The sequence below is a fragment of the Malaclemys terrapin genome, chromosome 10, assembly GCF_027887155.1.
Source record: "Malaclemys terrapin pileata isolate rMalTer1 chromosome 10, rMalTer1.hap1, whole genome shotgun sequence".
Lineage (NCBI taxonomy): Eukaryota > Metazoa > Chordata > Testudines > Emydidae > Malaclemys > Malaclemys terrapin.
The window spans coordinates 27,930,467-28,074,645 of NC_071514.1; the positions used below are offsets into that span (position 1 = coordinate 27,930,467).

The 144,179-nt window shown below is 42.8% G+C and overlaps 1 protein-coding gene across 1 annotated transcript; it reads left to right on the forward strand.

Annotated features, from left to right (window-relative positions):
• The first annotated feature begins 12,761 nt into the window (after positions 1-12,761).
• Positions 12,762-111,082, forward strand: LOC128844983 (neuronal acetylcholine receptor subunit alpha-7). Its single transcript, XM_054043182.1, has 10 exons — positions 12,762-13,224; positions 14,792-14,931; positions 66,693-66,737; positions 81,257-81,366; positions 99,409-99,488; positions 100,522-100,689; positions 101,320-101,514; positions 103,230-103,316; positions 104,389-104,498; positions 106,915-111,082. The coding sequence occupies exons 1-10, from the start codon at positions 13,170-13,172 to the stop codon at positions 107,431-107,433; spliced, it is 1,509 nt and encodes a 502-aa protein (XP_053899157.1). The 5' UTR covers positions 12,762-13,169; the 3' UTR covers positions 107,434-111,082.
• The last annotated feature ends 33,097 nt before the right edge of the window (positions 111,083-144,179 follow it).

Genomic DNA, 144,179 nt, shown 5'->3' on the forward strand with positions numbered 1-144,179 from the left:
CTTTTGCAAAGATAATTTGACTCGGACAGGTTCGGTAGTAACTACTGTTAATCCCCAGAACCCTCCCCCGGTTGTGATGGCAGAGTCGGTGACCCCTTCGGCTCCAACACCCCACCATATAAAGACAGGGTGCCTCAGGTCCCAGAAATTGCCCCCTCGGTGCAATTTACACCCAGGTGTCTTTTAACCCAGTCGACCTAGCAGCCTTTAAGGCACAGGCAGGGGAATTCTCTACGAATCCAAGCAAGTTTATCTCGGTCTTTGAGGGGTGTCTGGCTAGTCATAAGCCTGACTGGGATGACTGTAATGGCCTTATGCAGACCCTGCTGTCTGAGGTGGAGCGTAATCAGGTTGTATCTAAGGCACGGGAGGAGGCACAGCGTAGACATGAGGCAAATGCAGTAAACGTCCCTGCTGCTGCAGTCCAGGTCCCTACAGCAGACCCCCAGTGGAATCCCAATGTGCCGGCGGATCTCACCCATCTCACTGTATACAAGGAGCTCCTATTACACGGTCTCTGACACTCAGCTGTCCAACATAACAATTGGGCTAAGCCGTATGAGCTAGTACAGGAGCCAAAAGAGAGTCCGGTTGCTTTTCTGCAGTGTTTCGGGATACCATCAGGCAAACCACTAATGCCAATCCCGATGATCAGGCAACTGAGGCAATTATAAAGGGTATCTTTACCAGCCGTGCCGCCCCTGATATTAAAAGGAAACTGCAGAAAAAGGATTTGATGGGCATGACAATGGCACAGATTCTGGAAACTGCAAACAGGGCTTACAGCCTTAGGGAGGGAGAAAAGGAAAAGAGGCAAGAGAAAATGATGGTTGCAGCAGTACAGGCTGGTGGCAGGGGAAGATTTCAGGAAGGTGGAAGGGGCCGGGGAATGAGAGGACGTGGACGTGGGCGCCCTGGCTTACAGGAAAGGCATCTGGGTCGCAATCAGTGTGCCATATGCCGAAAGGAGGGACATTGGAAAAATGAGTGCCCCGAAAGGGAAGGTACCCCTATGATGGCAGCGGAGGATCAAGAATAGGGGTGTCAGGAGAGACGGACTATCCTGCCCCCGGAACCCTGAGTAAAAATGCGGGTGGGAGATTCGGACATAGACTTTTTAATAGACTCTGGAGCTGCACAAGCCGCTGTAAACCAACCCCTTCAGCTGCCCGTGGCAGATTCCCTCACTGTGGTGGGAGCCACAAGGAAAGGAACTAAGTGCCCAGTATATACCCCAGCGGAATGTGCTTTGGGAAACAGAACTCTATCTCTATTTACCTCCCCGATTGTCCAACGCCACTATTAGGACGGGACCTGCTTTGTCGCTTAGGTGCCACCCTGCATTTCACTCAAGATGAAATAAGCCTCACCTTACCTCCAGAGAATGCCTGGATAATGACCCTTGCAATTGAGCCCTCAGCCATGCAAGCCCCAGAGTGGAGCCAGTGGGAGGAGCAGGTTTTTCCTCTGGTATGGGCATCAGGGATCCCAGGAAAGGCAGCCCATCAAACCCCTGTTACTGTTCAGCTCTTGCCAGGAAAAGGTCCAGTGCGAATCAAGCAGTATCCGATCAAAAGGGAAGCCAGAGAGGGACTGCAGGAAACTATAGACCAGTTCTTAAAGTGCGGGGTACTTCGAGAATGCCAGTCAGCTTGGAACACTCCTATCTTGCCTGTACGAAAGCCCAGTGGCACATACTGGCTTGTCCAGGATCTGAGAGCGGTTAATGAGCGGGTTAAGACTCTGCACCCTCTCGTTCCAAACCCGTATACACTGTTGGCCTCTATAGGGGGGCAGTACACCCATTTTTCGGTCCTGGATTTAAAGGATGCTTTCTTCACGATTCCGGTCGACACCAATCTCAGGAGATTTTCTCCTTCGAGTGAGAGGACAAAAGGAGGGTGAAAAAGCAGCTTTGCTGGACAATGCTGGCCCAGGGATTTAAAAATTCCCCCCACCCTTTTCAGCCAGACCCTGGCCAGAGACTTGGAGGAGTGGGACAACAAGGACAAAGTCCTCCTCCTGCAATATGTGGATGACTTGTTAATTGCTGCTATGGGTCTAACCTCTTGCCTTAAAGCCACTGTGAGCCTCCTGAACTTTGTTGGACTCCGAGGATATCGAGTGGCACACAGTAAGGCTCAGATTGCTCTCCCAGAAGTACAATACTTAGGGTTTTACATAAGGCAGGGGGAACGTCAGCTGTCAAACGAAAGGAAGGAAGCTATCTGCCAAATTCCTATCCCAAGCAATCGTAAACGGCTAAGGGCATTTCTGGGTATGGCAGGCTTCTGCAGGATATGGATCCCAGAGTTTGGACTGTGGGCTAACCCCTTGTACGAATGTGATAAGGGAGCGGATCATGACCCCTTTCACTGGTCCCCAGAAGCCGACAAGGCATTTAAGGTTTTAAAAAGGAAACTGATGGAAGCCCCAGCCCTGGGTCTGCCAGACCTCTCTAAGCCATTCCAACTGTATGTGCATGAAAGGAAAGGGGTGGCCCTGGGAGTGCTTACTCAGTTATTAGGCACCTGGAAACGTCCCATGGCATATTTCTCTAAACAACTGGATCAAGTTGCCCAGGGATGGCCGGCATGTTTGCGGGCGGTCGCAGCAACTGCCCTAGTGCTTGGGGAAGCTGAGAAACTGACACTGGAGGGAATTGTGCAAGTGTATACCCCTCACATGGTTCAAGCCCTGCTGGATACTAAGGGTGGTCTCTGGCTTACACAGGCTCGGGTTGCTCGGTATCAGGCAAAGCTTGTAGAAAATCCTGAAGTTACCCTACAGACCTGTCCCTTCCTTAACCCAGCTACCCTGTTACCGGAGACAGAGGAGCAGGAACACGACTGTTTGGAGACCATAGATGCCCAATACTCCAGCCGCCCAGACTTAAAAGATCAACCCCTCCCAAATGCTGATTATGAGTGGTATGCCGATGGCAGTAGTACAGTTGTAAATGGGCAAAGGAGGGCTGGCTATGCTGTTGTAAATCTCCACGAAACCGTGGAAGCAGAGGGTTTACCTGCTGGGACATCAGCCCAGCTGGCTGAATTGATAGCCTTAACCCATGCACTTGAACTGTCAAAAGGGAAAAGAGTTAACATTTTTACTGATTCCAGATATGCCTTTGGAGTACTACACGCCCATGCTGGTCTATGGAAACAAAGAGGAATGTTGACAGCTCAAAGCTCTCCAGTTAAGCACGGACTTCAAATTCTCCGGCTTTTAGAAGCGGTACAGCTCCACTCAGCGGTAGCAGTGGTACGCTGCAAGGCTCATCAAAAGGAAGATCAAGATGTGGCTAGAGGTAATGCTAGGGCGGATAGGGAGGCCAAGCGAGCTGCTACCCTGGAACCACTGGAAGCTGAAAATGCCCATATGCATGCTCTCATCCCATCAGTGGGGGAGCTCCCGACCCCTCAGTACTCTGGCGAAGAAAGGAACCAGGCCAACAGGCTCGGTCTCCAGGAAAAAGAGGGGTGGTTCCACTCCCTGGAAGGAAAGATCCTACTACCAAAGGGCCTAATTCGGCCAGTGCTACAGAAGCTACATCAGTCCACTCACGCAGGGAGGGAGGCTCTCTCTCAGCTAATGGCTAAATATTTTCTAACCTTTGGACTTAGGCCTCTGGCCTCCCAGGTGCAGGCTGAATGTCTAGTCTGCCAAAAGAACAACCCTTGACCAGGAGTGTCAGTGCTGCCAGCCACTCTGGAGCCTACCCCAGGCCCAGGACTGGTTTAGCAAATAGATTTTACTGAGTTTCCCCGAACCCAAGCATTCAGATACCTCCTCGTCTTGGTGGATCGATTCAGCGGATGGCCTGAGGCCTTCCCATGCCGTAACAACACTGCCAAAACAGTGGCTCTTAAATTTGTCAGGAGATCATTCCTTGCTTCGGACTCCCCCAGTGGATGGAATCTGACACGGAACACACTTCACATCCCAAGTCGTTCAGAAGATATCGGATGCCCTACAGATCTCCTGGAAACTCCACACGCCATGGTGACCACAGGCCAGTGGGGTAGTGGAGCGTACAAATCAGACACTTAAGCGGCACCTCTCAAAAGTTTGCCAAGAGGCTTCCCTTAAGTGGCCTGATGCTTTGCCCCTTGTTTTGCTCCGCATTCGCGCTCTCCCAAAGGGTAGATTAGGGTTCAGTCCCTTCGAGATTATGTTTGGAAGGGCATGGCCTATGAATGGTACACTGGTTCTGGCAGGGGACTGGGAAATGGGGTGTGGCTTCTTATCTCAGTATATGTGCTCTCTGTCTGCTGTTCTCTCCACAGGTATACCAAAGATTTGCAACCTCTCCCGCTGGATGCCCCGATCCACTCCTTGCAGCCAGGCGATTCCGTACTCGTCCGGACCTGGAAGGACGATCCTCTCCAAGAGAAGTGGAAGGGACCCCACACCATCCTGCTGGTCTCCCATACAGCAGCAAAGGTTGAGGGACACAAAAACTGGATTCATCACTCTTGTCTGAAAGCGGTGCCCGCTCCTGAACGGTGGACCGTTCAGCCTGCAGAGAAGACTGCCAGTGACGATCTGGGACTTAAGCTGTTATTCAGGCGACAATAGTGTCTGCTGGGAATGCCCTGTGATTTCTTTGGACAGTTGCAGCGCACTCCTCATGAGAACTTTGAGTATTTGCTGTGTTTATTTTTACAGGACCGGCCTAACCTGGTGGCCTGGTCCCTTTTGTTTTTAATCTGCTTGCTATTGGTAATTGTTATTTTGTGGGAATTTGTAGGGTCACCTGCCCAGTATGAGTTCAGGTCCAGGGTCTGTCACAGTGGTGCTCTTTGCCATAGGGACACTCCTTTTGTTAACTCCCGTTTCCCCCCAGGCACATGCGGGATGGAAAGGAATCCCTGCTGACTTAGAGACAAACACATATGAGTCCCTGAAGGTTTGCTTTGCCCAAGAGTTTAACCTCTCTAACTGCTGGGTGTGCTCCCAAATCCCACACCACGCAGCAGAGTTACCCTGGAGGATAGTTCCCCAAAATTGGTCAGATATCTGTTGGGGATGGTTCAGTAGGGGGAAAAATGCCTCGGGGACCCCCTTGTCGCAAAAATGTACCATTGAATCCCAGTATGCGTTAAGGGATGACCCCTGGAAGCCGCAGGCCAACTCAACGTATATCCCTTCCCCTATTAGGCTGCGGTCAGTGGCCCTTGGGTTGGTGTGCTATCGACAGTTCAAGTTCAGCAATCACACCTGGTTTGTTGGGAATAGCACCTGTCAGTATTATTTATCCCCTGACAGTGACGCTTGCATCCCTGTCTATGTTAACGGCAAATCCGACTCTACCACTCGGTTCGGATCGTTTAGTGTCACCCAAACAAATAGGTAGAGTAGCGGTTATAATGGCGTGGTAGGGAATGGCCACTCCTTTTACATTTGCGGTACCTCTGCCTATAAGTGGCTACCGCATCGGTGGTATGGAAGCTGCTATCTAGGATATCTTGCCCCTCCCCTTCGTGTCCTCCCTAAACTGCCCCCTGGCTGCCCCAGGCAGCGTAGATCTTTGTATGCCACCCCAGAGCCAATTACAGAAGGAGACAGGTTGGGTATGATCTTTCTCCCATCCAATGGGGTGGGACGACTGGCTCAATTTTATCGTAGGCTCTCTGTGTTTCTCACCAAGTATGCCAATGAGACCTTGGCCGTAGAGAAAAGCCTTAACTCAGAGCTTTACCAGCTCCAGTTGCTGTCCCTGCAAAACAGACAGGCCTTAGATTATGTTTTAGCCTCCCAGGGCGGGGTGTGTGTCCTTATTGGGAGTGAATGTTGTACTTATGTCCCAGAAAACTCACAGGATATTAACAAGCACGTCCTGTCAGCCAAACAGGCTTTTGAGCAGTGGAAGGCTCAGGAAAGGGAACCCACAGTTTTTGATTCCCTTTGGAGTTGGTTGCCCAACCTGGGAGGACTGGGAAATGGTCTTGTGCGTTTCCTCCTCACAGGTGTGGTACTGTGCCTGGTCACCCTCCTCCTGATTGCTTGTTTTAAATTGCTCCTCCGTAAGCTTTGTGCCTCCCGTTCCCCAGAAGTCCCGGCATACCCTCTCATTGAGAACCCCAGCTCCATGGCACTCAATCGTATCTTGTCCACAGAATATGAGAAAACTCAGCCAAAAGCTTGTTGAGTATTCTCAAAGGAGGGAACTGTTGATGTCATTAGGCCTATGTGAACCAAAGTTCTTCAATGTTTAACTCTAATCGACCTCGAAAGCTAGATGCATGGAATGTGTAAACAGCCAATTATCAGTTACAACTCCCCACCCCCATACCAGGTACCAAGCAATAATGATGAGGCTTGCATGTTTTTAGCTGGAGAAGAGGTAATAAATCAAGAGGAACAGGACCAGATAACTGTTTAGAGAGAAGTTACTAACAAACTAGACTTATAGCCCCAGAATGATTTAACGTCTTAAATGTATAAACATGCCTTCGGTAGAGAACGGAGGGGGAGGAAAGGGAGGGGTAGAGAAGGGGGGAAGTGGGGGGGTTTAGTTGTAAAATGTATAAAGAGAGGAAAACTGTTTTTGCTGGTGTGCTTGATCTGAGACTTGCCTGTCTCCTTGCACCACTTTGAGATCTCAAATAAACTTTGTTTGCTTCTCCACCCTGGTGTGTTCATTGGCGTGAAGCACACTGGGTAACGAACGCCGCTGTTGCTGTCCTCGGGCCTCTGTGCTGGCAACACTCTTATACTACTGGAGGTTGGGCTTCCATATTATCCATGAAGAACAGACATTTCTTTTTAACCTTTCCTAATAAACAATTAAGTTGCTGATTTACCCTGAGTTTCTATAGGTAAGTGTTAGTTAGTTTATTCTTTATTAATGTTAATGAGCTCATTGTTGGAAACAGAGCAGAATTTTTATAACTGAGTTTGCTTTTAATTACTAAGAAGGAAAGATGTTGAGGACCCCAAATGGTTCTAAATAACGTGGTTGTGTTTGTCTTTAACTGGCATGTGTTGGTGATTTGAGCATTGCTCTAGCATGGAAGCTCAGTCTAGACTGCATAGGGCAAGATTCGCAAAGGGTTCTTGGGTGTTGCAACACCTAACGGTTCCCTGTCACCTAGTGGAATTCATAGCTCCGAGTTAGGTGCCCAGGCACCCCATGCACTGTAGGGATTCACAGAAGCCAGCAAGCTGAGCAGGGAACTGCCTAAGCTAGTCAGGAGTGAAGGGAGCACTTAGGGCCTGTATCTACTAGGGTGACCAGACAGCAAATGTGAAAAATCGGGACAGGGTGGGGGGGTAATAGGAGCCTATGTAAGAAAAAGACCCAAAAATCAGGAGTGTTCCTGTAAAATCGGGACATCTGGTCACCCTAGATCTACAAAGGGACTTAGGTGCCTCTTCGTTAAGCATTCATGGCTCTGAACCCTCTTCTGGAGTTAAGTGGTGTGAGCCCTTATAGCCAATAGTCCTGTGGGTAGGGCACTCAGCTGGGATGTAAGAGATCTACTTTTAAATTTCTTCTTTCTAATTTGCAATAGAGACTTGACGGTAAGTCGCCCAGATCCGAGGAGATCACCCAAACTGCTGGGCTGTAATCCTGCACCTTAGACTAGGTGACCAGTGGGTCCCTCTAAGTCAGGGGTTCTCAAACTGGGGTCAGGACCCCTCAGGGGGTCACGAGGTAATTACATGGGGGGTTGTAAACTGCCAGTCTCCACCCCAAACCCCGCTTTGCTGCCAGCATTTATAATGATGTTAAATATATTAAAAAGTGTTTATTGATTCATAGGGGGGTCTCACTCAGATAGGGTGACCACATGTCCCGATTTTATAGGGACAGTCCCGATTTTTGGGACTTTTTCTTATATAGGCTCCTATTACCCCCCACCCCCTGTCCTGATTTTTCACACTTGCTGTCTGGTCACCCTACACTCAGAGGCTTGCTATGTGAAAGGGGTCACCAGTACAAACGCTTGAGAACCACTGCTCTAAGTGGTTCTGTGAGTCTATAAAGGGCACAGCATGAGACGCTTGATTGCGCTGTGACAAAGCTGCTCTTAGCTCCTTCCTGTGAGTGCTGACAGTCCGGGGGCGAAGGGACCTTTGGGTGCACCCAGGCCTGAGTGTAACTGTCCTGCCCCCATTTCAGACTGCGGGGAACAGCATGGGCATCCCGCGTCCCGCCCCCACTTGCAGGGGCAGCCTGAGGCTACTGCCCCGAGTCACGCAGCGCAGGGGGCCCAGGACCTGCTCTGCACGGCCCGCTGCGCAGGCACGTGAAAAACTGCAGCGCAGCCTCTGCCCCGGGGCTGCCGAGCCCCTCCCAGCGCGGGCCGGCTCCGCGCCCTCAAGTTGCCGAGGCGCGGGAAGGGTCGGAGCGGCGGGAGCGCAGCCGGCCAGCAGAGGGCAGCGCTGAGCTGCGGACGCGGTCGCCGGACAGGTGCGCAGGCGGCTCCCGCAGGCGGCCTGTGGCAGAACCCGAGCGGGCGCGGGCAGCCTCTGGAGCCGGGCACTGCGAGGGCGGGTTGCAAAGGGGTGATGGGGGCGGAGAAATGCTACCGAGCTCTGGCTGCAGTGAAGCCGCGGTCAGCCGCGGGTTTGTCCCTGATTCCCAGCTCCTCAGTGCGGCCGAGATCTGATTCCAGTCACAGCCTCAGTATTTAAAAGGAAGCCGCTGAGGCGTTACCCTGTCAGAAAAGTATATCCCCGGGGCGGGGAATTGGTCTTGATGACCGGACACGCCTTGGGTACTGTGTGATTTCAAACGAGCCTGGCTTTTCTATTGCCTCGGCTTGCATCTCATTGGCCAGTGTCCCGAAGAGGCTGCAGGAAATACACCACCTTGTATGTGAAAAAGGAGAAATGTTCTGCCCTGCTCAGGCTGTGCACACTTAGCTGTTTGCTTTTAGTTCCTGGTCCTGAATGCAGGCACCTAGGTACCAAGTGACAGGCCCTTTAGAGATAGGGTGACCAGATGTCCCGATTTTATAGGGACAGTCCCGATTTTGGGGTCTTTTTCTTATATAGGATCCTATTACGCCCCACCCCCTGTCCTGATTTTTCACACTTGCTATCTGGTCACCCTACTTTAGAGATAACTAAACAGATGATATGCTAGGTAACTTAGGTGAGTATCTTAGCTAATTAGGGTTTGGGGTAAGTGGCCCTTCAGAGTTCTAAACTAACAGTGACTGATAAACTGCTGTTTTCTATATTATTTGATGAACACTCCCTGTGGTCTATCACAGATAAGCAAAACAATAGCAAATATCTGCTCCGATGCAGTTACCCAGGACATTAAACTATTGTAGCAAAAGCACAGAATCTGAGGTCAGGGATTTGAACCGAAAGTAACAACCCACTTATTGACTTAAAATGCTTTTAAAATTGTAAATGGGAAACACAGTCAAATCATTTAAAATACATAATAAATGTTGCATGTGTCATGATGATTTTCCAAATTTTGTATATTAGAATTGCATCAGATCTTTTCTATTCAGTCATGTGTTTGTCATGAAATAAACTTTGATGTTTCTCAGAAATACAGTGTGACAGCTATTTATGGGGTGGTTAAACTTACCTAAAGCCATTTTAACAACTAAAACTAATCAGAAATGGATCCTACACTCCAAGCAGTCACCAGCTCAGTCGCTGACACCTCCCCCTCCAGCTCTGCTGTTAATTTTCCATTTGACATTGCACAGTATAACCCATGTCATAGAGCTCCTGACCACAGAAAGTCTGCATGGAGAGGGTTGATTTACACCATTAAATCTTGCATTGTGGTGTTGGAGAGGGGAGTACGCAGTAAGCCAGCACAACCTAAAATGTGGCCAGGGATAGCCAGTGGGAGTGTGATTCACATGCAATGCCTGCTGGTGGAGATCCAGTGGAGTCTCAACTACAAGATAGCACACTTCATGAGCAAGGGTAGTGCAAACATTGCCATCCTCCCTGAGACTGAATCCTTGGTTTGAAATGCACTGGCATCTGCTAGTGCAAGGAGTTGCAGTTTGTACTTTACTGCCCTAGCAGGATTTAGTCAATCCCTAGGAGTGAAATTCACTGGCTCCCTTAATATGGCTGCAGAAAGGCCCAAGTGCAACTGAAACACCCTGGCTGTGCTGCGTGCAAGGGGACCCGGAAGAGAAGAGGCTATGCATGAGAGACTCTGCATCTTTCTACATACTGTGGGACTGAGGACCTGTCTACGCAAATATTGCACCACATATAGTTAGTGATACAGCCCCTCTACTGCACACACAGTTAAATTAGTATAGTTTCTTCTTATAAGGTAAGGGGAATAAAGTTTAACAGTATAGCTACAGCCACAGGAGGGATTGTACAGAGTTAATTATTTCAATAGGAAAACAAGTCCCTAACTGAAATAATTGAATTGGTACAAAACAGTATGTAGACCAGACCTAAACTTCATGGTGGCACTCCTCCACATCAGTATCTGTGTTTGTGTAGGGACCAGGGATGTGTGCTTAAGCTGAGGGAGAGTGAGAGCTTGAGGAGGTAGAGGCAGAGTCAGTATATCTGTGAACTTCAGGGATCCACTGTGTGTTCTGCTGCTAGGAGAAAAAATTCATCTACATATGCCCAAGCTCCCCCCAGCCTCACCCATTTACTCAGGTTCTGCACTTGGGCTATGGATTTCAGGCTAAGTGAAAGTTTCTGGCAAAATAGGTACATTAAAAAGCCCTATTAATAAATTTGTATTTTGACTATTTCTAGCCAGTTCCAATCAAAAGTACAGAGTTGTGGCAAATGCACATTTTTTTTCTCCTAAGCACTGATTACTTAGGATTTATGGTTTTAAGGCAGTAGCCTAAATGTTTGTTTCCCTGGAAATGTGCTTTTACTATAAGTTACGGTTTAGTGAACTGTAAAATGCCCCACAGATGCTGAGCTACGAATTAGCAATTCGTAAAGCTCTCCAACAAAATGAAGATGTCTCTTTGCAAATCTGAGCTTCACAGAAGGTTTAAGCAAGGGTGTGTATGGCGGGGGGATGGGGGCGGGGGAGAAGGGTGGCTGTTGACCACTGGCTTGTCAGAGTTATGATTACATTTCACTGGTTGATTAAGTGATCCCTGTATGGGGTTTGTGTGTAAATTTAGGTTTGTTAAAGTGCTTCAGTATCCTTTGGTTGAAAAACAAGCAAATATAGAAACACTATTGGGTATAAAGTAATCCACTATTTTAATATGCTCCTGAACAGCTTTAGAAGCCTGATCCTGCTGAGTGGCTTCAATGCCTGTTGAAGTCCATTGATGTGAAGGATGCTGAACATCCAGCGTTTGGCACCCAGGAGGACTGAAACTCTTAAGGAAGAGCATAAAAATATTAATTGCATGTAAAGACCATTTTTTTTTGAAGGAAAGGAAACCAGACCTCAGAAGACTAATATTTTTGTTGCTTCAGTGTAAGAGCAAACAGACCCGAATCTCACTGGGTGCGTAGCATGGCGAGGGTTTAAGGCTGTGGGCTGTGTCCCAGATCATTGGATATGGCTGACTTTCTGGTGTCCTTTAAAAAATGTGTTTAGCATAATCAATAAATCAGGGGCCATGGATTTCTCCTGCAACTCTTTTTGTGGTATTCTAGACACTGGAAAAATAACCATCTCACACCTGAGCTCCCAGCTCTGTGCATCAGCTGGGATCTAAAGATCACAAAGTGGTTCATGCATATACAACGTTATCTGAGTCCACCTGCCCCCCCAAAACAAATGTGACTGGGGTCAGATCCTTGGCTATGGCTGCAGTGCACACAGTGCAAGTCGGGGTTGGGGAGGGGGGCAAAGGTGACTTATAGTTCTCTTCTGCGGTCCTCTATCCTGCTGCAGCTATGGATAGACCAGTGCCCTTCTTTGTCACGTTAGAGCAGCAAGTTCATGCCATGGCCAGTCTGCAATGGCCCCTGGAGCCGAAGGCACCGGTGAGGAGCAGTATAGCATGGGGGTCCCAGCCACACTCTCTTTTTCCTTGCTACCCCAGCAGCCTGGAGTGAGAGAGGCATAAAGCCACCTCTGCACCAGCAGAGTATCTTATATGGGGTTATCCTTCCTGGGGCCAGTTAAGTTGGGTTTAGGTCTAATTCATGCTGGCTGCTGCACCACACCAGAGAATCAGGTGCTATGTTGCTGAAGACCAGCGCGCAGGGGGTTGAGTGAGGTAGGAATGGGGGCTCTTATTCTCAGTTTTCCAGTGATTGGACCTTTAATTGCACTTAAAGCTAATCAGGTTCCAATAAGGTGCTCTCACTTGAGGGACCACCAGAATGTATATTCCTGCCTTATAAATAAATGCAAGTTTGGCACAAGTTTTGCTTTGCCCTTATTTGTCCCAGGAGAGGAGCCCCCATACTGCGGAGTCAGCTCCATTTACTAGGAATTGCTGGATTTGTGGCTGCCCCAGGGCCTGGCTGCTGTGCAGAGAGGAGGGTCTCTGCAGGCAGGGATGAGCCAGAGCTCCTGCCTCCTCGGTGCTTCGCACCCCAAAGGAGAAGTCTCCAGCTCAGCTTGGTTGTTAAAACGTGAGCAAGAGTAGCTGGATCCTGCGGTAGTGAAGTGTCCCTCTTGGAGTGAACTGCAGAGACGGGCAGTGGGATGGGGCCCGAGGGGAGTTGTGCCTGAGTGACTGTCACAGGGCTGAGTAGGGAGGGAAGGGGTGGAGAGTGAAATCCGCTCTTAGCTCACACGCACAGCCCTATAAAGCTAGGGCTGCTCTGTTGAACGGGCTGCATTTCTCCTGCTGCTGCAGCAGCGAAAACGTCTCTGCCTCCCCTCTGCCCTGCCTGAGGGTCTCGAGGGATTAAGGAAAGTAGGGAAATCCATCACGTGGAGGAGGAGGTGGAGGGAGAGGGGCGGTCATTAGCATTCCTGTGCTGTGCCTGAGCCGGCAGCATCTCAAGGAGAGATCCGGGGCCAGCCCAGGAAGGGAGCTGGGACCAGGAAGAGGAGCTGGAGCCCGGTTCCTGACACCCAGAACCCCTCAGCCCTGTGTGCCACCAAGCACTCGCCTTTCAGTCTCTGCTCTGCGTCTCTTTCCCGTTCTTTACCCCGCTCCAAGTGCCTGTTCTCGGCAGCTGCCTGGCTGATTTGGGGCTCGAGCTTAACTTTGCTTCTGGGTTTGGGGCTCTGCAGCCGCTGCACTTCCCCAGCGAGGCTGGCTCTTGGGATGGGACTCCGGGAGCTGACTGTCTGGCTGATCGTGGCTGTGGCGCTCGTACATGGTGAGTGGACTTTTGTGCTCCTCTTTCCCTTTCTGCCCTTGTGGCTGTGTATCGGAGGGCTCTGCTTGCCCACGCATCCTTTGCTAAGCCCCTTCTCTCCACAGGGCTCAGGCTGGAGTTTACTCTCCTGGTTCTTAGTCATCAGGTGTAGCCTTGGTGATGAGGCCACTGTGCAGATGCTCTGCAAACTGCCCCTAGCCCAACAGGTAGCTGTGGGCAATGTTTGGCAAGCTGAGAAGAGGGGATGTGACCCCTAATGTGCTGGCATGTAAGGGGGATACCCATGTGGGTTAGGAAGAAAGGCAATTGCCTTTAAATCCTTTTGGAGAGTCTTCTGCAGGACTCTTCTGCAGTGGTGGGTGGACTGACGCCCACCCCCATATTGTCCTCTCTGTTGCATTGGTGCTCAGATCAGTGGAGTGAAAACTGTTCCCTAGCCCAGATCACTGTCTGGGATCAGCCTCAATAGTTTTTACCCCCTTGGCAGGGGTAGGGGCTAAAAGATGAGGGGGGGAACATACCCCTGGCTTTTAGACAGTAAGCTCCTCAGGGTAAGGACCCTGGCTTCCTTTGTGTGGGGAAGACAGCGCTGGTGATCAGGAAATAAGCTGGGGTGAAGGTGTGGGGCGGGAAACAGATGACATTGCTTTGGGATGGAGACAGACACACAGGTCAGACACAAAAAGGGCTGATTCCTACAGTGATGTGGATTTCCACCTGTACACAGTCCTCTAATTCTCTCCTGTATTTGCTGTTCCATCCCTCCACCCCAGGGGTATGATTTCTCTCTCACCAAAAGTAAATGACAGAATGATATGGAGCTTTGAGGTGCACAAAGATGATAAAATTTCCCCAGTGGTGTGATTTAGTATTTGTATTACTGTAATGCCTCGGAATCCTAGTCATGGACCAGGACCCCATTGTGCTAGGTGCTGTTCAAGCACAGGGCAAGAAGACTATCCCTGCCCCAGAGAGTTTACAATCCAAGATATGGGTACTTTGGTTGTCCTTGTAACCTCCAGTTATTCTGTCTTTGTCTTGTCCTTTTCAGGTATATCACACTCTTCTGTTTTTCTAGTTATAGCTATGCTACAGCAACTATCAAATTATGAGCAGTGTATTTCATCCATTAAAAACTGCTACATCTCACTAGTTCTCCTCCCTGATACAAAGGATGCAAATGTTGACACATTGATCTTAACATTTGGAAATTGCTCTCCCTGGCTAAAGAGGGGAACTCGCCAGAGTGGCAGATTCTGAAAGGTGAGACACATCAACCAGAAGTTCTACATACTAAGTCAGGGAAGAGAAGAGGTGAGTGGTAGCAGTTTTGGGATAAGAGTTTGCTATGGTAATTAATGGAATAGATGTAATACATGAATTATGGTAGCATTTCTTGGAAGGAGGAAGTAGAAAATAAAGCTAACATAATAGCTGATTTGGCTAATAGGAGCAGATTCTGAGTGGAAAGCATTTCTGAGCGCTGCATTCTTTTACATCATGATGCTGGCAGTAGATTCCTAAGTATTTATCAATTTACTTATTCAAACAATTTACTTGTTTAAAGTGTCCCTGCAAGGAGAGTTCCAGAGGAAGCTCTACAAGGAGTTGCTGAAGAATTACAATCCTCTGGAGAGGCCTGTGGCCAATGATTCCCAGCCGCTCACTGTCTACTTCACTCTTAGCCTCATGCAGATTATGGATGTGGTAAGTCTTTAATATTACAGGATGCTATTTCTTTAAAAGGCTAAGTATTACTGCACCCAATTGACTTAGCCATGGAAATATGACGGTGATGGGTGGATGGTAGAGCTTCTTTGGGAAAGCGCGGGTAACTCGGACAGTCCAAAGCCAAGTTTTGACTGATTCATTTTAAAAAATAAAGCAAGATTTTAGCTATGTCAAATGTAAGTCTCTTTCTGAGATCTATTCAACCTCCTAGATATTCACAAACCTACCAATTCTCAGAACAGATCGCTTTCAAAGAAAGAGTCAAGGTTTCTTCTTTGCTTTATTCTATTCCTTAATTATACTTTGATCCAATGTGAAAATGCTGTCTTTTGAAAGAGATGTAAAACAAAGATCCTGATTACAGTGGCTGTTAAAGAACTCGTGGCACTTTTTGGTGGTGGGGTATCCGGCCAAATCTCACCGTGGATCATTGCATTTTACATTGCTCCTGTATCTTAATTTAGATAAGCTGTTCTTCATGTCCTATCCTAAACTTTTATGTAACTGTGTGCTGTTAATTAGTTGCTATGTTCCACGCCACAACTGGCTGCATATCCATGGTGAATGAAATGATTCCTGTGCAGAGTTTGTTATATTTGCATTTGTGAAATGACAAAACTGCTGGGAAAAATCCCATGAATAGCTAGAATGTACCACATGAGGTCATTGATATGTGATATTGGGGTGGTTATACTTTACTGTTCACCACATCATTTATTTTTATTAGATTTAAAGTCATTTAGTAAAGAGGTTAGTTATTTAAAAACTAATAGTTAACCTCCAAATGCCATAATGTCTCCAGCCGATGTTCAAAGTAAAAAACATTAGGAGCAGCAGAATAAATAAACTGATGGGATTATACATGACAGATAGCTTGTTATTTTTTTATTTCCTTACAAGATGCCGATTGGCAAAAGCTGGTCATTGTTGATTTACTATCAAAAGGTCAGTACATTGAGAGCTGTGCAGGCTTAAATGTTCATAGTCTCTAGTAAACATCACTTTTAGGGTGCAAGTTTTAGATTTCCAAGATCTAAATGGGAATCATGATAGGTATTTCCAGTGTGAGATTTATTATTCACTGACATGAGTGTAGCTAGTAGTAGGCAAATTTTTGTGTCTGTGCAATTAAAGCCAACAAGTAAACCTATCACTTATATTCTAGTTGTGGCTATTGTCATAATAGTTTTAATACATGATACATCAGAACATAACACTGGCCATACTGGGTCAGAGCAATGGTCCTTCTAGCCCAGTATCCGGTCTTCCAACGGTGGCTGGTGCCAGGTGCTTCAGAAGGAATTAACGGAATAGGGCAATTTATCTAGTGATGCATCCCCCTCCAGTCCCAGCTTCTAGTAGTCAAGTTAGGGACAGACAGAATGTAAGGTTGCATCCCTGACCATCTTGGCTAATAGCCATTGATGGACTGATCCTCCATGAACTTATCTAATTCTTTTTTTAATCCATTTATACTTTTGGCCTTCACCACATCCCCTGGCAATGAGTTCCATGGGTTGATGGTGCATCAACCTGTGGAACTGGTGGGACACTGGATAGGAGGACAGAAATTACAGGCAGCGTGTCTCTAGGCGCATTAGGGAGGGAAGGATGGGTGTTTTATGTAGGCTGGAATAGGCAATTTGAAGAGGCACTGGCAGGTTAAATTTGCTGCATAATTTAATCACAGACTGTGGCTGCACCTGCATGGGCACATAGTATCGGGAGAGGTCAACTATGATGTGGGTCAGAAGCACAGGCACAGCAGTAGACTAGTGCTGTAGATGGTACTACCTTCCCTGTTGGACGGTATACAGGGCGATGGTATTAGTAGTAACTGTTTGTCATGGTAGTGCCCAAGAACTGACCAAGAATGGGGGCCCATTGTGCTAGGTGCTGTACAAATCCAGAGTTACAGACTGTCCCTGCCCCAAAGAGCTTACAGTCTAAATGGACAAGACAAGCACTGGATGGGGGAAGGGGTTAAACAAAAGCATAATGAACAATGTGATGGCAGCAAACGTGTTAGTTCCACATTTTTTTGGGGAGTGGGGTGGGCTTAATTAGGAGGGGATCAGCTAAATGGAAAGGAAAATGAAGGAAGAGAGCTCCCTGAGGAAAGGGGGACGGGGCAGGGGACAAGAGGGTAATAGGGGCTGATGTAGATGGAAGCTGAGTTGAACGGAGTGGGAAGGAGAGAGTTGGAGCAAACAGCCAGTCAGTGCAGGCAGAGGAAGTCCACTCAACTGTAGAACATTCCCTGAATGTCCGAAGGCCCCTGCATTAGCTGCTTCTGCAGCTGTTCCTACCAGCTGGAGACTCTGGCTGGTTCCTCTCAGCAGTTGTTCCCTAAGGACACATGTGGGGAGGGAGAAGAGGGGAGAAGAGGAGAGGCACCACTTGGGTCCTAGTGCCCCCAGAGTAGAGGAGGCATCTCAGCTCAGTTCTGGGTCCAGAGAGATGCTGGGGAGGAAGGGTGGTCCCGACTGGATTCTCTGGCTCCCCGTGTGTGCTTTCTGCACCTACTTACTTATTTAGATTTCATCTCTTTGTGCCTTCCTGCCTTGATAGTTCCAGAATTATCAGAAGAGCTCAGCACTCCTTATTGGGGCCAGACTTGCAAAAGAGTTCAGCACTCTGGACGATGAGCACTTGAAAATCTGGCTGCCACCTCTTCTGGTCTAATATGTAATTAAGTACAGTTACAAATGCAAACTTCAACGTGGTGCGAAGTACCTTAGCTGAACTCCAAACAGACTTCAAAAAAGCCTTCCACACCATTGATCTAATTTCCAGCATGGCCTCCAGCTGTAGAGTTCCTGCTTGAGTATGTGCCTTCCCTTGCAGGAATTCGGACAGTGCAGCACGGTCCCCTCCATACACTGTGCCTCTTGTACAAATACGTTTGTATAAAACCTAAGACCAATCAGAGTGTTTCCATATGTTTTTAATTCCAAAAGTAAGTTTTGTTAAAAAAAGCAAAAGCAAATCAGTGCTCCCTTTGCAGTGCATTTAACCCATTTCAGCATTATGCTGATGCCTGAGAACCTGAAAGTGAAATTGACAGGGAACTAGTCAGCTAGACAATAAGAAAACTGATTAGTCTATATTTGTTTGAGCTGAAATACAGAAAGCAAACAAATAGCATGAAAAGATGAAAGAAGTTTAAAAATGATTTATTTTAATAATTAAAGGTGCTGTTTATAACAAAATTAATTATATTTAAGGGCTTTAAAAATATAGACATATGTGATGTAGCCTTACTGAAGTCAATGCAATTACACCTGGAATTAATTTGGACCATATATGTTAATCTGTGTCTACACTAGAAAGGGTTTGCCAGTAGAGCTGTACTGGCAAATCCTCCTAGTGAGGATGTAATTTATATCAACAAAATTGTTCCTTTACTGCTATACTTATACCAGTTCTCTGGATGAAATAAGCTATGCTGTGAGGCTTTGTCACTGATATAACTGCACAAAGGCTGGAGTTTTTGCTGGCATAGCTATGATGTTGAGGGGCAAGATTTTCCCCCACACACTTATAACCGACATAGCAATGCAGGCAACACTGTTAAGTGTAGACCGAGCCCCAATGAACTCTAACCAGAGTGCAAATAGTTGGATACTCAAATGGCTAAAGGCCAACAGCTAGTGAACTTTACAGAGTTGTCATTTCTTCTGGAGTTGTCGAGTATAATAAAAAATAATAGAAGGAAAAGGCAAATATCCATTTATCAATAGATTGAAAACTCCTTTCTGTACATTGTTTTTTTTTTAATTCAAACCACAACAAGCCAGTGATACTGTAGTTACTCACTGTAAAATCGATTGCCTCTCTCCCTCCAAGTGTTGGGATTGACAGGCATGGGGAGAAACCAACCAGGCTTCACAATATAAAATAAATGACTATTCTGCATTTTCAACAAGAATCAAATACTGAAGGGAATGATGAGTACTCGTCACAACAAATTACTTAATGAGCTAGTAACAAAATGTGCCACCAACATATTTCCTGGTGACTGATGCATTCACTTTACTTGATTCACTTAGTGGTGGATTAAGGGTGCATCTCTAGTGCACCAGTCTGGACACCACCTCTACAGGAGGCCCTTTAATTTCCCCTGGTGAATAGAATGTGCAAGCCCACTGCCCAGCTTATTCATCTCAATTCTGTTTTCTCCTACACAGGGGAAAGGGGCAGAAAGTACTGCCACAGTGGGGGTTACTTCCTCACAGTTTTTAATGGTCCCTGAAAGACCCAATGAATGCTTCCCCCTGCCCCCCGAGGGTACTGAGCCTACTGAGTCCTCTTTACTGCTGTGCTTATTACTATAGAGGCTGACATCAGCATTACGTAGAGAGGGAGCTACTCAGATCTTGTGGTGGTGGTGGATTGAGAGATGGAGTTAGCACCAGGCTTTATGGGAACAGTGGTCACTGAGGGATTGCAAGAAGTGGGAGGGGAAACAAGGGGACCATGCCAAGAGAGAAGCCGGGGAACAGTAGAAAGGACAGATGCTGGGAAACTGGGAGGTCTGTTAAGAAGAGGAGAAATGGGGAAGGCCTGGAGGAGATCAAGGGGAGAGATTGGGGAGGATTCTTCAGAGGAAAGATGGGATTTGGGATGGGAAGATGAGTGGGAGATGGGATGGGAAGAGTCAGTCCCGTGGTTGAGTAGAGGTGGGCGTGGAAGGAGATTTGTGACAATTTATTTCTAACAGTGCGGGTGGGTTCTGTGTACCATTTGGTCTTCATTTCTCTGCTCACCAGTAGAAAATCACTGCATGCACCTCTATGCACTGAAATCTTTATCTTGTGTTGTCCAACTCGTCTTTTTTTCCATATTGTATCCATCCTCAAGTTTTAAGGGGAGGAGGTGACAGTCAACCGGAACTGGTTTTTAAGGGCAGATACAGATTAATATTTTCCCATAGACTTTATTTTTGTTTCACCTTTTTTGAAATGGGAATTGCCAATCACTTTGATAAAGGGAGTGAAAAATAACCTGCTTTCTCTGTGACTTGTCATTTGCTGAAATCTTATTTTGAAACTTCTTGTGGCACAGCAATTTAGGATGGGCAAATGGGCTGATATTCAAATTCAGAGGGCCTGTTGCATTTGGTGATTTTGGGATCAAGACAAACAAACTGGAAATAAAAGGAGTAAGAAATGAACTATGACTAACAGGAAAATGGGAGCAATGGGAACATTTCAAGAGCAGAGAGAGAGGAGAATTAACTCCCCCCTTTTGTATTCTGGTATCTGTACCTGTTAGTGGCAGTAGTAGAGGAGGGATTCCTGGGTGGGTAGAATATAGTAGCATCAGCAATGAGCATGTTTAAAAGATGTGGAGCATGCCTTTTAAAAACACAGTCCTTTATGTAGACTGTTCTTATTCTCCCTATCCCCAAAGATGGAAACATACTACTTCCATAAACGGCTATGCTTCTAGTCCCATCCTGCCCTCCACACTCTCTAGTATACGCATTGGATGTGAATCAAAATAATTCTGTATAACATGAAAAGCTGCCAGTATATAAAATCTCACACAATATATTTTATGAAATCTATTGAAAATATATATTTGCCCCCTGGGATAAATGAGGGTGTTTTTTAAACATGACTTGGTTATCTTATTTTTTCCTACCTTCTCTTACTTTTCACACTATTGTAAGTCTGAGCCTGGAGCTACATAGGGATGTGATATGAAATCGCTGCCTAAGACTTTAGGGGCAAATTTTGCCCTTCCCCTGTAGTGTTCAATTGACGTAGGTAGCAAAACTAGTGCAGTTCCAAGTCTATAAAAGACACTCAGAAAGGGAAGATGGTAGCTGAATAACATACAGTGATGATGGCAGGAGTTTTTTGTTCCTCTTATGAAATTTCACAATGAATATATTTAGGTTTACTGTGAGATAACATGATCTAGAGAAGCTTTTCCAAAAGACCTCAGGGACACCACAGAATGTCATGAGACATAATGTGAAAACTCTAATCAATGAATGTCAAATCAGCATTAGTCCCCACTGTAGACGTCTCAAGAGAGTCAGGGAGAAAGAGTTGGAACATCTGAGATGCTATACTGTTCAAGTACTGTCTTTTATGTTTTTTTTTTTTTTTTTTTGAATCTGTAGAGGTTGCAGAAACAGCATTTAAAAACCCTTGTCCCATTAAACCCATTCAGGTCCCTTTGCCCTCTCCAACAGGACTGTCTGATACAAGAAAAAATACTTTAGATGAAGTTTAACAGAATTATTGGCTATTTGCTTCAAAGCATTTCCTCTTCCATGCTGTACTTGTCTCCTTTTTTCCAGCTCAAACAGAATGAAGAGTTGAACTCATTTAATTGAATGTTTTTGCTTGTGCTGTTTTCTTTCAAAACTAACATTTTGTGTCTGGGAGCTTGTTGCTTCAAGGCATTAGCAGTCTCCTTCCTTGTTGGTGTAAATATATCCTAATGGCACCCATTGATGTACTTTTAGGTCCCAGATCAGCAAAGTGTTTGTTGTCATTGAGTCTTAATCTGGTGCTTAAGTGCTTTTCTGAATTGGAGGTATAATAAGGTTTTGTCAATGTTTTCATTTTAAACCATGAAGTGGGAGCATTTGGAGTCTGTGTAAGGGGGCGAGATATCGTGTCTCTGTCCCTTTACATTGGATTGGAATTTTGTATGCAAGTTATCCCTGTCCTTGCAGACTTTTGTTAACCAGGTGCGACATTTGAAAGTTAGGAATACAAGAATTGCTATACTGGACCAGACCCTGGCTTATAAAGCTAGGTATATGCTTTCTGGTAGGGTCCAGTAATAAGAGCTTCAGTAGAAACTGGGATGTTTTAGTTTGCAGATGTTTGTGTGTATACTTCATTCTCTTTTGAGATGCATGGGTTTAAACCCCTTATGTTTTACTTTAAATCTAGAGTTTGTACACAGTATCTCAATGTAAAACTCAAGAGTTTCTCCTGATTTCACACAAAATTCATGTACCTCTTATAATTTCCAAGCAAAACCAAATCAATTTAGGTGCTCTTAAAACTGAGCCAGATTCATAACCTTGGAGAGTCTCTAGCTAGACAAAAATGGTCTCTGTTTTCGATTCTATAGCAAAATCCTCAACCAAGTGAGCTGTGTCGTTTGTGGTTTTAATTGCAACCATTTCACACAAACATAGTATTGCTGTTCGGCACAAACATCAATATTTTGAAAATTTGTTTGATTTTTTCCTTTTTTGATGGATAAATTTATTTTCAAAGTCTCGTTTCTTTTGATATGAAAGCAACCATCTTGTGTGGAGTATTTTCATGATTTTTTTCTCACAACTATTAAATAGCCTGTTAACTAGGTACTGTTGAACTGTTCTAATTAACCTGAGAGATGACTCAAACTTTTGGCAATGTTTGCACTGAACTGAAATAAACCGCCTCATCTGCCAAATATTTCAGATAAATGTTTCACCCCATTATTTTTCATTTTCTCCTGCTTCTGGTCTGTTTCATTTCTACTCCGGACTGAAAGAAAAATGCTGAAATATTGTTTGTGAATAGTATCTCGTGCAAATGTGTTCTTGTTGGCTTTTCAGTTCAGTTTTGCAGACAAAATATATAAAAGGATCCAGACTTCTGGCAGCTTATCTCAGCTGAACTGAGGATTGCTCATCATACTCTCACTTCTGGAAACATGGCTATACCAAGCAAAGGCTCTGGTCACGCAAAGGCTTGCACATGCTAAGTTTTACACACTGTGAGTAACACCATTCATTTCAATAGGGACACACACCATGCTTAGTTAAGCCTGCATATATGTCTCTGCAAGATCAGGGCCTAAGTTAGATCACAAATCACTTGGATCCAATAAACAAATATCAGTGTGAAATATTATGAAATGTTAAAAGAAAATCACACTCTTATTCAGAGAGAACAATGAGTTCTATAAAACCAATCACCCATCAAAGAAAAGAGGAAAGAAAAATAAATCTGGAAGAAATTAATAAAATGCATCTGAATCAACAGGAACATTGAAAATGAGTGCTAAGGACATGCATAAGCTGCTTATCAAGTCTCAACAGCTTCTTTCGCAAACAATAGCTCTGGGAGAAGCTCATCAAATCTGCATTGTTCTTTGTAATTGTTAGCATTCATTTGTGGACTTTAGAAAAAGTCTCTCTGAGTCTGTCTCTGCTCTCTTTTCCCTGCTCTGTCTTCCTCTCTCCATGCTGCAGAGAAAATGTGCAACCCTTTCATCTCCTTGATGACATTTCTAAATGACTATAAGTTTTCCTTGGATTGTAGTAAATTGGAACAGTGCTGGAATATATTTTCCAATAGTTTTAAATGAATTTGGTGCGCTTGAAAGTTACTGGATTGACAGAGGAAATGTCTACACTGCAATTAAAAATCTGCAGCTGGCCAATGTCAGCTGTCTCGGGCTTGTGGGGCTCAGGCTAAGAGCCAAGGAGCTGTTGAATTACTGTGTACACATGCAGGCTCAGGCTGGAGCCTGGGCTCTAGGACCCTGCGAGATGGAAGGGCCTATATATGCTTCTTAATTATTTTACTTTCTAATTTACGGCTTGGCTAATAATTTTGCCTCTGTTGGTTTCCTGTTCCCAACCACTCTTCTCAAGCTACGCTGTCTCTTGAAAGAGGCCTTAAATAAATTCAGTATGCTATAGGATGCACAATGGTGAAGAACAAAGGACTAGTTTAAACTACTTGCATAAAGAAAAATAAAGGTCACAATGTTTCTTCTTTTGTAAAACTGTTTCTGTATTCATTGGACTTTGGATCAGGCCCTTGTCTATGAACATCAGGACTTGTGAACTCTCCTCTCAATGTCCAGGAGAGTGGCTATTTTGCAATGGGTAATGTGTGTAGAAAATTGCCTCAGAGTAACTGTACCAAGAAGAAAAATATTTTCATTAGTTATCAGCAAAGCAATTCATATATCTAACATTTTTCTCATATCCTTTGTAAGGCCGTGCTGTTATTACAAATAGAGGGGTCACACAACTTCCTGTGTCATAAAAAGATTTATTGAATACTTATTATTACGATAGGGCAAAAGGTCTGCTCTGTTCAGTCACTTTAGATCATCTGCAGAACTTCTTGTTAACAGGACAATAGGTTCATGATTGGCATGAATGTTCAGTTCTTAAAGAAACACTACTAATGTATATATTAACTGTTTTACCTAGAGCAATAAATCCTCACAAGATACAGCATCCAGATTTCGAGGGGCCTACGGAACATTATGCGCCTATTCAACCACTGTAATAAACCATAGCCATATCACAATAACACATCAGCTCTTTGAAGCAAGGGCCATCTCTTTATGTATTTGTAAGTACAATGGGGCCCTGCCCTCTAGCTGCTACCACAACAGAAATAATAAATAATAATGAACACAATAAACAAGAAAATAAGAAGCATTCCTAAGATTTTGTGCAGGACTTTAGTCATGTAATTAATAATAATGAGAGCTACCCAATTAAATTACTTCATACTACTTTGAAAATGTGGAGCTAATGCATTATGGGCCAGACTCTGCAACCCCCTTGCATTGAGCAGCACTTACCCACACCACCCAGTCCCATTGCCTTTATTGGGACTATTGGTGTCCATTCAGCATGAGTAAGGGTTGTAAAATCTGGCCCTAAAAAGTTGGTAGTACCACGATGTTACCTTGATGCAAGTCCACTGATGAGCTCCTTTTTCAAGATAAGTGCCTGCTTTTTAAAATTCTTCAATGTTAATTATTTTGTTTTAATTTATTTTTTGGTGTCCAGTAAACAAAGGCAAGTATTAAAGACACTTCCTAGCTTCCTTCTAAAACAACAAAGTGAAAACTCACTTCCTGTATTCTCTAACCTAGGATCTCAGTATTTAAGGTTCCAAGGAAATCAGGCTACGATTAGGATTGGTAAATGAGACTTTAAATGCTCTGAGGGCATTATATTCTTTTGTATATTAAAAAATGAAAGAGTGGTTTGTAACCTATCATCTTTACATACTATAGCTCAAAATACATTATCAGTAAATGTAAGTCAAATAATTATATATATGACTATATAAATTACAGAAAAGTGAATCAAATTTCTCCACTCATCTTAAAGCCATACAAACATTTTGTGATTAATAATGGGGGTGGTGGACTCTGTATTATTTTACAGTAGTATAATTAAAATACTTAGTCTTATCTAATACTTATAGTCTCTGTTCAACTCTGGTTGTTATATGTAGACAATATTCAGAGACATCATTAGGAAAAAAACTAGAAAAGTGGTCTCAAGGCCTTTTGATTTTAATGACTTAATTCACCTGGTTGCTGATTTCTGGACAAATCATTCTGTCCAATTTTTCTAAATAATAGTTAACAATTTACCAGGAAAGCTTTGTTCTTGCTAGAAAGGTTATTCCAGGCCTCTGGTCGATTGCATTCTCTTGCATTAATGTGGCAGTGCTGAAAGAAATTTCACTCAAGTCAGATTGTACAGATATTCAGTGTATGAAAATTCAAAAGTTCAGAAATATGAAAGTGCAGAAAGTTTCCTAGCATATATTTAAGAATGAAAGTGAGTTGGTCCATATTTGAAACATAAAAATCCTGGTCAGTCCCATATACACCAGTTAGTGTGAAAATCTGTAAAGCCAACAGTATTCCATCATCTATATTTAATTGTGGCTTATTCCTGCATCTCAGAATTGACACCTAGGTCAGCTAAATAAAATGTAAGCTCATTTGTGAAACATATTTTCTTAGAGAATCAAACTCTTTAAGCATTGAGAGAGCATTTTCTTGAACCATTAGAAGATCAATCATCCTCTGATTTTTAGTTTGGAGTTGGCCATGGGACAGTTGCTGTAGTATCATTTCCTAGCAAATTTTCTGGGAACAACTTCAAGAACATTAAATTAAAATCAACACAATGGTATCTTTTCCCTCAGTGATGCACTAGGAACCCTGCCGCTGTCAGCAATGGTGTCGGTCCCAAGCCTGTATAAAACAGGAAGGTGCTGCAGTTGGGTTTGTGACTCACTCATGTAAAACCTTATTGTGAGGAAACAGTTCAGTTAAATCCAAATTTGAGGATGGTAGGTGCAGTTGGAGCCAAAACCCAACCATGACAGATCTCAGTGAAAGCCGAATGAAAGCTGAGATCTTGACTCATCGAATCCTGATGACAAAATCTGTAACAAGAGTAGACATATGGAATGGGCCTACTTTGTATAGTATTGGAAAACTGGCACAAGTTACATGAGAAATTAAAAAATACCCTTTGAATGTGCTTGACATCAGTGAGACAAGATGGACAGGGAGTGGCAAGATGGTGTCTGATGGTGCTATTGTCTTATACTGAGAAAGAGGAACACACACAAGAGGTGTAGGAGCTATGCTGGATAACATCACAGCGAAGATTGCTGGCTTAGGAGCCAGTGAATGACAGATTAATAACAGCCAGGCTACAAACAAGACATGTCAAGTGTACAATAATCCAAGTATATGCACTGACAGATGCAGCAGGCAATGGTGAAAAGGATACATTCCATGAACAAGTGCCGCAAGTATTGCCTAACTATGATATCATGTTGATTATAGGCCACTGCTATACACAAATTGGCAACAACTTTATTGGCTGGGAAGAAGTCATGAGTGGGGCAATGGAAGGCATCCAAAGTGATAATGGCAAACAGCTCTGTGGCACAAATATAGGAGACAATCTCTTCCAGCACAAGAGGCTTCACTAGCTGACACGGAGATCACCAGACAATGTGTGGTGTCGGGTTCCCCGCCGCTCCCCAGGTGCCACCTGGAACTGGGGTACCCCCGAGCCCTAACTGAGTCATAGCAGCCATTACTTACCGGCCGGCTAAAATGTTTACAGGAAGGCTGAGCTTTTCCACGGATCATTGTCTTTGTTGATGAGCCATTAGCACTATCTAGCTTCATCATTGTTGTACCTGAAAGGCGGGCTGTGGATGTTTTTTGCAGAGTAAATGCATTTAAATATTCATAACTTCAGATACAAAAATGATACATGCATACAAATAGGATAATCATATTCAGCAAATCATAACTTTTCCAATGACACCTTACATGACCCATCTTGTACAAAATGCATCATAATTATGCCATAATCATATAATAATCATACCCCCATAATGAATGTGGGGTGTAGTGTCACAATGAGCATCTTCTTTGGGGGATATCAGAGTCAGCACAGGAGCTGATGTTGGCTCAGATAATTATCTTCTAGCAGCCACATTAGAACTTAAACTCCAAAAAATCACAAAGGTGTACAAAAAGTGTTATAGCAATAGAGAAGTTCAGGGATAAAGAAATGCAGATCAGACTTCAGATTTCATTTAGGAACCATTCCAATGTTTTACAGGACCAGGCTGATGAAAGTCTGGAAGAAGGTGGTAGTCAAGACAGCAGAGGGAAGTAATGGGCTTCCAAAGAGGGTGGAAGAAAGATGCATGGATTATATCTGGAACATGGGCAGTGATTGACAATTGGAAAGCTCTGAAGGCAAAAAAGAAACAGCGCGAGGCACAGGTAGAAGTCTTAGAGGCATATGAAAGATACAAAGGAAAAGATAAAGAAGAGATGCAGGAAAGATAGAAACAACAAGGAGTCCGGTGGCACCTTAAAGACTAACAGATTTATTTGGGCATAAGCTTTCGTGGGTAAAAAACCTCACTTCTTCAGATGCATGGAATGAAAGTTACAGATGCAGGCATTATATAATGACACATGAAGAGAAGGGAGAACCTCACAAGTGGAGAACCGGTGTTGACAGGGCCAATTCGATCAGGGTGGATATAGTCCACTCCCAATAATAGATGAGGAGGTGTCAATTCCAGGAGAGGCAAAGCTGCTTTTGTAATGAGCCAGCCGCTCCCAGTCCCTATTTAAGCCAAAATTAATGGTGTTAAATTTGGAAATGAATTTTAGTTTTGCTGTTTCTCTTTGAAGTCTGTTTCTGAAGTTTTTTTTGTTTAAGAATAGTTACGTTTAAATCTGTTATAGAATGTCCGGGAGATTGAAGTGTTCACCTACTGGCTTTTGTATGTTACCATTTCTGATGTCCGATTTGTGTCCATTTATTCTTTTAGGTAGGGACTGTCCGGTTTGGCCAATGTACATGGCAGAGGGGCATTGCTGGCACATGATGACATATATAACATTAGTAGACGTGCAGGTGAATGAGCCCTTGATGGTGTGGCTGATGTGGTTGGGTCCTCCGATGGTGTCACTAGAGTAGATATGGGGACAGAGTAGGCAACGAGGTTTGCTACAGGGATTGGTTCCTGCGTTGGTGTTTCTTGGTGTGGTGTGTAGTACTCAAATGGGAAATCTCCTGGAGTTGACAGAATTTAAGCAGAGGCACTAAAGGTGGGAAGTGAACATCTGATGGACTACCTAACAAAACTCTAACAAAATACAGGTGAAAGAACAAGTGCCACAAGATTGGAAAGATGATATCATTGTGGCGTTGTCAAAAAAGGAGTGATCTTATTCGGTGCATGAACTGGAGATGTATTATACTGCTATCATCCTGCGTAAAGTATTGTCTACCATTATGCTGAATAGAATGAAGAAGGCAGTGGATGAAATGTTGAGAGGAACAGGTGCACCATGTGGTGAACTGATATTCACCCTTTGACAGATCATCGAAAAAGCTACTCTTTGGCAAAGACTTATCTTAATCAATTTTATTGACTTTAAGAAAGCATTCAGTAGTGTCCACAGAGAGCCGCTCTGGGATACCAAACAAGCTGATCAATGTAAGCAATAGACTTGGTGATAAAACAGACAACACAAGACATTGTGGATGGTTTAAAATAGATTAGTGGAAATGAGTTACAGGAGGTTGACTTTGCTGACAACATTCCTTTTCTAAGTATGATGAAGAATGGAATGACTGCCCTTACATCAGAGGTTGAACAGGAAGCAGCAAAAATTAGATTGAAAGTAAATGCAGAGAAAACTCAGATTATAATAGTAGGAAACTGGAAAACTGTTGCAAAGGTGTACATGGATGGAAAAGAAATCGAACAGGTAGAAGAATTCTCTTTCCTGGGGAGTGTCGTGACATTTGAAGGTGGCTGCAATAAAGATATTCATATGAGATAAGGAAAAGCAAACACAGATTTTGGAAAAATAAACAACATCTGGTCAGAGATCTCCATTCCCAATTAAAGGTTACATTATACCATGTGATTGTACTGAGCATGCTACTGTGTGTAGCATAGATTTGGCTGATAAGGACTAACAAAAAAGGAGGCTGCCCATCACAGATGGCTGAGGAAGATATTCCACATTTCATGGAAAGGCAAAATAACACATGTGAGAGTAAGAGAGCTGACAGAACAGGACATGTTAGAAAATATCCCAGAAAGAAGGCTTGTGGTTGGGACGTGTACACCATATGGTAGATAGGAGACATGTTAAGTAAACACTGAATTGGGTACATGAGGGAGGAAAGAGAAAGTGAGGAAGGCCAAGGAAGAATTGGCTGGGAATAGTGACAGAGAGATTGAATGAACCGGCATCAGCTGGAAAGAAGTACCACAACTAGCGAGTGACCGTAATCAGTGGAGGAACTGGACTGCCCATTGTGTCAATGGCTCAGGAGGAACTAAGGTCTAAGGATGCATTGGGGATTTTTCAGGTGTACTTTAGGTAGTTTTTATTTTATTTTTTTCCTGGGAATTTATCAGTGTTTATTACCACAACAACAAAAACAGGTGAAAATCAGTGCAAAAACCTATTAATAATTTTTCTAGGTAAATATTGGGGTTTATTTGAAAAGTTTTCAGTAGATTAATGCTTTGAATTCTGTTCATCCATATGGTTAGCTGCAGAACTCAAAACACAATACCACCTCTGAGCTTAAGAAAACAATATATCTCTAATCCCCAAATACAACTTTTCATTTCAATAAACAGTTTACTGTTGTACACTTAGAACTATTAGCCTATAAATATTTACATTTAATAACTGGGCCACACCATTTGCAGAGCATCCACTCAACTTCATCCTTTTCTCCTGTTTTTGTTTTCTTAAAACTTTCGAATACCTGTACTTCCTTGTGTTCTGAAACGTATTCTGATACAGATTTTCATTTTCTTCCCATTTTAGTGTATCATATTTAAACTGTTATCTGCTAACAGCTTGAAATATGTATGTGGTGGGCGTGAGAGTCAGCAGTACGTTCAGATGCGCACGCACTTCAGAGCTTGCGTGCATGCTTGTTTGTTTATGTATTAGTCTAGAAGATGCACAAAACAGCCTTACTTCAACAGGCAGCTTTGCATATACACACAGACTAATGTATGATTGTAATACATGTATCTCATGCAATGTATTGTATTTTCATAATAAAACAAGTTATTTTTTATATATTTGAATGATACAAAAGTAGGGTGAAAATCTGAAAAAAACTGAATAATACTTTTTGTAAAGCCGAGGAATTTTTCAGTAAAAATCAGTTTAAACTGAAAACAAAGGGGTTTAATGATAGGACTCCATGAACCATGAATGCAGAGCGAGCCCCCATTCTCTGTCAGGAGATGAGGCACAAAGGGTGGATAGTGACTCTTGATAGTACTAGGGCATTAGGGCTTGTCTGGGGTTCAAGCCCAATAAGTGTAAAGAAAGAATGTATACAGTGACTTGGATATTACCCTAGTGTGGTGGAAATGATGCATTTTCAGAATTCTAGTTGAAATGTGCATGCTCAGAAGGAAAGCACATAGATGATTCTAATATGTACTATAAATAGCATAATTTGAATTGCTCATATAAATAGAGTCTAATTCCTCATTAAACCCATCAATCTCATAAATAAGGTTTCCTATACCATAATAAATGCATGCAAAACATATTTGTAAATAAGATTAAGGGGGACACATCTGCAAAATCAAAGACCTTTGCATTGGACATTGTTGGCTTTTGTTAGTTCTTTCATTTTGGGTCTGTGTGTACCCCAAGGAATACTCGAGACCATAGTAAAGGTGGGTGAAAAGGAAAAACAGTGAAAATATATCCTGTGTGTGACAGCAAATCAACAGACTGAATGATTGTGTTAAATAAAAGTAAATAAACAAAATTCTATCGTCAAATACTTTTCCTAATTTATTTCTTTGGTCTTCAGAATTCCAGCACCGTGGTTGGGGACGTGAGGCTAAGATCAATAATTAAGCTAGGTTTTAGCTGTGCTTTGGCAGCAATTAAAGTAGGATGGAGTGAGCCAAGCACAGCTGTCTACCAAAAGGTTCTAGGTGGAGTGCAAAGCTTCCATTGAGAAGTCATAATTTTCAAAAGTGACAAGTGACTTTTTGTGTGCCTCATTTTTCAGTGTCCAACTTGAGGCACTTAAAGGGGCCTCATTTTTCAGAGTTATGTGCTCACCACTTGCTAAAAATCAGACTGCTTAAGGTGCCTCTAGTTGGGTAAACAAAATGGAGCCACCCCAAATTACTAGTTAGCCTCTGAAAATTTAGACCATGGTGACTGGATAATGCAACATCAACTGTAGGGTGTAAATTAGGGTAGAATTTGCCTAATATGGATAAATCTTGCCTAACCAGAGAAATTAAAATATCATAGACATGTAGGGCTGGAAGGGACTTTGAGAAATCATCAAGTCCAGCCCCCTGTGCTTAGGCAGGACCAAGTAAACTTAGACCAGCCCTGAGGTCACCAGGGGCTTTTCTTGCGGCCATAGCCTCTTGAGTGGTGATTGAGGGAGGAGGGGCAAAACAGCGGCCCCTCCTTTGGGGCTGTCAAGAGGGGTTGGGCCCTGTCCTCCTCTGGAGCCACAAATACCGGAGGAACAGACAGCTGGTGTGTGTTCCCCACCTTCCCAGGGGCAGTGGGGCTCAGGCTTCTGGCCTCAGTCCTGGGGTAGTGGGCGACAGGCTCCGGCTGCATGGCAGCGGGCTCCGGCCACGGGCTCTGACCATGGGACTTCGGGCTCTGGGCTTGGGCTGCGGCAGCAACGGGTTCCATCTCCCGGCTGCAGGACTCCATCCCCAGGCTCACCATCCCCCTCATGGTCCCTGCTGCCTCCCTACCTACCTCCCCATTCAAGGCTTAACTTGTCCCCCAGCTTGCCAGGGCTGAGTAAGTCTGCTGTGAAAAGTGATATTTGCAAGTTTGTTAATATCACTTTTCACTGCCTCCGGGCTAGCTAAGGGATCTGCTGCTGCGAAACGTGATATTAACAAACTTGCAAATGTCACTTTTCACAGCAGCAAACTTACTAGCTAGCAAGTCTAAAAAATTCAAACAAAAAGCAGAAGAAACAATAAAAAAGGACAAGTATATGCAGAGCACCTTATTTGTGTTTCTATTCTGTTTAGGTCCAGTAAAGAATGGAGACAACTGTACGTTATTTTTAATATTGAGTCTTCAAAAAACCCCTAATTAATAAATTACTATGATTTGGACATGTATATATGCATATTTATTTGTTTTTTCTAAAGTTAGTTAAATACTTCAAGAAAAATTGTCTGAGCGGCCACCAGTAAGAGGTGATGTCTGCATTCTGAGCCCACCAAAAAAATTATTGTGAGAACCCGGCCCTAGCCTCTGTTTGCCAGAAGCTGGGAATGGGTGACAGGGGATGGATCACTTGATGATTGCCTGTTCTGTTCATTCCCTCTGGGGCACCTGGCATTGGCCACTGTTGGAAGACAGGATACTGGGCTACATGGACTTTTGGTCTGACCAGCATGGCTGTTCTTGTGTGTTTGTCCAACCTGTTCTTAAAAAAGCCTCTAATGATGAGGATTCCACAACATCCCTTGCAAGCATATTCCAGTGCTGAACAACCCTTATATTTAGAATATTTTCCCTAAAATCTAACCTAAATCTCCCTTGTTGAAGATTAAGCCCCCATTACTTCTTGTCCTACCTTCGGTGGACATGGAGAATAATTGATTGCTGTCTTCTTTATAAAAGCCCTCACTATACTTGAAGATTGTGACAAGGTTCCACCTCAGTCGTCTTTTCTCAAGACTACGTTTGTGCAGTTTTGTTCACCTTTCCTCATGTCAGGTTTTCTAAACCTGTTATAATTTTTGTTACTCTCCTCAGGATTTTCTCCAGCTTGTTCACATCTTTCCTAAATTGTGGCACCAAGAATTGGACACAGTTCTCCAACTGAAGCCTCACAATGCCACTTAGAATGGGACAATTACCTGCCGTGTTCTGCATATTACAACTCTTGTTAATACAATAATCATGTTAATACATGTCCCAGAAATCTCTCTGGTTAGGTAAGATTTATCCATATTAGGCAAATTCCACCCTAATTTATACCTGTGTAATCTGACTCAGGGTGGAATTTGGTTCATTGCTTTCAGAGAAAGAATCAGGTCATGACCTCTGTCCATCATTTTATGAATGGAAAGCAGGAAATTCATGGTGAAACGTGTCCCATATTTTATGAGTGGGAGTGGGAATTTGGATCTGGGGTTTTGATTTGAGCCCATCTGTAATTTTGACCAAAGATTTTAACTTCTTCTTCTTCTTCTTCGAGAGATGTCCCTGTGGGTGCTCCACTCCAGGTGTTGGTGCATCTCTGTGCCTTCGCACAGAGATTTTTACAGCAATGCCTGTGCAGGCTGTGCATGTGCGGTGCCTGCCTCACGCGCCAACTGTGCCTCAATAGCACACATGTGCAGCTGGGCTCTCCAGTTCCTTCTCTACCGTCCTGGCCTGAGCTGGAGCTCAGCAGACTCGCTCAATTTTTTTTCCACTTTAGCTACCGGTAGTTTAGTTAGTTTTTACATACTTTTACCCAGTATTTAGTTTGAATTCTCCTTTTCCCGTTCTTGGCAAAGAAAATTTTTTTTCCCCTTCCCGTTTTCCTGTCAGTTCATACTATGCCTGGCTCACCAGGTTTTAAGAGATGCACTACATCCAGAGATGCCATTCCCATCTCGGACAGCCACTCTCAATGTGTTCACTGTTTGGGGGAGTCCCACATCCCCCAAAAATGTGCCCAGTGCAGAAAGTTAAAGGCCAGGGCATGAAAAGACAGAGACCTGAGACTCAAGTTAATCTCAAAGGAGAAGTCCCTCAGAACTGCCTCCGACCCAGGTGCGGAGTCCTCTTCAAGACAAAGTCCAGCTAGGTCAGTAAAGGATAAAAAAATGGCCACCTTCCTCTTCTCACAGAGAGCAACTGCGTTCCAAACGATCTCCGAGCAGGTCTGTCTTGTCGGTGCTGACCGCTGTGCGGCTCAGCACGTACGATGCTCCGGGCACCTCCGGCACTGCCCATATCCCGGCTGCTGCTGATACGCACCGCTCCGGCTTCAGGCTTAAAGTTGCCTGCCTCTTCTCATACGGCACCGATCAGCACTGCAAAAGACCCAGTGCCAACTCAGCAAAACCTGCCCATGCCACAGCCAAGTACGATTGCTGCCGCGGCACCAACACCTCAACCACCCATGCCTGCCCATACGGCACAGCAGCACTCGGCATCGGCCGACCCCACGGCACTGCTATCGCCTCCAACACAATATACTATGGCTGCAAGTACCTCAGTACTGCAGTTCATTCATTCAAGGGATTTGCTAGTATCACTGACCCCAGAATCCCCGCTGCTCGGTACTGATCTCTCACCAGAACCATCAGCATGGCTTCGACAGCTAACCGTTATTCCCTCTCACTTCTCTAGTGATGAGGATGATGATGTTCAGGGATTTTTTTCACCATACCATTCCTCCCCTCTTCGCACTCCTACTAGCATGGGACCAAGGAGACCAAAGTGCTCATATTCCAAGGACCTACCACCCTGGTATGGACACCCGAGGATGGGACCACCAGTGCCATGCCCCAGACAATGGCATTACAGGAGCCCATGAGGATCATACAGGAGACACTATAGTGACTGACACAGCCCCAGAAGAGATGACAACAGATCTCCTCCTGAGCCTGTGCATACTTCTGCGACTAAAGGACAGGAACAATCTGCAACCCTGCACATGGAAGAGGGGGCACCTGACACCTCTCCAACCAATAATAACTCATTGTCCTCACCAGACGAGGCTATTATGCCCCCACCTCCAACAACAGCAGATGATGTTACTCATTTTCCGGACCTCTTCAAAAGATTGGCTAACAAACTCAAGATTACTCTGGAGGAGGTGTTGGAAAATCACCACAAGCTGACCAACATATTACAACCTTCCAGCACATCCAAGATTGCCCTCCCTATTAATGCAGCCATTATGGACCCTGTCAAGAATATCTGGCAAACACCAGCAATTCTAACCCCTACCTGCAAACGCTCAGACCGGAAATACTATGTCTCATTCAAGGGCTCAGAATTCCTTTTCACACACCCAGCACCAAATTTGCTGGTAGTTGAAGCAGCCAACCAAAGGAACAAACAGCAGCATTTGTTCATCCTTGTCCACTCCCTCTGACAAGGACAGTAAAAGACTAGACCCACTCGGCTGAAAAGTTTATGCGTTATCTACACTGCAATTCAGGGTGGCTAATTATGTGGCTCTACTGGCCAAATATGACCACAGAAATTACAGGAAACTCATGGACGTTATTAATGACATCCCAGAAGACAAGAAACAACAATTCAAAGCCGTAGTCTCTGAGGGACAAATCATTTCTCACACAGCACTACAGGCTGCCCTTGATGCTGCGGATACGGCTTCCAGGTCCACCATGACGGCTGTCGTTATGCATCGGGCTTCGTGATTTACATCTTCTTTCCCACGTGAGATTCAAAATACCATGGAGGATCTCCCCTTCGATGGAAAGAAGTTATTCACTACAAAGACCAATGAAGTGTTGCACACTATGAAGGACTCCAGAGCGATGCTCAGATCCCTAGAAATCCACACACCATCGACTAGAATGAGGCAATATAAGTATCAGCCTTATCAATGCCCACGTTGTCCGGCCTACACTCAACAACACCAGAGATCATATGATCAACAAAATCAACAACGCCAGAGACCTAATCAACAACGCCCCACACCGTCGGCACTGTCCCAACCCCCTCCACCTAACAAGCAGATTTGAAGCTATGGTCAAGGGTATAGAAGACCTCCCACCCACTCCAGTGCTCATACTACCTACCCAGATTTTTGCGCACCGTTTGCTCCCTTTCTACCACAACTGGCAGGCCATCACTACGGATTAATGGGCCCTAGAGGTCATCAGATTGGGCTACTCCATTCCCTTCCTGTCTATACCCCCCCACCCCCGTCCCTCTTTAGGAACTCCTCTCATGACCATTTGCTACACCGAGAGGTACAACATCTCCTGCAAATAGGAGCAGTGGAGACAGTGCCTGACCAACACAAAGGAAAGGGATTTTACTCCCACTATTTTTTAACAGAAAAGAAAGATGGGGGATGGCCATTTGCAACCTCAGACGACTCAACAAGTTTGTCAAAAAGCAAAAATTCAAAATGGTTACCCTCACAACCATAATTCCAGTGCTGGAGCAGGGAGACTGGTTTTCAGCCCTAGACCTGCAGGATGCCTATTTTCATGTAATTATACATCCTGCCCACAGGCATTTTCTCAGATTTGTTATGGGCTCAAATCATTACCAATACAGGTTCTGCCCTTTGTCCTCTCAACAGCACCCTGCGTTTTCTCCAAGATTCTCGCGGTGGTAACGGGTCACCTAAGGAAAAAAGGAGTGATAATTTTTCCTTACCTGGATGATTGCCTGCTCAAAGTGCAGACTTTCGAGGAGGCCGTTCAAACCATACATATGACCATTGACTGTTTCCAGGATTTTGGCCTACAAATAAACAAAAATTAATCCACATTGACTCTTACTCAACAACTGGCGTTCATAGGTGCACACCTCGACTCCATAACCAGACTTGCATCTCTCCCGCTCGACAGATTCAACATCATAAGGAATCGACGTCTGTGGCTTTCCTACGTAACGTTTCCCTCACAGATATTTGCAAGACTGCGACTTGGGCTTCTGAGCATACATTTGCAAAACACTATGCTCTTACTCAAGGACTCTTAACTGATACTTGTAAGGGCCGGGCTGTGTTATCCACAGCTTTCCTACCAGATCCAAAGTCCCTACTTCCTTAAGAGACACTGCTTTTCAGTCAACTGGAGTGGAGCACCCACAAGGATATCTCTTGAAGAAGAAGAGGAGGTTACTCACCTGTGCAGTAACTGACATTCTTCAAGATGAGTGTCCCTGTGGGTGCTCCACTACCCATCCTCTTCCGCTCTGCTTTGAAGTCAGAGTGGTCTCCATTGTAGAGATGGAACTGAGGAGCCTGGCCATGCAAATTGAGACACGGTTGGCACGTGAGGCCTGTGTGGGTACTACCGTAAAAATCTCCAAGTGAAGGCGCAGGGCACACCGACACCTGCAATGGACACCCACAGGGACACCCATCTTGAAGAACATCAGTTACTGCACAGGTGAGTAACGTCCTCTTCCTCCATTTTCCTTTTGGGGTACAATTGTAGGCAAATAATTTGCAATGAATTAACTAATTAGCAGTATTCATAGAAGCAAACTACTTCACTTCTTTACATTTCCCAACTATGTAGGTATGGATTCTCCATTAATTCAAAAAGTATAGCAGTTAACGCATCATCTTTATAAGTGGGCATTTAATAATATGCCACCTGTGATTGAGGAGGTTTGGAGCCTTACTGTGAAAATGATTAAGGTCCTGGAAAAAAGAGGTTTAATGATGGATTGCTATAGAGTACAGGGATGAGAACATAAAGCTTTCACATTTTACATAGTACCTTTTACTAAAATAACAGAATCAGCAAATTCACATGTCTTACAGTCGTTATTAATAGTCACCATAAAGCAGCTAATAAAATAAAATTACAGCATTGGACGTAGTTTCTGTGCTCTGAGCCTGGCTAACTCAAGTAGTCTTCTACATAATGGGTAAGTCAAGAAAGTTTTGGGATTGAAATAAATATATTCAATGGAAAAGAAAGTTCAGAGTTATTGTTCTTCAGTTGTTTTTTAAAAAAGAGAACAATGGAGACTAAGTACTGTTTTATGTTGCAGCCATTGAACAGTAAATCACATTATTATGTAATACATGCTGCATAGGGAAAACGAAAACTTTTCTCTTTACATATATGGACCAAATTCTACAATGTTACATCCCTGCGGAAGTTAATGGGAAATAGACCATGTGAGGGCTGAATTTTGTCCATGTTTGATTTTTACAACATTCCTGTCTTCAACTGGTGTAAGTCTGTTGGGGTCAATGGACCTACATTGATTTACATCAGTTGTGGATCTGCCCCTACATACTACTGTGTTCCAAAAGTAGTAAATAAAATGTTAGATACTCTCCTTTTAATTTAAACTTATATGAACTCTTGCAGAAAAGGATATACCCATAATAAGTTATTACCGTGCAACTTATTGATATAAAAAGTGATGATGGAATATGAACAAACTACTTTCAATAGAATGTCAATAGAATGAAAGAAAACCCTTTTCCAAATTATAGACTACTTCTCCAATAGAAGAATTCAAATCTTAAATATTATAACCAAACATGGCACTTATTTGAATTAATATTGTGTCTTCTGAATAGAACTTGTTTGCCTGTTAGTCTTCAAACCAATGTGTCTAGCTTTTAGCTTAGATATACTTGGAATGAGACAGTGACAATGTACGCTACATATAAAAGCACTAGCATATGGAGTAGCAAAAACCAACCTCTTTATGTTGTTGAAAATTAAACATGTTTGCTCCCTAAGAATAACCAGAAAGAAGAAAAATTAGACTCTCCCTTCACTTACATCTGTGTCACCCCATTGATTTACATACTATTAACTGAAGGCAAAATTTAGCCTAAAATGGGAGGCACCAAGAACAAAGCACTTTATGATTCTATTTGCAGAAATATAAAATTAGGGAAATTTAGACAGGTAATCTATCTGAAGTACTCAGGAAGTGGTAGGAAGCCCATAACCGCGTGTCTGCTTACCACTTATTTAACCTTGTTAATGGAACCACCTGCAGAGAAATCAACCAATAAACATCCCTGGTGTCCTGAAACAATGTGCAGATTTACTTCTAAAACAGCTCCATGTGGTGTTTTAGTGGCTTCTTGTTTGTTCGGTTGTTATAACTAAGGCTAAGCTTTTTGTCATGGTCAATAAAGAAAAATTAATGGAAACCCTTGACTTGTCCCTGACTTTTATTAAAAATATCCATGATAAAATGGGAAGGGTCTGGGTAACTGCGGGGTGACTGGGAGGTCCAGGGCCCCCACCACCTGGGGGCAGGCTCAGAGCTCCAGGGTCCCCTGCCCCATCTCCCGCGGAAGCCGGGGAGCTGCTGAGTACCCTTACTGCCCATGACAGCTGGGGGTACCTTACAGCTCCCTGCCACTGCGCGAGGCAGCGGGACCCTGCAGCTCCCAGCCGCTGGGGCTGAAGTCACGGAGGTCTTTGGAAGTCACGGATTCCATGACTTCCACGACCTCCCTAACAAAATCGTAGCCTTAGTTATAACGAGGATGTTTCTGAGGTTGGCAGCCCTAGAAATGTTCCCTGAAGAATTCCAGAGTTCCATTGTCTAATTCAGTGGGAGAAACAGGCCTCTTAATCAGATTGATGCTACAACAATATCACTAAATCCTAGGGCTGTTGATTAATCGCAGTTAACTCAGGCGATTAACTCAAAAATTAATTGTGATTAATCGCACTGTTAAACAATAGAATACCAATTGAAATTTATTAAATATTTTGGATGTTTTTCTACATTTTGAAATATATTGATTTCTATTACAACACAGGATACAAAGTGTACAGAGCTCACTTCATATTATTTTTATTACAAATATTTGCACTTTAAAAATGTAAACAAAAGAAATAGTATTTTTCAATTCATCTCATACAAGTACTGTGGTGCAAGCTTTTTATCGTGAAAATGTAACTTACAAATGTAGATTTTTTTTTGTTACATAACTGCATTCAAAAACAAACCAATGTAAAACTTTAGAGCCTACAAGTCCACTCAGCCCTACTTCTTGTTCAGCCAATTGCTAAGACAAACAAGTGTCGGTCTGCTCTGCTTTGGATCGCTATTGAGCAGAACCAGTCATCAGCATGGACACGTTCTCTAGTATGGTGGTTGAAGCATAAAGGGACATATGAATCTTTAGTGGACCTGGCATGTAAATATCTTGTGACGCCGGCTAAAACGGTGCCATGCAAACACCTGTTCTCACTTTCAGGTGACGTAAAAAAGAAGCCGGCAGCATTACCTCCTGCAAATTGTAACCAAACTTGTTTGTCTGAGTGATTGGCTGAAGTAGGACTGAGTGGACTTGTAGGTTTTACATTGTTTTCTTTTTGAATGCAGTTATTTTTTGTACATAATTCCAGATTTGTAAGCAGGACCGGATTAATCTTTTGTGTGCCCGGCGCCAAACATTAGTGGGTCCCCATGGAGGCAATGGAGCATGGCGCAGGGAGGTCAGTCCCCGGAGCGAGGGGCCAGCTAGAGGCAATGGGGCACGGCATGGCAGGAGAAGCCCTGCTCCGCCCAATCCAAGGGCACTATTTACAAACCGGCAGTTGCCAGACGTACAGTGGCCTGCCCGGCCCTGTGCTGCCAGCATGCCCCTTCCCCGTGGGGGCAGGCCCATGCCACATCCCACAGCACCCCCCCCCCCGACCCACCCCCGACTCCCTGTGGCCAGAGGCCCCCCGGACCCACTATGCCCAGTGCCCACCCCAGACCCACCCACAAATGCACAGCGCCCTGCAAAACACCACCCCTGCCCACAGTCCCTCCACAGCTGCCCAGCACCCTCCACAGAACCCCAACTCCCTAGTGCCCCAACACACAGATCTTCCCTGCCCCTTCACAGCCCAGCTCCCCCCTCATACTCCCCACAGACCCACTCCCCCAAGCCCTGCCTCCCGGCCGCACTTACCAGCCCTGCTGGGAGGTGACTGTGGTGGGAAGCAGAGACTGCCCAGAGCCAGTGGTGGTGGGAAGCAGAGACTGCCCAGAGCCAGAGGTGCACTGGGGTTCCGCAAGGGGGCTGATAGGAGCAGGGGGTAGGGCCATGGAGCGGAGAGGAGCCCTCGGTCAGCCGGCAGGCAGGCTGAGAGGAGCAAGTGGTGGGCGGGGCGAGCCAGCGGGGTCTCGGGGTGCAGTGCAAGCAGAGCAGGCTGGGGCCCCTTCTCAGCATGGGTCTGGCTCCATGGAGCCATTGTAAATCCGGCACTGTTAAGTTCAACTTTCATGATAAAGAGATTGCACTACAGTACTTGTATTAGGTGAATTGAAAAATACTATTTCTTTTGGTTGTTTACAGTGCAAATATTTGTAATTAAAACTAAATATAAAGTGAGCACTATACACTTTGTATTCTGTGTTGTAATTGAAATCAATACATTTGAAATGTTGAAAACATCCACAAATATTTAAATAAATTGTATTCTAATATTGTTTAGCAGCGTGATTAATCACGATTAATTTTTTTAATCGCTTGACAGCCCTACTAAATGCACTAATCAGTTACTGCCCAACTGGATGGAAATATCAGATATTCAATCAAACCACCCACTGCTGCTCAAAACACCCTGAGCTGATAGTCAGCTGTGGGGGGCTGGGAGCGTAAGGAGCTACCTGATATGTGGAAAGATCATGAACCTGCTGCTATTGTACTATACCATTTGCAGAAACTATATGGAGAGGAGCTTTAGAAATGTAGGCGCTAGCCTACTCTTTTGCCTAATGTAGGATTGAATTACAGAATAGCAGATAACTCATGAATTTTGAAGAATTTGCAGCTTCTGTGTAACAGTTCACAAAAGCTCTGTTGATCATACGATGCTTGGTCAGAGTTATCCATAACATTTGTTGGTGTTTACTAGGGGATTCTGTGCATATAAACTTCATCATAATTTTTATTACTCTGAATTCTAAAGGAATAACTTGCCATTTATTATAAAGTAACAGCTATACAATATTTACTATAAAATTAGGGATTTTTCCATTTTTGTGGAAGTGCTCGACCCATTACAACACTTGCGCTTTCCAGTTTGGATGGAGATAGATTTGAACTGAAAACTAAATCACATTTACTTACATGCTGCTTAAATTGTACAAAATCAGAGCAAATTCTGTTGTGAAGGGTTAAATATAGAACTTCAGTATCTTGAGTTGTGGGAACATTTATGTGCAGGTACAGTCCAAAGAGGACTTTTTCTTATCACAGATTTAGTACAGGTCACTGTTGTGCTATTATCATTAGTAATAAATTAAATCAGATCTGGCTATACTAATATCCAGAAAATTTTAAATTCCTAGAATGGCTCGAAGTTAGCAAGAAGTAAAACTCTCTCTCCTCCCCTACTCAAAATAGTGAACTAAATAAATAATAGTTATATTAATGCTACTTAGCACCACTAAAGAGTTTTTAATTAATAGACCTCAAGGAACATTTTTAGATGTGGATAAGGGTCATTATCCCGATTTTAAAAGTGGGGAAACTGAGGCAAGAGAGGTTACATGACTTGGTACTCAAACCTCCTGACTCCCATGCTGAATGCATTATCCAGTAAAATACTTTTGAGTTACTATTTTAATAAAATCAGTATAATTTTCTTTAATTATACAAACAGATGTAAATAGTTTTACATTTGAACCCTTTTCTATCTATGGTATTTATCTTGCTTTTTATACTACCACCCATCAATATAGTATCTAAGCACCTCACATGTAAAATCAATAGAAATAATGAAGTCTCTAGTGGTCTTCATGGAGTCTCTGGCACTTCTCCCTTTTGGGGTCAAAATTCTGCTTGGGGTATGGTTTTTTGGGGATGCTGGGGTTGGGGAGGATGTTTGTATTGGGACAGCGCCACTTACTGTGGAAAAAGCTTTCTCAAAGAGGAAGGTTTTATAACATTTCCTAAAGATGGGCAGGCTCTGACATTGTAGTAGTGGGGGTGGTTGCATCTTTTAAGAATGAGCTATAAAGTTGAGTGTCATCAGCGTACTGTTGGCAGCTAAGCCTCTAGTGTCTCACTACATCTCTGGGTGGTCTCATGTAGATATTGAAGAAAAGAGGGGACAGTATTGATCACTGCGAGACCCTACAGGTGAGGGCTTTTGGGAGGGAGGAGCAGTTACCCATCACTGCTCTGAACTCTGCTGGAAAGGAACAGTTGGAGCTGTTATAGTGCTGGACCATCTACTCCAGCTGTGTCACATTAGCAGTGACACAGCTGGAGTCCACTGTGTCCACTGTGTCAAAGGCTTCAAAGAGGTCGGTAGTGTGAGCCTGGAGATATTATCTTCATCCCTGGACACGAAGAGGTCATCTTTTAGTGCCACCAGAGCTGTCTCTGTGCTGTGGCCTGATCTGAATTTTGATTGTGAGATATCCAGGATGCTCACTGATGGGTTACTACTTTCACATTTATTTTGACTAGCAATGAGAAGCTGGAGATGGGACAGGAGTTGGAGAGAGCTTTGTGGCTGAGTGTTGGCTTTTTGAGGATTGGGTGAACTACTGCATTTTTCAAGGAGCCTGGTAGGTGTGTTTCTCCGAAAGAGTCATTAACCATTTCCCTTAGTAGAAGACATAGTTGCTCTTTACTGGCTTTTACCAGTCAGGAGGAGCATGGTTGTGGCTTTAAAATGGCTTTGGTGTGTATGATAAGGCTAAACTCAGTCAGGGTGGTGAGGTGAATAAAAGTTTGGGAGTGGAATTTTCTTTCCCCGTCAGCTCCATACATATTTGGTTGATCTTATCAATGAAGTATGTTGGCAGCTTTTCACAGGGGTTGATGCTTGGGTCTGGTGTATTTCTAGACCTCCAATCACCATAGGAAAGAAGGATTGTCTTCTGGTCGAGGCACTAGAATGGGACTTGGAGCTATGGTCAATCCATGGCTTTGCCATGGACTTTCTGTATGACCTTGGACAACTTGTCTGATCTTTCTGCCTCAGTTCTTCATTTGTTAATGGGGATAATACAGTGGTTCTCAAACTTTTGTACTGGTGACCCCTTTCACATAGCAAGCCTCTGAGTGCGACCCCCCCTTATAAATTAAAAACACTTTTTAAAAATATTTAACACTATTATAAATGCTGGAGGCAAAGTGGGTTTCGGGGTGGAGGCTGACAGCTTGTGACCCCCCTCCCCAGTAATATCCTCGTGACCCCTCAAGGGGTCATGACCCCCAGTTTGAGAACCCCTGGGATAATACTTCTGTACCTTTATGCTTATGGTGAGGATAAATACTTGAGTGAGTGAGAGAAAGAGAGAGAGATAGTGTAAATAAGAGATAAGTGTAAACATAGAGTAAATCAAAAAGTCATAAAACTTTAATTAGAAGCTTCCCTGGCCCTTTGATTTATACATTGTGTATTGGCTGGCTGTGCAGGTTCTATATGGAAAGTTTAAAAAAAAAATCCTCAAACTGTAATAAACTAAAATATAAAGTGAGAGAGACGGATCCCTTCTTGTGCCTAAGCTCTGGACCATTCTGTGCTACACCTGGTTCCAGCATGAGTTAGAGCAGATAGACTACTCTAACTGACACCAGTGGTGTGTGGTCTCTAAGGGAACACATACCAGCTGAGAACTGGTAAAGCCAACTTCCTCCCTCCTTGCTTTCTCTCCTCCCCACCATCCCCTAATAGGTCTCCTGTGTGATTTGGGGTGTGTGTGGGGAAGTTAGCACAGGAACACACTGCCAGCCTTCTGCCAATTAAGAGCTTCCCTACCCCTGGTGAGATTATCAGTTTTCTGATGCCAGTTAGAGTCTAGCTCCTCTGCATTGTCTGAGTGTCAATGAGAATCTGGCCCTAAATCTAGCATTTAACTCTAATTCAGGGTTAAATCCTGGTCCGATTGAAGTCACTGGGAGTTTGGCGAGTGAATTCAATGGAATCGAAATTTATCCCTAAAATAAATGTACAGAATACAGTTATTACAGTGCATGCTCAGTAAATGTAACTACAGTTTTAAGTCTTCAGATATATTTTATAAGTGAGATGAATAGAAATGTGTGCAGTGAGTTGTGCGAATTCATAAATCAAGCAGATCAAATGTGGTCTCTTTCTCTCTTTTTCAAGTATCCTGTCCATGATAATATTGTGGAAAACAAGGTGTGTTAAAAAAGTATTTGATTAGCTGGGATTTATTCTGTTGACTTAATAAGCATATTTTCTATTCTTCTTTGAAAATAAGTGCGTGTTCAGAGTTACACACCACTCTTTTGTAATAAGTTAAAATAAAAAGCAGCTACTATTGCAATAAAGTCTCGGTATGAGCTGGAGGGGTACCATGATGTAGTTAATGCCTGTTATAACTGGAGCTCCACAGCGAGTCATAGTTGAGTGTATTTATAACATCCACTTCTTTGCTAGGAAGTTGGAAGAGAACAGGTAGGGCCATAACTGAGGATGAGGCCTTCACTCAGGCAAAGTTGAATGAACATCAGTGATGAACAAGAAGGATAATGAGAGTTTGCAGAGTAAGTATGGTGTAAAAACTAAGACCCAGATGTTGCTTAGGGTTACCATTCGTCCGGATTCCCCCGGACATGTCCGGCTTTTTGAGCTAAAAATAGCATCCGGGGGGAATTTGTAAATGTCCGGACTTCCCCCCCCCCATGCAGAGCGCGCGGCTAACAGGGCAGCCGGCCGGATGGTGCCACTTACATGGGGCTCCAACAGCCAGAGAGACCTCTCCTCTGCCTCCCCTGCAGCAGAGATCACTCCCTCTCTCCCTGCATTCACAGATCGCCTCCGGCAGTCTGGAGCTCCTCCCCCACTGCTGCCCAGCGTGCTGGAACTAAGGGCTCAGGCCGTTCCTGAGCAAGCTCACAGAGACATTAGGCGAAGGCCAACAACAAGGGAGCCAGGGGGTCGGAGAAGGGGCAGGGAGGTTTTGGAGGGGGCAGTCAAGAGACGGGGGGGTCGGGAGTTCGGGGGGGGCTTTCTGGGGGTGGGGGTGTGGATAAGGTTTTGGGCAGTCAGGGTACAGGTAGGGGGTAGGGTGCTAGGGGGCATTTGTGGGGGGTCTTAGGAGGGGGCAGTTAGGGGACAAGGAACAGGGAGGCTTAGGTAGGGGGTGGGGTTCTGGAGGGCAGTTAGGAGCAGGGGTCCCAGGAGGGGGCAGTCAGGGGACAAGGAGCCGGGGGGGGGTGTTTGGGAGTTCTGGGGGCGGGTGTCTCAGGGGGCAGGAGTGGGGAGAGGGATCGGAGCAGTCAGGGGACAGGGAGCAGAGGGGTTTAGATGGGTCGGGAGTTCTGGGGGGGGCTGTTGGGGTGGAGAGTGGTTGGATGGGGCGTGGGAGTCCCAGGGGTCTGTCTGGGGGTGGGGGTGGGGGTGTGGATAAGGGTTGGGGCAGTCAGGGGACAGGTAGGGGGTAGAGTCCTAGGGGGCCAGTTAGGATGGGGAGAGGGTCTCAGGAGGGGGCAATCAGGGGACAAGAGGCAGGGAGGCTTAGGTAGGGGGTGGAGTCCTGGGGGGCAGTTAGCTCTCTTAATGGCTCTCCATGCGTCTCTGGACCCTCTCAGCTGTCGGGCTTGGACGGAAACATTGCCTGAGGGTAGTGAGAGAATGGGTTATCGGTGAGGTGGGGGTGGGCGTGAGCCCGGTCAATAGGGGCAACCCCTACCAAGATCTGAGCCTTTTCTCACACGCCCGTTAGAGCTCGACATTATGCTGTTTGGGACCCCTCTTTGAGGAAAGCCTCTGGATTGCAAGTCCAACCGCTACCTCCTCGTGGTGAGAGTCGGTAACTGGCTTGGATAGCCAGGCGGATTGCGGAGGACGAACCCACATCCCACATTTAGTGGGGTGTGGGACGGGGTTGGGCAGCCCCATATGGTGCCACATGGATGCCCCCCTGGTAAGGGTAGCCTCCCCCAGGTACGGGTTGACTCCCCCTGGTAAGGGTTAGATTCCCCCTGGTAAGGGTAGTCTCCCCCAGGCACGGGTTAGTTTCCCCCTGGAAAGGGTAAGTTTCCCCCAGGTACGGGTTAGTTTCCCCCTAGAAAGGGTTAGTTTCCCCCTGAGAAGGGTAAATCTTTTAGCTATGGAAAAAAGTAATTTATATTTTTATACCGGATTGGCGCTGGACCGGGTTAATAACGCCCCCGCTGTTGGCTTTGATGCCCCGGCTGACAGTGTTAAATATATTAGGGGTGTGATCAGGGTCACTGGACCAATGGATAAAATGGTGTGGACTATAATGAAGTCTCATGAGAGTGAGAATCAAGTCCTCCCAGTGGAGCATGGAGAGGAGGTAGAGGAGAATGTTTGTGATGATCATGGTGAGGAGATTTTATCTATCTTACCGATGGTTTTTACAAGGGACACTTTTAATGATTTAACTATGGACAGTTTTAATCCAGATTTTAAGTATTTAAGTACATTTGATGATCCATATGTTAGGGAATCGGGATATCTTAATGCTCATTTAGTTAATGGGTCTAGTGTATTAAATAGTTTTAGACCAAGTACTGATTTTAATAGGGATCGTAATAAGGATCTTAACAGTACTGGTAGTAATATAAATATATTAGAAAGTAGTTCGTGGAAGGATGGGGTTTTTTATTTAGAGTATCCCGTTGATAGTTTTAATTGTCCAATAGGTCCCCAGATATTACCAACATTTGGTAAATGGGCCAAACACATTAATGTGGTTCATAAAAGTAAAGCCATACGAGTTGTATGTAGTAAATGTGGAAAATCTTCTCAATATCATAATATAGCTTGCCACTACCCCAAGTGCATACCCAAGAAGGCGGATACCCCAATGAAGAGCCATACGTGCTCGGTCTGTGGGCTTGGTTTTCATACTAGATCTGGATTGAGCCAACACTGTAGACATAGACACCCTGCTGTGAGGAATGAGCAAAGAAAAGAAGATATGGCTGCTAAAAGTAAGATCAAAGAGGGATCGACTAGATCTCGTATATGGACCAAAGATGAGGTTGCGCAGCTTATACAGTTGGAAAGGAAATATATTGGGAAAAGGAATATAAATAAATGTATTGAGAGCGAGATGAGGACCAAAACGAATAAACAAATATCAGATAAAAGACGAGAATTAGCAAAGAAGAAGTTAGTGGTAACAGGAGATAGGGAGGAAGTGACTGAGGTAGAGGACATTAGAGTAAATATATTAGAAATTCCGCCCCCAAGAGAGAGGATTTTCCCACTAAAAGGACATCCAGAAGTGGATTTAGTGGAGAAAATATGTAAACGGGAAAACAAAGTAGGGAGGGAAGAGAAATAATAAATAGTTTAGAGGAAATTGAAGGATTATTAAAGGAGGATTTAACAAAAGCTCTCGGATGGGCAATGTTGGAAAAATTATGTTATTCATTAGTAGAGGGACAGGACCCTAGAAATGAAAGTCAAATAGAGTTGAGGAATAAAGGAAAAGGGAAGATGAGAAAGGAGGGGAGAAGGAAGCAATTTAATGCAATTAGGAGATATGCTACAAAGAAAGCTAAGTATAAATTCTATCAACAATTATTTGATAAGGATAGAAGAAGATTGACTCGCATTATAATGGGAGAGCCAGATAAGGCTAAGTGTGCTATCCCTATGAAAGAAATTGAGGAATACTATGTAAATATTTTGGGAACAATTGGACATGGTAATATGATAGGGTGGCCATCATCCACAGAGAATGCGGATAATGATATATTAATGAGTCCGATCTCTGTGGATGAGATTAGAATAGCTTTAAGAGAAATAAGAAAAGATAGTGCTCCTGGCCCAGATAAAGTAAAAGTGAGCAATTTGTGGGATATTTTTAATTTAGACTCCTTAATACTTACAAAAATTTTTAATATATGGTTTCTAAATAGACAGGTACCAGATGAATTTAAGAAAAATACAACGATTTTAATACCAAAGACACAAGATGAGGAGGAAATGAAGAAGTTAACATCTTGGAGACCATTGACAATTGGGTCAGTTTGGATTAGAATCTATACCAAAATATTAGCAAAAAGACTGGTGGAAACAGTTAAGATATGTAGTAGACAAAAAGGGTTTATATCCGCCCCTGGGTGTGAGGAAAATATTGCTATATTAGACAATTTGATTAAAGGGGCTAAACGAAATGGGAATGAAATTGCAATAGTGTTCGTAGATCTGGCTAAAGCATTTGATTCTGTGGGACACGGACATATAATAGCCGGGTTGAGAAGATTTGGTATAGATGAACATTTTATAGATATTATTAGGGACCTTTATGATAATTGCACAACTAGGGTATGGGTGGGTGATGAAGCTACTGAGTCTATTTTAATTAGGAGGGGGGTCAAGCAGGGTGACCCGTTGTCCCCAATTTTGTTTAATATTGCTATGGATCCCCTTTTAACTAGATTAGAAGTAGAAGGAAGTGGTTTTTATGTTAAGGGTAATAGTGTCACGTCATTGGCTTTTGCCGATGATGTGGCAATTTTAAGTAGCTCATATAAAGGAATGATTAAAAATTTGGGTATCTTAGAGGAGTTTTGTAAAAATACTAATCTCTCTGTTAATGTGAAGAAAACGAAAGGCTTTCATATTTTAACTAAACATAAAACCTATGTAGTTAATCCTAAGGATAATTGGCAGATAGGGTCAGAGGAGATTGAATATGTTCAACCAGGGGATTTTGAAAAATATTTAGGGGCTAGAATAGATCCCTGGATAGGTGTAGGGGGACCGGTACTTAAAGAAAAATTGAAAGATTGGAGTGAAAATTTAATTAAGGCCCCATTAAAACCGGCCCAAAAAATATTAATTTTACAGACATACATCTTACCGAAGCTATTTTATAATCTTCTTTTAATAGAACCCCCTTTTAATCTTTTAGACGATCTTGATGTGTTAGTTAGAAAAATAGTTAAAGAGATTTTACATTTACCTCAGTGTACCACAGATGGGATATTTTATTCTAGAGGTAGGGATGGTGGTTTAGCTCTCACTAAGTTTAGTGTGCAAATCCCAAATATGTTAATTCGTAAATGGAGGAGACATATTGTCTCGAGAGATGATTGGATGGACCTATCTTATCTATATGCAGGAGAAAATCTTGTGGATAAAATATTGTCATTTAGTGCAGTAACATCTCATCCCAAGAAATGGAGGGAAGAGGAATTTTTAAGATGGTCGGAACTGAGATGTCAGGGAATAGGGATAAAATATTTTAAAAATGATTTAATTAGTAATTCGATTTTTAGAAACTCTAGTAAAGTTAAATCGTCAGCGTATATCGCAGCATTGCAGCTTAGGGCAAATATTTATCCTACTAGGGAGACATTAGCAAGAGGAAGAGGAGGTGTGAATGCTCTTTGTAGATGGTGCGGTAAAGTGCGGGAGACTGTTCCCCATATCTCAGGACAATGTTATAAGACTAAGAATGCTAGGATAAAAAGGCATAATAGAGTAGTGTCTGCAGTTGTAGATAAGGTTGGTAAATTAGGGTGGAAGGCAATGATAGAGCCCCATTTGAGAAATAGTAAGGGTGAGTTAAGAAAGCCGGATATTATATTTATAAAAGGAGATACAGCAGTGGTGGTTGATGTTACAGTGCGATGGGAGGATAATGCCGGAAGTTTGGAACAAGCCCACAGTGAGAAGGTGGCTTATTATCTTGAGTTAGAGGAAGAAATTAAAAACTTAACGGGAGGTAAAAATATCCACTTCTTTGGTTTTGTGCTTGGGGCGCGTGGCAAGTGGAGTGAAGGTAATAATGATTTGTTACAATTATTGGGAATGGACAGAAGTAAAAATTTTAAGGAGAGTATATGTAGACTTGTTTTATATTCCACTATTGGTATGATGGCTATATTCAGTGACAGGTAAAGATCCCGGAGTTTCCATTCCGTGTATCTTGCCAAAACTAAATTTTAGCTATTTTGGTTTCCATGCTCTAAATTTTCAAATTTTTAATATTGTTTTGAACATTAACATATTTAGTGTTATTTAATATCTGTCCTTCAATAGAATGGTTTTAACTATATAATAAATACTTATTAATGGATGAAATTCCAATTTAAATTATTAGTTTATTTTTTTTTTAACTACTGGATGTGGATGCGGACTGGCCGCGTATAGTAACCAGGAAAGGGCAGGTAGTCACGCCTGTACATAAATAGGGGGTGGAGTCCTGGGGGGCAGTTAGAGGCAGGGGTCCCAGGAGGGGGCAGTCAGGGGAGGGTTGGAGGTTCTGAGGGGGGGAAGTGGGTGGGGCGGGGGCGGGGCTAGGGCAGGATGGGACGGGGCTCCCGTCCTCTTTTTTCCTTGCTGAAATACGGTAACCCTAATGTTGCTGTTCTGATTGCAGCATCAAGGGAGCTCTTTCTTTGTGGCTATCCCATCTCCATGCTGAATAGGATTGTGGGTGTTTCCACCATGGCAGTATTTTTCTGTTCCTCCACCATAGGGCAAAGAATCTATGTGAAAAGCGGGACCAGGGATGGTGAACATAGCCTCTTGCTGTTGACTTTTCTGCTATTTCAAGTTTCTTCAGGAGCCTCTTTCCCCTAAGGAATCAGCGATGTTGTCCGTGAGCATGACAGAATTGCAGGGCCCAGAGCTGCTTCAGGTTCCCAGTCCAGATCACCCGTTATCCTTGGTGTGCCCAAGATTTGGATGATCCTGAAAGATCTGGGTATTTTGTGCTGCAATTTTGTGCTAAATTTCTTCCCTGGGAGAAGGGGGGCTAAGGGGAGAGGCAAAGCTTGCCCCTGAAACAGGGGTGATTTGTGTGTGTGTGTGTGTGTAATCTTGTGGAGTTTCAAGATGCCTAAGGTGGTGTTACCACATGAGCTGTCTCTTAAAAAGAGTGTAGAATTTTATCTGTAATTAAGGAACTATAAAGCAATCTGAGGCCTCCAACTCTTGCTCCAAACCCAAAGTGATCCTGAACCAAGCTTTGACATAACTTTGGTTAAGTTTTCCTCATTGTTTTAAAAATATATTTTATATCTACAAAGAGGGAAGAAACAAACCAAGAAGACCCTTCCTATCAGCTCACCCAAAGAAGCAAAAACAGTGAATCCAAAAATGAGGATAGAAGATAGCTTTAGTACCTTTAAAGCTTTTCTGTTCCAACATATAAAGTGATTTCAGTATATCCTACATTGGATGCACATGCATAACTATCAGTGGTAGTGAGTGACACACACTAGCAGTGTAGTGGAACAGTTCAGATTCAGAGCTTTGGTGTTTGATGACTCTGTAGCCCATACAGTAAAAAAGATTTTGGTTTTCCACAGGCTGCTAAGGGCCCAGTCAACCATACACTAAGAAGAATGTGGATTGCTACTTTGAATAGTTTGATAGCAAGCCTGGTATTAAGTAATTTCAGGATCAGGCTTTTACACAGTGGCCTGGGGGAAAGCAAAACCTTTCTGGTGGATGGACTGCACAGTAATTAAAGATTGAAGCCCTGGATCCAAACTGCCCCAGACTGCTTTTTTCTACCCACTGTATTTTTTTATATTTGTGCCCTTTTGAAGTGACACTTTGTGTTACTCTGCTTTGTCTCCCAGCCTTTCTCTTCTCCTTGTCCCTATTAATGTATGCAAACCTCTGGAATTGGTGAAAGCACATGTGGTACTCTCAGCTGCAACAAGGTGAGCTATACCTGCAGTGCAAAAGATTACACTTATGAAAATGTTTACAGTAGTGCTGAGTATTGTGATTGGCTGTAGTAGCAGTTTTGCAAAGCTAGCCTTTTGATAGCCCTTTAACTCGTAAAGAAGATGGACACTTTTATTCCCTATCTTTAATTTTTTTTAGCATGACAACATGCCCTTCAGAATAGGAGATGGTGCTGATGACTTGCACAAAGAGATCATAAGCACCCAAGATAAAACTCTTCACAGAAAGAGTTAAAGATGTCATACCACGACTGCACACGGAGAATTGCGTAGGGTATTTTATGGGTTAAAGCACCCTTCTTCTTCTGCATGGCATAAAGGGCATCAGTAATAATAAGTATTCTTTCATGCATGTTTAACTGAAAACTGTCATTTTAAAAGACAATTTGGAAGTTATTTTGTGTGTGTGTGTGCGCGCGTGCGTAAACCACACTTGCGCGCCCACATACTATATATATGTATAATTTTATATATTAGAATTTCTTTGCATACATTAACAACTTTTGTTCTCAGGAACAAAATAACTGAGATACTTCATTTACTAGAGTAGTTGCTGCTCACACATGTTAATTTCCTATTTTACAAAGATTGTGTGTCGAGAATGAGCTGGAGGCAGCTGTACATGCGTCATAGACTATAATTGAATTAAGCCCAAGGGCCTTCACACTTTAATGGAAAGGTTTTTCTTTTTAGACTTAGTTTTTAAAAAAGTTTCATTGTTTTTTAACATTTCTTTTAATACTTCAATAAAATGTTCAACTACATTGAACCACAGAACAACCAACAAATATTGGAGACATTTTCAGGCTAGATTGTATGGATTTTCCAGTAAGACTCCCATTAATGTTACAGGAGGCACATGGCTCAGTCCTGAGCACTGCTGTAATACTTTATCTCTAATGTTCTGATTAAAGCCAGAGAGATTCGAGGGTTGAAAGGATGTGAGAGTCACTGAGTCCAGTACAACCCTACCAGTAAAGTTGCCCCATGGCTGAATTTGGCCTTGTATGTAGAATGTAGAAGAGGAAAAAAGGTGATGTCTTGGATGCCTTCAACTTCCACTCGGCGCTTGGAGTGGTTGGGTTTAGAGTGGCCAGTGGCTTTCAGGAGGCATTCAGCACTTTACAGGATCGGGTCCAAAATGAACAGCTTGGCAGTCTGCTCCAGCACTGCCAGATGCATCAGGTATATCCAGCATTCAGTTGGTTTAAGAGGAAACTCCTTTTACATCAGAAGCCTAGGATGCCAAGGTTGGGGGAGCAACCATGAAAGAGGTGAAATATACAGCAGATTTGGCTGTATACTAGCTCACCTGTTTAATTTCCATTTGTGATAGGCTGTGTCTTTTGCTATCATTTTTAGAGCTGAAGACAGTGATGGATTGTCAAGACTATAGCTGCTGCAATGTAGTTAAGGCTGTGTTACAGAATTCCCTTTTAACAGAGCTTTAAACCTATGTTTTGCAAAAATATCTTATTGGAATTACAAAACCCAGAATATAGAATCTAAACTTTGAGTATGATTTGAATTTTTCTTGGTGGTTTGATGAAAAATGAATCGATACAGAAAGGAGTAATTTTTAAACTATTATTCTTTTGGCAGTTTTTTCACTAGACTGTCTCATTTTTATTTGTACCCCTTTTGCAAGAAATCTAAAGCACTCTGGGACCTGTCCTTTGTCCATACCATTCCTCCTCATGCACTGTTTCCTAGTATATTAATTACATTGGTAGTGTTTGTCTACAGAAGATTTTAGACATAATGGTAAATACGTGCTCCAAACTGAACCCCCAAATTGACTGTTGACAAACATTAGTTGATTAGTGTTTTAGGTAGATACGCTGGAGGGTAGCGATAGGGTCCAGAGTGACCTAGACAAATTGGAGGATTGGGCCAAAAGAAATCTGATGAGGTTCAACAAGAACAAGTTCAGATTCCTGCACTTAGGACGGAAGAATCCCATGCACCACTACAGACTGGGGACCAACTGGCTAAGCAGCAGTTCTGGGGATTACAGTGGACAAGAAGCTAGATATGAGTCAGCAGTGTGCCCTTGTTGCCAAGAAGGCTAATGTCATATTGGGCTGCATTAGTAAGAGCATTACCAGCAGATTGAGGAAAGTGATTATTCCCCTTTATTCGGCACTGGTGAGGCCACATCTGGAGTATTGTGTCCAGTTTTGCCCCCCCCCCCCACTACAGAAAGGATATAGACAAATTGGAGAGAGTCCAGCGGAGGGCAACAAAAATGATCAGGGGGCTTGGGCACATGACTTATGAGGAGAGGCTGAGGGAACTGGGCTTGTTTAGTCTTGAGAAGAGTGAGGGGGATTTGATAGCAGCCTTCAATTACCTGAAGGGGGTTCCAAAGAGGATGGAGCTCGGCTGTTCTCAGTGGTGGCAGATGACAGAACAAGGAGCAATGGTCTCAAGTTGCAGTGGGGGAGGTCTAGGTTGGATATTAGAAAACACTATTTCACTAGGAGTGTGGTGAAACACTGGAATGGGTTGCCTAGGGAGGTGGTGGAATCTCCATCCTTAGAGGTTTTTAAGACCCAGCTTGACAAAGCCCTGACTGGGATGATTTAGTTGGTGTTTGTCCTGTTTTGAGCAGAGGATTGAACTAGATGACCTTCATAGGTCTCTTCCAATCCTAATCTTCTATGATTCTATTTATTTATTGTTTATTTTTTGGTTTGTATGTATAACCAACATCCAATGATCCCTCTATCTAACCATGTTAGTTGGCTATGTCCTGTACTTTAGCAGTTGTCAATCTGATTAGAAATAACTTTTATTAAAACAAATACTTTGGTAGGCTCTGTTTAATTAATGAAGGGGGAGGTAGTTGTTGTCGGTCTGTGTGTGTGAGGTTAAACATTCCCTATCTTTAAGTGACAGAGAAATTTCTAGCACTCAGCTCCATATAGGCGTCTAACAAGAATAAATCACTTTCTTCCCAGGGGGAGGGAAGAGACCAACCCCATCCAATCCACTCACTCATCCACCCACCACACTGTAGCCTAGGGAATAGTTCCCTGGGCTGAGAAAGAGGAAACCAGAAATTCACATCTTACCTCTTCTAACAAATCTTACCCACTGCATTGCTTTCCATTTTCATATTGCCTGGAGTGCTCTCAGTTACCCACTCCATAAGGTGCTCACCTCCAGATAACAAAAAGTAAGCATAACCTAACTTCATCAAACCTTAACAACTACCTCAGCAGCATTAATTTCCTAACTGCACGGAATGTGCGACAATCAAATGTGCTGACTTACTGTTATAAAAGCATATGAGGTCACTGTTAGGTTTCATGTTAGAATGCAAGTTTGATGAAGATGGGATACATATTTCTTTTGGGTATCTCTTGGAGATGGAAGTGCTGGAGTGCATTATTGATAGTGCAGGAAATGTGAAAGTAGAGCGGAATGCACACTCTTTCCCCTTAATCTCTTATTTCCATTTGGATGGATGGTGTTTGTCCTGCCACAGCCTTAACTACCATTATATCTATGGCACCAATATAATCCCCATCACAGCACAATCTGAGCACCTCACTGTCTTTAATGGATTTATTCATCCAGCACACCTGTGAAGTAGGAAGTGCTATTCTCCCCATTTTACAGATGGGCAATTCAGGCACAGAGAAACTCACTGATTTTCCCAAGGTCACACAGAAAATCTGTGGCAGAACAGGGTCTGGGCTAGTTCCCTGGCCACTGGACCTTTCTTCCTCTCCAGACAGGTTTTGTTTGCTAATTTTAAGAGGGGCTCTTATAAAAGTTGAAATGTTATGGATGAGTTAGGTTCACACATCCTCTGAATACTGCTTTCAGGAGCAGGGAAATCATCCCAACCTGTTTAGTTTTGTGGCAGAACTGTAGCAAGGGGCTTTTAGCAGCCACCTCCAGCACATCACTACTAAAATAAATTTATCTGCTTATGTCTCATATGGCCTGAAAGCTTCAATGAACCTCAGCTTCCTCTTGGCAATAGCTTGGTATGACATTGTCACAAAACTATCAATTAGAAGCCAAGGAGCAGCACGGAGTGTAGAGAGGATTTTTTGCCAATTGCAATTGATTTTTAGGTGGTTCTAAATCACCCTCCAGCCTTATCTATGAACAGTAAAGCTGTGGAGGCTGAAGGGATCAGACATTAATTCTGGCTCTTTCACTCTGCTGAGGTACAGTATAGTGAGCTCAGCGTGTGACCCTAAAAAGGGAGGAAAACCTCACTCAATTAAATGGTAAATTCATTAACTAGAGAACATTGTTAGGGTTTCAAAAAAGCAGGAAAAAGCATCATTAAGTACCAATTATTTAACTTGGTAGATCAAAAGATGCTTCAAATATTTACTTAGGAAGTGCTGAGACAATGAGATAAGAGAGAATGAAATGAATAACCTAGTTGAATGTTATCCTGCTAAAACCTGTAAATAAGTGACAGTATAGAACAGGGGTCGGCAACCTACGGCACGCGTGCCAAACACGGCACATGAGCTGGTTTTGAATGGCATGCGGCTGCCTGCCGCGGTTCCGACCCCCAGCCGCACACAGCCCTGCTGCCCACCACTCTCCCCTGCTGGGGCAGGAGGCAGAAGCTTCATCCTGCAGCAGCCAAGCTCCCCCCTCCCCCGCTTCTTCCCACAGCCATGGTGCAGCCTGCTTTCCTGCCCCTCCTCCTCTCCTTCCCTGCGCCGGCCCTTGCAAAGGGAGGGGGGAGGAGTGGCAGCGTGCTCGCTGCTCCGCAAAAGCCCCGCGGCCCCGCTCTCCCAGCCGGAGCTCCAGCCGGTGCGCGGCAGCCCCATGGCCCCTTGCTAAAGCCGGCCCTGGGTAAAGGAGGCAGAGAAGAGGTAGCAACGGGGCCTTGGAGAAGGGGGTGGAACGGGACATATCCCTTCCAGCCCTCTGCCCTGAGCCGCTCAGGGCAGAGGGCAAGGGGCTGGGAGCACCCCCACGAGCCGAGCACCCCAGCCCTCTGCCCTGAACCCCCACACACACCCAGCCTTCTGCCCTGTACCTCCACACACACCCCAGCCCTCTGCCCTGACCCACCCCACCCCCAGCCTTCTGCCCTGCACCCCCCACACCCCCAGCCTTCTACCCTGACCTCTGAAGCCCCCCACACCCCAGCCTTCTGCCCTGCAACCTCCACCCCCCCCAGCCTTCTGCCCTGACCTCTGAAGCCCCCCACACCCACAGCCTTCTGCCCTGCACCCCCCCACACTCCTCCAGCCCTCTGTCCTGACCTCTGAAGCCCCCCACACCCACCCTTCTGGGGGTGTGGGGGGTTTCAGAGGTCAGGCCCCACTCAGCCCGCTGCCAGCCTAGGTGAACAGAACGCCAGGCTGGCAGCGAGCTGAGCAGGCTGGTGGCGTAAGATCAGCATTTTAATTTAATTTTAAATGAAGCTTCTTAAATATTTTGAAAACTTTGTTTACTTTACATACAACAATAGTTTAGTTATATAATATATAGACTTATAGAGAGAGACCTTCTAAAAAACGTTAAAATGTATTACCGGCACGCGAAACCTTAAATTAAAGTAAATAAATGAAGACTCGGCACATGGCTTCTGAAAGGTTGCCTACCTCTGGTATAGAATAAGAAATTGATAGTTGTGTTGTTGGTGGCCAGCATCTGGCTAAAACAGTCTGGTCTCATTATGATTAGCTATTCGGGAGCTCAGCATTTTTCTATAATGAGGTATGCCTTACAATGTTTTTAAAAAATTCCTTTAAGATACAGTGAAATTGATCCAGTACAAGGAGGCCTTTCTTAGTGGAGTCTGGAAGCAAGCTGTGTCATTAAAGGAAGGGAGAAACCTTTTAGAGGATCATCCTTGCGACTTTTAATCACATGAAAAATTAACATTTAAGAGGCTTGATGTGGTCAGCCAACAAACACTGAACAGACTTCCTTCTCAAAATCATTGGCTGAAATCCTGGCTTTGTTGAAGTCACTGGGAGTTTTGCTATTGACTTCAGCATGACCAGTATTTCACTCATTTACTTACATTAAAATAATGTGTGGAGTGCAAGTGAAAACTAGTACACTAGGTAATTCACAGTTAAGGTTCCAATGTCCACTCTAACTTACTAGCCGCGTATATAAGCATTATAATGGTTGGTCTTTCCAATATAGGGTCCAAGAGTGCTGGGTGTGACGGTGCTGCCCGTGGGAGCCAGCTGAGGTCACTCAATCAGGGTGAACTGCAAACAAAATGGGGCAGACAAACCCCAAACGCTGGTGGATATTCCAATACTTAGATTTACCAAGCCAGCACAAAACAACTTCTATATTACCATACAGGTTACTCAGAAGTCCAAACAATGCAGTTCCCTTAAAGTACCCAGCCTTAGGCCTCCATCCAGACACATACGTCAGATATGATGATTATTGAAAATCTTACTTCATCGTATAAAAGAAAGGGTTCTTCCAATCCCAAAGGATCAGCCACATACCCAGGTCCAATTATAACTTAGATCTTACCCAAAATGAATGCTATAGCCAATTCTTATTAACTAAACTAAAATTTATTAAAAACAAGAAAAGAGTGTGAGTGTTGGTTAAAAGATCAATATCCATTCAGACTTGAATTCAATTCTGGAGGTCCAGATACATAGCAGAGGTGAGCTTGTAGTTGCCAAAAGTCCTTTTAGATATAGTCCATAGATTATAATCCAATGACCATATTCAGGGTGGCTCTAGTCAATGACTGGGGATCTCAATCCTTATGGTTTAAGGTTTCCCCCTCTTGAAACCCAAAGCAGATCTGAGATGCAGAAGGATCGTGTCCCAAGGTTTTTATACATTTCCAGCAGCCTTTTGGCCTGAGAAAACAATAGTCTCAACTTTCCTTCTGCTAAACATCATGGCAATTAGCAGTATAATTTATCCATTAAACAGTTCAGATACAGGTTACCACAACCTTCAAAGAGACATATAGACAATAATACTATTTCACTCAAGTATCATCATAAATGTTAATATTCCTTCTTTGATATTTGAATTAAAGCTGTAGCAATAGACAAGACTTGTTTGCTTACATCACAAGACCTGAGCAAACGTCTCCCCTTCTATCTCTAACAATGCAGACTTACATTTCAAAGCTCTATTCATTTACCTATCTTCCTAGCCAGTCTCTAAAGTTCTAAAGTTTAGAGACTCTAAAGTCTCTAAAGTCGGTGAGTTAATTAACTCTTTCTGGCCTTGTCATCTTTCAATGAGATATTATATTATACTCATAATGTCACACTGGGGCTAAGATTTTTTCTAAGTGATTAGTGATCTTGGGTGCCAACCTTTTTGAGTGTTCAACTTGAGCAACCTTAAAGGTGCTTCTTGAAATCAGGCTCCTTTATGACTTGTCAAGTTAGAGACCCATAAACTGAGTCACCCCAAAATCATGAGTCACTTTTGAAAATCTTGGGCTGGGACAATATTTTTCTGAAACAGGCATTCAGTGATTTTTGAAAAATTACTTTCTCAACAAAATACGTTAACATTTTTCATCACAACTCTGTGCAGTTTCTTAACAAAACATTTAGAGAGACTGAAACAGTCCAAAGAGTTAACACAAGTGGTTATTTTTAATAGAGAAATTGTAAAAGGGATAACAAATGTATTGAGAAGAACTGGTTGGAAAGGTACCCAAGAAGTGTGATTGGTCCTCAATAGTGTCACTTTTTAAAGTAAACGTAAAAGCTTACTGGTTTTATAAAATGTTTGAATTGCACTGCAGCACAGTTCAGGGGAGCATTCGGCCTTTTTAATTATATGGCTGTGGAATTGTAAATTATTGCTTGGTTATGTTTTGTTCTACCATATGATCAAGCAGGAATAAGAACCAAGCAGTAAATTATTATTAAATAGTATTAATGGTCACTATTTGGATATTAGTGGAGCTACAGTTTGGTTTATATAAGAGTTACATTTCTTCATATATTTAGTGCATGTTGTCTGTAAGTAAGAAATACATTGTGAGGAATCAAGCTTGAGTTGGAGCTTCACTAAACATTGCATATAGCCTTCATATTCTGATAGTTTTAATAGTTAGTGATACATTCCAAAACAGCCCATCAGCAAGTGCTGAAAATGTTCTGAATGTCTGAATAGCTCCCTGTTCAAACCACTTGACATCACAGTGTACACGTTTATTTTATGCAATTGCTAAGAAAAACAAATGGGAACTTTTACGACTAGATTGACACCAAACCTGCACAGGAGATGAAGGGTCTTGCCCATCCTCTGTGCAGCTGCATTAGGACTACATGGATTAGAGTAGGGGTTGTGCAGCCAGTGTTCTCCCAGGGCATAGGTGGAAGTGGGTGGAGCCATGCCATCACTCTCTCTCTCACCTGTACCTTATACATCAGTCAGAAGAGCGGGCTGAATGGAGTAAGCTGAATCCTGAAGAAGGATGAAATAAATTACTTTCTTAGTAGACCAATAGGAGAGCTGGAGAGGAATTCTTCCTCTGTGAGGCGCAGTGCCTCCTGCAGTTCCTCTGACAGTGGTGCAGCTGCATGCTGCCCCTCAACTCATGGCTAAGTGAGAAAAGCACCGTCTGGCAGCCCTTAATTCTGTTTTGGAGTGCATGGGCAGGTGGATTCCCAGACACTGTCATTAGGGAGAAAGTTATCCCTTTAGCATTTATCACAGAATTGCAGGTGGGTTCACTGCTGTTCACTGCACATTCTTTGATGTGCTTAAAATCTGAGACATGAATACTAGCTGGGCTTGTGCCTGTATCTTCTCTAAGCGTGTTTTGTTGAAGGTGGAGGTTTGGGGAAGAGTAGGGTGAGGATCTGATACTGGGTTTCCCAAAGAAAGTTAACCTGAGAGATCGTTGAATGTAAAGAATACCAACAAAGGAAAGGGGAAGAGAAGGCATTGTTAGAAGCTATTACTGTTAGAAGCTTACACAGAGAAATTTCCAGCTTTCAGTTCCATCCCCATCCACTTAAGGATAGAGAATGTATAATCTCCCCAGCCTCACTGATCACAGTTACCTCCCCTTCATTACTTCCATACACCCAGCCTGCTATCATAATTAGCTTGACGACAATTTACCCTGTACAGTATTGAGTTATTACTATAGCTATGAGTTTGGTAGCCAAAGGATTAGTCAGACCACTAAATGAATAAAGTAATGCTCTCTAGTGAGCTGAGCTGTTTGACAGATACTTTCTCAATAGTCACCACAAATCACACTATTATTCTTGTGCAGTGTTTCTCAGACTTTTGCATTGGTGACCCTTTTCACACAGCAAGCCTCTGAGTGCGACCCCCTTTATAAATTAAAAACACTTTTTTATATTTAGCACTATTATAAATGCTGGAGGCAAAGTGGGGCTTGGAGGTGGAGGCTGACAGCTCCCGACCCCCATGTAATAACCTCACGACACCCAGTTTGAGAACCCCTGTTCTTGTGTGATTTAAGGCCTGCATTAACTAAAGTAGCTAACATAGTAACCCCCCCCCCAAAGTGACTCATTTTGTTCCTGGCCTTGTTTTCTGTGTTGTGTTGTTGTTTATGACACCTCCAGGCAATGTGAAGTACTCCTTTCCTTATCATATTAAAAACAATATTTGTAAGAGAAGCTCTAGAAATGGTTTGCCTCACTGGCTGTGACACTCTTTTTTCCCCAAATAGTTGCTGCTAAAATACTGCAAAATGATGACAAATTTGAAATGTGATGGTATTTGAGCAAAATTTCATGATCCATTTTAGTGTCTAAACATTTTGTTAAGAGGTTGCGCACAGCTGTGATGGAAAACAATGTAAATGTATTTTGCTGAGAAGCTGTTTTCTCAGAATTCATCCATCATATTCAAAAGCATTGTTCAGCATGCGACACACACACAAAAAAAACCCCTGAAGACTGTTCCCTCCCACCCCAATTGAAGTTGTTTGTGAGATTGCAGAGTGCAATGCAAAGCTTCTGAAACTGGAGAACTGCCAGTCTGCCCCTCTTTTTGATGAAAACCAGCCAAACCAATTTTAACTAAAGTGTGTGAAATAATTTTCTCCAGGACAGGAATATTATAAACCAAGCTTCAGCCTGCAGTGAAGTTTTTACAGCTGAGTTAGAATGCCCTAGAAGTTGGGGGTTTATGATTAAAACACTGTTGGGGCCTTAAAAATAGTGATCCAAATGGGCGCCATTATTTTCAAATCCTCTCTTTCAGGTTCTGAACTTTTAAAATAACAAAATACACAACAGGAGGGCAGCGTGTTGCTTAATGATGCACATTCACTAGGCTAACAGTTCTGTAACAAGATTTCAACCAGCTGCCTGCTTCTCTACTGCCTTGCACCTTGTGCAGCCATTTACACCGAGGAAAGTGCATGTAAAATGCTCCCAATTCGAATTCACACGCTGGTAGTGTTCTGCATATGCTTTTGCATGGCTGTTACAGACTAGACAGGGTGTAATTGGAATTTGTCTGCCCACCTGTCTTTTAAAATGCATAGCCTTGAGAAAAGTGTTATGAGATCTTTAATTTATTTATCATGTGTATAGTCATCTAGCCAAGTGATGGCGTCTTCAGTGGCATGATACAGTTCTTCTAGTCCTCCGCTGAACCTAGTCAGCAGGCATTCATCGACAACGTGCATCATCATCTGTGTTGCATCACAGCTGCACAAAGGGCTGTCGCAAAGGCCCCAGCGATACTGGTTGGCTGCACAGAGAACTTGCCTGGTCTGGAACCTGTTCAACAGGGACCATTGGCGACAGGACAGGTCAAAACCAGGCAGGCAAATTGTAGGGTTGGCAATGAGGGACTGGTTGGGGATTATAACAGATATCCATTCCTCTTGCCAGAGTGTTTCTGCCCTAACATCCTGGCGTGGTGGATGAGACCATAATGGGCGACATGACAGCAAACGTGCAGCTGGTGGTTTAAAAAGGTCATTGGCAGTGGCAGGCTTGAGTTGGCACGTACTTTCTCCAGTAACTTGCCAGTGGCAACCTCTCGTCTGATATGAGGAAGAGCAATATTGCTCAGAACTGGGAGCCATGGGAGTGGAGTCGGATGCAAGGTGCCGGAGATGATACTGATCACAAGTTGTCAGAATCTTGATTTTACTCCTCACTCAAAAGATGGATAACACTAGTGAATTGTATCAGCGGGGTAGCTGTGTTAGTCTGAATCTGTAAAAAGCAACAGAGTGTCCTGTGGCACGTTAGAGACTAACAGAAGTATTGGAAGCATAAGCTTTCGTGGGTAAGAAACTCACTGCATCTGAAGAAGTGAGGTTCTTACCCACGAAAGCTTATGCTCCCAATACTTCTGTTAGTCTCAAAGGTGCCACAGGACCCTCTGTTGCTTTTTACTAGTGAATAGAAAAGTATTTAAACCTTTTGATTGCAATATGGTGAATGATCCAATGGACATCATTTCTTCATTAATTATGAGTTAATGTCCACTGGAAGCTAGTCCTGTTATGCTACTGGGACTGGTAAACTCTCTAATAACACTGATAGGTACTTGAGTGATGCATCACACAAATGTTACAGAGTAATAGCTGTTAATATCGATCAAGGACTGCAGAAAAAGCAACACCTTTACTCAACCATCAGCTATATATTTTGGCAACCATAATAGCTTTAATTACTGTTTTACTCTCATAAGACATAACTTTAGCCTGCAGCAAGTACGGTACTTCTAGTATTGAAGGGTAGATGAGACAATTCCCCCCGCCCCGAAGACTCATAAATGAATGTTTGCTTGTTGGAGGGAGTCTTGGATGAAAGGCAGGATTCACTGAATGAATGCGACAGAATATAAAGAGAAAGTTTTAAATTCTGCCACTGGCTGTGGGCACAGATCCCATTGACTTTTATGGGGGCTAGGTACACTCATCTAGGGGGAGAATGGAGCCATGCAGAATACTAATTAAGGGGTATTTTTATCTGAATTCTTTCATTTGCCTTTATGCTGTACATTCAGTTGTTGGGATCCCATGTGATTCAGTAACAGTTTCACACCTTTATTGATGTTCCTCTTTAAATGTCTCTATTTGCTAATAAAATGTCATCTTCTCTGGCAGCTATAGCTGGTTTTACATGCTGTATAATTATTACTGCACTGCCCTGATACTGCTACAGTTAAAGGTCTTTCAGTCCTTCCATTCATTCAAAAGTCTGCAAACAAATGGATTACAGATTAAACTGCGTATATACATTTTCAGTTTAAGAAGACTCTTGTATTGTATGTAAAAATTTGAATACAGTTGTCTTGGATCATTTATTATTTGGTGAAGAATAAAACATAGATTACTTTTGCTTTAAAACTGTAGTGGTTGTAGATGTATCATCTGGTTTGAGAGTCCTTCTACACTGTATAGGTGACTCTGGGATATGCTGTGGAATTTCCAAAGAGTTCCCATGTACTTTCTTTGGTAGAGCTCGGGGGTGGGGGTAAAACTTATGGAGCAGGAGCTTCAGTTTGATTTAAGACAGAAAAGGCTGGTGTTTTACATTCCGCTTAGAAAACAAATTCTAGTGATGGGAATTGGAGTGCAGTGTATCCCATTACCTTGATAGAATCCCACTGAGGCAGAAATACCCTAAGGAAGGTCTGGTGGAGGGCTGAGTAATTGCTGATAGGTCCAGGGTCTTGAGGTTACAAATATTTATCCATGTCTGAGACCTGAGGAAATTATCTTCTTAGTTAACTCTAAATTTAAGGCGTTAGTTCTGCCACCTTTACTTGCATTCAGTAATAACTTTTTCTTGACCTGTTATGTTGTGTGTGGCCATGTAGGTAAGTTAGGGGCTATGCAGAGCTGCTACTCCCCATCTCACACTGGTGGGTGGCCAGCTAAGCAACAGCTCCACCCCATAATATGTGAGGCAATTTTTCTGCCAGTATACTGAGGTGCAAAGTACATCCACCTGGAGTGTGTTTGTGTGGAACTCTGAGACAAATTGAGATTTTTTTGAGTCACAGTCTGGTTTCCAGGATGCTCTTGGGGCATTCTATCAATACACTTCCCCATACACAAGGTTTTGATAAAACCATGATACATTGAAATCAATGGGACTTTGTACAGTAAGATACTACTCCACATGGATAAGAGTAGCAGAAACAGGCTCTAACCTTGCATAAATACCTATTTGCAATTATCCAGGTTTTTTTTGTTTATATTGTTTCTATAATTTGTACATGCTGGTGTAACTCCATTTCTGATGTGTTAGGTTAACTAGTAGATGAGCTAGCTGCTTGTAAGCAAAGTTGAAATGGGCAACCTCTAGTGCAATTAGTTCTGCCTTTGCGACATGCTACATTAAAGAAAAAGGCTCAGGGACAAACCAAGAAGAAACACTTTGGAGATGCCAACAGTAGAGGGCTGTAGTAGCATAAAAACAATTAAAAAAAAAAGCCCTCAAAAACAGTGTTACAGTGGGGTACAGAGTCATAACTGGTTTCACATAGGCTAACACAGGACATACTACTCAGGATCACTTTTATTGAAAGCTACATTAACATAACTGTCTGACTATCTGATTTCACTACAACTTCTTGAACAATGTTACCACAGTCCAGGGGTGGCCAACCTGAGCCTGAGAAGGAGGCAGAATTTACCATTGAACAGTGCCAAAGAGCCATAGTAATATGTCAGCAGCCCCCCATCCGCTACCCACTCCAATGCCTCCTGCCCACTGGCAGCCCTGCCAATCAGCGCCTTCCCCTCCCTCCCCACACCTCCCACCCGCTGCAATCAGCTGTTTTGCAGTGTGCAGGAGGCTGTGGTGGGGAGGGGTGAGGACTGAGGGCATGGCAGGCTCGGGGCAAGGGGCAGGGGCCTTGGGGGAAGGGGTGGACTGGTGGCAGGACCTGGGGCAGAGCAGGGGGTTGAGCAGTTAGCACCCCACAGCACATTGGAAAGTTAGCATCTGTAGCTCCAGCTTTGGAGTCAGTGTCTATGCAAGGAGCCGCATATTAACCTCTGAAAAGCTGCATGCAGCTCTGGAGACATAGGTTGGCCACCCCTGCCACAGTCCCTTCCATGAAAAAATGTTGAGTTTATTTTATTTTTTTCTCTTCTCCCCAGGATGAAAAGAATCAAGTTTTAACAACCAACATTTGGTTACAAATGGTAAGTTGTGAAACATAAAATCTCTCTTCAAATGCAGCTTTAAATGTGCTTTTCATTTTCAACAAATATAAAACCCACATTCATGTCGCTTGCAAGTTTTTGTTCTTTGTTCTGAGACATACGGGATAGCTCTGAGGTGATACATCCTGTAGAATAGATGATTCTGGGTTTAAGGTTTTAGACTGTCAGGAGAAGGACTTCACATCATCTCATAGATACTTATACAATTGTATGAGTTGTCTTGTTGTACCATATATGATGGATTTATAACCTCATACATTGCATTTGTTTCAGTCACTCTAAACACTAGATCACTGCAAGATATTGCAGTCCTAAGGGGTCCCGGGTAGTGATACTTATGGTATTGTAAAAAATGCATCAATTGCAACAAATCTGGCACCTTTTCTTAAATCATATTTGATAGTGAAAGAGAACATGAAATACAATTTCACACATTTATATAACTATTTTGCCAACCTTGTTGATAGAGTGACTATTCTGAGACTCTCTATATGTTTCTTCTTTTGGAGGATGGGCTTATCCCAAAGGAGTTATTTATTCCTGTGATTTGTTGCCATTCTCCTAAGGATATCAATCTTTCCATGTCTGCTACATTTGCTGTCTGTCTTCTTAAGAAACTGCAAGATGATTTTAATCAAATGCCTATGATTGCAAGTGATACCTAAAAGAAATTATTTATATATAGTACTGTGTCAAAAGTAACTGTGAAAAGAAAGGAATTATTTGGGTTAAATGTCCATAATTCTGAGATTTAGTTGCATGCAAAACACGGGTAATGGCAGACACTGTCTCCAGTTGCCTAATGTTCAGTTATGGGCACATTCATGCATTCTTCTTGTGCTCCTATTTGTTTTGTGCATGTATGGTAAGGTGCACATTTTCCAAAATGTAGCCCTATCTTTAAGTATACTGCAATGACAAATTCTTGACACAGAACTCTTACCCTGCAGTTACCATTGAATACCAAATTCTTTATTGGCGGACGTTAAATGATCGTAGTGAAGCTATGCTAATTTATACCATCGAAAAATCTGGCCCTATACAATCTAATTCTTGACGTTATGGGAACAGATGGCAAATGGGTTTCACTCATGTTTTGCCAATGGAAGATACAATGGAATTTTAAAAGGTAGCACCTTGTGAGGGGTTGTTTTTTTTTTAAATTTCACTAATGCCCATGCACGTTTACTTTGATTTGACTTGTAATATTTTCCCACAAGCTTGGCCTTAATATAGGCTTTGGACTGACTCATTCCAAGTTGGAGCCTATTGCAGTTTAATGGGCACGGGCTGACATTGAAAGAGCAAATGTAGAAGGATGAATGAAAGCAAGGAGAATTATTCACATGCTTTGGCACTTTCCTTTGGGCTTACATCACATCTCTGACATTTACAATTTTATATGGAAACAACGCATAATTCCTTTCTGCTTCTACCACAGAGCTTGTGGGAACCACCTCCGCTCACAATGTACTATAACTGTGTGTTCAGTCCTTAATTGGGCAATGGGTAACAAAAGAAGGTCAGATAGGAGAGGGAGATTGCAGTGTCTGGTTTTTAGCAGGGGAGACTATGAGCACCGATAGAGTACTTTGCTCCTGCTCACACATGCAGAACAGGATGCTTACCTCCCTGGGCAGTACCTCCAATGGGAGAGAGCCCTCACGATTATTGTTTCTTGCTCTCCTGCCTGATGAGACAGGGTCCTCATACCACTAGATGGAGAGACTGGCATAGGTTGTCGGTGCTTCCTGAGACTGGGTCGGGGAGGAGATGGGGAGCTCTCCCTCCACTTTCAGCAGAGGGGATAGGAACTTTCCTTTCCTTTAACCGCTGCTTGTAACAGAGAACCTGAACTCGTTGGGTTAAGTGGTAGTTTACAAAACAGTTTTATTGTTCAGAACAACTGTGTTGTGTCAGCAGAAATTTGATCTCTTTTGTTTTAATCAAAATGATAAACTCACTCAGTTTAATTCTTTCTCTGTGAGTCCATCTTTTTCCTTTTACTATAACTTTTATAGAGTGCCTCTCTCATTTTGGCAGATCTTAGGATACAAAGGAAAGACAATTTTGGTAAGCTACTGAGGATAGTGTGGTTGCTACATCTGTTCACAAAGAGAGGCTGATGTGGAGGAAGCAGTCAGCTCATGCTGTTTACACAGTAGTTTTACAATAAGATTAAAACTGTCAAATATAATCTGTTTTCGGCTCTGAGTTACAGTGACATCAGTCACTGTGATTTCTCAACACAGGATAAGAAACAACAGTTCATTCTCCAAAGACTATAATTTACTTATTTTGTCTTTTATGTTTCTCTTCTTCCTGTTTCCTTATTTTTTTGTTTTTTTTCCCCTAAGGGAATTCTTAATTCTTTTCCACTGTCACATTAAGTTTCTTTTCATTCTTCTTCGCGTGATTGCTCCTGTGTATTCCACAGTAGGTGTGCGTGCTCGCCACGTGCACCGGTGCTGGAAGTTTTTCCCTTAGCAGTACCCGTAGCGGGGAGCACCGCTGCGACCCCTGGAGTGGCGCCCCTATGTCGCACCATAAAGGGGGCTGTGCGCTCCCCCCACCCTCAGTGCCTTCTTGCCGCCAGTGAAGGTAGTCGGAATTTGTGCTCCAGCATTGCTGCAGCTTTCCTTAGTAGTACGATCTTCGACTGTTACTGGTCTCTACAGTTGGTAGCCTGGCTCGGGGCATGCCCCGAGCTCCAGGCTTCAAGTCGTGCGACTCCTGTCGCAATTCCATGCCCAGAAGCGATCCACACTCCGAGTGTCTTCGCTGTCCAGGCGAGGCTCGCATAAGTGAGCGCTGCAAAATCTGTAAATCCTTCAAGCCCCGGACTAAGCGCGAACGTGAGATCCGTCTCCGGGCCCTACTTATGGAGTCGGCACTGGCCCCAGCACCGGTGTGCCAAACTGACCCGGCGCCGGGCACCACATCTTCGGTGCGGAGCGATGCCCCATCCACCAGTCGGCACCGCTCCCTGTTAAGAAGCAAGCCAAGACCCAGCGGCGCCAAGACAAGGACAGGGGTGAGGCTGGACCCGAGTTGGGCAGCCCACAATTCCCGTCGGGACCCAGACCTCCAACTCGTGTGGAGCGGAGTAGTCCGGCCCTGTCAGCGCATGCCTCCCCGACAATGCGGATTCCATCGATGCCGGAGACAGCTCAGGCAGCGTGCAACATCCTCGTCCTGCTGGTACCGAGCGGGCCGCCCGAGTTGGGGCCCCAGTCCCAAGGGAAGCCGCTGTTGGGCGCTCACCAGCCCTCACCGGCCAGGTCGGAGGTAGAGGTCTCTGCTTGATCTGCGGGGCCTTCCTGAAGCCCGCGACAGACCTCCACTCCATTGTCGGGGTTGCCTGGGAATGAGTCGCCGGAGTCCTCCTCAGCCCGCAGGAACTGTAGACGCTGAGACAGGAAGCGTCGACGCTCCTCGTCCAGTCGAAGTGATAGCAGGTCTCGATCCCATCGGCACCACCAACCGTATCACGGCGCGCGCCATGCTCGGAGTGTATCCAGACAGTCACTGGCACCGAGGCGTCTTAGCCACAGCCATCGATGGGACACCAGAGATAGCACCTCTGATGTCTACGTTTCATCGTCGTTGAGGTCTAAATCCCGGGGCTGGACCCGACGTGGACGGGACAGGTCGAGCCGCTCATACGGCACCGTGCGATCCTCGGCCACCTCTGCCTCGGTGCCCAGCCGTCCCTCCCCGGGCCGCACCTTCCCCCAGGAACGTGTAACCTTGGTGGACCCCAGACAACTCAATGGTAAGGGGCGCCATAGTAAGGACAGTGGTGCCAGTGGGCACCGTGGCCCCAGGCGCCCGCACCGCCAGGGCCCTGCTCTGTGGCTGGGGCATCCCAAGCCCACTCGGTGTCCCCGCCTCGGCATCGAGACCAGGCCGTGGGGACCGCGCCACCGGTACCGCACCCAGACCAGGACATGGAGTGCGACATACCGGCACCGACCGATGCCCTAGGGGCCGTCCCGGTCGTCCCTTCGGCACTGGATGAGTCCATAGCGGCACCACCACCCCCGCTTCTCAGGAGGACTTCAAGGCACACCAGGAGCTCCTCCGGCGGGTAGCCACCAGCCTCCAGCTCCAGGCGGAGGAGATGGAGGAACCTTCAGACAACTTGTTTAATGTCCTCTCCTCCTCGGCACTGGGCCGTGTGGCATTACCGCTTTACCAAGGCATAGCCAACATTTCGATTCAACTCTGGCAAACCCCGTCCTGTCTGCCGCCCATTTCCAAAAAGGCAGAATGGAAATACTTTGTGCCAACAAAGGGGCATGAGTACCTTTACACTCACCCTACCCCGAACTCATTGGTGTTAAAGTCAGTCAACCACCATGAACGACACGGCCAGCCCGCACCAACCTCCAAGGACAAGGAGGCCAGGAGACTGGACACTTTTGGGAAAAAAGTTTATTCCTCTGTCAGTTTCCAGCTCAGGGTGGCAAACCATCAAGCACTCCTGAGCAGGTATGACTTCAACTTGTGGGCTCCTTGCCAAAATTCGAGCCCTCCCTCCAAGGGCACGACAGGAAGGAGTTCAGGGCTCTAGTTGCTGAGGGTGCGGTGGCAGCGAAAGCAGCTCTCCAGGCCACCTCAGATGCAGCTCACATGGCACCTCGTTCGATGGCTACGGCTATCTCCATGCGATGGGCGTTGTGGCTTTCCCTGTCAGGGCTCTCACTCGAATCCCAGTCCTTAATGCAGGACCTGCCATTTGATGGCAAGGCGTTATTCGTGGACCAGACAGACACTTGTCTTCAAAACCCAGGGCAGATGGTCGCCCCTGGAATTGTCCCTGCACATAAATGTCAGGGAACTCAGGGCAGTTCGCCTGGCTTGCATGGCCTTCCTCCAGGACCTAGGAGGGAAGATGGTCAGAGTCCTCACGGACAATACGACTGCAATGTATTATATCAACAGGCAAGGGGGCACACGTTCCGTGGCCTTGTGCCAGGAAGCCCAGTTCCTGTGGGAGTTCTATATAGCCCACAACATCCTTCTGAGGGCCTTTCACTTGCCCGGCAAGTGCAACACGCTCGCGGATCACCTAAGCAGGTTTTTCTCCCAACAACACAAGTGGTCCCTACACAGGGAGGTGGCCAGGCGGCTCTTCCTACAGTGGGGTACTCCCCAGGTAGACCTCTTTGCCACCGCCCAGAATCGCCTATGCCCACGATTCTGCTCCAGAGCAGGAGAGGGCGAAGGGGCGATATCGGACGTGTTCCTAATCCCATGGTTGGGCCGCCTGTTCTACGCCTTCCCGCCCTTTCCCCTGATAGGCAAAGTCCTCCAAAGGTGAAGGCAGATGGGGCACGGATTATCCTCATAGCCCTGGATTGGGCCCATCAGCATTGGTACGGGACACTCCTGCAGCTTTCAGTGGCCTCCCCGCACAGGCTGCCACTTCGACCGGACCTCCTCTCCCAGGAGGGAGGATGTCTCATCCATCCCAACCTGGCCGCGCTCCACTTGACAGCGTGGCTGCTCCATGGTTGAATGAGGAGGAGGGCAGGTGTTCTGAGGATGTTAGACAGGTCCTGCTTGAGAGCAGGAAGCCGTCCACACGTCGAACCTACCTGGCCAAATGGTATCGTTCTTCATGTGGGCGAGGGAGAGGGGCTCCTCCTCCTCCTCTGCATCTCTCCAGCTCATCCTCGACTACCTCCTGTCCCTTGGTCAGGAGGCCTGCACCTGGTGGCCATTTCGGCCTTCCACCCACCGGTGCGGGGCCATTCTGTGTTTTCACACCACATGACGTCCCGGTTCCTAAAAGGGCTGGATCGGGCTTTCCCTTACGCTAGACCCCTGGTCCCACCCTGGGACCTGAACCTAGTGGTCTCCCGCCTCACAGGGCCCCCCTTCGAGCTCTTGGCCACGTGTTCTTGGTCCCACTTGTCATGGAAAGTGGCATTCCTGGTGGCTATCACCTCAGCCTGCCGGGGTCTCGGAGCTTAAGGCCCTGACCTCTGAACCCCCGTATACGGTCTTCCATAGGGATAAGGTCTAGCTCCGCCCGCACCCGGCCTTTCTGCTGAAAGTAGTCTCGGCTTTTCACATGAATTGGGACATTTTCCTCCCGGTCCTCTGTCCTAAGCCCCATTCCTCTAATAAGGAACGACGCCTGCACATGCTAGATGTGCGTAGGGTGCTGGCCTTTTACCTAGACAGAACCAGGCCATTCCGGACATCCCCTCAGCTTTTCATTGCTTCGGCTGAGCGCATGAGGGGGCGACCGGTTTCCACCCAGCGGATCTCCCGCTGGATCACCTTGTGCATTCGCACGTGTTATGACCTGGCAGGGGTTCCCCCACCTAATATAGTGAAGGCGCATTCGACGAGAGCTCAGGCCTCATCAGCAGCCTACGTGGCTCATGTCCCCATTCGGGACATCTGCAGGGCTGCTACATGGTCCTCTGTCCACACCTTTTCATCGCACTATGCGATCGTCTCCCAAACGAGGGATGACGCCGGGTTTGGTAGGGCGATACTCCGCCCGGGTAACCCTTAAACTCCTACCCGACTCCATCGGGTATAGCTTGGAGCCACCTACTGTGGAATACACCTGAGCAATCACTCGAAGAAGAAAGGACAGTTACCTGTTCGGTAACTGGTGTTCTTTGAGATGTGTTGCTCAGGTGTATTCCACATCCTGCCCTCCTTCCCCTCTGTCGGAGTTGTCTGGCAAGAAGGAACTGAGGGTGGGGGGAGTGCGCAGCCCCCTTTATGGCACAACATAGAGGTGCCACTCCAGGGGTCGCAGCGGTGCTCCCCACTACGGGTACTGCTAAGGGAAAAACTTCCGGCACCAGTTCACGTGGCGAGCATGCACACCTACTGTGGAATATACCTGAGCAATACATCTCAAAGAATGCCAGTTACAGAACAGGTAACTGTCCTTTTATTTGTCTTTGTATTCTATATGGAGCAGGGAAGACACCAGTTGCCAGATCAGCTGTTTACTATCAATACTGTAACTGCTGCTTGTGGCCAATATGTAGACTAAGTTTATATGAACAGTAAAAGAATCAATGACATAAGTAGAAGAACAGGAGTACTTGTGGCACCTTAGAGACTAACAAATTTATTAGAGCATAAGCTTTCGTGGACTACAGCCCACTTCTTCAGATGCAAGAAGTGGGCTGTAGTCCACGAAAGCTTATGCTCTAATAAATTTGTTAGTCTCTAAGGTGCCACAAGTACTCCTGTTCTTCTTTTTGCGGATACAGACTAACACGGCTGTTACTCTGAAAAATGACATAAGTGTTTTTGTATGGCTAGTCTGGTAACAAATAACAATAAAATTCATAGATCGGCCGGATTCAAAACCCATTAAATTCGGTGGTCATCTTTCTATTATGTTGTCTTGTTTGGATTAAGAAGAATGACTTTCACTGCATATGTATAATTTGACAATAAACTGTGCTTATATCTCTGATTACAATTACTGATATCAGCAGTATGTTTATCTGTCTGTAAGCAGAATCAGGATGAGCTCTACCCTGACATCTGGTGGTGAATTATGGCGAGTGTGGAAAAGAACACCAGGGGCTGATCTTGTTTGCATAGGCACACCCACTCGCTTGGCATGAAACAACAGCAACTCAAAGTGGTTACTTTGGCTGGTGTGGGATCCCCAGTTTTCTCTGTTATTGGGACAGGAAGAATAAAGTTTTGTTACCCTGATTTTGTGAATCAAGGCCAGTGAAACTGTTGTATGACAGAAGGACTGAGTGAGTCCTTCACCATTATCTAAGTAGCACTTGCTTGACAAGGGGCATGGGTTACAAAACCCAGTGACTAGAGAGAGGATGGGGACAGGTATTTGTATCTGAGGGTATGGGCCCCTTTCTGAGGGGTTGAAACACTGTGTTGAATATCAGAGCTAACTTTGATTCCATTACAAGTCTAGTTACAGACTGCTGAGCTGTGGGCTAGTGGTGCACTAGCACTGGGGCTCCCCTACTATGAGCTGAAATTGCTAAGAGCTGAAATCAGAAAAAAGCTAAAGTTATTAAGAGCTGAGATCACTAAGGCTGTGTTAACTAGTGGGGGAGCCTGAAACTACATTGCTAAGCGGCTGGTGGAGTAGCTAGCAGAGTGGAGCCTTGCGGGGACGATTGGCGTGGAGCTGAGCGACTCACAGGTCGGTGAGTGGAGCAGAGCGGAGCCTTGTGGGAGTGGCCCAAGGGACGGCTGAAGTGGAGCAGAGCTGAGCGGCTCACAGGTCGGTGAGCAGAGTGGAGCAGCTGCCAGAGCAGTTTGTGGGATGGCGGGAGCAGCTCACGGGGCAGCTGGTGGGGAGGAGCGGCTCGTGGTGAAGGCTGCGGCGGAACCCCGTCGGCCTCGGATCACGTAAGGTGCCCCTTAACGCCCTGCGTACCCCCCCCCCCCAAACTCTGGGGCTGCACTGACCAGGGACAGAGACTTTGGGGGGGTTGTTGGACTTTTGGGACATTGGTGATCCTTGGGTTGCTGGTTTCAAGAACCCAAGGGAAAGGACACAGCCCAACTTGCTGGGGTGGCTTTTTTGCTCATGGTTTGTGTTATGAATCCTGTTTGTGGTGTTTTTCCAATTTAATGCTGATGTCGTTTACCTCATGTTATTAAACATTTTCTGTTACACTCAGACTCCGTGCTTGCGAGAGGGGAAGTATTGCCTCTTAGAGGCACCCAGGGGGTGGTATGTAATTGTCCCAGATCACTGGGTGGGGGCTCGAGCCGGTTTTGCATTGCGTTATTGAAACGGAACCCCTAGATACAGAACCCGGCCCTTGTTGCTGCCAACTTAGATGGGCAGAAGGGTTACATGTCCATTATCCAAGTGTGTAAATGCCCTAAGTTTATCTCTTGAGGTGAAAAATATAAACCTGTTGATATCTTCCGACATGGAGATAGTCAGGAGTAACCCTGAATTTTCTCTAGGTTACAACAGGACCCAGGAGGGACTTCAGCTGGTCCCAGAGCTGCTCCCTATTTTCAGGTGCATCAAGAGAATCTAGCTTAAAATGTTTAAAAGTGTGTGCAATTTGGGAGTGAAAATGCCCTAGTGCACATGCTTAAGGCGAATGCCCACAAAAGAGCACGTTAGTTTGAAGATTTGACCCAGTTAGACTAAGTAAGAGGTTTCCAAACTCTCTTCCTAGTGTGGACTATATTTTAATGCATAGATTGTTTTCTTTCATGGACCATCTCCTGCCCATTCACCATCACATCATGTCCATATGGCAACTATATAAATTGCTTACTTGGAAAGTAATAATAGGAAAATATTTCATGTCTAACTATCGTTTAATGCAATTTAGTAGCTGGAAATGAGAAGGAGAGCCAGCACCACGTAACCAGCCAGTTGTCTGGACAGCCACCAAGTGCTCTGGGTACCATAGTCTGGGAACCTCTGATGAAAATGAAATACAGAATGGATAGTACTTCCTGTACAAAACAGCTTAAAATTAATTCCCTGAAGCCACCAAGTACACATTGTTTTAAAAGGAATGTGGCAACAACAAGGGCCGGGTTCAGTATCTAGGGGTTCCTTTTCAACAATACAACACACAACCGTCTCGAGCCCCCACCCAATGACCTGGGACAATTATATAATTAGACACCATCCCCTGGGCACCTCTAAGAGGCAATACTTCCCCTCTCACAAGCACAGAGTCTGAGTGTAGCAAAAACTTTTAATAAAAGGAGGGAAATAACTCAGCATTAATTTGGGAAAACAGCACAACTAGGGTTCATAAACATAAACCATGAGCAAAAGACCCACCCCCAAGTAAGTTAAGCAGTGTCTTTCTCCCCTCAGGTTCTTAAGTCCAGCAACCCAAAAGTCTCTTTAACATGTCCGTCCCTTCTCTGCACCCCACTCACATTGCAGTCGTTGGCCTGCAGCCCCAGAGTTCACCTCCCACCGTGGGTGGAAGCGTGGGGGGGGGGGGGGGTAAGGAGGCAACTAACATGCTCCGCTGCTCGTGCACTTGCTCATTGGCCTGCCGGCCAATTGCCATGCCTTTCTGTGGGGTTCTGCTCTGGCCCTCTCTGCCAGCCGCCCTGCTGGCTGGTTGCCACACCTTTCCACCAGCCACCTGGCTGGCTGCTCATCGAGATGTCTTCAGGGCCCACCACTTAACACAGCTCTCACTGATTTCAGCTGTTAGGGGAGCCTCACTGCTGGTGCACACTGGGCAGTGTCTTGCAATAGAGACACTGCCCCAAAGTAGGTCTAATGCTTAGACCTAAATATCAGTGATTTCAGCTCTGTAGAGTACAATAAGATTCTCAATTAGCTCTTTTATTACTTGTGAAGAGAAGAAGAATCAAATGGTGTCTAGGTCTCTTAAACAGGGCCCATATCACCAGGTACAAATACCTAGCCACACCCTATCTCAACTCATTGGGCTTTGGAACCCATGTCCCCTGCCCGGCGTTCAGTTGAGGGTGAGTCCCTCCATCGGGGTATGCCTGGTACAGTTCTGCTGCCCTTGGTTCACACAACAAGGATAACAACCCTTTATTACTCCTGCCCCAATAACAAGGAGCCTGGGGATCCAACACCAGCCACTAGTGATCCTTTGGGCAAGCAATACCATCTTGCTGAGCAGCTGGGCAAGGTGGGTGTGTCCATGCAAATGAGATCAGCTCCTGAAGTCCTTTTCCACAGCTCACCACTATATGTCAGGGGAGAGCTCATTCAGACTCTGCTTACACATGTAAAATATGTGTCCATGCTAGTAGACTCAATCAAAAATCCAGATACAGGGAAAGACTCAACATTGCTACACACTGCAAGAAGGGAAGGGACAAAAAAAAAATCATATTTATTTTCAAAGGGATCCGGAAGTTGACAAGTTAAAAATGACAAAATAATTAAAAGATTTCAGACATAATGCAGTCATTATAAAAACTGGCATAGGTAAGGTTCTTTAGCAGAAATTGGAAGACAGAAAATAATTGTTCAGCTTATAGAAAATATGGAACTTGAGCAATTCAGACTGTTTGATTAAAAATAATTGTTAGTGGAATAAGCAGGGTGGGGGGAAACCCCCCAAAGGTACTTAGATATCCCGATTTAAGTCTATGTCAAGCAACTGACATCTGTAGAGCTAAAGGACTAAACAACATACTGCTCAGATCATTTGTCAGGCTGACAGTGTTGTAAACAAATTAGACAAAGCGTGAAAAGCACATATTTCAGCAAACTCTATAGCGACGACTATAGAAAAGGCAAAAGTGTCCAGTACATGGTGTCACATGTACAGCATGCAGCAAAACTAATCACGTTGAAACTGTGCTACTCTAACAACACAATTTTGTTAAAGCAAAATGTTTAAAAAAATAAAATAAAACTTGAATGTGAGTAATAGGACTCTGACTGGGGCAACAGACTGATCAGGGTGGTAAACTCAAGTAGAATTTGCATTTGTCTATCCCCTAAAGATTTAAACAAAGCAATTGGATGTGAATGCTACCCCATGAGAATGATAGATAATGTTATTTCCAGAATGCCCAAGGTAAATCTTTTTCTGTTCTAAATGCCTGTCAAAGATTTTTGGCAAGTGCCACTGGATGATTAAAATTTCATGTTGTGTGCATTTAATGCCCTGTTTGGAAAGTTTATGTTTAAAAGCCTGCCATTTGGCTTTGAAGCAGCCCTGCAAGAACTGAAGTATTATATGGAGGATATCTCATGGCTAGTTTGGGTGGAAGTTAATGCAGGGGAACAGGCGATGCATAGCATAATGAAAGGGTATGTAAAATATCATTGAAACTATGAGAGAAATCAAATCAAGTTAAAGCAAAATGCCAATATGAGCTAAAAAGGAAATTGTCCACATGTTCAGTGAACACAATGTTAAATCTTACCAAAAAATGTAGAAGCTCTTTGTGCGATGGAACTGCCACAAGGGAAAGATGCACTTCAAAGATTCATGGTATGAGCATGTATCATACTATAATCACCCCTACCCATTGCATATATGTGTACTGCCTCTGCTTCCTGACAAAAATGCCAGTTGATATGGGGTGAAGTGCAAGCTCAGTGTCAAGAAAATAAAACACTTCAAAAGCCACTTACATGCCCTATTTTGGTTTAATCAACCTGTAAAGCTCTCAGTGTATGCAATTTCATGTGGCTTGGCAGAAGCGCTTTTGGGAACAGGTCACCAATAAGCCATTGCAAGCCTTCTTGTAATGATAGTCTTTGATATTAAATGGTAACCAGGGAAGAAAACTTCTGTTGAGGCACCAATTCAGCAATACCTCTAAGTATGTGCTTAGGTGACTTAGGGCTACAAGGACCTGCTAAGCCTAAAAGGTCTTCTGTACTGGATAATATTGATGAAGACTTTGAGGTTACTGTGACACTGGTCATAATTCTGGCCACAAAAGCATATGACAGACTAAAGCCTGAACCCTTTTAAAATATAGCTTTTCAGCAGCTGGAGGAGACAATTGTAGAAGACCGGGCAGAAGAGAAGTCAATACTTCTAGCTGGTGCGAGATCTTTTGGCATTTATCATGATGAGCTAAGTGTATGAGAGGTCATTACACAGGAAATGCTAGAAATACTCCATAGTGAACATACTCATTTAAAAACCAAGGAAAGAGCCAGATGCACATTCTAGATCCTTGTCTACAGCTGAGAAGCATTCAGCCCAACTTGAAGCCACCTTTCTGCTCCCCCCAATTTTAGGCTGTTTGTGTGCCAGACTAGTCTCATATCGTAAATTAGGGGAGCCCAAGGACTTCTCTAAATTACAATGGCTGCAAAGAGGATTTTTCCAAAGGGACTGTTATAGCAACTAAGATATGCTAATAGGGAAGCCACTGGTCATGTCCCTTGTTTTCTGAGCTGTCTGCAAGGAGCTATTAGGAACTGCTATGCCAGTTGTGCCACTGGAAGAATCCCTACATTGTGATGATCTGCCAGTGGCTGGCTAGGCCAGCTTTAGGGCTTCTTTGTGCTGGCAGTGTGGTGCAACATGGTGCAACCTTTTGTTGGCTAAGCATGGCGGTCTCACAGATGTAGTCTCAACAGTTGATGTATGTACAAATATAAATTGTAGTATCCCCAAGAGCTGTTATCACCACGCAGTTCAAGACTGAGGTGGTCTGAAGCAAGAGCTGATCTTTTCCTTCTCAAAGTTGTTGACCAGTTGGTGCTCAGATATTCTTAGAATAATAGTTAAGCATGAGCTAAACACATTGTGGGTTTGAGTCTACCACACTTATTCATGCTGTGCAGGACGTAATGGAGAGCGGTTTCAACAGCAAGATGCACGTGTATGGAAAAAAACAGTTTAAATCTGATATTAAGCTGTTTCCTCCCCTCCTCCTCCAAATATCATGGCTGCTGGTTACCTCAAATTGTGAGCGAGCTGCTCGCAGCTTAGTGGTCAAAGGGATTGTATTGTTTATGGAGAACAGAAGTGGGTCTTGAAACCCTGACCCATTTATTGGAATTTATCTGAATTTTGATCTGGATGTTTCCATGTGATGTGTCTGGGCCAAATATTGTGAGAACAACCTTCCTCGTGACACAAAACCAGGACAGCAGCCGTGCACACTCAATTTTTAAAAACAAAGTGAATTGAACTTTTGCAAATCTCTGGAAAGATTTATGTGACGTTTCTGGCCAGTTATTTTATCCAATTTTGACTCATTTCCTAAAAAATAGTCACTAAAATATATTGCAGTCAAAGTGTGATACAGTTGATGGTGGGAGATGAGATCCCTGACATTAATGCATTTTACATTAATTGCTTAAAGAGTGACAGATCCAGACCTGCTAGCAACACAGGATTAACTAACCCTGAACTAAAAGCTAGGTCTTGACCATTGTTGCTTGCACTGGGCTGAGCAGCTATCTATGGGAGTTGTGTTCAGCACCTCTCAGGATAGGGCCCATAGTTTTCAAAACCACAGCAGTTAACATTCTTTTTTGAGAGTGAAAAACATGGACTGAAACTCTTTGATTGCAAACGTTCTCTCCTGTAGCAGATTTGCATTGTTCCCTTTAGAAGCTGGAAATTCAGTAGTGTAACCCTTATCAGTAGAGACTCTTGGCTGCTATACCCAAAATGCCTCTGAATGGTTACATAATCCAATCATTTTTAACAAAAGGAACTATCCAAGTTAAGTCTCAGAAGCAAAATGTAATTGGAATTAGTATTAGTATTAAAAAAAAAATCTGTTCTGTTCCAATTTTGTGCTCAAGCCAGCATGAACAATAAAATACAAGCATATTGAACCTGCTTTTGTAGGCTGTTGTATGCAATCACTGTGAACTAAAAATGGAATTTTTGTGCTTTGCAATGTTATTTTCAAGGTGGCTAAAGTCATTCTTTCTAAACATTTCATTGTCTGAAGCTAAATAATACTTTTAAAATAAAAATAAACTTTGGTTGGGGCTAGATAATCTCTAGAGAGAGGTAGTGAGTGAAAAAAAGTGACACTAACACATTTCTTTGTGTCAGTATTGGACAGATTACTATTTACAGTGGAACATGTCTGACTACCCCGGAGTGAAGAATGTTCGTTTTCCTGATGGTCAGATTTGGAAGCCAGATATTCTTCTGTACAACAGGTAGGCACATCTTCATGAAAAGTAAGCATAATTATTCCTTTAGAATGTCTAGGTGTTGGTTACTAGCATACAGTGTGTGGAAAGCAACCATTATGGTGCTTACAACAAGAAAGATGATGATGCAAGTGCTTACCAAAAAACGTAGTTTCAGTTTCAGATACAGTGTGATTATAGAATCATAGAATATCAGAGTTGGAAGGGACCTCGGGAGGTCATCTAGTCCAACCCCCTGCTCAAAGCAGGACCAGTTCCCAACTAAATCATCCCAGCCAGGACTTTGTCAAGCTTGACCTTAAAAACCTCTAAGGTAGGAGATTCCACCACCTTCCTAGGTAACCCATTCCAGTGCTTCACCACCCTCCTAGTGAAAAAGTTTTTCCTAATATCCAAACTAAATCTCCCCCACTGCAACTTGAGACGATTACTCCTTGTTCTGTCATCTGGTACCACTGAGAACAGTCTAGATCCATCTTCTTTGGATCCCCCTTTCAGGTAGTTGAGAGCAGCTATCATGTCCCCCCTCATTCTTCTCTTCTGCAGACTAAACAATCCCAGTTCCCTCAGCCTCTCCTCATAAGTCATATGCTCCAGGCCCCTAATAATTTTTGTTGCTCTCCGCTGGACTCTTTCCAATTTTTCCACATCCTTCTTGTAGTGTGGGGCCCAAAACTGGACACAGTACTCCAGATGAGGCCTCACCAATGTCGAATAGAGGGGAATGATCATTAGATTATAATTAGAATATGATTATTAGAAAACTAAACTTTACTTGCACTGTTTAATGATGTTGATGGGGACAATTTTCCCCTGCTCCTGCCTGAAATGTCACTCTTTTTGAGGTAGAAGAGCTCGATTGCCTGTAGGCCCGCTCTTACTCTTTGTCCGGTTATGCCAGAAGAAGGCCAGGAGACACTGGATGTGCTTTAATTAATCCGCAGCTTTATTCCTAAATATCTGGGAGTACTTGGCAGATAAAAGTGTGCAGTACAGGTATGCCATAGTCATTTACGTATACCTGATAGTATAATTTACACATATCCCCCCTTTACCCATCCTGGTCCCCAGCCAACCTGCTGCTGGGACCCTGCAACAGTGCCCTAAATGAGGGCTAAGGGGGGCTATGGAGGGTGGGAGGGGTTTGGCTCCCTCTCTTACCACTCATAGGAGCCCCAACCTCCTCCTGTTTCTGCTCCTTTAAAGAATACTTCCTCTAAATCCTTTACCAATCCATTTAATCTGCTTGTTGTATTCCTTCCCTACGGAGTACCTTCACTTGGCATCCTTCCCATGCCTACATAATGAGTTGCAACATCACAGCGTATCCCCGCCCCATTTCATGTTCACCCCAACTAAACCTCCAACCTGCAGTGGGAAGGAAAAAAGTCCCCATGTCACCTTGGCCCATCTGGCATTGAGGGAAAAAAGTCCTTCCCAGCCCACTGAGAGAGGACCAACTAGCATAATTCACACAGCACATCATGACAAACCCTGGTATTTAACTAGTCCCAGGGGTGGGAGTGTGGGTGCTGCTCCACTTGGTCCTGGTAAAAGAGGGCTTTTCCTGCCCCAGTGTGGACCTAAATAGACCCCCCTCTTCTGGTCACTTAGTGGGGAGAAGTGTCAGTGTCCCCACCCTGACCTGGGCTGAAGTTGCCGCAGCAAGTCACTGGCTTTCTAGCCCTCAAAGGGGCCACACACCTTTTCCTGCTTAATGTGCAGCGAGGTCATTCTCCTGTCTGTGCTCCCCCAAGCTATAGAAAATGTTAGCATACCATTAAAGGAACTGCTGCTGTCTTCTCTAAACAGCTGACTCTTTAGGTCTTTCAGGGCAGGCAGGTAGATAGCAGCAGAAATTACCAATTGCTCAATGAAGGGAGTCTGAGCGGCACTGATAAAAATCCTCCTCTTGCATCTTTATCTGCCAGCTTCATTTGTGGGATTTGTTTAATAACAAAGATGGTACAGTACTGCTCTTTGTAAAACCACTGAGTGTTTTAAACATATTTTATGCTTTTATGTACACTAAGCTATACAAGTGCCAGTTTGTTTGTTTAAAGTGTATTCTGTGCTGAAGAAACGGGCTGAAAAATTATGATGCTGCAGCAAAATTAGTACAAGGGTAATTTTGTATGAACTCTTGTGAAAACTATGAAACTTTAAAAATATTACATAAAATATTTCCAGCAAATCACTTACTCAGTTAATTTTTAGATGGGTTCACCATAAGGCCATAATGAAACTTTCAAAGCAACCTTAACTATGGAATCCCTTTACTTTATGGTGTTCTGGTAGTAAGTCTGAGGTGAGTACACATGCTAGTACATTCAGGACTTAATACCAGGAGTATCACCTATTAATAAATACACTGCAGAACCAAAAGCCATCTAAGCTTCTTATTTAATAATAAAAAAGCTATATCCTATCCTCATTCATCCATCAAGTAGAAGTCTCATTAATTTTAATAGGAGTTTTGTGTGAAAATTGGGTGTAGAATAAGGTCTTTAATCTTCAATATTTTGTTAAGACAAGATTCATAGTTCATTGATAAATACTGGGTGCTGCTGCTTTGATTACTAAAAATACCTGATGTAGTAGGAGATGAAATGTGGGTTTGTTTTGCACATGAAATGTAATTTGGTGTGTAGGCATCACCACAGTGTAACAAACCCCAAAATATTCTTTTAGCATTTGTTCTGACACTGGTGAATGTATCTAGCCTTTGGCAGCGTGTAGTCAGTTTTTCTGCAGGTTTTAGAATCAGTGAGAACTGCCTGTTAAAGCATGTCATTTATTTGAAAGGCAAGACTTTGCTTCACCATATAACATCAGTCTGAAATACTCTTTCAATAATGTATATATTATGCATGGATTCATGATGCACATCTAAGAGAAGTTATGAGAAATATAAAGGCTGTTTGGAATTGCAGAAGTAAATCTATTTGGATATATTCTGTCCAGATTATACCCTATGCAACCCCAATGTAATCCACAGGATTGCATGGGTTACACATGGGGCAGAATTTAGCCCCATGGGACCCAATGCTACTCTTTTGAATTCAAATTTCTCTTAAGTATTATGAAAATAAATTATTTCACTTCATTAATATTAACACCTTTGCGAATTACCTTGATTACACTAATTGCCTCATATAGTCCAAGGCTCTATGGTGCTGTAAAAATGAGACCATCTGTCTGAACAGGGATACGAACCATATCAGGAGAAGCGAGAGCAGATTCTAACAGTAATTTCAGTGCTACTGTCACCAAAGTTCTATCAGGAGCTCAGATATGTTACTTTTACAACAAAGTTGACTGAGTTTTAAACAGATTTTTTTAAAACTTCTACTCAAAATGTATGAAGTGGAAAAGATAGCCTTCAGCTAGCAAAATCTACTTGTTGTACATTTGTATTGTCACAGATCTTGATGGCTTTTGGATTTAGTAGACTTTGCTAGTTGAGCACCATTCCTGCTAATGTTGGATCAACATCATATATGGTATATTGTAGGTTTCTGTTATGAAACAAAAGGAGCTTTATTGTAGTTCCTTTGTGAAGTAAGTGTGCTCTCCATCCTTTCGTGTAAATCCAACAAGTCAGATTCTGCCCTTAGTTATACCCATACAGCAGCCTCTTTGTACAGCTTTTATCTCACTCATTGTTAAGAAAAAGTTCCATAAACAAGCTGGGAACAGACTTTGGCACCAAATTGAGTCTGTAATACATGCATATGTGCACCCCAACTACAATCATCACAAATACTTGTTTGTGTACAGTCACTTATTTTGTATGTGCAGATTTTGTGTGCACAACTCAGATGGCATATTTGAAAATTTGTTTCCAAAAATTCAATTTGATACTCAGAGTAACTATTCTATAGCAGAATTACAATTTCCAGTGATGAAGTGTGTGTGTGTATGTGTGATATAATCAGTGCCATATGTTATCAGCTAGTTCTTTTATACCCATACAGTCATAAATGTCACATGACCATACAATTATAAATAGGTATAATACACAGTTTTTTTAATGTTACATAGTTTAAAGTTCATGTGCCATGTTACAATGGTCCATCCATACTGATTTTTGTGTTAAACATTTCTTTGCTGGATCAGTTTGCCTCCCTGTTAAATAATGAATAGGCTAAAAAGTTTTCATGGAAGTTGCAGGACTGATATTTGCCATAAAGGATGGGTGAGAGCATGAGGAAAAACAGCTTCTATTATTTAAAAACCTCCATCTGTAGACTCTGAACATCTTTAATTTAGTGCCTTCGACTAGAGCATTCCTTTTTGTGTCAAAATCTGCTGAATGCTAACAAAAACTACCAATGCAGTGTCAATATTGTTTTCTGCAGGGCAAAATAATTAAAGAACCTATCAAATAAAACTTACCTTAAAACCTCTCTCCTCCAGTTTTGGTGTTGAATAACTGTAGCATTTTCAGTCTATATATTCATTTCACTTGTGTTGATGATGAAATTGCATATATGTGCATGTGCATCTCCACATGTCTTGTAGAATCAGATACATGGCCTGCATATTCAGGGACTGTAACTGATTGTACAGCAGTGCTTGCCAGCGTACAATATCTGAGAGCAGGATTAAGCCAAAGGCTTGCTTTAATATTGCCAGGTTCTTGACTCCTCTGATTACCAGTGTTGCTCATTTGAAGCAACACTGTTCTCATTTCATTCTCAGGTGTGGTCTTTGCACACTTTGCAAATACATTCCACAACATATAATGGGAAAATAACAAATAACAACTATTCAGATTAAATATGTATGCTGTATACTCATTTTTTTTCCTGCATGGCCTCTCAGAACAAAGGACATGGGGCTAGAGCAGTATTTCTCAAACTGGGGCCACCGCTTGTGTAGGGAAAGCCCCTGGCAAGCAGGGCCGGTTTGTTTACCTGCCCCGTCCGCAGGTCCAGCTGATCGCAGCTCCCACTGGCCGCGGTTCGCTGCTCCAGGCCAATGAGAGCTGCTGGAAGCGGCGGCCAGTACGTCCCTTGGCCTGCTCCGCTTCCTGCAACCCCCATTGGCCTGGAGCAGCAAATCGCGGCCACTGGGAACCGCGATCGGCTGGACCTGTGGACAGGGCAGGTAAACAAACTGGCCCAGCTCACCAGGGGCTTTCCCTGAACAAGTGGTGGCCCCAGTTTGAGAAACACTGGGCTAGAGTTTCAAAATGTTTGCCTTGAATAGCACAAAAACTAGAAATGGAGTGAGGAAAGCATTCAAGCATGTACTTAAGTGTATCCCTGTTCAGAACAGCTTGCTTCACTTTAAGCCCATGCTTAAGTGTTGAACTGAATAGGACTGCCTCTCTGAATTGGAGCCTAACTGATGAGTTTGAAAGAGTGAAATGAAATCAAATGAAACAGAAAAATGCTTGACAATGTGGGACCGAGTGCAGGCACACGCATTCTCCCCTCCCTCCACCGCACTTTGTAACAAGAATCAGCAACTGGGCAGTGGTGGGGGGAGGAGGGTGGAGAGGGTAGGGGCTCTGTGCCATTACAGCAGCAACCATGTGTACTGGATGTTGAAAGGGTGGAATAAGAGCAAGGCCATAGCCCAGTCCTTCTCTTCAGCAACCAGCAGAGCAGAGTAGGTGGCATGCTGCACCTCTCCAAGGATAGCTGCTGCACTGCTGTGTACTGCCTGGGAGACCACACAAAGGATACAGCCTGGGGCTTTTGGCTGCAGTGCTGTCCATCTGACACAGCAGGGGACTCCACTGGTAGCTACAATAGATTAGCACATTTGTATTTGGCATGATATAGTATCTCCGTGGATTGGGTGATTATAATTTTTTATCTTCTAGTGTTTAGTGTCTAGTGTGGCTATAGAATTATCCCTTAAATTGTATGATTTTGTTTTTCAGTCTAGAGACTGTTCAGGACCCATGTGTACATTATGCCATAAGATTGAGAAATGTCTCCACTTTGTTTTGAAATGCAGCTTGGCAATACTTCGATTGAAGATGGCAGATAGCATCAAATTCTTATGGGGTTGTCATAGAACAAGAAGTGAAACAAGCAGAACTTCTCATTAACTGAGACCTAATAATGGACAATGTTACCAACATCTATTGCAAACCATTTCTGAGGCGCTGGATGTTTAGTAGCAACTCCAGAGTGTGTACTGTTACCAGCAGCAGTAGCCGTATTGTCATGTTTTTTTCCTCTACTAGCAGTGGCACTCGCAGCGGGAAAGACTGAATGGGAGGTGATAGTTTAATACAGCTGTTTTCCGCCATGTCCTTGCTCTGTGTCTGTATTTGAGAGAGCACCTTTATGACAGCCCCAAGTTGAACAGGAATGGTGTATGTATTATAGTGGCATGGTAGTGCCACATTAGTTGAGTTGTCCCAACTTCTGTTTAAAGGTTGACCTTTTAAAGTCCTCTAACATTGACATGCTTAGTCATGTTCCTTTAAAATATGGTGTGCCTCAGCAGGGTACAGGATAGGGTTGGTGATCCAAATCTGGGGTCATTTGAACTAGGTGTTGCAGAGATACAAGCCCCTACCCCCCACACATTTTCTCCAAAACAGCCATTTTCCAAAAAGATTTTAGGTATTTTTTTTGTTCGCTTGGCTTTTTTTTGCGAAGAGCTAGTGATGACTGTTGAATCAATGTGGTCAAAATGGTCTTAATCTGTTGAGTTTTACCAAAGCGAGTGCATGGCACCCACTAAATCCTTGTTTCTCAAACTGGGGCCGCCACTTGAGTAGGGAAAGCCTCCAACGGGCCGGGACGGTTTGTTTACCTGCCCCGTCCACAGTTCCGGCCAATTGTGGCTCCCACTGGCTGCGGTTCGCTGCTCCAGGCCAATGGGAGATGCTGGAAGCGGCAGCCAGTACATCCCTCGGCCTGCACCGCTTCCAGCAGCCCCCATTGGCCTGGAGCGGTGAACAGCGTCCAGTGGGAGCCGTGATTGGCCGGACCTGCGGACGGGGCAGGTAAACAAACCGGCCCGGCCCACCAGGGGCTTTCCCTACACAAGTGGCGGCCCCAGTTTGAGAAACACTGCACTAAATCTTTGAGGGACCCAACCTGAGAACAGTATTTAAGAACATGTTCTTTGTTTGCATAGATATGTAGTGTGGAATGATTACATTCCATATGCACTAATAAAAAAAAAAGTGCGGGGGTTTCTATGCAGCCACTTTAAGCTTATCTGGGCAGTTCGAGGAAATATACCGACCCCATTGCCCCGGTGAACACACAACCCCTGACATTTCTAGTTCAAACCTTTGTGCTCCTGAGCAATAACAATTTAATAACTCATGTTTCTTGCTGCAGGTTGTCTGTTATAATGTGTTTAATTTACGAGGAGGTTTACTGTGAACACCGCAGAATAGTTACCAGCCGGTCTAACCAACATTTTTGTTCTATTGGGTGAAGAGGAGTTGGAGACAGTGAGCTTTGTGTGTAGGAGGGTGGGAATGGGGGACCAGGGATAGGGTTGCGGTGATGGAGGGAGTGGGAAATGAGGACAGGTGCTAAGCAGACCTTTGATTGGTTGTTTGAGAAGATCTGTATTTTGGCTAGTACGTGATCTGGGAGCAGATTAACATGGTCTTTCCAAAAAAAGACAGCATGGAGATTTGGAACTGACAGCAAAGGTCCTTGACCCTGAGGGAAAAGAAATATGAGTGCTGTCAAGGTTGCTAGTGTGTGGGTTCTGGACAACTTCTGGACCACAAGGTTGCAGAAGTTTATGGGAGAGCAAGGAGTACACCATGACATGGGGATTGTTGCCTACAGACTGCCAGGTTGAAAAGAAGTGGGCTGCATTGGCCATCATTGTTTTGCCTAGTTGGTAGCATCCAACTTGTGCCTTAAGAGGTTGTGGTATACTGGACATTGTGATGATTGACTTGGGAGGAAATGATCTGGCCTTATTCCTGGTATGCGCTTCATACAATGTATGAGAGCAGATTTGGACTACATCAGACTGTGCCCAGGTGCTGTGAGAGTTTTTGCTGATTTGGCTAAATAATTGCTACAGTGACAACATGAAAGTTATAAATAACTGTTGGAAAAACATTAATTGGAAAAGTGGAAGGTTAATGGCTGACCAAAAATGTGTATTGTATGACATAGAAACATTGGAAGCTCTGACACTACACTGGTTTTCAGAGATGGGGAACCTCTATTGGGCAGAGGCCAGAGATCTTTCTTTCAAACAAAACTGTTAGGATTTTGGAACAGAAACCCTGTCTGTGATTTCTCTCACCATCTGTGCCACAAACCACACCCTCCAACCATTCTAAAACATGACCAGGAGCACCCTTCTATTGTAACATAGTTGTCCTTTGCTCCAGGCTCTGTCTGTCAGTTAGGTTATATGGTGGGGGATGTAACAACAATAGAAATATTTGTATACCAGGGAGGGAGGACTTCAGGGAGATGTGATCCCTGCTGGCAGTGGGGGGTGCTGGGTACAGTATTGGGGAGGGAGCCAGGTTGAAGGGGTGCACACATTGAATGGGTCAGAGGTGTGGTTAGGAAGGTGTGCCAAAGCAGGGCTGATGTGTGTGGGTGGGAAGGTCTGGTTGTCTCGGTATGCAAATTGAGAGACATGATATGTTCAGCTGCCTAAATTACTACTAGCTCCTACCAACAATAGAGCTTTTCCTGTTCAAAAAACTAGGAAATTCAGTGGCAAAAATATACAGTAACACAGAGTTGAAGTTGCTTGGTGGCCTGTCATCCCCATGCAGAACTTTGAGTTGAGCAAAACTCAGACTTCTGAAAAACCAGGAAATGCACAGTTAAGGGTTGCCCATGCAGTTCGGTTGCTGAAATGAACAAGCTCTTCATCCTCTTTTACAACCTATTTAGTGCTCCAAAGTGAGAGTTTGGATGCACCAGTGGAAGCTGGGGGTGAGGCTGTTCTAAAAATTAGGTTCATATTTCTATTTCTTTCAATGAATTTTTAATCGGATCTCTCTGCTTACCTAACAGACAAAAACCTATGTATCTTGTATGACTCACATTCCAAGAAACATTTCATATTAAAAAAACCACAATACAAATAACAGTTATAGGAAGGCAGAGAAACACTCAGCTACTGCTGATAGTTCATATAGTGTCTTGAACTCTTAGTTACAGAAGATTCAGCGAACACTCTGTCTCATAACACAAGAACATATTCCACTAAATTAAAAAGAAGCAATTTCAGAACTGATTAAGAAGGGAATACTTTTTCTTGTAACACATAATTAGGACCCTCAGCCACGGGACATTAAGACCAAGAATTTAGTATGATTTAGAAAGGGATTAGACATTAGATGGATAAGAAGAATATCCAGCATTATTAAGATAAATAACATTTATGGAAGGGTGTTAAGTCTCCTGCTTCAGGGCTTAAGCCAATATCTCAGTATTAGCGATCAGGATGGGAACTACGTGAGGAGGCAGATTATCCCACACCTGCCATCGGTGCAGGGCAGTGGGGGGAAGGAGAGAGTCTTACACCAATGCATCTGGTGCTGGCCACAATCAGAGACAGGATTCTGGACTAGCTGGACCTGGAGGCTGATCTGGGCTGGCAATACCTATGTTCCTGAATATTTTTATTAGAAGTGTTTTAAAGAGTAGCAGAATCTCACTTTAGTTTAAAGCAGTGTTTCTCAAACTGGGGCCGCCGCTTGTGTAGGGAAAGCCCCTGGCGGGCCGGGCCGGTTTGTTTACCTGCCCCATCTGCAGGTCCGGCTGATCGCGGCTCCCACTGGCCGTGGGTCGCTGCTGGAAGCGGCAGCCAGTACGTCCCTTGGCCTGCGCCGCTTCCTGCAACCCCCATTGGCCTGGAGCAGCAAATCACGGCCACTGGGAGCCGTGATCAGCCAGACCTGCGGACGGGGCAGGTAAACAAACTGGCCTGGCCCGTCAGGGGCTTTCCCTACACAAGCGGCGGCCCCAGTTTGAGAAACACTGGTTTAAAGGAGTCTTCTGGCCTCTTTAGCCCCCTTCCCGTCCCACAGATACATCAAAAATTGCATCTGACGAAGTGGGTATTCACCCACGAAAGCTTATGCTCCAATATGTCTGTTAGTCTATAAGGTGCCACAAGACTCCTTGTTGCTTTTATCAAAAATTACTGTAGCAAATTGGCAGCATGAGCTAGGCCATAAGACTAGATTTTGATCTTGGATACGCCATTGTAACTATGGAGGAACCTTGAGGAAGTCAACGGCATTGCTTAGTTACACCAGTGTAAATACCAAAACCTGCCCCATTGACTACATACCTTTTTTTTTAAATCAGGGGAGGGGCCCAATCAGATTAATTGTAGTGTGGCTATACTGGGCCAAATTCTAGCCTGAGTAGTGTTCCTGCAGTATCACTGAAATCAGCAGAGGTGTAACAAAGAGCAGAATTTAGCCTGTGATATCTTTTTAAATTTTGGTTAATGCAGTCACACCTGAGATTATTGCTAAATTGCCTGTAGGGCCAAATTATGGCTCTGGAGGGACAGGGGGTGTACAAAGTTTTGGGGAATGCAGCGCCAGCACTCAGGTGATACGAAGGGATAATGTCTGCTGGATGCTCAGTGGAGCAGCAGTTTAGCAACATATAGCTTCCTCCAGCACAGGCTGGCTTTGACTTCAGTGTGCTTTTGGGCAGGGCATAAGTGATTCACAGGTTGGGATGGCCATAGCCAATCCCCTTCCTAGTCCCTAGGTATACGCCCTCTAGGATATGCAATGCCATTTGGCACTGCTAGCTAGCCACTCTTTCTACCAAAGCAGCCATATTAAAGCTTTGACAGATGGCTGCTCTTTAGTCTCTAACTTCCTGTCTTTTTCTGCAGTCAGCTGCAGGTGTAGGTATATAATTCCCCAGCTCAGGGAAAGACAATATATCTGTATTGTACATCTGTTTTCCTGGTTCTTATGTGCTAGATAAGAGGTTTTTCTATCATTCTTTGTCCATGGAAATGACACGACCCTTTTGTTTTTCTGATGGCTGTTAGTGATTTTGTTTCCTGTCTTTGCCATATGTTTTCTGATTAAACACACCCCTGCTGTGTGTAACAACTAGATTTCCCTTCTCCCTTTCAGAAGTTGCATTGTTTGTTTGACTAGTTTTGTATACAGTAGTTGCATCCAATATGTCAGTTGCAGTAACATTGGCCCCCGTCTACTTGATAATCATCTAGATGAGTAATGTCACTGTCACAGGTGTTGTTGACTCACAATATTGTTATAGCAGCACATAGTGACAAGGTTTTACTGTCAAACACTTGAGTGCATCTCTCTAGGGCCCACATTGCTGCCCTGCTTATAGTATGCTTGTGTGCATTTGCATTCAGCGCTAAATGAGTGAGGAAACTGAGGATGAATTCTGCTACAGAGTTCCCCATACCTAGCGTAACTGCTGTCAGGATTAGGTGGTTGTTTCTAATTTAAGCAGTGTAATTAGCACTGCACTTGTCCACACATCAGCCTAAAAAAAAAAAAAAAAAATCCTTGAAATGTTCCATTCATAAGATGAAGCATCATGTGGCCTGAGCAGGTGTTTTCACAACATTGATTTTGCTTAATGTATCTTTTGCTGCAAATTAGTTTTCTCTTGAGTGTCTTTTCCAGTCCCTGATCCTGGCTACATTTCTCTCGCTCTCTCATGCATGACTAGCAGTGAAATGGCAACTCCAAAAGTGGACAATTTGTTCATTCATGTCCAGACTACCAGTGACTAAGATGTTTACGTGCATGCCTTAAAATCTGTTCTTTTGGAAGAGGGTGTACTGATGTATACAATGAGGTATGACAATCATATCTAACATACTAACAAACAGATATATAGATTTTTTTCTCTATTCAGTGATGCAAACTAAAGTTATTTTAAGCCTGATTTTGAAATGTTGCCCATAATTTTTGATACCTCTACTTTGTTGTCCAATGCCGGGCATGCAAAATGCTTATTTACAGAGATACTGAGCTCTCTCAAAACCAACAGCACTCAATAGGCAAGGCGGGTACTAGCACCTCCTGAAAATCAGTACCTAGGTATCAGGGCACCCAAAATTAGAGGCCACTTTTGAAATTTTTTGATATACTTGATTGTACAGGTGAATACTTACACTGTTTATGATAATGATATATACCTCTAATTCATATAACTGGAAGTTTAATGTAATTTGTTCATGTTATTTTTATAATCCTGGTACATTAACCTTTACACCACGATTACTGAAAACTAATACTATTTGGTACATATATTTATTACAAAAAATCCTACAGGCAGAAATTTAATTACATGACTGAAGTGACTATATTTTAAAAGGAATCCGTATTCTTGTGTAATTTTTCCATTGTGACTAGCATAGCATAATTGTCTTCTAACAACTGTCTCATATAATTGCATGGTATTTTGCAACAGGTACTTTCATTTCCTGTTGACTTATATATGGACTTGTAGCTGTAACTGCAAATTTAAAGCCATAGATATTAGACTGCTTCTTCACTTTGATTTATTCTTATATTTAACCATTTCCCCAAGCCTTACTTATGTTGACTGGTAGCTGTATCCTAATGGAGGGAAGCCCACTGTAGCTACCGTAAACTTTACTATCAACCCACTGTGCCTTTGTATATAATCTTTGCCAGTTTATTATTAATAGTAGCTGCAAGCCTTCATTTCTCTTTAAAACTCCTACAGTAGAACCTCAGAGTTACGAATACCTTGGGAATGGAGGGTGTTCATAACTCTGAAATGTTCGTAAGTCTGAACAAAAACGGTATGGTTGTTCTTTCACAAGTATACAACTGAATATTGACCTAATACAGCTTTGAAACTTTACTATGCAGAAGAAAAATGCTGCTTTCCTTTAATTTTTTAGTAGTTTTACATTTAACACAGTACTATAGTTGCCCTTTTTTGGGTCTCTGCTGTGTGAGTGTGTACTTCTGGTTCCAACTGAGGTGTATGGTTGATTGGTCAGTTCGTAACTCTGAGGTTCTACTGTATATCAACCCAAGGCAGACTTTGTGCAAATTTATCATAGTACAGTATTGCAAAAATGGTGAACACCCATATTAGTGGTGTGCTTATTAGTGATATTATCATTTTCCAGCTACAATGTTCTGACTAATTAGGCCTCATAACCACAATTTAGTTTTTTTTACTCTGTGATAATTTTTTATTCTGTAGACTTTCACCATCTGCTTTCAGGATACAAAATACATTTTAATATATAGTCAACTATGTGAGGCGTTAGGGGGAGAGAAAATCGAAATCACCTCAGTGGCATACTATTGGCAGCTTCACAGCTTCACCACGACTGCTACTGCAGACCTTGGTTCATGCACGTCTCCTTCATGAGTCTGAGTACAGCCCCCCGTCTCCTTCTTAAGGATACTACCAACTTCCCCTCGTCCCCCAGTCTCCTGGGCAGAGCTGGTATGGAGTCAAGCTCCCTTGCATGCAGCAACAATTTTTCTCCTTCACACTTACTCCAAGGATGGCCATCTGTGGGGCAGGCCTACCGTACGGAGTATGTGTTGCAGTCCCAATATGGAGGGGTGAATGTAGTAATTACATTGGCATACTTACGGCCTATTGCAATAATAAATAGCATATTTATTGTTAAGTCCAACTCTGTCTGCTGTACAAATAGAAGACCTGTGTTTGAGCAGTGGTAGATCTCGAGTCCTGGTATTCTATTTTAGCTGCACGTACATGCAAACTAAAGCCACTTTGGAAAGTTCCTTTCCTTGCTCATCAGTGGCTGCCAGTGAATGCAGCTGATAATTTACATAATACCTTAAAAGTTAGTGGCATGGCTCTTTAGCCATTTGCCTGCTGCCTAGGAGCCCATCACTGGAATGTGCACCACAGTTTTACACTGCATTACATTTATTCGTTTTCTGAGGAGATGCCTCCATGTCAGAACTGCCCTTGTGTTTAAGTCAAGAGCTGTTTCATCTCAATTTATACCAATCAGTATCTTCACCTCTTAAAAAACTGTCCGATTCTTCTGCTCCCCTCTGTGTGACCATATTATTATATCCATATCATGATGATACCCTGTGATGAAGTTCTAAAGCTTCATTAGGAAAAACCTGGTAGCTAACTATCTCAATTTGAAGCATTGCACTTCAGAAAGCAATTAAAAATCTAGACTATGGGTAGAATTTTCAAATGTGCCTTAGTCCCATTTCTAAAAAGCAGTAAGAGGTCTAAATCCTACTGATGATTTTCAGTCAGAATTCTGTACCCAAGTCTCTTTTGAAAATGGGACTAAGCGCCTAAGTCACTTTGATGCTTTGGAAAATTTTACTCTACGCAAAATTCCCAGAAATCAGGGGGAGAGGGGCAGGCTAAGATCCTCAGGAATAACTGTGTGGTGCATGGCTCAGCCTCTGGGGGGAGGTGTAGGGGGGCCGAGAGGGCTAGAATCTGGCCCAGTACATTAATATTCCTTTATGTACCTCAGTGTCCCACTCATGTTACACAGCATTATGTTTGTTTTTAACTCTAATTAGTTTGGGCCTCAGCCAGCACCCCTTACTGGTGTCAGTGCATTTACTTGCATGAGTAAGTATTTAATGTAAGTAGAGGATGCAGAACTGGACCTTTTTTCTTTTAAAGTGAATGAGTTGCATCTTCTGCTTTCATTTCTCTGAAAACACATTCTCTAACCAATATCCATGCACATCACAGTTGCAAAATTTAGCTCTGTTCCTATCTTTAGACTTCACGTTAATTTGTTTCAGAGACACTGACAACTACATTGCTTAATATGTAAACTTTCTGTTCATAACTTGAAACAATGTAACTACAGTTGGTCAAATTACTCTTGCAGATCTGGCTCTTTTCTCTGTTTTGCAAATTATTCAGAATTAGTTTTTTTTAAATATATTAATTATTGGGAAGCATACAGTGGTTTGAGTATATGTAGCTATTAATCAAACACTTCTTGCCTTGTTCCATGACTGCACTGAGTCACAGTATTCAAAAATATATCAATGCAATTACCAATCCTCACTGGAATATCTGACCTAAATTGCAGTACTGTCTACAAAATCAATGCTTCGATCTATGGTATATACAAAATAATTCTGTTTTGCCTTTTAGCAGACAGATTGGTTAAAAACAATGCATGCAATAAAGGTAGCTTCTTAGTATTGATTAGTGGGTCTGTGCTAGAAGGGCGCACAGCTTCCTCTCACCCTCAGTTTCAATTATGGAGAATTTGCTGTGTTGGAGTCCTTTAGACTCAAACCCTTTTCTAATACTCCTTATCCACCTTAGTCCTCCTTAACACCCCTCAATCCACAGCCCTCCCTAATTCTGCATCTGAACTCACTGACAATGCCTCTTATCCTTCTGGCTCATGAATATTGTACCTTCACCCTAGCTCAGATCCAAAGCCTACTCTGCTGATGCTGTTTTTGAAGTTGAGCAGAATCTAAACTGCTAATAGGCAGGGAGAGCAGAGCCTCGTCAAGTTCAAACCATCCTGTAGATAACGTGAGTTTCTTGATCAGCTAAAGCACAGACTGTGCCATGGAGACAGATGACTGAGGGTGCAGATGACTGAGGGTGCAGATGACTGAGGGTGCTGTCACCTATTTTCAGTGTCTCAAGAGGGGCTGGCAGCATTTCCTTGTGGCCCAGGCTAATTTCACCTGTATTTTCTGGGATTTTCTCAGGTGCAGGTCCACAGCTAGGAGTCCCTAAACCCAAACTGTCTACACCAAGCTTCTGGTTTGTTTTTGATAGTGGCAAAAATTCTTACCCAAATGGGGTGATTTTGGTTTAAACGAGCGGTGAATGTTACTTCGGCTTAGGGTTACTTACCAGCAGAGTACTATCCTACTGCACATATATAGAACAAAAGAATCCTTCGTGGGACACTGGCAAAAGGAAAGTCTCACCCCAAACCCTTGTGAGACGTTCCATTCAGGTGGTACTTTTACAGACCTTGTCACTGGAGCATCCCAAACATCTGGAAATATCATGAGTTGAGAGCTGCCTCAGAATCTGTATTGTACAGTAGTTCCTCACTTCATGATTTTTAAAATGTACCAGTTACACACACATACATGATTTACAAACAAAAAGACATGGCACAAACCAAATGCCCATCACTCCACTCACCCCAAATTCATTTAATAGCCTGAAGAAAGGAGGAGGCCTGGAACCAGCCTGAACAGTCAACAATACGTAGCTATTTGCTATTATGACTAGCTTAAAAATCTTTGTTGATAACATAAATAGAATTAAGGCAGTTAATCCATTAAACTTTTGTCTCAGGAACAAAGAGTGGCTTTTTTGGGTTGGTTTGGTTTTGGTTCATTTTAATATATGTTACGTATAGCAGCTTCTAGCTTGTGTATCTCCTAAGAAAATAATTACTGACAGAGTCAAAGGCCAAAAGGGAACACTGTGACCATCTAGAGCGACCTTCTGTATAAAACAAGCCATAGAACTTCCTCATACTAGGTCAAATGTATTTGAGATATCACTTGGCAATAATTTTTTTTTTGTACACACACAAATACGCAATTAGGCAATGCTTTAAAACAAATGAAAGAAGCTAATTCATTCCTAATCTTAATAACAGTTGCATCTATACTGATAATCTAAGGCAGTGGGCTCCCACCTTTTTATGCCCAAGATTACTTTTTGAATTTAAGTGCAATCCCCTCTCACGTTCACTGGGCTGGGGCAGGGGGTTGGGGTCTGTGATGGGGGACGAGAGTTTCAGAGTATGGGAGGAGGTTGGGGTGCAAGCCTGTGGGAGGGAGTTTGGGTGCAGGAGGAGGCTCCAGGCTGGGGCAGAGTGTTGGGGTGCAGGTGGGGGTATGGGGTTCTGGCTCTGGGAGGGGGCTCAGGGCTGGAGGTTGGGATGCGGGCACCTCCTGGGAGGCACTTTCCTTGGGTGGCTCCTGGTCAGCAGTGCAGCAGGGCTAAGGCAGGCTTCCTGCCTGCCCCAGCCCCACGCCACTCCCAGCAGCAGCCATCATGCCCCTGCAGCCCATGGCTCTGCATGCTGCCCCTCTCTGCAGGCATTGCCCCCTGCAGCTCCCATTGGCCGCAGTTCCCCATTCCTGACCAATGGGAGCTGTGGGAGGGGGAGGGTGCTTGCAGGCAGGAGCAGCATGCAGAGGGAGACCCCTGCCTCCCCACTTCCCTGGGGCCTCAGGGGCGTGCTGGCCGCTTCTGGGAGCGGCGCATGGCCAGGGCAGGCAGGGAGCCTGCCTGAGCCCCGCTGCGCCACCAGACGTTTAGCAGCAGGAGATCACAATCAACTGGCAGAAGCTCCAGGATCGACCAGTCGATCACAATCGACCAGTTGATGACCTCTGATCTAAGGCATTACAAACAGCACTAATAGTAATATTATTTCACAGCACTATTAGATTAAAAATTGAAACAATAATAAGGGCTGATTTTAGTTTACCAGCCTCCTGATTTGTCAATTCTGAGTTAAATACTCAGAGTTTAATCTTGTGTTCACAGAGGTGAATGGAAGACGCCTGTTGATGTCAGTGGGGATTGACCAGGCTTTCAGCTATATTAAATAGTCTTTTCACTGGGCAAAAGTAATTGGCCGTATTGGGGGCAGGCAAGGAGGAGAAATTGGTCATAAATCCTCTCAATGTTCATTAACTCCTCTTAATGCTAATGAAAGTTATATGCCGCTGGCAACAAAAGGAGGCCAGCTCTCCTTGTAGAGTTCCTCTAGGATTTTTGGGAAGGGTTTATTTCGCAAATTGAAACCAATCAGCGATGCCATTGTAATTAATCTAATCTTAGATTATAGACCAGCTGATCAGAGAGCGCGCAAATGAGACCATTAACTGCTGATTTACAGCTGTGTTTATCAGGAGTAACTCCACTGAAGTCAGGTACATGACATTGGGATAAAGTTGGAGTTAGAGGAGAAAACAATCAAGAGGTTTTTGGTTTTGGGGGGGTGGGGAAATCCACATTTTGTAAGAATACTGCAATTCTTTAAGACCTCATTGATTCCATCAGAGTGTAATTCAGCTCTTCTTCCCTCCCATTCTAGTGCTGATGAGCGATTTGATGCGACGTTTCATACCAATGTTTTAGTCAATTCTTCAGGACACTGCCAATACCTACCCCCAGGTAAGAAATAGATTGTTTTCATGTAATAGCTCTCGCCTACTCATATATGAAGTCATCTCACAGTTTGGATAAAAACTCTTTCATACTACACCTCTACCTCGATATAACGCAGTCCTCGGGAGCCAAAATATCTTATCGCGTTATACGTGAAACCACGTTATATTGAACTTGCTTTGATCCACCAGAGTGCACAGCCTTGTCCCCCCCCTACCCCCCGGAGCACTGCTTTACCACGTTATATCCGAATTCGTGTTATATCGGGCCGCATTATATCGAGGTAGCGATGTACATATAAATCCAGATAGTACCTGTTTGCTAGATTTAAAACTATATAAACTACATACTATGCATGCATCATTTAAGAACACATCCTTGCATGGATACCACCATACAAAAATAAATGATCAATTGCAATGATGTAAATCCTCTGTCATATCACTGGTTTAGCCCCATTTCCTATTATCAATTTATGATTTCAGAAGTCTGGAATTATGAATAGAAATAAAAATATGACCTTTTAACAGACAAAGAATATTTTTTTCCTAAAGCTGAGGGAATAATTAAACATGAATAATTTATTCCATGAATTTGGCCTCTCTGTTCATGAATTCTTTCTTATAGTAAGTAGTTTATTAATTTCTTGGATGGATTTGCTATTTGAAATGATGCACCAAACACTTTCTCTTTTGGTCTCTAGCTCATTCCTGAGAATACTTGTATTTCATATTTGAAATTTTGAAATATAGTGATCAGTATTTGATTGGACACTTGGTGCTGTTTCTATTCCCTAGAGTATAATTCTTAGAATCAGGTTTCTTTTGTCTATCTTAGGGTCTTATAGAGAGACTATCCCTGTAGTATCCAAGTGCTTCCCAGGTAAATTAAATCTACTGCGGTCCTTAGTATGGTCCATGGAGTCTCCTACCCTTCTGCTCATAGGAAGTGCCAATTGGTGTTTATGGACTTGATCTTGCAAGGTGCTGAGTGATGGGTCCTTGATCTGTCATGCTTAACTTTGCCCACTCTACTTTAGGCATATTCAAGAGCTCATGCTACATAGATGTGCGCTGGTTTCCATTTGATGTTCAGAAGTGTAATCTGAAGTTTGGATCCTGGACCTATGGTGGATGGTCCTTGGACTTACAAATGCAAGAAGCAGATATATCTGGATACATTTCAAATGGAGAGTGGGATCTAGTAGGTAAGCTCCTTGGACCTGATTTTCATTTACACTCTGTACTTTGGGAGTGTAAAGGGGCTTTAAAGTGGATGGAAAGGTAGATCAGTATAAAAGGATTTTTGTGTAAATGATGATCAGGCCCCCTATCTTTTTTTTTCAGATAGTAAAAATGTACACAGCTCAGGTAGCAAGTACCAGTACAAATGCATGCTGATCCATCAGTCCATTGACCTAACAGATCCTTGGCAGACATATGAACCAGCATTCTTTGTAGATATCAGAAAAAAGAAGCTATATGTTAGGGTCACCAAGCCGTGGATTGGTATACGCTATGAAGGTCTGAGACAGTGGCATTTGAAATGTGGTGGAAAAAAAGATAAAAGGTGAAGAACATATGGAGAAGGTGGAGGCATTGAGAGAACTCTGATCATTGCAAGTTCATTGAAAACCTTTTTGACTCAGATTCTTTATTACCTAATTTTGGTCATGTAACAGAGAGGAGAATTGGAATTAAAGAGGAACATTTTACCTGCTGTGGGACTTCAGAGATGATACTTGGAGACTTTTGTCTAAATGTAACTTCTACATTAACATAGGTTATATGCAGATTAGCTTCTGCTTTTCTCCCTGTTTTTTTTTTTTTCTATGCAGGAGTTCCTGGAAAGAGGAGTGAGAGTTTTTATGACTGTTGTAAAGAACCTTACCCAGATGTGACATTCACAGTGACTATGAGACGTAGGACTCTGTATTATGGACTCAATCTTCTCATTCCTTGCATGCTGATATCGGCACTTGCCCTGTTAGTTTTTCTGCTTCCAGCTGACTCAGGAGAGAAGATCTCACTAGGTAAACACATTACCAAGTATTTTAAAAGTTGGCTCTATAAAAGGCTTCTGATTTCAGTATAGCCTCAGCATGCTCAGGGGAAAAGTTTGTCTGTCTTGCTGCATTTCAATCTAATAAATGTATGTAGATGTTTTTAAAGCATATCTTACGGTGGTGTCTTAGCAAAGATATGAAAGAAAAGGTCATACTACTAGGTAGGGTGGAGCTAGGAGTTACATAAACAACAAAAACGTACCAGTAGCATTACAATGTTTAGCTGTATAATTCTGTATTACAAATAGGGCTACTGTTTGACACTTACGTGCTGGAGGGAAAAAATAATTTCACTGAATAAAGGTTATGTTGTAAAGAACATGTATATGGGCATTTTAGTCTGGCATTATTTTCAGTTTATATTCCTCTTACTAGTAAGTGATACATTAAGAGCCAGGAGTCACCCTTTGCATCCTTTTGAAAAAGCTGGGCTCCTTCCATTTAAATATTTTAGTGGTAAGGCTATCTTCTTTTTGTAAATTTATGGCTAAATGTTGGATTGTTTGATGATAGTTAAGGTATGACATAACAAATGTATTCACTTCTATTTAATGAAAATGGTTGTTCAAAAGATAGAATATAAACTGGGCAGCTCTGCACAAGTGCCCTTTTAACGTTTAGTGTATGTTTCTCTTGGATTTCAGAACAGCTTCCTTAGCCCTTGACTTCTGACTACCCTCTGTATTTTTAGGATGTGCTCTCCTGTCCTTCAGTCCCTTTCCAACTGACAGTGGTTCCCTCTGTGCCAATCTAGTCCTGAGATCCCATCCGGACAACAGCTGAGTCATATTCAGAGGGGCAGATCAGTGAGCAACAAAAATCAAAATCCGGAAATCAGTATCAGAACTGATTAGAGCAAGCAACTCTCAGAGATCAACAGCTAATTTCAGAGAGAACATCCGTCTCTCTCCCAGAGCAATTTCTGTTTTCTGGGATTAACTACTGTACTTTTTAGCTTCATGTTTTCCAAACTTATTGATCAGTTCATCACATACTGTATCAAGTTATTGAAAGCTCAAAACAAAAGACTCCCTCGTGAACTTTTCTAAAGGGGTGATGGAACATAAAACAAGGAGTACTTTAATTTGTCATATTTTATCAAATCCCTTGGACAGTGATGCAAAGTGAACAGTGCTTTATTAGTATAGCAAGGTTTAACAAGGCCAAAAATAAATTACACCTCTACCTCTATATAACGCTGTCTTCGGGAGCCAAAAAATCTTAAAGCGTTATAGGTGAAACTGCGTTATATCGAACTTGCTTTGATCCGCCGGAGTGCACAGCCCCGCCCTCCCCCGGAGCACTGCTTTACTGTGTTATATCAGAATTCATATTATATCAGGTCGCGTTATATCGGGATAGAGGTATGTTAGATCCAGCTCCTACATTTGTACAAATGCACAAAAATTGGGACCTAATCATGAAGGCTTTTGTATTAGATTTATTAAAAGCACAGATTTAGAAAAAATTAAAACTAGTTTGGCAAGATTTCTACCCTCTAAAATGGGAATTTTTAAAGTAGTATCAGAAGAGAACAGGATTGAGTACAATCAGTAAATCAGTGTAAAGGTATGATTGTGAGAATAAATTTCACACAGCATTTCTTCAAATCTGTTCTTTAGTGGATAGCAATTAACTGATAAGCTGCTGTCCTAATTCTGTACTTCATATTTATCTTTCAGGTATAACAGTTTTGTTGTCTCTTACTGTCTTTATGCTACTTGTGGCAGAAATTATGCCAGCAACATCAGATTCTGTGCCGTTAATAGGTAACCTTAACTTATTCGCTCTCTTTCTCTCTCTTTTCTTTTTAATCAGACAAGTTGGAATTAAATCACTTCAAAGCCAAAAATAAGGCACAGTTAGAAAGTGTATGATGTGTGTGCTTACAGCAGTTGAATCAGAGATGTTTAGGTCTGATCCTGCATGGTGCAGAGCAATGATTTCAGTGGGAATCGAGGCTGCTCAGCACTTCCTTCTGGGGCAGGGGTGGGTAAACTACGGCCTGCGGGCCAGATCTGGCCCCTCAGGGCTTTGGATTCAGCCCGCGGCGCTGCTGGCACCACATCCCTGTGGCCCCCAGGTGGGGGGGGGGCAGAGGCCTCCATGCATTGGCACTGCCCCCCACAGCTCCCATTTGGCCGGGAACGGGGAACCGCGGCCAATGGAAGCTTCGGGGGAGGTACCTGGAGGTGCAACAAGGGCAGTGCATTCAGAGCCCTCCGCCCCCCCCCCACACAGTGGCTGCAGCGCTTCCAGGAGCGGCACGGGGCCAGGGACAGGGCAGCCATGCAGGGAGCCCCACACCCCAACTCCCTGCCGTAAACGCCCTGCCTGCACCTTGCACCCCAACCCCCTGCCCTGAGCTCCCTGCTGCACCAGCACCCCTGAATCCCCTGCCGCACCCCACACCCCTCCTGCACTTCAACCCCCTGCCCTGAGCCCCCTCATACACCCCGCACCCCTGCTCTGCCCCAATCCCTTGCCCTGAACCCCTTCCTGCACACCACACCTCGCACCCCAACCCCCTTCCTTGGCCCTGCATACAATTTCCCCACCCAGATGTGGCCCTCAGCCCAAATATTTTGCCCACCCCTGTTCTGGGGGAACGTATATTGGGAGAAAGATAGGGAGCACACTATGGGGACAATGGGGAAAAAATCTCTCCCAAATGCATTAAAAAGTAGCTTGTGTAGAATCAGATTTGTTTTCCATTTCAACTGTGTTCCGTCAGATTAGTACCTATCTATGTAGGTGTATGCATTCACACAATAATAGATGTATGAAGCACTGCATATCACTATAATTTTACATATCTTAATTATGTGTTTATTTTTGCAGCTCAGTATTTTGCCAGCACTATGATTATTGTTGGCCTTTCTGTTGTTGTCACTGTTATTGTTCTGCAATATCACCATCATGACCCAGATGGGGGAAAAATGCCAAAGTGGGTAAGGTCTGATTCCAGTTCATTTATATCTACTTTTTCACTATATACATTTTCAGATTAGAGATGTGTCATAGTGGTAGGTGACCCATTACTTCTTGATGCCCTTCTCACCTCCCCCCACCCCCGAAGCTTCACAGCTGAGTAAAAATGTCCACATACGTTTCCTTTTGTGGGCCTCTCATTTTTCAGTAAGAGGGAAACACTTGCAAGAACTAAGATAGTCATCTTGTTTCTATCTTAAGAATTTCCTGTGATACAACTAAAATCCCTAGAACATGAAGTACTGTGTCCAATAAGAATACATTCATTTAATTACAGCAGCTGCTATAGATTTAAGTATTGTTTACTTGTGAACAGCTGCAGCTGTGACCATCTTTTTGAGAGGTATGTTAAGGTGGAAGCGAAAATTTTTGAGCTTTCTATGAGTTATATACTGACTTTACCATCAAGCCAGGGGACTATGTCAAGTACAAATGAAAAGTTAGTATCTCTGTCATATTCCACTCTCCCTGAAGTATAATGCCATCTTCATGAGCTAGTACTATGAATTATTGTTTTTATGTAAAGCACATGGCTGAGAACTAGAATCTTGCATAGTAACTGAATATTGATGAGATCATGCTAAGGGTATGTCTAAACCCCAGAGGCCGGGGTCTAGCTCAAGCCCGAATGTCTACACCCCAATTTTACGAACCCCAGTCAGCTGACACAGGTCAGCTGTGGGTGTTTAATTGCTGTGTGGACATACCCTATGAGTCTTGCATAGGTTGGTATTGCAAAGGGAAAGGTGCATTCTCAATTCCCATATATTTTACCTTGCATCCTGCAGCATCAGGTGAAAGGTGGAAAGTACTCTCCTTAGATTTTAGGCAGGAACGAGTGATCACTACTTCATACAGTCCCATGCCCCAGTGCCTTACAGACATTAGATATTCCCTGCCCCAAAGAGCTTACACTATAGCCAGTTAGGTGGTGGCACTGGAAATTAAATTGAAAGAGAACTGGTTAAGTATCAGTCAATGCAAAAATAGAACTGATTATGTATAGACCAATGCAGTGTGAGTTAGAAAACCAAATCTTGATGACTGCATTTGCATAAATATTCCTACTGGAATCAGTTGGAATACTCATGTAAAATAAGCAAGACTTGGCACTGAAGACCTGATCAAAAGCCCATTTAAACTCAGTAGGAGTCAATAGGCTTTTGGATCAGGCCTTGGGTTAATAAAGGTGGTCTATTTTTTTAGCTGAATTACATTAGTGGGGAAAAATATAAAGACAAGGGCATGTGAAATCTGTCTTTAGCAAAAACATTTACCCTCAAAATGTCATCAGGAGTATATCTACTCTAAGTGGCATTCTAAAATCATAACAAATGGACTAAATCCAATATAAATTACATTGCAAGAGTTACATGTGGTTTGAAACAATGAAATGACATTATGACTAGGAAAAAGAAACACTGGAATTACTTTTTGAAATCCTGATTGAGCTGAATTTTGGAAGCCTGAATTTGAACTGGAGCATTCTTGGACTCATCTGTCCTTTTTCTAGGGCTGCTAGAGAACAGCAGTGCAAAAAACAATAAAATGAAACCTAGTGATTTGATTTGCAATTGGAATGAAACTAATCTTTTTTACCAAGGACTTTTCTTTTCCATCTGTGCTCTGTGGTTTATGCAGATCTGTTTTATACAGTTTGCAATCAGCTGTCATAAAAGGGTTGAGTGCAAGTATAGTAAAAACACTGTAAAATATAGCAATCCAATCCAATTAGTATGGCATATTTTTAGCAACTGCCTCCAAAAAGCACTGAAGTATTAGATTGCAATTCTTTCACTCTTATTTCTGTTTGTAACACTTATTTTATTTATTCCCTCAAGTATAAAGCAAAACTATTTCGAGTCTCATTGAAAATAATTGTTTTCTAATAAAAGGAAAGTCCATAGTTTCAATTTAAAAACAGCAAAGTTTGTCATGTCACTGCTCTGACATGAATGTGATAAAAAATCAACATTACTGAGATACCTGTCAGACCAGCTCACAGCAGTAATAATTTGACAGTTGCATATGGCCATTAGCAGCACTGCTGGGAGTGGGACAGTGGACTCAATGGCTGAGAGTGACTGTAGGACAATTATGACATCACCACTAGGCTACCAGGCAAGATCAGCAAATAGAGACCAGGGAGCACAGGGGCACTGGAACACAGTTTTTATAGTGGAAGTGCTGAGAGCCGTTTAGGCAAATTGTAATAAACCCTGTATATAATGGAAACCACTTCAAACCAGGGCGTATGGCAGCACCCACTGCACCTATGGGGAGCAGAGAGCACCAGGGCTCTACAATACAAATAGGTATTGATGACGATCAGTCTTTCTATTTACAAAGATGTTTTACTTCTCAATCTTCTTCCAGACAAGAATCATCCTTCTGAACTGGTGTGCCTGGTTCCTGAGGATGAAGAGACCAGGGGAAGATAAAGTACGCCCTGCCTGTCAGCATAAGCAGCGTCGATGTAGCTTGTCAAGTGTGGATATGAACACTGTGAGTGGGCAACAAGCCAGTAATGGGAATATGCTCTATATTGGGTTCCGGGGGCTGGAAGGGGTCCATTGCACTCCGACCACTGATTCTGGGGTAATTTGTGGGAGGATGACCTGCTCGCCAACAGAAGAAGAGACTCTCCTGCACAGTGGACACCCCTCTGAAGGTGACCCAGATTTGGCTAAGATCTTGGAGGAGGTCCGATATATTGCAAACCGATTCAGAGACCAGGACGAGGAGGAAGCCATTTGCAATGAATGGAAGTTTGCAGCCTCCGTGGTAGACCGTCTCTGCTTGATGGCCTTTTCTGTCTTCACAATCATTTGTACGATCGGCATTTTAATGTCCGCACCAAACTTTGTAGAGGCTGTGTCTAAAGATTTTGCTTAATTCTGAAAAATATCTGTGATCCTCCAAGGTATGCTATGTAGCAAATAGATGAGTACATGGTCTTTTTTAAAAAAAAAAATAACATGCCTTATCATGAATATATTCTTACTCAGTGACCCATCTAAAAACAGTAAAATGTCTATAGGACTCACTCCAGCCTGTGAGATGTTGAGGGACCTTAACTCCCACTGAAGTGTGTAAATAGGGCATTCAGTTTGTAGGGTTGAGATTTGGATCAGGCCCTTAGCCAAAAAATGACACAAACGCTATAATGAGGGAACACTCCCACCAGCTTATGTTGTCAGAAGCAACTAGTGAATGTGGGGGCCCAAGCTGACCCCTGATTTTCAGAGGGCAGGTACGCAGCAATACTGAAAATCGGGCCCCTGAAAAGTGTGTCAAGTTGGGCTCCTAAAAACTGAGGCTGCCAAAATGGACACTATCAACTTTAATGGGAGCCAGCTGAGAAGCATAGATCCTAATTTTAACAGCACTAAAAGTGTGGGCTGAATTTTTAAAATACACTTCAAATGATTTGTCAAGGAATTTAATTTTGGGGCTTATACCCACTGCCTTCTCCAGCAAAGACATTCTTTGAACTGCTAAGTTTTGTTGAACCCATTTTGCTATATAGATGTCTGTCTTTTTTTTTAAAGGAAAATGCAGGATTCAAGATCTCTACATCTTCATTTGTTAAAGAGAGACTCGGGTCTTTTTTGTGATTGCTTTCCAATGTGGGAAAAATAACAATCTCTATACAAACTCAAAAACAAATGGCAAATCTAAAGCAAAACGAGCCATTTAAATGTTCAGAATTAATGTTTTGTCTGATGCATGCACAGTATTTTACATACAGCATCATCTTTCTGTTGACTTACCAATACATATTATGGAAAGAAAACTGCTTAGCTTTTTTGCTCAGTGCATTGGTTAATGCTGAAAACTCTTCTTGCTGTGCATAATCTGTAAATATTCACCAGGAAGCGTTAAATAGGAATTCCTTTTTAGAAAATCATTCTATGGGCAAAGTTTTAAGTGCACAAATAAGTAATTAGGTGCCTAACATTTAAAATTTGTACCTTTAAAATTCTCCCCATGGAATGTTAAACTTCTCAAGTGAATGTGGTGCTCAAGGAAAGTGCTAGAGACTGAAGTCCTGTGTCTACAAAACAGGTGCTGAAAAGTGTCCCTACTCTGTCCTGCCAATGTGCCTGCACTATGATCTCAGAGGATGGGGCTCTCTTTAGGCAGCAGAAGCTAGTTCAGTTCTGAGATTGCCAAGAAGGCTGCAAATTGATGCCAGTTGTGGGAGGTTTTTATTGAAGTGGATATTAGACTGCAAATCCAACTGACAGCTGTAAGAGCAATGGGATAGGAGCCACTTTTGGTTATTACGGATTTTAGCTGGATTTGAATGACAGACATTCAGTTGAAAGGTTTGGGTGAGAGCTTCATCCCCACTTTGGTCACTTGCTGCCAAATAAAAACCCTGGAGTGGTGAAAGGGGCCCCTAAAAAGTCCTCTCTATAGCTGGGGGAGTATTCTTCTGGCATAGGGGGCATGCTGGCAGTGGGAGGGGTGTTGAGCCACAATACACTGCACTGTGGAGATTCCTGGCAGTGCTGCTTCCCATAGGGCAGTGCAGGGAGGTTGCTGTAATTTAGACAGGCCTGTGCATGTTGCACTCAGGGGTTTGTGGAGGCCAGGATCAGGAGGTGCAAGGTGGGGCTTAAAGCTATGTTAGCTCCCCTCCCCCTGTGCTGTGCCTCACAGTGCAGCACAGAATCCCACCTATAATATCTAGAGCTGAGCAAATAATTTATACTGATTAGTTAATTTAGTCTCTTTGGTTTTGATTTGTCCATGAGGAAATCAGTTTCTCGGATGTATTTATTCAAAATTATTCACCGAATAATTCTTGGTTTGGAGATTGCTCATCAGCAGTTCACTATGAGTATCTGAGTTTGTGTGGAAACCCAGGTCACATGGTATAATTCCCTGATTCTAGGAGTTATGCTCTGCCAGGCTACTTTCTTGTGCAAATACTTGTGTTCAAGTTGAAAATGTCTTTAGAGATAGTTATTAAACAAACTCTTAAAATGTGCTGAGTCAGCAAAAATTCCTAGTAGCCAATTCACCTGTTATCATATTCCCCGAAAGTGAGTGCAAGTACAGGATGAATCAAATTCAATTGTTTAGTTGAGTGACTATCGATGGAATATATTCTTGAGATTTGCTCATCTACTTGTAGTTCTCAAAGATCTTTACCAATACTCTGAGCTATCCATTCCCTCGAAAAAAAATTATTTCTAAACATGTTGGCTTAGAAAGCGTTGTTAATGTGACCATCTGGCTGGATGTGGACATAATTTTTGGTACCATGTAACATGGTGGTAGAAATGTTTTGTCAGACTACACTGCTTCCCATCAAATGGAATTTAGTGTTAAACAAAATGTTTTCTATTTACACTCAAAAGTTCATTGTTGAAGTAGTTGTGTAGCCAGATGGAAAGTGGATTACAATTTGACGTTGAGCTCCTATGTTACCATACTGTGTGTACACTTGGAAAAGTGGGACCTATAGTTTTCCTATGGGGCAACTCTGCCACAGGTAGCAATGGTGGAGGCCGTAGTATATCTAAATCTCAGGTGTTCTACCACTGATGTTTCACACTATTAAGAATAGGGCTTGACAACTTGGTGGTAAGACGCCAGCATCCTGTCTACACTAAAGCCTCCATCATCACCAACATGGAAATGCACCAATGATGAATTATGAGTCCTAATTTTCCTAGAGTGGAGACAGCCTTTTAGACAAATATTGCCATTTTATAGCCAGCAATTACAACCGTGAATTTTCATTTTGTTATGTGAAGATACTGCTTACAGTTGTAAATTTTCAGACTGCTGGGCTGAGCAAAATAGGTAAAATTTTCTTTCCAAACTGTAGGTATTATATGTATGTGTGCTAAAAGATAGTCTGATCTAAATGCGGGGGGAAGTAAACTTAAAACCCTACGCATCAAGTTGGAAATTAAATACTATATACTCTATGTGTATATAATATATAGAAGATACATGTTGATAGTGATCTGTTATGATCTTACACTGTGGTGAGTGAGTTCTCTCAAGTGACTTGTCTGGCAGACACATTAAAAAGCTCACTCTAGAGCACTGATATCATGTACAATATTATTGGACAATGGACATTACTTTGTCTGTTTTTATATTGAATATGAAGCTTTTTAATATTTAAAAAATAAATTATCATTATGCCAAAAATAAATTCCAACGATAAATTAAATAGTTTTAAAGAAAGATTAAATATTTAAACAATATTTAAAATAGTAAATTATTTTATATGGGATTTAACAATACTGTGTAAAAGTTTTTTTTAAAGGATTCTTGAAATTTAGGTTGAGTAGAGCTGTGGGGTTTAATCTCAGATCACTTGTGACTGGTCCACTTTTTACTTCGTATTGAAAAATAAAGTAAACCAAAGCCCTGAGTTAGTTTCTTTTTGCTACATTATTTTTAATAAGAAACAATGTACAGCTCGCATTAGAAAGAGATGATGCATTCATTAAATATTGTTTGTTATAAAAGTAATGCGACACCTTTTTGGTCCAGTACAAATAAATATTTTAGATCAAAAGGTCTTTGATCTGTTTCTTCCTTGTATTTTGTTGATCAATACATTTACAAACCCCAAATAACTGAAATAAAGTTTCGCAGGATGATTGCAGAAGTTCAGTGGAAATTTCCTGATCGCTGTATAGTCACACTCTGCTTAGCAAACCACTTAAGTGATGCATGAACTTTGTGCTGACCTTCTGTATGGGAGTAAATATCACCATATGTTTCTTATGAGTCCCTCAAAGGAAGCTGAAGTGGCTCATATGCTTTGGGCTGGGGCACTCTGTAACTAGGGTGAAGTTAATCTTTTGTGTGTTCTACATCAAGGGTTATCAGGAGAAAAAGCTATCAACTGAATAGCAGTTGTAAGGTTTCTATGTGGGCTACACAGGAAGAATATTGTACTGAGCAGATCAAGGAGCATGTAATTTATGTAGAAAATTGAATCAGTGTCACATCCATGGGGAAAAAGTCTACTGAGAGCTACGGCTTGGAAGAGATTCTGTTTATATCATTCCCTTCCTCCCTGGTTCTTACTCTCTGGCATTAGGCTCAGACTTTTAATATCATTTCAAAAAGGGATGCACTAATTTTATATTTTTCTTATGTGGTCATTAATGGCAAGTCATGAAAAATTCGTGCTTCTGTAGAATGCAGGTACCAGAAGGTTCCAGGTTCCAAAACTCATATGCATTCAGCTATGTATAACAATAAGTATTCAAACAAACACTTGCACAGGTATTACTTTCCATACAGGGGAAACCCAGACACATACTAGTTTATTATGTACTATAGATGAGAGGAGTGACTCATGATAGAAAGTATATTAACCTTAACAGGCATAGCGAGTCTGAGGGAGGTCAAGAAGGCCTAGGGCAGTGGTTCTCAAACTTTTCACACAGCAAACCTCTGAGTGCGACCCCCCCCGCCTTATACATTAAAACCACTTTTTTATATATTTAACACCATTATAAATGCTGGAGGCAAAGAGGGGTCTGGGGTGGAGGCTGACTGCTCACGACCCCCCATGTAATAACCTCGCAAACCCCTGAGGGGTCCCGACACCCAGTTTGAGACCCCCTGGCCTAGGGGATACTTGAAAAAGTTCTCCAGACCCACACCAATCAATTACTTGTTCTTTAATTATGATGATCAATATAGTGTAACAAGGCTCTGACAGATTGAGCACTTGATATTGCAGCAGATCTAATGTGGTGATCTGGCAGGTCTACATTCACTAGAGCATACCTTCTGCTGTTACTTCACCTTTAACGTAGCTGCTGATATTTAAAAGCAAACAACAGTACATATGTAAATTACATATTAAAATCATGTTGAAAGAAATTAGGAATCCATCCCTTATTTGCATAAAATGCCATATACAGAGACTAAATCTCACATGAGTCAAGCCATCTCTTTTCTGACCTACAAAAGCACATACTTCCTTTCTAAGGGTACATCAAGACTGCAAAAACAAACCATGGCAGGAGTCTCAGAGCCAAGACCAATTGAGGCCGGCTGCTGCTACAGGGCTTAAAGTAGCAGTGTGGCTATTCCCACTCAGGCTGGGGCCCAGGCCCTGGATGCCAGTGAGGAGGGTGGGCCTAGGAGCCTGGGCTCCAGCCCCAGTGGCAATGTTGACACTGCTATTTTTAGGCCTATAGCACGAGTCAGTTGATCCAGGCTCTGAAACTTGGCGCTGTGGGTTATATTTTTCTTCAGTGTCAACATACCCTCAAGGGCAACCTTTTATTAATAGAATTGCAGTCATCAATGCTACTAGAGATAAATGTGACAAAAACTGAATTCTCTTAGAACTTTCATTTGGACCATCAACCGGGAAAAGTACAAGGCTTTTCAATCAACTTCTGGTCATGTGAAGTCAATTGCATCTTTGTCACCTGTAACTTATTGGGTTCTCAGAAATGCACTGATTTGCATCTGTAAAAAACCCAAGAATGGATGTTGAACAGTTATGCTCCAAAGCTGTAGTAGACAAATAATTATTAACCTTTTAAAAAATAACACGGCACCTTTTCATGTCACATTGGATCATGTACATCTCGTTGATAACTGAGGTTTTTCATCAAACCTAGGCAAGAAAAGATTGTAATAAAAGCAACCTCTTGACTATGTAACACTTACCTCTTAACCTTTAGGTGTTACAGGATCTGGTCCAATACCCACTAAAGTCAATGGGAATCTATCTATCCCCATGGGACAGGACCATAATTAGTACAACAATTCCAATAGTTATCACTTACCCACCATTCTGGCTTATTGTAAACATGTAAAAGGAGGAGGAAATAGCAATACATTGAAATAGCACATCTATTTGCTTGGTGTTACTTCAGGCTCAGAAACCAAAAATCTGGGATAATCTGATCCCAAACTGTGATACATACATGACAGTCACAGGGCAGTATTAAATTAGTCATCACATGCTGAGAAATTACATGCCACTATTAAACAATTTAATGATACACAGTTACTATATCAATGCAACTTTGTTGTACACACACAGTTCCCGCTCTCTCACTGATCAAGTGATATTTTTTGCTTTTGTAAAATAATTTTTAAACAGAAAAATGAAACCATTGCAAGAATAAATACTGGGCCAAGTATTTCAGAACTTGCCTTGCCTACCATAGATCAGGGGAGATGGCAAACATGTTGTCAAGGCTATATCCCCACTTTGAACTTTAGGGTACAAATGTAGGGGCCTGCATGAAAACTTCTAAGCTTAACTACCAGCTTAGCTCTGGTCCCGCTGCCACCATTCCCTTCCTGGGAAGCCTTGAGAAACCTTTTACCAATTCCCTGGTGAATACAGATCCAAACCCCCTGGGATCTAAAACAAGGAGAAATTAACCATTCCCCCTCCTTCCTCCCACCAACTCCTGGTGAATACAGATCCAGCCCCCTTGGATCTAAAACAAGGAAAAATCAATCAGGTTCTTAAAAAGAAGGCTTTTAATTAAAGAAAAAGGTAAAAATCATCTCTGTAAAATTAGTATGGAAATTAACCTTACAGGGTAATCAAACTTAAAGAGCTCAGAGGACTCCCCTCTAGTCTTAGGTTAAAAGTACAGCAAACAAAGATAAACACTCTAGTAAAAGGTACATTTACAAGTTGAGAAAACAAAGGAAAACTAAGACGCCTTGCCTGGCTATTTACTTACAAGTTTGAAATAGGAGAGACTTGTTTAGAAAGATGTGGAGAACCTGGATTGATGTCTGGTCCCTCTCAGTCCCGAGAACGAACACACAACCCAAACAAAGAAGACAAACAAAAGCCTTTCCCCCCCCCAAGATTTGAAAGTATCTTGTCCCCTTATTGGTCCTTTAGGTTAGATGCCAGCCAGGTTACCTGAGCTTCTTAACCCTTTACAGGGAAAAGGATTTTGGAGTCTCTGGCCAGGAGGGATTTTATAGTACTGTACACAGGACAGCTGTTACCAATTCCTTTATAGTTATGACACATGTACTGTGGCATCATCTTACCATCAAATTGAAATCATAGGGCAAAATTCTCCTCTCAAAGCTGCATGATGGAATCCTACAGCGAGGTTCCATTGAAGCGAATGGAATACTTGTGCTTGTAGGCAGAACAGAATGGGAGCTGTGTCGTGCTTTAAAGCAAACGTTGCCCAAAGACCCTCATATCCAAATTCTGACTTTCCCTATGCAGGTGCAGTGGCAATGCACCAATTTCAGTGGGCACAGAGTCAGGCTCCAGGGCTAAGTTTGGCTTTTAAGGTTTTGCTTTGTAGCAACTTATTGTTTAAAAGCAAAAGAAACTTGAAAGTGATGGGCAGTTGTGTATATCTAGTCAGGAAGGGGTCATTGCTATATCATTGCAGGATTCATTGGATAAGCACAGACCCCTCCATCCCTCTCCTCCACCGTATAGGAAGAACTGTACAGGAAGGATGGGCCCCACCTAAACCAAAATGAAACCAGACTGTTGGTATGTAAAATTAAAAAGTGTGTACAGGAGTTTTTAAACTGAGGGCTGGGCGAAAACTGACAAGCATGGCGGAGCAGATAGTTAGGACAGAGATGTCCCTGAGGGGAGGACTTATTAAAGGGGTCTCTATATATTCTAGAAAAGAGGAGAGGAGAGGAGTTGATGAAGTACAAGTAGGAACTGAAGAGAAACAGTCAAATGAAAAAAGAGTTCCATTCAATTAAATCACATGAAGGCAAACAACTAAATATTGAAAAATGTTATAAGTGGTTGTATGCAAACCCTAGAAGTCTAACCAATAAGATAGGTGAATCTGAGTGCCTGGTATTAAATGAGAATATTGATATAACAGGCATCATTGAAGCTTGGTGGAACAATGATAATCAATGGGACACACCAACACCAGGGTACAAAATATCGAGGGCATGACAGAGTAGGTTGTGCTGGTGCATGAGAGGTGCCATATGTGAAAGAAAGCATAGAGTCAAATATAGTACAAATCTTAAATGAATCAAACTGTGCCACAGAATCTCCCTGGATAGAAATTCCACGCTTGAGTAATAAGAATATAGCAGTAGGAATATACTACCAACCACCTGACCAGGATGGTGATTATGAAATACTCAGGGAGGCTCAAGAGGCTACAAAAACAGAAAATCTGATAATAAGTGATTGCAACTATCCCCTTATTGATTGGGTACATGGCACCTCAGGAAGGGATGCAGAGATTAATTTTCTAGACAGACTGCTTCTTGCAGCAGTTCATCCTGGAACCCACAAGGAGAGAGGCAATTCTTGAGGATCTGATCCAAGAGGTGAATATAGATTAACCACTTGGTAATAGCAACCCTAATGTAATTAAATATAACATTGTTGGAAGGAGGGGGGGGGTGGAATACCGAAGAAACCCACCACAGTAGCATTTAATGTCAAACAGGGGAACTGTGCAAAAATGAGGAAGGTAGTTAAATGGGACAGTCACAAGAGTGAAAAGCTTGCAAGCTGCATAGAAACTTAAAAAACCCCACCACAATAGAGGCTCAAACTACATGTATACCCGAAGTGAAAAAAACAGTAAGAGGACTAAACAAATGCCACCATGGCTAAACAGCAGCGCAAAAGAGACAGTTAAAGGCAAAAAAAAAAAAAAAAAAAAGGGGGGGGGGGGCATCCTTTAAGAACAGGAAGTCAAATCCTACTGAGGAAAATAGAAAGGAGCCTAAACTCTGGAAAGTTAAGTTTAAACATATAATTAGGCAGCCCCCCCTCCAAAAAAATTGAAGATCAACTAGCAAAAGCCACAAAAACTAACAGCATTTTTTTTAGTAGCTGAAAAGCAGGAACCCTGCCAAAACAATCAATGGGCTATTGATTGAACAATTGATTGAATCATTGAACAATTGAGTTGCTAAAGAAACATGCAAGTAAGACAAGCCCATTGTGGAGAAGTTAAATGAATTCTTTGCATTGGTTTTCACTGCAGAGCCCACACCTAAGCCATTCTTTTTAGGTGACAAATCTGAGGAACTGTATCCAGATTGAGGTGTTAGTAGAGGAGGCTTTAGAACAAATTGATAAATTAAACAGTACTAAGTCACCAAGACCAGATGGTATTCACCCAAGAGTTCTGAAAGAACCATCACTTATTGCAGTTTGATCCTTGATGTACATAGTCGGAGTCCTTGATCTGTGATAGAACTGCCATTGATTTCAGTGCGATTTCTATGCAAGGTTCAAGGGCAGTATTTAGCATAAAGAATGGAGGAATTTATTTTTGGGGTTTTGGCACTTAACTCTCAGAGAGATACCCAGAGCAACACACTATATAGCTGCATATACAAGGTAACTCTTAATAAATTATAATATATTTTGGTTCTACTAAACAAAACATATTTAAAGGTTTAAACAGTTGCTTGGGTTTTACTCAGCAAAATGTAAACAGCAAAAAAAGGTGGCTAACATATGTTTTGCATTTGCTTAAGCATAAAATGACATGCAATGCCAAAAGGCCGACATAGCTTATAAGGCTAAATAAATATCTATCATTAAATTTTCTACAAAATTGTAGCAACTGACAATAGCTTCCCTAATAGGTTTTCTGTTACAGTAATTATGCCTGGCCTGTTATCATGCCAGTCTGTTCCTGGGGGTGAAAAACCCTCCTGAGGTTTTTGCAGTAATTTTTGACTGCAGGTTGAATGGATTAGGATGTACAAGCTCCCTAGGAGCATCACAATTATTTTCAGCTCCTGGTCTGTCTTTTTAGACAGCTCCTTGTCCATTTGAAATCACTGTGAACCCAATGGTGCCCATCCTGTAATTAATTTCACTGCAGAGATGTAAGGCTTCCAAACTCCCATTCTTAGAGCCAGGATTCACACCCACTAAGTATTGGAATAAAGTGCATTTATTTTCTCATGCATTTTCTGTAATGCGGTGGAAAAACACAATGCAAGATACAGAGGTTGTTTCATCCCCTCACCTGCATGGGTGTAAAATCAAGAATAACCGCACTGAATGCTATTGAGGTACATAGTATAAACACATGAAGTGAGAGGAGAATCAGGCCCATATTTCACATCTTCCCATATGTGTGTCTGTATAGTTAACATCTTCTTCTACCTTCCCATTCTGACTCCTGACAGCCCCCAAACCAGTGGAAATTGTGCTACTTCCTGGCATGAGGACATGGCTGTAACAGACACTGACTGCCATTTTATCAGTACAAAAGGAGGTTAGAATTCAGCACTTTGTGTGTAAAATTAAAGCACTGGATGAGCTACAGACTCATTTTTGCAAGTCTAACTTTAAACAACCACGTTTGATTATTGTGGCTAAAGTCTGGAGATCAACTTAAATATTTCACTTTGTATCCTCTCCATTCCATGAGTTTCTGGGGCGTTTCATCGTGTCTCAGTTTCCTTTCGCTCAGTACGGTGGGCGGTGTGTTTGCTCAGCCAATTTTCATTACCACCAGCAGAAGTTATGCTGCTATATATCTCCACAACAGACTGGATATTTTCTCCTTAGCATTCCAGTCATTTGTGATGAGTTGGTTTCAAGAACCTTCAGTATTCTTTCTGCAATGCCGCAAACTGCATAATTGATTTGGAAAATGATCTATGTCAGGGAGCAGCATGAATTTACAGGTAATCCATAGCCTTTTCCTGCAGACTATAGCAACATTGATTTCTCATTCTCTTGAGAAAAACATTGTGCATTCCTTTAAGGACATTTTAAGAAAGCTTCTCTTTATGTTAATTAAAGTATATGCCTCTGCCCAAAATACATTTTTCTTGCTAAATTTAGGCATAATGAGTGAAAGCAATGGCTAATGTTTTGCAAATTATACCAACTATTACTACAGGATTTCTACATTTTTTGGCTTTCTTCTATCCTTGGGACTAAAATTCCTTGGAGTCCAATACGTGTGATAGCAGACCAAAGCCAGAAACAAAGAAAAAGATTTCTTTAAAGAAGCTGGTGAACACAGATATATTTTTCATCATAACATTAATTCAAAGGAACCTGTGAGGTTATAAACGTTCAGTTACCACATTGCAGAGGGTTCACTAGGTCTGCTATTTTGTGATGGCAGATACAGCAAGCTATGCTGAGTTACAACACTTCTGGAAACGAGTGATTTTGGAAAGGAGGGTCTGTTGATATTGCCACTTAACATAAGGTAAGGATCTACAAAGAAAGTAGAAGGGGGCATGGTGGGAGGTGGGACTTCAGTGAGGGCAAAGCTCTACAGGGAAGTACTTCTGTTTTATCTCCTTTGTCAAGCGACTTTGCCTGTTACCTATGTAGCTATAACAGGACTATTAACAAGGGACTGAGAATCAGCTGCTGTGGTGGGTGTGGCAAACTATACAAAATTGAAAACTTTTGTAATAAAAGAGAATGCTTTTATACGAGCGTATGGCTATGCTTGGCAAATGGATCTCCTTGGTAAGTCGTGAGCCCTTAATTTTAATTTGGATGCAGATCTTATTTGTATGAAGTACGCTGGTTTATTGACTTATACAGAGACAGAGGACAAGATCCTCAGCTGGTGTAAATTAGCACCATTCCATTGACTTCCCTGATTTACACCAGCATTTTGTTTTAATTGAAAAAGCTCTAAATCATACAAGATCCAGAAAAGCCTTGGGTAAACTTTTCAAAAATGACCCGTGACTTAATAGTCTAAGACCCATTTTCAAATGTGACATGCATTTAAGGCCCAGATTTTAAAAGATATTTAGGCACCTAACTCCCAGTGAGTTTTTGAACCATTGACCTTTTGCATCCGAAGAAGTGGGCTGTAGTCCACGAAAGCTTATGCTCTAATAAATTTGTTAGTCTCTAAGGTGCCACAAGTACTCCTGTTCTTCTTTTTGCGGATACAGACTAACACGGCTGTTACTCTGAAAATTGACCTTTTCTACACCAGGAAAATCAGACACAAAAATCACCACTAATGCACATCCACTGGTGGAAGCTGTAGTTTGGTGAGAGCAAAGTTTTTTTTTTTTTTTTTTGTAACATCTGTCTTGTCTGATGAGTAAGGGCAGTCATCATAATATAAAAAACCGTACATGATTCCTCTATGCCATAGATTCCACCATTGCTACCACCGGGAAGTTGCACCACGGGAAAATTATTTGGATTTGTGAGGGTAAATGGTGCATGCTTTGCCTTTGGAACATCTGTGAACTGTTCCACTGAATTTAATAGGGCTGCAGCTAGTGCTAACTGGACATACATAAGAGGATGGGAATTTATATTGGGTTCCATTATTTTTTTCCACCTTCAGTCTTTTACCTGTTATAAGGAACCGAGGTCTAATAGTTTAGGGAGACAAAGTGAAAGGGAAACCTTGTTATTCTAGATTATTTGTTTCAGGGAGCAACAACAATGTACTAGACATCCAGGCATCCCAAGTGACTAGGTGCCTTATGCACATACCATTTGGGTGATCAGAGCATGATAGCAGCAGGGCTGTTGCTGTTACTATTACAGACTATGCATCCGATGAAGTGGGCATTCACCCACGAAACCTTATGCTCCAATACATCTGTTAGGCTAGGTCTACACTACCCGCCTGAATCGGCGGGTAGAAATCGACCTCTCGGGGATCGATTTATCGCGTCCCGTCCGGACGCGACATTTGATCCGCGAATCGACGCTCTTACTCCACCAGCGGAGGTGGGAGTAAGCGCCGTCGACAGGAAGCTGCAGAGGTCGATTTTGCCGCCGTCCCTACAGCGGGGTAAGTCGGCTGCGATACGTCGAATTCAGCTACACTATTCATGTAGCTGAATTTGCGTATCTTAAATTGACCCTCCCCCCCGTAGTGTAGATGTAGCCTTAGTCTTAAAGGTGCCACAGGACTCTCTGTTGCTTATTACAAACTAGTTTCCCAAACAATTTACCAAACAGGAATCCTGTCAGCACACTGAGCAGTCACAATATGTAGCCTCTGGTGTTCCACAAGATCACATACATTTTAAGATAGGGAACCTATCTTGGAAGCTTCTGCAGCTTCATTAAAAAAGACTTTCAGATCCAGGGCTACTTTTCATGTTTTCTATAATTTTGTTCCTGTGCTTTTTGCTATTTATCCAAGACATTTGACATTATGCCTTAACTTTTCCCTTTTCCACATAATCTTTGTTTCCTACTTGATCCTGCAGCAGTGTCACTGAATAAGAGACTGACCTCCAGGATAATGGGGACTTCTCTACAATATCAAGCCAGAAAAGAGTGTGGTTCGAAAAGAGCTTTTATTTAAACACACACCCCTGAAATAATTATAGAGACAAGCCAGAAAGTTATAAGCAAAGGCAGCTGCTTTCTGTTTGAATGACTGCTCTTCCCCAAGGCCCCGGTCCTGAAAGCTGCTCTGTGATGACACATCCCTACATCTGTGCAAAATCCCTTTTAGGCTACACCAGGGAGCAGGGGCCTGCCTAGGGGCCCAAGTTTGCTCCCCTGGGCAGGTCTGTCTTGAAAACTTAATTAAGTCCCAGCTCTCATGAATATTATAAATTGCCCTGTAGAACTGAGACCCTGTGAATTTGATAATTAAAAGTCAGCATTTTATTTTGAAGAAAAAAAAATGAGTAGCCAACAGGCTGAGGTCAGCGAATTTTCAGAGATCATTGAATCATGGTGTAAACTGGCCAAATGTTAGTGGTGGTCAGAGAGAGGATCTTAGGAAACCCACAAGTTGTACCTGGGAGTATTTATTACTTCCTTATGTGAGTTACAGACATCAATAATTAAAAGGACAGTTGTTATACTATTAAACTTTTTCCTAGTTTCTATCTGAAAAAAAAAACACCTGGAGTCACTGATGAGATTTAGCCCAATAAAATGTACTGTGTTTAGTGCTAAAAACAGGACATTTGTGCCATGATAAAACAGAAACTTATGATATTCAAATCAACGCAATGCTCCTTTTACTTACTGCACACCACTAAAGGGAATGGTCTATGAAGTTTAAATGAGCAGGAGTGGCATTGTTTACCAGAAAGAATAACACAATACAGCAAAGTGAAGGTGGAGACTGTCATTTGTGCAGTGCCTAGCACAATAGTGTCCTGGTCCATGGTCCTAGGCGCTACCACAATACAAATAAATAAAAATAATAATTAATGCAGGACAAACAGAGAAACTTCTGAACACTTACAATATCATAGCAACCAATGAGGAAAAGAGTTTCAAATGAGGAAAGATTTGGAACTCTTAGCCATGGGCTGTTGTGAAGGACAAAAGTATAACTAGGTTAAAATAAGGAATCAGATAAGTTCTTGAAGGATAGATCCACTGATGACTATTAGCCAGGTTAGTCAGGAATGCAAACCCCAAGCTTCAGGTGGCTCTAAACCTCTGACTGCCAGAATCTTGGACTGGATAACAGGGGATGGGTCACTCAAAATTGCTCTGGTCTGTCCATTCTTGCTGAAGAATCTGGCACTGGCCAGCCATTGTCAGAGACAGGATAGTGGCCTAGATGAACCATTGGTCTGACCCAGTATGGCTGTTATGTTCTTAAGATTTCAAATTGAAGAAAGTCTTGGAAGCCTCTGAAATACCTTAAAAATCATATGCAGCTATGTGCTGAAAATGATACAACTGTGACTGTTTAATACACTACACATCATACAAAATCAAGAGCACAACCCTAGATAAGTAAGGAACAAGTAGAGGGTTATTAACTTGAGAATGCCTGTGGGCTAAGTGCGTGAAACATTAGCATCAAAAAGACATCTAAAATATGAGGAACTGGTTTGCGTCAGAACGTGAATTATTTATGTGTTAGATGAACTTTCGTTATTGCACATATGTGAATTAAATGGGTTTTAAGTGTTATTTAACTAGTCTGCTTAAAATCTGCCTACATCTACACTCATGTTATCCATCTTTTTTATGATTCACAGATGTCAGCAGTCCTTATTCAAGCAGCACACCCAGTGCAGAAGCTGCTAAAAATGACATATTCAACCCTTGTGAATCTCACAACTAAATAGATGAAATACAATGAAAAAATGGATGGCATGGATTGTTATCCAGGGCAGGAAAAGAGAGTCTCGGAAAGAAGGGACATTCTTACTAATTAAACTGCTGAATCAGCACTATGCTAATTGAAGAACAACAATGCACTGAAGGTGCTACTATAAGAACTTCTGTTTCTTTTTATGTTTGCTGCAGGAATTTTCTGTTTAACTTAGTTGAGTCCTGTATTATTTTTAGCCTTGTACCTTCAGGAGGAACTTTCAGAGTCCCATCCTTCACTGCACTGAAGTTAACAGCAAAACTCCTATTGACTTCAATGAGAGCAGGATTGGCCCCCTTTGAAAACTGACCTCAGATAGATACAGCAGCAAAACAGGATTAGATACAGCAGCAAAAGGGGGACACCAGGAAATTATGGTAAATTACTAGGTATACAATGAAAACACAGATCATCTCCAGCTGTTACTGTCTTTTGAAAAGTACACTATCAAATTTAGAATCTACATTATTTCATACTGTACATTAGAAAATCCAGAAATTCTTCTGGATTTCAATATCTATTACTGTAGTGTCTATAATTCCTTCTTTCATTCCAGTATTATTGGTTCCTAAAGATAGGTCATCACACTGGTATGTTTTTATTTTTTTAATGTTAAAAATGGCATCTGTGTGCTTTGTCTGTATTGGCAACTACAAAAGCCATCTTTGCATTGCTCCTTCTTTAGCCCCGCACAGAGTGGAGTTTGGCCGGTGCAGAGGATTTGGCCCCCTTTGAAGACTTGCAGCACTGATTTGCATGTGGACATTGAGGGCGTAATCCTGGCTCCACTGAAGACAATGGCAAAATCCTCATTGATGTCAGTGAGGCAAGATTTCACCCTGAATGCTTTTTGTGCATGCAACTCAAGCAAAAACGGAATTGTTTGCAAATTTGTGTGTGCACTTTAAAAACAATTGAATCTACTTATATAGCTTAGCAGTATGCTGGGAGTTTATGTTATCCTGTAAATTGCTGTATATTTTGTAAACTAGTAAGATATTTCTATTCTATTTGAGTGTTTACCCCAGGTTATAGTCTTATAATCAGGTTCTCATGCCCAGGTTTTAATAATTTAATTCTGAAGTATGGGAAATGTATTGTATTCATTATAAACATCTGCATTACTCTATTAAAGGACACTTACATCTAAAAAGAGCTGTCTGAAATCCTGTCACACATGTTCAGTTCAATGGCTTTGAATGTTGTTTAGCCATGGCGGACTATATGCTTAATTTAAAACAGGGAAGTGGAAGGCATGCATGGATTAGGGTGCATGAACATTTGTGTTCTAATAATACTTTAGGGCCTGATTTTTAAACTGTGAGAAACCCACAATTACCCGCAAAAACACGTGCTATGATCTGCCGTGATGACCGCTATTGTATGTGCAAATCGGATAGCTGTGTACCCAAAAAGAAATACCAAATTGGTCATCTGCATATGCAAATCTCCTAGATGCAAATATAATATTTGTAGTGAATGTGCACACATATTTGGTATGTGGCTGCACTCACATTATTTGTGTATCAACTCTGGTGTCTCAGGTTTTCAAAAATCAAATTTTTTACATGATTTGTTAACAAAGATGAAAATGCCTTTTTATATCTTCATCATCAGAAATGTTCATTATTTTCCTCACTAGGGAATCAGGCCATTCCCTAGATACAATACTCCCCCACCCCTTTTCCCAAATCCATCAATCCATTTACCTCCATCTCTATCTAAGGCCACCATCCTTTCCCAGCACCCCCCATCTATTAAAAGAATTTGAGGCCTGATCCAAAGTTGGTGGGGTCATTCCATTGCCCATGTGGGGCCTAAAGCTCAAGGAAGGCAAAGGCAGTAATGTACAACTAGACCCTGTGTCCGAGGGTTCCCATACAAGTCGGGAAGGGCTGATGAATGGTTTTATTTTTATTGAAGATTTCAGTTTAACAAAAGCTGCCACAGACATGAACCTTTCAAAGCCTGTAACAGTTTGTGCTGAAAACAGCAAGAAACAAAGTAATGATTTGGTTTTTTATTTTAAATGTTTTTCCATGTGGGAATAATAGGCTGTATGGTAATGAGCTCGCATGTGTTGAAGGAGCCATTACAAAGTGCCTTGTAAATCTGCAAATACACTTGTTGAAAATGCATACAATTCTCAATAGTCTGTATGTTGACTGTAGGTATATACATGCCCATTTTCCCACTGAACAATCTTGTAGTGAACTAGAAATAAGCATAATTTAATCAGAGTATCTTTATAACAATCACAGCACCACCACAGCAACATCCCATACAAAACAATTACCTTTATAAAACCCACAAAAGGAGCTCAGAAAAGCATGTTAAATAATATCATTCAGTAATTTTGTTCCCCCTCACAACAGTTTATGTTTAAAGTAGAATCTATTCTTTAAGCCCACAATATTTCGAAAGCTTTTATCGCTAACCTCATTCTGTCTTCCAAAAAGGTATTTCCCTGGAAAACTGTTTAATCATAAATACCACCGAAAAAGCAAGCAGTGTAAAAATGATTGGAAGGATTCAGCTCTCACAGTTTTCTAATTAAAACCACTGCGAGCTGCTTAAGGAAAATTAATAATAAATCTCAGATGATAGAGCTTCGGACAAGAGGGAACTTCAAAGATGGGCAATTCAAAGGATAAAGGGAGTACGAGGCATCACATATGGAACTTAAACCACAGCAGGGTCACAAACTGACCTGCTATGGGCCTGAATGTATTCTCATTAAAGTCAATGGGAAAATTCCCATTGAGTTCAATGTGCTTTGGATCAGGCCCTATGAAAAAATGGCACTCTCTTACTTTTATGGTTCTATTCCCAATAGGCCTTGGGCACAGGGCTCATGCAAAATCCCATGCACCACTTAAATCCTAAAAATGGGTCTTAATTGGTGATTTAAACATTGCATAAACTCTTCTGTGGAGTAAATCCCACTATATGTGTATTCAGGGTCACAGCAGTTTAGATTTTACATTTCAAGATGGCAGCATCAATACGAGCTGAGTTGTGTTCTTGCTCATGCATCAGCAGAATTGTTAACAAAGCTACGAACAGAAGGATAAATTCTGCCTACAGTTACACATGTGGAATCTCATTTAAGAGAGGAAAGAACTGGGCCTGTAGAATTTTTGTTTCTGTAGTAGCTGCAGTGATGACATATGAGCCAAAAAGAACCTAGCTTGACTTTCAGATCCCAGGTTGAGGTTTCAGGGCTGGCAGTTAGAAAAACCCACACTTATTTGTAAACAGACCACATTGCCGCTGGAGTGAGTGTCAGAGAATCAACGGAATCCCATGAGGCCATTTTTACTAAATCACTTTTTAGTTTAAACACCCTTTTAATCCATCCATCAGAGAAAATTTGGAAAGTCCTATTAGCTTGCTATGTAAGTGCTAAACAACAGTAAACAATAGCACCAAGTGTGCTCTAAATGGCAATATGCTCACAGCCTGCCTTGTACCCAGCATGCACATGTGTGTGGGAAGAGCAGACCTATTGCCATCTACTTCCTCCCCCGCAACCTCCCCAAATGTGGGTTGATCCTGGGATGATGCCATTGCAGGGGAAGGTGTTATCAAAGAATCTTGCATTGGGTCTGGTATTTAGTCCTGAAATAGTCAAGATAAGACTCAGCTTGATTTCCACAGCTAGAGAACTGCCATTCAAAACCAAAGAAGGGTGATTAAGAGTAATTTCTGTGACTGGTCTGTAGATGTGGAAATAAGGTTGAAATTTACCCACTGAAGTAAACAGCAGAGGGACAAATCCAGCCATGTATTGAGTTCAATGGGAGTCTGGCACATAGGATGCTTTCAGGGTCACACTCTTTATATTATTTTGTTTAAACTGACATTTGTATGAAGAATATATTCTGCAGTTAAAAGGAGTTACAATAAAAATGGCAAGAACTATTAATCCACCGGAGTTAGGATTTACAATAATCCTCAGCGGAGCCAAGAAAAAAATGTCTCCCTTGAATAATATTGCATAGTTAGCTGCATCCTGGCATTTTTAAGCTTTCCTCTGATGCATCTAGCATTGACCACTGTAAGAGACAAGACCGGCTATCTAGATGGTCACTTAAACCTCCAGCTCATATCTCCAGCTTCAGTCCTTGGGCATCTTTATGTGCATCCACTATAGCCCTTTGCAACACATCTCCCATGGGAGAGGACATCCGTGTTTGATTGAGATTGAAGAAGGGGGAGTGGAGCTTAGCCTCCAGAAACTCCTGGTGCCTTTGCTTAAGGATTGAAGGACTTTGCTCTCTTTGAAAGTGCTATGTGTGAAAAACCCACACAGCAGCAGTTTTAAGATTAAAAGGAGATAGAAAACTAGACTAAAATAAAAGAAATGGTTGGCATCACATAGGTGACCTAGCACTTCGCAAAATCTCAGGCTTAGCTTGATTAAAGAAAAGCAAGGAAAATTTTCCTCCTCAGAAAGCAAGGCTCTTCTCCATCCTCCCCTGGTCAGTGCAACAGCTTTGTGCTGCTGTGTGCACAGAGATCTCTCTCTTGTTCATCTATGGGCCGTCTTATTAGCCCCCTCAGTCAAAGGCCGTATCCTCTGTTTTCCAAGACAGCTCTCTGAGGATCAAACACACAATAGAGATTAGTGCCTTCTCCAGGAGATTCTGTCTACTCACAGTTGTTCGCAAACTGTATTGCTTCACATACCACCTTCTTAAAAAACTGCTGTGAAGTGAATGAATGGAACAGCAAGCTCACTCATGTACTGCTTGTGGTATATGTAACCACAGTTTGGGAACTCTGAAAGGATGAAGGTCCTTTGATGATGATTAATCTTTCAATACCTAACTATCAAACGCAACGTACAGTCTTTCCCAAACCCTTTGGCCTGGCTATATTCAGTTTACATAGGCCTCAACCTTTTTTGTAATCAATTATCCCTTCCTTTGAACTATAAATTATTGACGTACACCAGATGCTCATAAACCACTGGTGTGTTCTGGTACAATAAATGTATGTTCTAAACTACCTTCGCCTATTGTTTCTGGAAATCCATTGTTTTCAAATTACTTAGTAGATCTGAGAGGATTTAGAGCTTTGCAGTACTTTGTGTAAGCACAAGTGCTTCTCTGGTCTATTACTCTTGTGTCTCGGTGGTTAAATGCAATTGTGATTTTTTCCCCAAATATCTTGGCAAATAAGACAGATAATGGTCTCACTGAAATCTTCTCAAGCTCTTCAGTAAGTCAACATATTTTTATTTTATTTTATTTTATTTTATTTTATTATTTTATTCAATAAATCAGATGAATGGTTGTATTTTGTTTCTCTCTAATGTTAGGAGATGAGCATGGTTTTTACCCCTCACATTTTTTCCTCCATTACTGATTTTCTCAAGTTAATTTCTCAGCTTACATGTAGCTATAACATGCTCGTCTTGTACATGAAAATATTCAAAAAGCTTCTTGCTTCTACTCCTGGATGACTGTCTGACCTACTATTGACCACTATCTGAATAGTCAGAGTGACAGAGGATGTTATGGATGATGTACTAATATAAATCGGAGACAGAAAAATGTGCAAACACTCAGTAGAGTCTTTTGATGATTGACCTAAAATTCTCCGTTAATTTGTTATATATGTTTCTGTTAGTGCTACGATACAAATACAAAAAAGGTGGAGATTAACCCTCATGGAAGTCTTTCTATTGATTTCAGCAGGATCTGGATCTGGCACCCAGAACACTCCTGAGGTAACTAATGACAGTAGGGGGCATACACATGTAACCTGTCATTACATGTGCTAAAACAGTGGTTCTCAACCTTTCCGGACTACTGTACCTCTTTCAGGAGTGTGATTTGTCTTGAGCACCTCACTTAAAAACTACTTGCTTACAAAATCCAACTTAAAAATACAAAAGTGTCACAGCACACTATTATTGACAAATTGCTTCCTTTCTCATTTTTACCATATAATTATAAACTAAATAATTTGGAATAAAAATATTGTACTTACATTTCAGTGCATAGTATATAGAGTCACTGAATGAAATTTTAGTTTGTACTGACTTTTTTTTTATGTAGCCATTGTAAAACTAGGGAAACATCTAGATGAGTTGATATACCCCCTGGAAGGCCTCTGCAAACCCCCAGGGGTACAGGTATCCCTGGCTGAGAACCACTGTGCTAAAAGAGGCCAATCCTGACCATTTAAGAGCCTGGAAGAGTAAGTCCAGTAAGTAATCCTCGGAGTAAGTGGAGGGACAAGTAAATGTTCCAGTGAGAAGCCTGGAGTTCTGAGCCCGGGACAGTTAGAACGCCTATGGGAGGCTGCTGAGTCTGGAAAAGTCCATGATTACAAAGAATAGTGAGGGGAGTAAGAGAGGAAAACAGAATAGGGAAATAAGAGCAAGAAAGACTTGAGTTTTTTCTGCTTTCCACTGCTCCAGGAGCAGGTAAGATTTCTGGGAATTTCACTTTCCTCTTTTCTTGTGCTCGCCATCATTCTGAGAACAGGCAGAATAATGTAATTTTAAAATCAGTCTAAATTTCATTTCTGTGGCCCATTGATCACATTGCTGCATAGGCTTTTTGGTCTATTTAATGCTTTTGCAATGTTTGCAGGATCAACAAATATATTGAAATGAACATTTTTTCCAGGTCAGAATTTATTTGCATAAGAGCAGGAAACTACACTTTTGTTCAATGTATTAAGTTGCAGATGCTGAATACTAATTTTTGACTACAGAATGCTACCAGCAGTCTGCTGACAGCCATCTGTTTGGATCTAACCTCTGCCTTCTGTTTAACTTAGTAGAAGGCAAACTGTTGACAGAAACCATTCTTGGCAACTAAAATGAAAAACTAGCAATGAAAGAGTTTCTACCAGCTTAGGCTTTAAAATGCCTATTTACTCCTTCAATTTATTTTTCTACTTTAAATGCTCTGAAATTAAATACCATTTACATCTCATTTTAGATGTAGGTAAGGTCATATTGTAAATAGTTTTACACCTTATTTTAGAAGTAAATGCATTGTAAAAGGTGTTAGCTAGTTTTTCGCTAAGGGCTCAAACTAAAGCATATTTGAAGACCATGAGAATCTTTCCATTGACTGCAGTTGGCTTTGGATGTGTGTGTATGAACACATGCATGTGCCTTATTATTCTATTATGTTACAATAGAGACATCATCCAGTTTATTCGTGAGAAATTATTTTTGCTCATACTCATCAGAACAGGCATCTAGGTCTAATTTTGCAATGTTTATAATTAGGGTTATTATGGTAGGTATCCATGATTTGTTATCTTAGTATCATTTTATTAATTGATATATTTCTGTTTAAAGAAAAGAAACTTGGAAAATCAATACAATATCAGAAACCATCCAAGAAGGCAGAGTCTTGGTTAGAGTTGGTCAGAAAATGATTTGCTTGTTTAAGAAAATTATTGACTTTTTGTTGAAAAAAAAATGGATACCAAAATTTTGTTTTCTTTAAATAAAAGTCAAAATTTTCTGTTGAAATCAGACACTTTCCAGGAAAAGTTTTCATTTAGCGGCAAACATAATTTTCTGTCAAAAAGTAGTTTTGATGGAAAATTTTCAACCAGCCCTAATGTTAGTTTTTCAAATTCCAAACCAGGGGTAATTCAGCTTTTATGTTCCATTAATCACCAATGTTTGGGAGGTTTTAGGTAATAGGTTCTGATTCTGACTCATCTTTCTCTGAGTGAGACTGCATAGCAGCTATCATGATAGTATCAGACAAGTGTATTCTACAAAAAGTCAACACAAAAATATTTCTCTTCCAGCTATACCAGCATGTTCAAGCTTAATGTTGTCATTGGAATATAAAAAGAATAAGTGTGAAGATGCTGATGTGTTTGAAAGGCTTCCCCCGCCACCCCAGTAAAACTAAGTTGAAGAGATGGGTTTCCATTCAAAAGACACATAAAGAGTCAAGAATGTTATGGTTGCATGGCTAACACTCAGGAAACACTAAAGATAAGATTGCCTGTACAAGCTACATATATTCTTTTGTGCATGCACATTATGACGCAGTGCTAAATGTCATGGTCAAATCCTATTTCTCAAACAAACACAATACAAGATCTTATAATAACAAGTGCTGCTACAATTGATCAAATCACCATCTGCTTGCAAATATCTGTGAGCAATATAAGAGGATAACTCAACTATTTTCTTGGCTTCTCTGAGGCACTCAAAGAGAAAATTTGTTTGTGGATCTAGAAGAATCATAATGATGGTTTATGGGCATGTGTTTAAGAAGGCCAGATTTGATTATCTGGCCTTTCCTCATTAAGACTAACAGAGCAACATAAATCTCCCAGTAGCAGTACTACCTCCACTCAGTCTTGTGTCATTCTATGTAAGTATTTTGATGATATGAGTGAGAGAGATGGCTGCTGTGCCCTTCAGTGGTCTCACTCAGATTCCTCTGGCTTTAATTAAATTGTTCATGTTTCATTACTTTCACTTTAGATGAGTTTTCTGTGCAAACAATTGGGGGGATTTTCAATGTTATCAGGAGATTGTGCTCAACCACCTGCTCCTGGGATTTGTGGACTTTTTTTGCTGTTGAAGAGCTGACATATCCGTAGTCCAGTCATTACTAATACCTACCTTATTCATTTCTTTCTTTTGAGTGTAAGGCTTCTTTTCATAGCTGTACAGAAGTTCTGAAATGGACTATAGAGAAAAATAACAACCTTTCCGTAGACCATCAAAATGTTCATCAGAAATAAATCCTCTTTTTGTCCAAGGTCACTGAAACGGTGATAACAATTCCAGCAACTTCCCTTGTTGCTGAAACTGTTGAAAAATTGGAGAGGGTTCAAAGAGCCATAAGAATGATTAGGGATTGAAAAATATACCTTATAGTGACAGACTCAAGGAACTACCTCTGTTTAACTTAGCAAGGAGAAGCTTAAGGAGTGAATTGATTGCAGTCTATATATACCCACATGGGGAACAAAATTTGATAATAGAGGGCTCTTCAATCTACCAGACAAAGGTCTGATAAGATTTAATGGCTGGAAATTGAAACTAGACAAACAGACTAAAATAAGGGGCAATTTTTTAATAATGAGTGTATTTAATCATTGGATCAATTTATAAGGTTTGTGGTGGATTCTCCATCACTGGTAATTTTAAAATCAGGATTGAAAGATTTTCAAAAAGATCTGCTGTAGGTGAAAGAAGAATCAATTCAGGGAAGTTTCTATGATCTACGTTAAACAGCGATCAGACTAAATGATCACTGTGGTCCCTTCTGGCCTTATAATTAGCGGGTCTACTTAAATTGTGGCAAAAAAACACATTTTTCATGGTTTGGTCATGGAATAAGTAGCAAATTTCACAAATGTGTTACACATTCGCAAAATATGCTATTTATGCCATGACCATCCTGCGAAAAATGTGTGATTTCTCCACAGAGTTTCTCAAACTGGGGGCCTTGGCTCAAAAGGAGGTTGCAAGCCTATTAGGGGTCACAATATTGACACCCTTACTTCTGCTCTGCTGCTGGCAGTGGCGCTGACTGGCTGGGTGGAAGGAGAGTGGCAGCTGCTGGCCACGCGCCCAGCTCTGAAGGCAGCACCACCACCACCAGCAGCACAGAAGTATGAGTAGCAATTCCATGCCACCCTTACTTCTCTGCTGCTGCTTGTGGTGACCCTGCCTTCAGAGCTGTGCGCCCGGCCAGCAGCTGCTGCTCTCAGCTCTGCCTTCAAAGTTGGGCAGCCAAAGACCATATTTCACGGACAAGACCATATTTAAGGGGGGAGACTATATTTCACAGTCTGAGACATGATTTTCACAGCTGTGAATTTGACAGACACCTAATCTATGACTATTAACTTTGTGAATGGTAGAGGCATTTCTTCATGCTGCAGTGCAGAGTGGATCATGGAAGGTCACCTCTTCCCATTGCGGTTCTTTTATAGATGACCCCTTATTGGCCAGCCAACCCCAGCCCATGAAACAAGCATTGGGAATTAACCAAGGCAGCCTCCATAATTAAGGAAGGTTGTGATTGGCTGGAAACCACCAGAGCCTACCCAAGGAAGTGACTCCCTCTCTCCACCTGGGTCCTGCCCCACACTATGGACTGGCTGTGAAGGACCAGCTGTCAAACAAATGAAGGAAAGAGTTCACTAACTGAGTTACTAAGTATAGGAGAACACATTAGGAAGGGACAAACAAAATGGTAAATCTATTTCAGAAGACCCAAGAAAGCGATACTAGAAACAAAATGCAACTTCATTTTGTCTGGAATGACAAAGCAAAAGTTTGGATCTATATGGAGATGCTGTCTTACGTTAGCAAACTGAGTTCTCCTACCAGTTAAGGGGCTATACTCCAGGCAATGGACTCCTAATAAACTTTAATGGAAGATATTCACATGCATTGCCTGGAAAAGAGAACCTTTAAGTGTTTTACTGACAAATCTTTAAACCTCTCTCTGTTACTATTATGTACTAAAAAGGTAGTAGGTACTATTAAAAGATATGATACATTATTTACTAGCATTATAAACACTAGCCTGTGCTGTTGCTTTTTGGGGTTTTTTGTTTTAGTTTTCTACAGAGATTGTTCTTTTATTCATAACTTTTCAAGGATGTTTTTACATATTCAACTAGTTTATAACTAGCTATTTTTTTACACATCTTCCTCTCACAGACACTCAGGTTTGCAGCTCAGTTTCATGAACTGACAGCAGCTTTCACATATTTCCCAATTATAAATGCAAAATATTTCTAAAAACGCAAAACTCTCCCTGATAAAACAGCCTGGAATAACCTTGCTAAAAAGATTTTTCAGGATTATGGTCTCAGACCAACACATCTTGTTCACTTTAATATGTTTCATGTCAAATGAAATCCCTTCTGTAAGATATAGCTGAATGTTCCATTATGTTCCCCAGGCAAGACTGATTTTTGAGAATTTGATTGACTTTTTTCCAAGACAATTACGCATTGATCAGTTTGCATCAGTAGGTCCTAGTGACAAGGCACTAATAAAAAAAAACTTCACTGTGGCTGTACTTGGATGAAGTCACATACATAGACACATGATTTTACATTTGGGACATGAGCTGGTGATCAGAATGGCTGAAAGAACCACTATGTAGTTCTCATTCCCAACACTGCTGCACAAGGCTTGATTCACCATTGCCACTCACCATTTATATTTGTGCAATATGAACACAAAGTAGTTGGGGGATGCCAGCAGATCAGAAAGGCAGCATTTTATAATCACTTTGCACAGGTTTAAATGACTAGGCAAGGCTCAAGGCAGTAGAGAATCTGGCTCACCACACACAATGCATTTAATGCAATATAATCCACACACCCACATGCCAGGCATTCTGCCTACATCAAAATCCTTCTAAAAAAGAATAAATCTGTCACTCTCCTTTTCATGAGTTTTTGTAATGAACTAATGCCCATTAATAATAGGCATTTTCCTTCTGTCTCTGGGACAATAAGTAGAGTGGGAGAGAGCCAAAGACTTAGGAGTCTGTTTATGTAATGTGTTGGTATCCTATGTGAATAATAATCAGAGATCTGTATTTTCACTTTGCACGTGGGCTGATGAACAGTGAAGGGGAAAAATATTGTGTGGTTTTTCACACCTCGAATTATTCTTTACTGTAGTTAACACACAGCAGACTTCATTATGGACACATCACTGCCACAGGAAACATGAATCCACAGACTTTGTGGCTCAGATTCTTGCCACCCCCAGTTTCTATTGGACAGACACCATGGTGCTGCTCAAAACTCCACCAGCTAAAACAGTCCCCCTGGGACTGTCTCCCAACTAGGAATAGCCAGAGCACCTTCTCACTGCCACAGTGCAGAGAATGTGAGGGAAAGGCACAGAACTGGCTACACTGGCTCTGTGCTTATGGCTTGCGCTCCAACTACAGGATCTGGGGGGAGAGGTAGATAAGCTGGAGGGTAGGGATGGAGTCCAGAGTGACCTAGATAAATTGGTGGATTGGGCCAAAAGAAATCTGATGAGGTTCAACAAGGACAAGTGCAGAGTCCTGCACTTAGGATGGATTAATCCCATGCACTGCTACAGGCTGGGTACTAAAAGGTTAAGCGGCAGTTCTGCAGAAAAGGAATTGGGGATTACAGTGGATGAGAAGCTGGATATGAGTCAACAATGTGACCTTGTTGCCAAGAAGGCTAACGGCATATTGGGCTGCATTAGTAGGAGCATTGCCAGCAGATTGAGGGAAGTGATTATTCCCCTCTATTCGGCACTGGTGATGCCACATGTGGAGTACTGCATACAGTTTTGAGCCCCCCACTACAGAAAGGCTGTGCACAAATTGGAAAGAATCCAGGGGATGGCAACGGAAATGAGTAGGGGGCTGGAGCACATGGCTTACGAGGAAAGGCTGAGGGAACTGGGCTTATTTAGTCTGCAGAAGAGAAGAATGAGCGAGAATTTGATAGCTGCTTTCAACTACCTGAAGGGGGATTCCAAAGAAGATGGAGTTCAGCTGTTCTCAGTGGTGGCAGATGACAAAACTAGGAGTAATGGTCTCAAGTTGCAGTGGGGGAGATTTAGTTTGGATATTAGGAAAAACTTTTTCACTAGGAGGGTGGTGAAGCACTGGAATGGGTTACCTAGGGAGGTGGTGGAATCTCCATCCTTAGAGGTTTTTAAGGCCCAGCTTGACAAAGCCCTGGCTGGGATGATTTAGTTGGAGTTGGTCCTGCTTTGAGCACAGGGTTGGACTAGATGACCTCCTGAGGTCTTTTCCAAACCTAATCTTCTATAAGAGAGAGAGAGAGAGAGAGAGAGAGAGAGAGAGAGAAGGCCTGAAATTCAGCAGCCCTTTTTTCATACAGCTTTTATTTATTACAGTTCTGGAATTTACATTCATAAATGTACTTCCCATTTCTATTTCAGTTAAAGCAATACAGCATTACCTAGCAGCAATATGTATTATAGAATATATTAACCTTTCTGAATAATGCTAGTTATCTAACATCACAAATAATAAAAGAAAAATGAAAAATAATGCAACTCAATGCAGTTAAACACTTAAACAGCCTTCAGTTCAATTCCACCAAGTATTTTGTTAATGCATTGTAAAATATTCACTATAAAACAATTATAATCACCATAATATGATCCATATACTACTGCATGTTGAAAAATAAGGGCCATATTTTCACTGTCAGCTTCATGGGTGTAAAAGGTGGGGAGGGTGCAATGAGCCTTCGTCCTGCTTGCACCCCCACTCAGGGTCATGGTGCTTGTGCTCATCTGAATGCAAGGAGCACTCTGGGATAATACCGTTAGCATGGCTTGCCACCCCAAATGGGGCAGGAGAGAGCCTGGTCAGGGTTCTAGCTCTCATTTTGTACCATGCAAGCAAAGCTGACTGACTGCAGAGTGGAAAATATGTTGCATTCCTTGAGCCTCAAGCCCAACCATCTTTACATTCCCTTCTGAGTTGAGGCAAAGGGAATAAATGTTTGAGTCTCCCTCCATATATATGGACTGTGGGTTGGTCTATTTTGTGTTTTTCTGCACCATGTAGATACACTAATGTAGCAGGTAGGGGGCAAGTGTAGATGCATTGCACTGATATAAAATGTGTAAGCCAATGCAGATCATTTACAGTAAGGGTTCCCAGCAGTGCAGATACCTCAGTCTGTATTGTACTGGTGCAGAAATCCCCAGCCTAGACAAGCTCTAAGACTCACTTAACATAGTCTAATAAAATGAACACGACTTTTATACAGATTTCTGTTATTCTTTTCATGTTGTCTAGAGTTAAGAAGACGTTAAAAAAGGGCAGAAGCTGCTTACAGAAATAGTTACCAAGTTTTATTAACCTCATAACAGATCAAAGACTTTTATAACTAGAACAAATATTTTTGTATTAAAAGCTCAAGATAAATTTAACAAATTCATGGATGAATTCATTGATTGAGCTAGGGTTTTTTTGGGGATGGAAAATGAATGCAGTAGATTTTAACTGTGGCAAAGGTCATAAAACATCTTTAAAAATCCCATTTCTTTTATGGCATGGTGTTGAAGAGAAGAGTAATCAGATGCAAACTTTCAAGTAATGACAGTACACTATTAATCTCCCCATGAATAATGCAACATTAGGTCTCCAATATACATGGAATTTCCTTCTCTAACCCTACTGCAATTGTGGTTCAACTTTGAAATCTATGAATTGAATGCCCCCTATTATCCCATCACTTAATTAAACTAATAATCTCTCAGTTCAAGAGTTATTGCCAGGGCTGCCCAGAGGATTCAGAAGGCCTGGGGCAAAGCAGGGGAGCGGACATAAAAAAAGGCGCCACCTGCTGTGGCGCTTGTACTCACCGGGTGGCGCTCCGAGTCTGCGGTGGCGGCAGGTCCTTCACTCGCTCCGTGTCTTCGGCAGCACTGAAGGACCCGCTGCCAAAATGCCGCAAAAGACCCGGACCGCTGCTGGGATTCTCAGCCAGGCTCGCGGGGCCCCTGCGGGGCCCGGGGCAAATTGCCCCACTTGCTCTCCCTCCCCCCCCCCCCGGGTGGCCCTGGTTATTGCCATTGTTTTCTGTTCTAGAAGCAGATCACAGCATATTTCTAATAGTCTTCTGAACAGAGGAAATTGTAAACAGGCACATGTCAAGTTTAAAAATGTTTGCAATGAAAATTTTTAAAAATTATGTTTTGATTAGCTTCTTAGAAATTTACTTTCATTATCCTTTTGCGCAGAGGAGGGTCTAAGACAATAGGAAAGTCTAAGATGGGGTGGGAAAACTTTTTGGGCCGAGGGCCACATCTGGGTTGGGAAATAATATGCAGGGCCAGGCAGGGGGTTGGGGTGCCGGGTGTGTGGGGGGGTGTGGTGTGCGGGGCCAGGGCCAGGGCAGGCAGGCAGGGAGCCTCCCCTGGCCCCGCGCCGCACCAGGAAGCGCTGCGGCCACTGGGGGTGGGGTGCGAAGGGTAGCGGAGGGCTCCATGTGTGCTGCCTTTGCTGCGCCTCCATGTACCTCCCCCGAAGCTCCCATTAGCCGTGGATCACTGTTCCCGGCCAATGGGAGCTGCGGGGGGCCGTGACTGGAGGCAAGAGCAATGCACACAGCCCTCTGCCCCCTGGCCTGGGGGCCTCAGGGGCGTGGTTCTGGCTGCTTCTGGAGAGCGGCGCAGGGCCCACGGCGCCATGAAGGGCCGTCCCGTGGGCCGGATCCAAAGTCCTGAGGGGCCAGATTTGGCCCGCGAGCCGTAGTTTGCCCACCCCTGGTCTAAGATAATAGGAGAACTGTATGGGGTATTGAAGATGAAGCATGTTCCTAGATCCCACAGTGATTAGACACTTTATTATGGAGGTGTCAGTAGCATTGCCATATTGAAGATCATGTGAAGATATGCATTAACAGACCAAGATCTTCAAAATGGGTAGCCTCGTGTTAGGTTCCTAAAACCATATTTAAGCACTTAAGTCAATATTATTTACGCCCCTCCCTTATTTGGAACCTGAAGGGATAGAATATGTATATATGATACGTAAATTATAGATATGCCTGTATTTGTGGTGATAAATATACCTTTTTTAGTCCATGTATACCTGTGGGAACCTCCCATCTGGTCTGCATACAAATTTAGTAGTTAAAAGGGTGTGATGGGTGAGGTTATGAATCAAAATATTTATAAATATAGGGCCAGAGTCTCATCGGATTTAAATCAGATTTCAGTGAAGCCATGTCACAATTTACATCAGTAGGGATCTGGCCCTTAAAATTTATTGTAAATAAAGAATGTAAAAATTAGATAGATACTGTTAACAGCTTTTGGTCATGATAAAAAGAAACAAACACATTTCCTTTTTATAAGCTAGAAACAAATTTAGAAAACATGCAGGTTCCGATTCAGGACAGCATTTAAGCAGGTGTTTGATTTTAAGAATGTATTTGAAGCCGATGAGTCTTAAGCACGTGCTTTGCTGAAAAAAGCCACATGGAAAGAGCCTCAGCTGGTGTAAATGAATGTTGCTTTGCTGTTGCAGTGTCGCTTATAGTCACATCAACACATTTACATCAGATGAGGTTCATGCCTTCTTATTTTTTGTGTTGCTGATGAAGAACATGTTTGGCTGGAGAAGAGACCAGCTCTAAAGTACCCTCTGACTTTGGTGCCAAGCCCTGCTCCCTCATCAGGCCAATGACATGTAGCTGATAACATTTTGTCCCCCAAGTTCACATGTTACTGCATATTGGCTCAGGGTTGAACAATTTCAACCGATGCCAGATTCCTATCTCACTTTTGTATATGCTCATTTATTTATTTTGCTGTCTCACTACAGTGACTCTTCCTTGCTTCCAGCTCTGCAAAATCATGCTGCTGTAGGTGCCACCAAATTAACTCATCAACACTTATTTTGTTTAGAATGTTTTCTTGAATTCATTCCTCAATTATGTTGCCAAGAGGCATAGAGCCACCACTGTCAATCACACAGTCAGACCAATAGAACAGCTAAGCTGAACCTAAATGTAATCAAATACAATATTTTAATACCTCACTTAAAAACAGAGATGGTTGTTTTAAAATATAGTGTAATGTAATAATTTAATGAATTACTACTTATTAATATGGCAAAGGGTTCTGTGATATTGCAATATCTCATTACTCTACTGTACTACCTACTTATCTTCCAGTAAAGTATGAACACACATCCAATCAGCCACTTAGGAACACAATAAGGATGGGATTCTACCACACTTATTCATAAAAGAGATACCAGGTACTTCCATTTATTGGGGGGGAGGGATAGCTCAGTGGTTTGAGCATTGGCCTGCTAAACCCAGGATTGTGAGTTCAATCCTTGAGGGGGCCATTTAGGGATCTGGGGCAAAAATCTGTCTGGGGATTGGTCCTTCTTTGAGCAGGGGGTTGGACTAGATGACCTCCTGAGGTCCCTTTCAACCCTGATATTCTATGAAATTAATGGAACTATCCATGTGAGTTAGCATGGTAGGTGAAATTCATTTACCTGTTTTGAGGGCTTAGATGGGATTTATGTGGTGCATGTTAAAAGCTGATGTTAAAGAGCTTAACAAAGGAAGCTATTTACAGCAATCTACTGGCACATTATGTATTAACTATCTACATCAGGGGCAGGCAAACTTTTTGGCCTGAGGGCCACATTGGGTTTAGGAAATTGTATGGAGGGCCGGTTAGGGCCGAACCCCCCGAACTCCCTTGCCCTCTATCCAACCCCCCCACTCCCTGCCCCCTTACTGTGCTGCCTGGAGCACCGGTGGCTGGCGGTGTTACAGCCACGCGGCCCGGCTGGAGCCAGCCGCACCGTTGCCACGGTGCAGCACAGAGCACTGGGTCAGGCCAGGCTCTGCAGTTGTGCTGCTCTAGGAGCTCGCAGCCCTGCCACCCAGAGCATTGCACCAGTGGTGGAGTGAACTGAGGCTGCGGGGGAAGGGGAACAGCAGGGGAGGGGCCGGGGGCTAGCCTCCCGGACTAGGAGCTCAGGGGCCAGGCAGAAGGGTCCCACAGGCCAGATGTGGCCCATGGGCCGTAGTTTGCCAACCTCTGATCTATATATATCTCTTCTGTAGAGCACTCTTGTTACAGTGAACAGGGTTTATATCCTCTTGCAAAGAGGAAAGTTTTGCCCTATTTGTGTACTGCAGAATCAGTCCCTAAGTATCAACCCAATATACCTTAGTAATAATATAAAAAGGTAACGTAATGGCTCAGAGAGGATTTAAGTGTATTTTTCTCTTTATCATGTCTTGTTTCTAAGTCCCACTCTTGTTCTATAAGTAAAAAATAATAAGAGCTGGGATTAGTATACAGAACCACCCACACAAACCTATTTCTTGCCACATTAACGCAAAAAGCAATGTCAGCTCAATGGAGTCAATATATCATTATGTTCTAATGGGTTTCTCAGACGCTTTCATGGAGTTTTTTTCTTCTTCATTCTACGTTCACCCGAAACAATCACAAAAGGCTTTTGCAAGGGCTAAAATAGGGTGAAAGCAATGTATAGACTGGGCAGGCCCTCTTCACATGGGTGAATTTCACCCCAAATGAATACATTAAAATAATATTTAATGGGTTGCTTCTGACTCATTGTAACAAGGGAAATTCACAGTTAAGGCTTCCACTCCATTCTTAACCTATCCCATTGTATCTAATTGCCTGCATCACCAGTTCTGTGTTATTCCTTCACTCTGTAATCAGCTTCTCAGGCAGATAGATTTTAGGGGTCTAGTCTATGTTCAGCGTGTGCAGGATTCATACAAACAGACCCATTAAGGCTGTGTCTACAACATTAGTTTTCTGAAAATCTCCCATTGTTTCTGTAGCACCAGTGTTAGCAATGATAGATATGCTGGTATAGCCTGGTTGCTGGTATTCTTACCAATAAGGTGATGTCTACACTATAGCCTATGTCGGCAAAACTTATGTCACTCAGGAGTGTGAATATTCCATCCCCCTGAGCAATGTAAATTACACCGACATAAGCGCTCGTGTGCACAGCGCTATGTCAGCGGGAGAGTTTCTGCTTCTCGCAGGTGGTTTTTTTATGCCAACGATATAGCACATCTCCTGTCAGCATAGCACATCTTCATCAGATGTGCTACAGTGGCACCACTGCAGCGCTATATTTATAGACATATAATCCTAATCTGAGCACAGTGAGATGAAACGCTGATAAAAATACTGGTGAATGATCTACACTGGTACTCGCAACTATTGCTTAAACCAATAGAGCTGCACTGGCCCACTTCAGTCACAGTGGGATATTCTCAAAAAAAGCTCAGTGAAGACTCAGGCTGATTTTAATGAATGTTATATATGGATATTCCTCAGGTTCCACTGCGTAGGATCCTGAGAGCTGGAATATAAGGATCAGATTTTGATCTCAGCTGTGCACTGTCTCTAAAAATTAATGCTGTGCAAACGTTTCATAACCTAACCTGTAACAAGCCCAAGGTAGATGTATGAAACTTTCAGAAAACCTAGGATGAAATTTGAGCAAATCCTTGGCTTGCTGGGGAGGAACTGATTGTTCCAAATTATTCACGTAGCTGGAGTACGTAACTTAGGTTGACTTACCCGCATAGTGAAGACAAGCCCTCAGTAGTTTTGAGACTGTCATCTTAAGTTCAAGATGGCATGAACTGACACCATAGAGTTTCATGCAGTTCTACCAAACCTCACAGCTATACTCACATGGAGAAAGGAACTTTTCAAAATATACAGTAGTGTTTCCTGCACAATGATCATTAGAATATGGTCCCGAGTTAGCATGTAGCAGATCTAACAATAGATTCCTCCTACTTCCATCCATTTACATTTCAGCAATCTGTGAGGCTAAAGTCCTGAATGCCCATTGCTTGACTGATTGCCAGCAGTGATGGGAATACATTTATCTCAAGGAAAGGGCCATATAGAATGCCAAAACTGAGCTGATATGAAATACATGAAGGAGGGAGAATGTCAGGAATGTGTAGGAGTTGGCATGACTCATGTAGTGTCTGTGGCCAACTTTAAGACAAATGATGGAGTGATACTAAGTTAGGAGACTAGAAGTTACTGTTTGAAAAACAACTTATTGATATGTCAAATGCACAACAGGACTCGGCAGCAGTTGAAACTTTTTTTGGTTAAAAAAATGCAGTGCTTGAGCAAGGGGCTAGACTGGTAGTGTTAGTCTACCTTTTTCCATGGAACAAGTACAACATTGGTAGGAGCAGCACATCTCATACTTCCATTCCAGCATTATTGTTGGCATTGGTGTACATGAAGTTTTATGTGCATGTTTGATGGCAAGCTCCCTGCCTATATCAGTTTTGTAATTTAGAGCCCCAATCCTGCATGGAAAAACTTGGAGATTGGGGCCAATTCTTCCTGAGTTCAAATCTGGAAAGACAACCTATAGGCAGGAGAGGAGCATTCACTTTAAATTTGTTCCTTGACCTCTCTACTGAGACTAACAATCAGGGTGTCAATTAGCATGAGCTATGTTGGGGATTTCTAAGATGTGGAACCAAAGTCATATTGAAATCCTCTTGAAATAAATTCAAACCCATTTATAAAAGAATTGGTGAATAAAGTTAGCTGTTATCCACAGGAAAAGAGAGAGCTAAGGCTCTAAAAGTGCTGTTTTTCTTCTAAGTGTAGCCTTGTAGCACTTTATACTCCCCAGTAAAGTACTTGCACTGTAGCTGCATGTATTATCAAAAGAAAATAAAGGTAAGGGATCATTGAACCTTGACAGAGGAAAACGTGAGCTAAACTCTTCCAGGACTGTGTTCAATGCACTATTTATCATTTTGAAAAGTGTTTCTCTTTAAATTATTTATAGTTTAGGCCTGCAAAGCATATGTGCACAGGAAAAGTATCACCAATAATGGTATTATTAATCTTGTCAGAGACAGAATTCAGTGGAGGATGCTCTCAGTGTTTAATAACTTAACACCTTTTGACTGGTTTTCTATAACTTTTTAAAGGATGTGTTGGGAAATAAAGTCCTGCCACTAACTCACTGTGCAGGAGCTGTATGGGAGCAAACTGGGTTGGCTAAGATCACCATTTCACAGGCTCTCCTCCAGCCCCCAACACAAAACAGTCTGGAGCAAAAATAATATGAATATTTAAATACATAGAGAGACATATGCATGTGTTAGCATTTGATTTTTCAAGCCTGCTTCCCTTGCTTACAAACTCCATAATCCTGGTAGCAGAGTTTGATTAATCCTTGAAAAGCTTGCAGTGACTTTCTATAGAAAAGGAACCTTTAAAAGTATATGCAATGCAAGATGGGATTGATCTGAGAACATAATATTGGAGTATTTGAATACTGTTTTTTTCAGCACCCCAGAGGTTAGTTACTAGGAATCTATGCCAGGCAGAAACTTTAACGGCACAGAGAGTCAGTTTTTTTCCAGATGTGATGTAGTTTTAGCATTACATATATTTACACAGACAGCATATTTGGATCATATATACTTTCCCAAATATGTACTGCCCAGTGTAATGGGGATTATCCACCTTGGGCCACAAGAGGAAGGAGTTAATGATCTGTTCTGTAGTCAGAGATTTACATGAGACCCACCCTGGAACTCTGGCCAAAAAGAATCAACCTTGAAGGGAGGGTCCTCCTCCTGTAGTTAATAACCAAGAAGGAATAGGTTATCCAAGGGGAAGAGGCAGACTGAAGAGGTGGCAGCCTGGACACAGATCCCAAGGAGATGGGCTGCCTGGGGAAGAGATAGTTCGGTAAATAGACTAAGGAGGGCCCTATTGTGGTGGGCGCTGAACAGTGAAAGACACTCCCTGCCCTGAAGAGCTTGCCGTCTACATAGACAAGGCAGACAAAGGGTGTGAGGGCAATCTAAGGCACAAAGAGCTGAAATGACTTACCCAATGACAGGACTTTCTTCCTTCTGGCTTCCCCCAGCCCAGCACCTCTCACATGCATGGTTGTTGGGTTTTTTTCGGCCCCAGGTGTGACCAGTTCTTCTGATGCAACACCATTCTTTTGACCATACCAATATACTGGTGAATAACATTGTTAAGGATCAAGCGTA

Bases quoted from the DNA above. Each gene is read 5' to 3' on its own strand.
- LOC128844983 (XM_054043182.1), top strand. From the start codon at position 13,170: ATGGGACTCCGGGAGCTGACTGTCTGGCTGATCGTGGCTGTGGCGCTC. The intron at 99,489-100,521 runs GTAAGAAATAGA...ACTCTACTTTAG, and splicing joins CTGCCAATACCTACCCCCAG to GCATATTCAAGAGCTCATGC. The intron at 101,515-103,229 runs GTAAACACATTA...TTTATCTTTCAG, and splicing joins AGGAGAGAAGATCTCACTAG to GTATAACAGTTTTGTTGTCT.